The sequence below is a fragment of the Numenius arquata genome, chromosome 3 (genome assembly GCF_964106895.1).
Source record: "Numenius arquata chromosome 3, bNumArq3.hap1.1, whole genome shotgun sequence".
In the NCBI taxonomy this organism is placed as follows: Eukaryota; Metazoa; Chordata; class Aves; order Charadriiformes; family Scolopacidae; genus Numenius; species Numenius arquata.
The window spans coordinates 16964108-17107102 of record NC_133578.1 but is presented as its reverse complement, the minus strand read 5'-3'; the positions used below and the strand labels follow the sequence as shown (position 1 = coordinate 17107102).

General features: G+C 49.2%; 2 protein-coding genes across 2 annotated transcripts; one reads left to right on the top strand and one right to left on the bottom strand.

Moving 5' to 3' along the window:
* Positions 1-45445: 45445 nt before the first annotated feature.
* IGFBP5 (insulin like growth factor binding protein 5) lies at positions 45446-69831 on the top strand. Its single transcript, XM_074145212.1, has 4 exons — positions 45446-45776; positions 64519-64745; positions 64891-65010; positions 65423-69831. Exons 1-4 carry the CDS (start codon positions 45446-45448, stop codon positions 65552-65554), a joined length of 810 nt encoding a protein of 269 aa, XP_074001313.1. The 3' UTR covers positions 65555-69831.
* Positions 69832-73281: 3450 nt separating this feature from the next.
* Positions 73282-135804, bottom strand: IGFBP2 (insulin like growth factor binding protein 2). The gene is made up of 4 exons (XM_074145541.1): positions 135402-135804; positions 77923-78146; positions 76316-76456; positions 73282-73833 (listed from the first exon to the last, which is right to left on the bottom strand). The coding sequence occupies exons 1-4, from the start codon at positions 135802-135804 to the stop codon at positions 73666-73668; spliced, it is 936 nt and encodes a 311-aa protein (XP_074001642.1). The 3' UTR covers positions 73282-73665.
* Between the last annotated feature and the right edge of the window lie 7191 nt (positions 135805-142995).

The following is a 142995-nucleotide window of genomic DNA, read 5'->3' as shown; positions in this document are numbered from 1 at the left end:
CAAAAGCTGAGTCAGGAGCTTGGAAAACCCACAGTACTGCTGGCTCCCAGCTCAGCTTAGACCATACAAGCCCTCTAGGTCAAACCCCTCCTCACTTCCATCAATCTCTCCTATCCCAGAGCAAATGGCTTTCTTCTTGGAAAAGGTAATAACCCTTCCAAGCCCCTAATTGAGCAGGATAGGCACAGCTGCACTGGAACACACCTGTACTTTTTCTAGCCAAGTACCTTGCAAGTGTCTTGAGAGTGGCTGATGTCAGGTAAGTTCAGAAGAAAAAATTATCTTAACCAGCTCATTTGCAAGACACCTAATCCCTAAGGCATAACCCGCTTGATTCCCCTTTCATTCACAGCTCACCCCAGAGCACTGCCCTACCCCAAGCTACAACCAGCCCCCAGAAATTCCTTCTGGCTCTGAATTGCAACTTTTCTCTGATGACAGCGCTGGCAGGCAGAGGCCTGGGTCATATTTGCCTCCTTTTTAGGGCATGCCCCTCTCCTTCCATCCTTTCTGCAGCTCTGCTGTGATTGCAGTGCAGGGCATCCTGCAGCTCCATCGCAGCTCCATCACAGCTCTTGTCTAAGATGCAATCCCAGCTGGTGGTGGGTTGGCACTGACCCACAGCCCAAGGGCTGACAGAATTTGGATGGGACACATCTGACATGGTGCTGAAACCCCCATCTCAATTAATCACATTAAGCGTTCTCTACAACCCATTGGGATGTAATCAGTGGAGTCAATGAAGACTTAGGCATGGATCATCACATCCAAAAGTAACTGTCTACATTCATACAGATTAATTGTGTCTGAAAGTGCCCATTTCTCCTGCCTAAATGTGGCTGGAGAGACTAGTTTGGATGTCAACCTCCACATCACAGCTAAAATAAAGTTGGGTAAGTCCTTTATTGCATCCAACTGAACTTAGGGATGGGCAGAATTTTTCCCCATGCAAAATTCTCTTCTTCCTCCACTTTCTCTGCATTCAATTCTTCATTGAATCAGAGCAGTGAAGACTCTATGATTTTCTCTACCTCATGCTGTCTGGGAGAGCTCAGTCAACACTTACCCATTTCTAACTCGCATCTCACAGCCACTGTTATATTTGTTCACAGAACAACTACCCTTTCACCTTAATTTTTCTTCATTTAGAAGACTGTTATTCCAGAACTTGTGTAAACAATCTCAACTGCAGAGATGGGACCACCCCTCTCAGCAGCAGATTTGCCATTAGATTGGCTTGACCCAGACACAAACCCCTCCTAAGTAACCTAGCATTCACTCACAGGTTCTTTGAAACCCTTGGTAGAAGGAGGAAGAAGAACTTATAGAAGCCCCAGCCAAGCTGAAGGGGTATGTTATGGTGATGATTCAGCAGGAGACACCAGGACATCAGGAGTCCTTGCTCCCAAATAGCTATCACTTGATTTTGAAACAACATTTTGATAGGGAAGCATGACACGAAATAGAGGAAAAAGTAGGGAAAGCAAACAATGCACACCATAAAATTTGTTGGGTCTGTGTTGTGCCCAGCCATTGGAGAAAGACTTGGTTTGGTCTGGGGAGCTTTTGCATTTTTGTACCCATGACTGACTGGTGGCTTTGCAAGGTTTTTGGTATGATCACACCAGAGGGTGGTGCCTCTCAAGCGAAGTATTTCATAAAGGAAGATCTAAACACTAGTTAGCTATTTTAGCATATTCAAAATTACATCTTTCCTGCTTTTACATTTGCTTTCTCTACAGAGCTCTCAGAACATCTGACAAAGTTGATGACGAGCATTACTGTCAGGGGAGAATCTCGGTGGGGAAACTGGGGTACAGACTTACTGGGGTACGCTCTACCCCACAGGCTGGTGTCAGAGCTGGGGAGAGACTCCAGCCCCTCCCACCCTTGTGGGTAGTGGTAGCCAGTATTTCCTCAGTTTCCTCCATGGCATGCCTCCAAATGGAGTCCTCATAGCAAAGCTGGACTCGTATCCCAAAATAAGTGCCGATACCCTCAACGGAGTCTGTAATTGTTCTCTTTGCTGCCTGGCTGCCCTCTCCCCTGCCTTCCCTCCGGGCCTGGACACCTGTGTTGCACCGTGATTGCCTCCTCGTTTATGGCAAACAAGTCTGGATTCTCCCACTGTATACTTTTAAGACATTTTGAAAAAATCTGTTTTCTTTTTTCTCTTTTTGGCGTGTGTTTTTAATTGGATCCACGGCCGCTCTTCCCCTGCTTGCTAATGCTTTTCTTTGGGGAAGTACAAGTTTTTAATAGCCCTGCAAATACTCACTCCTCTTTTCCAAGCCAAGTCCATTTCTTGGGGATAACCTGGCTCTGACCTGCTTGTCAGTTATACGGCAAATGCTCTGCTTTCAGATCAGCCTACTACTGTTCAAATCTGTACTACTCAGCCACCATTTGTACACCTGCAGGAGAGGGGAGGAAAGTCACACTTGGCAGCTGGTCTCTTCAGGAAGGCTAGGTGCTTCCCCTGAGGGAAATTGCCTACCCATCCCAACAGTACCGACATTCAGAGACGCCTCTCCTTGGTGCACGGCTCTCCCTTCTACCCCCCCTGCAATGCCTTTTCTGCAGCCACTCAAGCCTGAAGCCAGGCACTGGTGTCAAGGATTTCATCCTTTTCAGTTTCTTTCTGGTACCGTTTACTTCGAGGAACATTCCTGTGGTTCCTGCCAGGCTCCTTTCCAGGGGAAAAGCTTCAGGTGGCTTCGTTCCCTTTGTCTTTGCCAAACATTTACATTCCTGCTGACGCCGCAGGATAGCAGTGTCACAGGCAGGAGCACTGGCAGGAGAGCCTGGCCTCTGCTCCCTGGCTGTAGTTACATGGCACAGGGCATGGAGCAACTGAGAAAGGACCGATTCGCGTGGCTTCTGCTAGGAGACCCAGCAAACACATTTTATACTGATGACTGCCTGCTAATTAGAAACATTGCCCAGCCCAAAGGTAGGGGATTCTTTGACTGACTAACAATGGTAATAATTAGCTACATTTCCCATCTATCTTCCGGTCAGATCTTTGGGATCTTTCCTTCACTGCAGATAGCACTGAAGACACTCGAGGACAGATTTGGTGGCTCTGTCCATATTACTCCAAGAAAGGGTTGCTGGAGAAGCGCATGCAGCACCTTCTACCTCTCACCCCTCCTCAGGAGAAAGGACAAACATGCTCAGTTCCCTTAGATAACTTAATGTTCTTACCATGGGAACAGACAAGCAAATTTCTGTCCAGATGCCCTAGTACCCAACATGTTTTTGATCTGGGAAGCTGTGATGTCTTTGCATTTTGCAGCTCAGCAACACAGGTCCAAGCTGGACGTTTTTGAAGTTTCAAGAGAAGGTTTGATGGTCTCATCCAGACTTCTGAACTAATCCACTGCCACAAGTAGAGTGATTTAAAGCACAGTAGGGTGGGAGACAGCAAACCAGAAGAAAAAAAATCATAGGTTGTACCTGTGATCAGTAGCCTCAGGAGCCTTCTATCCTTTGCAATCAGATCTGCAAGGAGCACTTCCAGGCCACCATAACCTTGCCTTGCCTCTCAGATCAAGAAAAAGTGGTTGCTATGACACCACAAGCCATATTTCTCAGGCTGAGATGTGCCAGAATTTCAAACAGATGTGGCAGTGCAAACAAGAAGCCCCCTTGGGAGCGTGCCAGGAGGCTCAGACAATGCAACAGCATCCAAACATGGTTAGAAGCCATTCAGAGCCAGCCCAGCAATAACGGCCTGTACATGTACTTTCTGGCCTGCCTTGCAGCCGAGCCCAGAGCAACCAGCAAACAGTGGTACTGGAAAGCTTTGAAAGAAAGTTGCTGAGTCGGGAACTCTGCTGAAATAGCACCTGCCTTTTTTTTTTTTCTAATCTGCCTTCTTTTCTTTAGCTCTCTCTCTTCTTTTTCTTTTTCTTTCTTTTCTTTTTTTTTCTTTTTTTTTTTTTCCTTCTTTTACAGCCACGTTTATAGCTTTTTTGCTGCTTGGAAAAGCTAACCCCAGGCCTGTTTGGCATTTGCTCTTGGCCTGAACCTTCACATGAAGATCCTCTGTAAATAGGTTAATGTTGGGTTCATTTCCACTCTGAAAGCAAGAAGGGATCCTTCTGTTTCACTAATGCTTTCTTCTCTGGCTGTAATGGAGAGGGCTGGAGTGGGGCAGGAGGGGGGTTTTGGCTGGAAACACCACCAGCCAAACTGGAGAGGTTCTGAGGGAACAGGTTGACTTTGTCAAACCGTTTGACTGAAAGTAAGGTTTCTCAGAGAAGTGTGCCAGCTCATCATCTTTCACGTCGAAAGGTCAGAAACCCACTTCCAGTGAACTTGGACATTTTGAGGTTTCACTGAGAGGTGGAATGAATTATTTTTATTAGAAGTGGATTTTTCAAAGGGAGGGAATATCTCTCCTTAGACCGACTAGGAGAGTTAGAAAAACAGATACACTTTCAGGTTTACCAGCCCTTCTTCAGGTTTGAAACTGGAGTGCACCGTTTTCAGCTGCACACAGGTGGGAAACACTTGTTCTTGGTTTAACGTCTCCATGTCAGCTGTTTAGGCAATTTCAGGAAAGACCAGTCAGCCTCTGGGGAATGAGGGAAAGAGATATTAGCAAAAAGAGAGGGGTGAAGGTAATAGTGTGAGACAAAGAGCAGTACAGGTAGGTGAAGCTGTGTGCCCCTGTTGAATCCATACTTTTTACTTCCAGTTTTAGTATCCAATATATTACATTTTTTGCACTTTTTAAATTATTCTTTTGCTCTTATGGCAATTCTGGAATATTCCTGGGTGCAGGAATCCTAGACATTAGCTCCTATCCTACACTGGGATTAAAGAGCAACAAGTTTGCTGCTCTGGGAGAAGGCAGGAAAATGCTGGCATAAGAACAGACAGCACAGAATATTTTTGCTCCCTTCTCTGAAGGGTAGAGAAGCCTGTATGACCCCCACAAGAGATGTTAAAGCAACCAGAGCTACCCTCAGTTTTATTCCAGCTGCATCTTGCTATTGGTCGTTGCGTAAACTGAACTAGCTGATACATGGAAATCTCCTGACCCTGACTATTCTCCATCCCCAGGCCTGTCTTACCCCAGTAGCAGGACAAGAGTGAATTTAGCTCCATCAAAACATCATTTGAACAACTTATGTGACAAAGTGAAAAGCAACTGTTCACTTGGGTGGCTTAGTACTAACTGCTATGGGTGGTGCACAGAGGAAAACGGCATTTGTTTTCGAATAGAGGGAGCTGAATGCCTGGGGAGAACAGGCAAAGAAAGACCCTTTTTGCTGTCATATGTTTAGGTCCCCAGGAACTTCTGGACACTGCATTCCCTCCTCAATTCCCCGAAGCAGATAGGCTAATGCAATCACTAGATCTTTGCTTATTTTATTGGCAGACAATTCATGAGAACAAATCATGGACCTGTTCTCTGCACTTTTTCAGGTGTGTGGGCAGCTGAGGACATGACAAAGGAGGAAGGAATGGTGCATGGTTGTGGGAAACCAGCTCGCAAACAGGAGGGGCAGTCTGGGGAAGGTCAAGGGAGGTGCTTGAAAGCATAGTGGTATTTTTTCACATTATGTGCACTTTCCACAAGAAGTTCCTTTGCCACTGAATGCTGAGGACACCAGAAGCAGGAAAGGGGAGGATTCACTGAGGATGGTGCCTATCAAACACAGCAATCTACTGGGCAGCCTTCTCGGCAAGTTCTTTAAGGAGCTGATTAATAGGAGTCAGGAGATCCCAGCTAGAGAACGGATAGTGCTGCGACTTTCTTTCTTATGCTCTTTCCCCATGCAATTTGCCACTGGCCACGGGTAGAAGAGCCTGCTCAGCTGGGTGGACGTTCAGTCTGACTTTTGCAGAGGACATTTGACAAAATTGTTGGGAACTGGAGTGCCACTGGCACAGACAAACAGGGAAGAAAAATGACTGCCTGTGGTTTTAGCCATTTATCTCCATTAGCCAAGTTTATCTCCATTTAGCCAAGGAGATGATACCTTTCTACAGCAAATCTGAACCCTTTCAGGAACAAATTCATCAAAATGAGAACTAAAACATTGGGGAAACTCAAGCTGGACTCATCCAGTGCTGTCTGACCCTGGTGAGCTCACGCAGCAGAGAGATTTCATCACTACCGAGAACAGGAGACAGTGAGTGACAGGTCTCACAAACAGCAGTCCGAAATTCTCTCCTAGGGAATAAATATCATGTTTACCAGTGCTGTCAGCACCCAATGCCCAGCTCTGAGCACCTGCAGGTGACTTCCTCCTGAATTTGATTCCAGTTCCTCTCTCTTTCTTTAGCTGAGCAAGGTAGGAATGGTGTGATTTTATTTATTTATTTAGTTATCTATTTCTTTGACTTACTGCACGTAAATCAATTCCTCCTTTGCCATCCTGGCAGGGTTTCAGTGAGCGGGAGGATGCGTGGGAGCGGAGGCTCCTGAATGGTTGCACACAACAGCTCCCTGCCTCCTTCCTGGCACGGAAAATCGGTTTCCCAGCACTGGGTTTCCATATTGCTCTGCTGGAAGAAACAGAGCCGGGCATGCTCTCTCTGGGCCTGATCTTATCTAAAAACGCTCCCATCGCTGTATTGCGTAGGTATGGGATGGCTGTGGAGAACCCTATTTTGGCAGTCTTCAGCAAGCTGTATGGGAGCTCTGATTTTCACATACCCTGCAGCACGTTTTGTCTCCTTTACATCTCAACTTTTTTTTCTCCCTTTGATCTAACAGAGACAGAGCTTCCTCCTTTATTCCCTTGTTAGGTTTCAGGCCCTGGAGGATTTATGATCATTGAGTCATCATCATACAGAATCTGATTCAAACTCAGAGAGACCTCTTCTTCTCTCTGCCCTCTCTGAGAAATGAGTTTCAAACCTGAACCTGACCCAGAAGAGAGAGGAAAGTGACATAATCAGTATCTAGACATAATCTGAAATTGGCTAGCAGGTTAAAAAAATTAATTTGTGTGAGAATAACCTGTTGGTATCTAACCCCAACAGGCAATTAGTCATCAGAGACTCACAGTGGACCAGAGCCACAGAGTCCAGACACAGAGCTGGATCAGAACTCGCCTCTCCCTCCACCAAAGTGAAACCACTGATATTTCTAAATCTGGGCTCCCACTGGTAATGGTCCTGAGTCAGTTTTGCAGTAGCATTCAACCTGGGAAACCTTTACCTAAAGTCATATACTTCTTCCTTTGAGATCAAGCAATTAGGACACAACAATTAAAAGGGATTTACCCTGTCTTTTGTCTCCTCATGGCAAGAGGTAGGTGCCAGCAGTGTCACTCAGGAAAGCCAGTGGTCTGGGAGAGACAGAACAGTGGAAACAAGCTGCCTGAGATACACTTCCTTTGCGCGTGTGCTCCTTTTGTCCTTTCCTTCATCCAGACTTCTTTTGTTTCCTTCTGCTGCTGTACGCCTTCCTCACTCTCAGGCTACATCACTGAACTGACCATTGGCTTAGCAGCCCGGAGGCACACATCAGCAGGGTTTTCTCATCAGCTGCAGAAAGTATGGTAAGATTTCCCCAGATCCTTCTATACACTACTTTAGAGCAGCTGAGCAAAGGACCAGAGCTGTTGGCATCCAGCAAAACAGGGCTGGCACAGCCAGGCAATCACTGGTCATTTCTGAATAAGGATCTTGTGGCTTAGCTGAGGCAATGACAGGTTTCAGCCATGATCCTGCCCTTCCTAGCAAACCTACCTTCTGAATAGCAAATTGGCAGACACGCCAGGTTGGCTGGACCCCAGGCCTTCCTGGATCCCTTCCCTGACTTCTCATCATGCGTGTTTTAAATTACTGTTTAAATCAAAGATGTCAGTGATTCAGGCCAAAGGGTTTTGCTGAGAGGTAATCTCATACTTTTTCTCTGGCGTCCTTCCTTGTGCTGATCCCAGCACTGAAGTCTTGGGGATCATGAGGGGGCTGGAGGGACTGCCTTTCCGTGCTGCACAGAGCATGGGCCACTTCTTTGGAGGACCAGAATATTTCATCTAACATTTCCTGCTATAGGAAGGACATGGGACAAAAAATACATGCCAGATCTCTTCTGGTCTTTGACATGTTGCAATTTGTAGCTTTTAGGTTTGTTTGGTTTTTTTGCTGTTTGTTCTTTTGCAAAAGATCATATTTGTTCGACGGGCTTGGGAAGTGTTCAGGGTGAGTGTATGCAATGGTGTGAACGCTGTGTGGACCATTACGAGCGCAAATTTAGTTTTGCAGGGTTTGTCTTCAGTGGCCCAGCTGCTCTAGTGTTCCTCTCCCTGTGTTCAAGGTCACCTCCTGCTGATGTGGGATGCACTCACACCCCCCCAGCGGTCTCAATGTGAGCGGAAGGATACTTTCAGAGTCACTGCAGACTAGAAGGAGTCCGCCCAATTCCTCTGAACTTGGACTATAGGACCTCAAAATGAGGGAGAAAGAATCTAATATCTGCTGCCAAACTCTGCAGGAGAGGGGAAACTGCTCTCTAAGCACAGTGGATATTAACATATACTCCCTCCTCCACGACAGCGTATCCCACTAGGGACACTACTACTTATACCATTGGTGGTATTTGAATGCAGAGGAATAACCTCTCCTGTTATAGTCTCTCCTGTTTTGGAAGGTGTTTCAGTAATTATCCGCAGTACTGAATTCCCTAGGTTAGATAGAAAGGGAAACGCATTTCCTTCCCTGTCACCTTTAATTGCATTGCACCTTCCCCTTGTTTCCCAGCCACAGCAAAGCTAACAAGAGGCCTCTGGTGGGATGGCTGGCACGGTGGATTGGTATTACATCCTGCTCCAGGTACAAGCAGGGGCTAGCTGACTAGGGTCTGGGGGGCGTTAATCAAGCTTTACATTTGCCTTTAATCTGATGGATACATTTTAAGTGTCTAAATCAGATGATACTTGCTTTGACAAGGTTCTGCCTCGTCTTCAGCTTTGCCCAGGAAGTTGTCTTTTGGGGGCTTATTTCTGCTTTACCTTCAGCCTGTCCTTCTGTATTTACTTGTGTCTCTCAAGCTCCTTCTCTTGTCTCTCCTTTCTTGCATGTCTCTCTATCTCGGCCTCTTCTAATAAGCTGAATTTTTGCTAGACTTAAGAGGCCTTCTTATAAAAACCCAATAAAATATGATCATGGCTTTATAAAGTGCACAAACATGAAAAAGGCAAAGCCATAAACACGTCCCCAGCTGAAAAAGCTCAGCACATAGACTAATGCTCTCAGGCACAAGGGAGGCTCCTGGAGTTAGTCTGAGGGGCACAAACTGCTTTTATTTCCACCCCTGCCAAAATCTTCTATCTCAGCGCCTCAGTAGCAAGCTCTGGATCCTTCCCCTAGGGGATATTTCCCCCAGCCCCCAACTTGGCTATAGTGCAGCTCTGTTACTCTCCAGACTTCTATCCTCACCAGTCCCTGACAGGGATTTGTGTCCAGATCAATATTTTCTTGTGGTTTTTTTTTAGTGTCCTAAGGTCTGAACAGCTGCATCTCATTCTAAGGAGTAAAGAAGTCCCCAGTGGGTGGGAAGGATGTCTCCTTATTGTGATCTAACCTACTGTTGTCTTTTGACATCTGATCACTTCTCTTTTGCTTTCTAAAAGCTCAGTCCAAATGGACGTAGCCCTGTACTACCAGTACAGTACTGAACAACTTTTTTGCCTCAGTCTTCACCGGCAAGGGCTCTAACCATGCTGCCCATCACGGAAGGCAAAAACAAGGGCTCTGCGAATGAAGACCTGCCCACAGTAGGAGAAGATCAGGTTCGAGACCTCTTAAGGAACCTGAAGGTGCATAAGTCCATGGTACCTGATGAAATCCACCCACGGGTCCTGAGGGAGCTGGCGGACAAAGTTGCTAAACCGCTTTCCATCATATTTGAGAAATCGTGGCAATCTGGCGAAGTTCCCGCTGACTGGAAAAAGGGGAACATAACCCCAATATTCAAAAAAGGAAAAAAGGAAAACCCAGGGAACTATAGGCCAGTCAGCATCACCTCTGTGCCTGGCAAGATCATGGAGCAGATCCTCCTGGAATCTCTGCTAAGGCACATAGAAAATAAAGAGGTGATTGGAGACAGCCAGCATGGCTTCACCACAGGCAAATTGTGCCTAACAAATTTGGTGGCCTTTTACAATACTGCCACAGGCTTGGTGGACAAGGGCAGAGCAACAGACATCATCTACCTGGACTTATGCAAAGCGTTTGACACTGTCCCGCACGACATCCTGGTCTCAAAATTGGAAAGACATGGATTCAATCCACTCGGTGGATCAGGAACTGGCTGAATGGCTGCACTCAAAGTGTTGTGGTCAATGGTTCAAAGTCCAATTGGCAGCCAGTGACGAGTGGAGTTCCTCAGGGGTCAGTACTGGGACCAGTGCTGTTCAACATCTTTGTCGGAGACATGGACAGTGGGATTGAGTGCACCCTCAGCAAGTTTGCCAACGACACCAAGCTCGGTGGCGTGGTTGACGTGCTGGAGGGAAGGGATGCTATCCAGAGGGACCTAGACAGGCTTGAGAGATGGGCTCATGCAAATCGCATGAAGTTCAACCAGGCCAAGTGCAGGGTCCTGCACCTGGGACGTGGCAATCCCAGGCACAAATACAGGTTGGGTGGAGAATGGCTGGAGAGCAGCCCTGAGGAGAGGGACTTGGGGGTGTTGGTGGATGAGAAGCTCAACATGAGCCGGCAGTGCGCACTGGCAGCTCAAAAAGCCAACTGGATTCTGGGCTGCATCAAGAGAAGTGTGGCCAGCAAGTCGTGGGAGGTGATTCTACCCCTCTACTCTGCACTCGTGAGACCCCACCTGGAATACTGTGTCCAGCTTTGGAGTCCTCGACACAGGAAGGACATGGACCTGCTGGAACGGGTCCAGTGGAGGGCCACGAAGATGATCAGAGGGATGGAGCACCTCTCCTATGAAGACAGGCTGAGAGAGCTGGGGTTGTTCAGCCTGGAGAAGAGAAGGCTCCGGGGAGACCTCATTGCAGCCTTCCAATATCTGAAGGGAGCCTACAGGAGAGCTGGTGAGGGACTCTTTGTCAGGAGATGTAGTGACAGGACAAGGGGTAATGGTTTTAAATTGGAAGAGGGGAGATTTAGATTAGATATTAGGAGGAAATTCTTTACTGTGAGGGTAGTGAAGCACTGGAACAGGTTGCCCAGGGAAGTTGTGGATGCCCCATCCCTGGAAGTGTTTAAGGCCAGGCTGGATGTGGCTTTGAGCAACCTGGTCTAGTGGAGGTGTCCCTGCCCATGGCAGGGGGGTTGGAACTCGATGATCTTTAAGGTCCCTTCCAACTCTAACCATTCTATGATTCTATGATTCTATGATTCTATGATTCTATGTCCTGTTCTTGCACTATGTTACAGACTGGACAACACAGACTTAAAATTTACCATCCAGCTTTAAAAAAAAAAAAAAAAAAAAATTGTTTTAAAAAAAAAGTAAATATAGATATATCAGTATAGTTCTCGGTTGGATCCTGAATAATTTTTCCCTAAAAAAAAAAATTAATAAATGCTGTCATGCACTTGTCTCATATCTCTTTTCTGTGGTCAGCCAATGCTTTCCCTAGCATTCTAGGAACTTTCCTGGAAATATTGCGGTGAACATTAAAATCACTCTGGTTCAATGAGATTTCCGTGGATAGATACTGGCCAAGGTTTCTTGCAAGTCTGATTTTTAATGATGTCTACTCAGACATGTGACTGGGACATCAGCAATATTGAAAAACAATCTAGAGATTCTCTCTTTCAGCTAGAAGTGCAACAGGAGGGGACGTTTACTGGAATATCTGCCAGGATACACTGGATATATACTGGAATATCTGCCAGATACACAGGAATATCTGCCTTTGCTAAATTTCTAAATCAGTTACTGCCTTCAAAAATGAAATTGTAGCCACCCCCACACTCCAACAAAGGCTTAGTAACAAAGCACTACTAGACAGATTTAGTATAATAGGATAAATCCTATTACTAAGGATTTATCTGTGTAACAAAACAGGCATTACCCATCATTCTCTGGAATCTATTAAAATTAAGCATTAGATCCAACTTTACGTAACTTTTGAATATTTCAAATTTGGAGCCAGAGAGCTAAGCAAAACTAGAGCACCAAGCCCAAACATCTCCAGTTTTGAGCGAAGGCTGGAAGGAGAGATGAACCCACAGTCACAGATGGTTGTTAATCAACTTGTCTTAGGTAAGGATACATTGTCTCCTTTGTGAAGTAGTTCTGGGTGGTTTGGGAGGCCAATTCAAGTTTATCCACTATTTTTCTCACTTAGTCTACAATGTTTCTGAGATTAGGCTTTTGGTACTTTCTTCTTTGTAGAGCTAGAGCGTCCATGCAAAGCCCCCCTGGAACTTACATGTAAGAGGGAAGAGCCCGTTTTCAGTTTTATGCTCGGAAAGAAGCCAGAATACCAAACCAATACAAATATGGTGACAAAACATTGCTTTTTAGAACACCTGACACCTGACAGAAGTACACCAAGACAACAGGGAGGTCTTGTTCTTCTCCCATCTACTTTGCCTATCACTGTTTCTCATTTTTCTTGGAAGAGGTAATTCTAATATTAGAGCAAGGTATAGAATCCTCATTTAGTCCTTGTCATCTCTACTGGGCTGTCCAGTTAGTGCTGATGGCCAAAGAGCAACATGCTCCATTTTCTGTTCCCCTGGGGTACCCATTCCATAAGAGAAGAGACATGGCCAAGAGATAAGCACGGGAACACTGTGTAGGCTAGAAGTTTATTTCCAGGGTTCACAGCAATTCAGTCAGCTGCATATGTGATTAACCCCATTGTGATCACTGTCTGGGAGGAGATCTCTGGAGAAACATCTTTGTACATAGAGAGTATCAAGGTCTACAGTTTCTGCCTGACACCCTTTTCCCTGGATGAGTAAGTACCTCTAGTTCCCTGTGCCACCTCTCTTTGGACACGTTTCACATCTCCTTCTCCAATGAAAAAAGTGAACTAATGATATTATAACTGATGAAACTAAAGATGATAACTAATGAAAGAGCAGAAATGAAATTTGTGTGAGGAAGAGATCTTCATGTAATGAAGGTCTATGGGATGATCAGCTCCGCAGTCCAGAGGTGACCTCAAAGCTTCTGCAACAACTTTTTTGGGGAAACAACAGACTTGAAAACTACATTAGCAGGGGTTAGTCCCTATTTTGAGGCCTCTTCTCTCCCTTCAAAAGCATGAACACCCCACACCTCTGTACCTTGATGAGTCGAGTTTGTAGAGGAGAAGCTCAGGTTTCATTTTGTACCATCTCTGTTTGAAGGGTTCAGCCATGGGCTAACCCCCATGCCCTGTAACATTTCAGAGCAATCAGGGAAGGCAGACAGATGGAAACACAGAGAGATGGAGGGAAGCTGATTTATATGCAGCTGAAACACAGCCCTGGGGCTGCTGCCAAGCCATATAGATGTGGTGGCAACACAAACAGAGACACGCAGAACAGCCTGTGCAAATATAAACACTGCCACACGTGATGAGGGTTCACCAAGTTCATGCAAACACCAGGGAAGGAAAAGAAAAAAGAGACTTAACTGGGGAGGCAAGTGTAAAGATTATGTCAGGCACAGGAGCTCTGTTAAAAAAGAAAACAAAAAGAAAGTGCCTCTTCTCTTGTTCTGCAGAAAAGCATGCTTAGATAACAGGAATTTGCAGCAGATTTAAAGGACACAGGCCCATCTTGTGTCATCAGGAGATATTCTTAACACTCCTGTGCATAACAGTGATCAGCTTTCCTCTCCTGTCTAGATCTGGTGGCTGGTAGTTCATTAAATCATGTCTCAGGTCTATCATTATGTTTGTTTCTCTGTCAATTCAGGATTGTTTCCAAATGTAGAAGGCTCCTTACAGAAAGCTGGCCTGGCACTGGGCACTCCAGTGAACTGGCATTTCTTCTCTAGTTTTCCCACGTGAATCTACATGAAGTTCACCAGAGACTAGAAGTCATCATCCTGCTAGAAGGGGCTTGCATGGAACGAATTTGTGGAACTGTGTATAGTCCCTGGAGGTTACGAATTGCAGGGTAGAAACCACTGGAGTAATTATTGCTGACTGTCATCCTAGGACAGAAGGGACATGGAAACTAAACATTCAGCCATAGCTGAGGACATCTCCACCACCACCACGAAGTCCTACTGGCCGCAGATATAATAACAAACCGTTTTCTTGCTTTGGAGTATCATGTTGCAGAGATGCCAGTGCAGCATTTTTTAACAGCACCAAACTGCAGAAAATATTGTATTCCAAACAGTTTGTTTTCCAGGATAGTATGCTTTTCTTTCACAGAAAAAGCAATTACAGCACTTCTTCTGTTGCACGAACCCCCTCATCCCGGTGTCCCTCTAACGTCTGCCTCTTTGCTGCCATCCTTTGGCAGCCTCCAGGTAGAAAAAAGGAAGAGAGTCACTGACTGCCATCTGTGAAACCTTCAAATATCCCCATCAAAAGCTATGCACTCAACAAACAAAGCTGTGGTGTCTTACCAAAGGCCCACAGGGACACCGCAATTTCCTCTGGGCTGAGAGATTAGATGGTTAGAGCACAGGACTGTAAGCCAGAAGGCTCCCATCCAAGCCCAGCCACTGACTCAAAGTCCATAACCACCTACAGGCCTTTGCCAAATACGGCTGTAAGCAGAAAGTTATATCCATGAGACTGATGAGACACAGTGTCCTCTTGTTTATTGCTGTCCTGAGCAGGCCACATTAGTTAGTTGAAATTGGTTAAGATATTCTTGAACAATGTGTCTTGCCATTTCAATACTCTAAGCTATAGAGATGCTCTTGGCTGTTGGCACATGCTCTGTCCACTCACAGAAGTCAACTCCACAGATGCCAAGAATATTCCAGCCTTTTACTGCTCCAGCCTTACCTTTTCCATGGAGTGACTCTCCTCTGCAGAAGAAGGGGGACGAGACTAGGAAGCTGAAGTTCCACCTATTTTGTAACCTATAGTTTCTTGTGTCTGCGGAATCTTTTTATCCATAGAGGATTAGTTGGGTACTTGTCATTTGCATTCTCTATTCCAGATGGATGAGGCTGTGCATTTCTCATGTAGTAACCTCTCACGAGAGAGTACATCTCTCATGTAAAAATCAACCTGTCAGCAACAGTAAATATGTTATTTCAAGGTCTCAGTCTATCATAGTGATTTCCTTCAGACTCCCACTTTCTTGATAATTCTTTCCTTTTTCTTCAGTGTCTTAATCTCTCCAGGTCTTTCCCAACAGCTGTTAGGCACTGTTGTTACCTCATCTGCTAGATGATGGTGCCTTTTGCTCTCCAGACAAGTTGAGAAATGAAAATGAAGTGACTATTGTTTTTTGCATTGCATTTTTGATAAGGAGATGGAGTGAACTCTAAAATATAGCAGCATGAAAGTCATTTGTCTTTTCAGAAATGTTTCAAAATGTCGCCACATCAGTTTACATTCTCCAGTTCTACATCTCATCTTCAAAGGGACTGAGCAACTCTGACTGGTCTTGCATTGAAGTCTGGATATTTGTTCTGACTCCTTGTGAAGGCTGTACAACCCAAAGCACAGTTCTTTTGGATACATCCCCATCCCCATTCCAGCAAGATCACATTTCACTTTTTTCTTTTTTTTTTTCTTTTTTTTTTTTTTGGCATTTATAAAGTGCTCTCTGTAGCGTGAAGAAGGTTCAGTTGACAGCCCTGGAAATGGAGGTAGCCATAGTAGATGCAATATAAGTTTCACCACTCCACCCACTGGCAACAAGACCTCAGCTTGGAACCACAGCAAAAAGAAGAGCAAATAAAGTTCACTTTCCATGACCAAAAGTTAGCTTTTCTGCTGTTGCAATCAATAAAAGTGGCAGTTTTGAAGAACAGGCAGATCTGGGCAAGTCTTACTTACCCTCTTTGGATTAGATACTATCTGTTCTTCCTCTTCCATTAAAAATCCGTTCCAAATATTCACATTTCACCAACTTTCCTTGGTTCTAGCCAGGAACCCTGCTAGCAATGATTCAGACTTGCTCCCAAACCAATCACCAGCATCAACCTCAGTTCAGGAAGTACTTTGAAGATCTGGAAGGCTGATAAGAATCCATATTTCTCTTGGTTACCCTGCACACACCACCCAGCTCTTGCCATTCTCCGGCTCAGCTGGAATGCACTGCTGCTGCTATGATGCATTGGGCACATGGGAGGATCAGCAGTGAGCCCAACAGCAATCATGGCAAAAAAACCAAAACAAAAACCTAATCAAAAAGAACAGTTAAAAAATAAATTATGAAAGAGGATCAAATTCTATATAAAACTTTTTTACCTTTTTAGGTAGCTCCTTTCATAATTTATTCCCATATCATTTAAAGGAGCCTGCTATGAATATCTACCATGTTACAATGTTATCTTCTTTGAAATCCACCTTTATATCTTCCCTTCTTTATAACATGGAAGGCAGTCTTGGCACTTGTTAGATCTCTCATATCCTGAGACACCTACCTGATCATTACGTTTCTTTGTTCTGTATCCCTGTATCCATTTTTCTGTCCCCTCTCTTACAGAAGGCTTTTTGCTTATATATTTTATTGAATAATCTAGTTTTAGCTTATGAATGAACTTCATGAACACCAGTGAGTATAAATAAACCCTATTCATAACATGCATTTTAAATGTGATGCATTTATCCTCTTCCTCACTTTCAAAGACAGAAAATCCATTCTGTGGAAAAGCTGAGGTTGGGAAAATGTTCTTTAAAGAATACGCTGGGGAAGAGCAGGCTGGGAAACAGTTACCAGTGATTCCTTCTTTCCTGGAAATGGCCTTTAAAATACACTAGTGTTGGCACTGGAGCTACAGTTCAATAAAAGGACACTTTTGATTGCCCACGTCACCTCTCTTTTTAGCAGAGCTGTGTCACACAGGTAAAGTGTGAAAGAAAATGAAATTTGAAGGGAGACTCTGAACTGTCTTCCTACTGTATAACTTCAGGCCAGTTCTGTCCAGCTTGTCCAAGCTCTACATATCTCTCTCACCCAGAATCATTGTTTCAGTAATCAGAAAAGAGTGAGGAATGTTGTGTGTTATTTACAGCTGTCAGTGATTTCATGAGCTGTTGTAAACATCTTTGCCACTCGAAGATCATGAAGCGTGTTGAGAATATATTGACCATATACTGCCACAGTCAGTGCCTTTTTAGTAGAAATGAAAAAGTATTTAAGACCCCATGGCTGACTTTGATGTATGGTTTCCATCACAAAAACTGAAATGCTTTAATGAGAACATGCTTTATGAGTCTTGCTGTTAGCCGTGGGGGTGTCATCACACTGTAACCTTCCAGTTCTTTCCCTCTGGGATGAATCAAAGGCGGCTGGACCACTGATTTATTACAAAGAAAGACAGGTGCTGGAGATAGCAGAAAAGAAAGAAAGAAAGAAAGAAGGAAGGAAGCGAGCGAGCAAGCAAGCAAGCAAGCAAGCACGCCACATGTCTGAATGGTTCAGGGTGACAGCATTGCAAAGGGTGGGAAGTTCAGCTCTGCCTAAAGCCAAAAAGTAGACAAATAAAATAAAAATAAAATAAAAATGACTTTGCTGTTCATTTCCTTCATCAGTAAAAATTGGATCCCTCCAGTCACATAGTTGACTGTACCATGCGCTAACACTTTCCCTTGGACTCCTCCTCAGAATTCAGCCAAACCAGCTGAAAAAAAGGATTTTAATGCGGTAGGCTGAGGCAGTCATAAAACACATCTCTCTAATTAGTTTATCAGTTTCAGAGCAAAGGACTTGGGTGAAGAAATGTAATGATGTCTGTTCTGTGATATTTGAACAGGCTTATTTACATTCCTCACCTTTTATCCTTTTGTTTTGCACCCATCTCCCTTTTTTTCACCTTTCCCCCTCTCCCTTGCAATCCTTCTTTCTTTCTTGCTTCTTGCCAAGTCTATCACATACCTGGGGTCAACCAGACAGTTCTGCAGATGGGTTGGTGATACTGCAAAAGTCTCAGCATGAGATGCTTCTGTCTGGTCTACAGATGGGAGACTCATAAACACTTGATACACCCAGTCCCCCATTACTGGTTTAACAGCTTTTCTACTGGAAAGCCAAGAGCTTCCCCAGGCAGTGCAAGGAGTTACCGTATGTTTGGGATACTAGTAGTTCTTCTAAATACTCATGTATTTTCAGGCTAACGGAAGTAGTGAAATTCTTTTCTTCTTGGTATGTTTTTAGTGGTTGAGAAAGGATCCAACTATATGGGCTGTTCTGTGGGTATTGGCAGGTTTTGCCAAATGGATATGTGCGAGTGTGAATGATGCATTTTGTCTTGTCACACAGATTGATTGCATTTAAAATGTTCTGTGTCAGTATCTTCTGTTCCTCATGATACCTCATCACAGCTCCTCAGAGACACCACCACTTAATCTGCCTGAGTCAGAGCACAGTGTTTCTGAGAAAGTTGCATGTAACCCTATAAAAACTAAGTGGGAAAAAGAGGTTGCTCCACACCTCCAGAGCTCTACTCCACCCTGCACAGAGTAATGGACCTCTTTGAAGCCAGACTGTCCCGGAGCAGGAGATAATTAGGAGTATCTTTTTCCCAGTGAGATCCCAGGTGTGAGCTTAGGACATGCACATCTGCTGGAAGAGAAAGTCCCAGGAGATTCTTCCATGTGTGAGGCCTAGAAGTGTTCAGGTATCTTACTTGAAGAATGAGTCTTCTTGAATTTCTTTGGCTAACCTGAAATGGAGATGGTCAAACTACTATCAGGTGCTAGGAGGAGCAGTGAACATGATAAAATACTCCTTTATCTTCTCTATTTTTTTCATTAAGTGCTAGGAATTGTCTGTCTGATGGCACACCAAGGACAGAGGACTTAAACAAAAACCACATCAGTCTGCAATAGTGGAGGATTCCAGCCTGAATTTTGTAGGAAAAAGCTCATTAGCCTTGGTTTTCTGGCTGAGTTACTTCAGAGAAATTACATTCTTCTTCCTGAATCCCTTTTGTGGTTTGAGATTGACAGAGCATCCTTCTTTCCACAGCAAAAATACTTGAGTGGTGTTGTTCTGTGCCACCTTCTGTCCCAGCTATAATATTTTTTGTATATTATATATGTAAATCCCTAAGGAAGCTGTAAAAAGTTCTGCAGACCTCGGTGAAAGCAAACTGGCTTCTCAGTGAGACAGAAATGAGGTGTGCTGAGAAAAGAACACCTCTAAAGGGAAATTCGGAGAGTTGTTCCCTGAGTCTTGTGCCAAATTCCTTTGTAGCCTCAAGGTCTTGGTGGCCAACAGAGACTACATCACTCTTAGGAAGAGGCTAGCAAACATGACTGAAAGTGCTAAAATGCCATTGTGTACACAGCGTCACTCCCTGACCTCAAGCATAGTTTGAATCACTAGCCCTCAGAAAATGTGTAACATAAACAAAAAAGATCTAGAGCAGAAATGTGGAAAAACTTCCACACAGAAAAGGTTTAGAAAGGAGCCCGCTGATATAGATTGTTACCAAACAAAATACAGGAGAGGAATATAAAACTATGACTGAAACATGGCAGTCCCTAATGCCCTCATCATACTCCCAGAATGAGGGACTTTCACTTCTTTCTGAAGCACATACCTAGTTTGATATAGGTGAGCTCTTCTTGTAACACTTTCATGGGAACACCTTGGATTACTCAAAAGGTTTGAATTTTGGCACCTGTGTCAGGACATTGCTGAGTCAATGCCCTAGTCTGAAGAACAGCCAGTGGACAGGTCTGCCCCCTTCACCACAGTGTGAATCCATAGACAGTGAAGCAGCTGTTGTGATTTTTAGTCTCAAACCAGCAACTGACTCATCCTACCTTCATTCTTGGAGCCTTAGTATCTTCATACCAGAGACTATTCTTCCTTCAGATTAATTCAGTCTCTCTGACACTGGCTCCAGCCCATGTACCTTGGGGGTGACTCTCTCCGCCCTTCCCTGAAGAGCATTTTAGACCAATGAGTAAAGTTCTAGATGTGCTACATTAAGAAAACTAATAGCCCTCAGTTCTCCATACCCTACAGTGATCCCCATCACTGTGGAACATTTCCACAGAGAAAATGGGGTTTTGTATTCAGAAAAGCCTGATACATGAGGTAGAAGTTATACAAAAGTCATTTGTGTGAGATCTTTGTATATGCAAGCTGCCTTTAAAATCTCAGTTTCATAAAATGCTCTGTCATCTCCTAAAAAAAAATACCAACACATGTACATTAAAACCAGAATTCTTGGAAATCTGTTTCTTCTTCTGTTAGTTGCAAAGGAAAGCAGAAAATAATCCACATTGGTAATTCTTTTGTCTACAATACAGCAAAAACGCCTTGGGTCTTCTGCAGTCTGTCAAGTACTTCTTATTGTTACTCACATGGTGAAAACAAATTTTGTATCCTCTTAAATGTGGTGCAGGAGAATGTTTATGTAATGAATCAGATGAAGAAGACTGGACAGACTCATTCTTATCTACAGTAATGTTCATCCCCCCAAGTTCAGCCATTTTTAAATTAGGTATCTAGATTAAGTAGCTGTCTAGATTATTCAGTTAATGAAAAAAAGTAGGTATTTCCAACCAGGAATACCCTCCACCTCTGGGATAGTCTGGGATAAGTATTCTTTAGAGATACACATCTTTCTCCATTGCATAAACTGGGATTTATACAGCTGGCTGTGGCAAATACCTAAATACTAGACAGCTTAAAATTAGATGAGTTTGACCCCATCTTAAGAATGGCCTCCTATGTAACATTAATCATATCACACATTGGATTAATTCCTTCATTTTATCCTGTTTCTCTAACCTGCTGGGTCATTCTCTCTCTGGTAAAGCTGTGTCAGAATCCTATGGGACAGCAGAGTGATTTTGTTGCTCCCTGATATGATATTTTTGCCCTCACAGCCTATCACTGGGTTGGTAGGTCTTCTTGTTTCATGCCACTACAACAACAGTCTTCTCTCTTTTCTACATCTGTCCCTTTTGCTCTTGGTGCGAGTTCTAGGGACTTTCCCACACTATGTCACTTCATCTGGTCACAAAGCCACAATCCCAGCACAGCCTCCTTTGCCAACTGTGTTGCGTAAGGTTCAGCCTTGTGGGTTTCCTCCGGAGCAAGAAGACAACAAAGATCCTCTGTGGGAGCAGAAACACCAGCCTGCTCTCTCAGGGTGCACTAGAAGGGGACTTTGGCCTCTTCATTTCCAAATGAGTACAGATTTTAACCTTAACTGGGATTACAGAACAGGAGGAAGATGGTCCAAAATGTCTGAAAGTACTGGAAGTACTAAAAGGAGATAATTTTTGTACTAACTCCCCAGCTAACAGCCAGGGTATGCCTGGGGGCACTGCCAACAGTGTCTTCTAGCTGCCACTCCAATAACATCACAGATGAGTGCCTGACCCTTGCTTGGGGCAGGGTCATGCTTCTCGCCATCTAACACCTAAACCCCTCCTGTGTCCCCTGGCTATTCTCCCTATACCTCTGACAGTCCCTCCAGTGCCTCTGCATGGCAGTGCCAGGTCCAGTAAATGAGCCAGCATAAGCTTATTAATTTGTGTCTTACTCTGCATCTACCATGGAGCAGGAGGCTTTGGAGTAGATGCAGGTGGCTGGACACTGAACACATCTAGTCTGGTGGGAGTAAAAAGCCAAGACGGTAGTTAGGCTGTATGGTCACCCGGCGCCATACAGCCTATAGCATGAAATCAGGCTTTACTGCACACACTTCGCACATGAGGAACCAAGGGAGAGCATTTAGCTCTCATGGTTAGTGTGGAAACTTCCCCCAGGGTGTTTAAGGAATATTGTTTTGTGGATCAGCAGCTGTGTGTAAACACCTTGGCTTATCATTTCTCCCCTCATTCTGTTAATGATGACCAAGAGGAAAGTATTTGGTATTCTCTATGAACTCTCATGGCAGTTCCAGGAAGGGCATACTTTGCCTATCCCAGGCAATGTTCAGCTTAAGGCAGCTGCCAGGGAGATAGAAGATTGTACAAGGACATAAGGGCAGCTGAGTTGGGTCTGACCACAGGTACACCTAGTCCTGTAGCCTGGGAAAGGCTAGAGCAAGACAAGTTCATATGCTGTTTCCCCCAAATCTATCTAAGCATGTTTAGCCTCTGCAGATTTATTAATCCCCAGTGAATTTCTTCTTCATGAACTCATCCAGTCTTCCCTGGAAGATTTTCTCCGTCCGTGACATCCTCTGGCCATGCGTCCATCAGATCAATTACACGCCGCAGGAGGAACTGCCTCCTTTGCCTGGTTCTGACCCAGCTTCCCCAGCTCCATTTGGTGCCTGCCCAATGGGTGCCCTCCTTGGACCCCATGCATCCTCATGGGCGGTCCTGCATCCCCCTGCACCAGTACCACTATCATTTGGTGGCTGTGGCCAGTGAGCATGGACCTTTGTGGTGAAAGAGTTAAAGCTCAGCTCCTCAGCCGTGCTGCTCCAGTGCTCCAGCCCCTCTTTTGCAGAGTTAATGCTTCACACATGGTCTGTACTAGACAGGTATGCCAGACGAGATAGCAATCAGCTGACGCATTTCGGAGTTACAAACAGGCTGGGAGTGCTGTTCTCCGAATCCTCCTCACGTGCACCAGGAGAAAAGCTGCTGAGCACGAAGGAAAGAGACGGCTCAGCATGTCAGAGCACGACGCCTGGTCCTGCTTCTGCTTGGCACAAGTAAGGAGGAAGCAAGAAAGCTTTCTTCAAGCTTTCCTAAATCAAAGTGTGTGAATAGCTGAGGTTGGGGAAGAAGTTGCCCCCTGCCAACACACACACGCACGCACACAATCGTTTCTTCCATCCATATCTCCTCAGGCAACTGAGTTTCTGGTTAAGGCCAGTGCTGAGTCACTGAGGTATAAATTCAACCAATATAAAAATCTTCCTCCTTGACAGCAATCCAAAAAGAAGCACAAATGAGCAGAAGAGATGGAATAAAAAAAAAAAATCTAGGAATGTATCAGGGCTGACAGCCCAGGAGAAGGTCCTACAGGAGGCATCCCAGAACCTTCTCTCTGCAACAGCCTGCCCTGACAAAATCAGAGCCATCCCTTTCCTGACACCCCACAACAACAAACACAAAAGGATTAATGCTTGTTTCTGAGAGATGCCAAGCATCCCTCCACCGCTACTTAAATCAGGAGATTGCAGAGAGCTTTGCACCTGGCAGGATGAGGTCTTCTGGGTCTTGGAGGGAAGATCTTGCTTTATGGCTGGAGATGAATGACAACCATCTGAGCCCTTGTCCCATGCTGTGATGGGTGGCAGGGCTGCTGTCTGAGCTGCTCTGGCCAATTTTTACAATGGTGCCATTATCCATCAGCCATCTGTCAGGCGTAGCCTCTATTTTTTCTGCGGCCAGCCCTGTGTTGGCAGATGTTAGGTGGAAAGGGAGGTTGGCAGGAGGAGACTGTAGATTTGACATCTCATCCCTTCTCTCCTTTGCTAACATTCCTTTGGCTTACAAGTCTGACAAACCATCAATGGAAGAAGATTGTTATCAGATAAGTTCTTTGCAAGGACATGGGGTCATGTGGTTTTCATCCATTTCTTTTAAGACTTCAATGGCAAGCACATTTCCCAGGAGCCAGCCTGTTTGGTAAAGCAACCAGGGGAAACTCTAGGTTTAGTGTTCTTGTTTGTAAGAAGGTACGAATGACTCATCCTCCAAAATATCCTTGAGGGTCACTGATATTCTTGGTTATTAAAAAACCTCTCATGAGTGCCACAGGCGATGCAGCAGGTATAGTGCAGAGGGAAGGCAGAAGGGGGATGAAGGTCTTCAGCATATTATTGTCACACAGGTTTCACATTCAGCCTGACGATGGGGGCTGAGCTGCTCCAAAGGCTCGTTTCCTGAAAGGAAAGAGCGCATAGTCCCCAAATATGGCCTGATTGCCTCAGCTGATGATGCTGTTACTCATTATTTTAAGACCCAAAGCAGGGATTGAGGTCCCATTGTTCTCGGCACTGTATTAGCAGAATAAGGACAACACAAGCTCTGGTAACCAAACCCAGCAGGAGAGGGGTTCCCTCGCACCCAGCCCCTCTGCTGGGTGGTCTCAGCAGAGCTTGCGCTCTTCTGGGGAGACTGGGCTTGAGCAGCCAGCATTTCTGCGAGCGGCTGAGTACTAAAAGCGAAGGCAAAAGGAAAAGCAAGCAGGCAGAGGAACTGCCCAAGGCGCTCACCCACACCACGGAGCGGTGCTCCTCTCCAAATGGGCTCAGTGGCTTCTGCCAAGGGCAGACTCATCGAGAAGCTTGTCCAAAGACAGCGTGTCTCACTCTCTGAGTTTAACGTGACGCCTTTTGGTCTCTGCAATTCCCCCAGCACCTCTCAAAGGCGCATGGATTTGATTTTGGCAGCTGTTCAGTGGGCCACATGTTCGGCTGATCTGGATGATGTGATTGTTTTTGGGAGGACTTTCCAGGAACATTAAAATTGCCTGGAGGATGCATGTAGCTGGCTGGAGCAGGCTGGTCTGAAAGCAGAAACCCATCCAACTGTGACTAGTTATGGTCCCAGGTGCAGCCTGTTGGTCGTATCGTGTCTTCAGCAGGGTGTGCCTCCACCTCCAGCCAGGACAGACACACCGAATACAAACCCACCCCGGGAATGGCAGCTGAAAGGAGACTCTACAGCCCTTCATGAGGTGTGTGAGTCCTGATTTTGCTCTATATTATCTGGCAAAAGAGAAAGATGGGGAGGGAGACCTGAAAGAGCAGCCTGGATCTGAATTCCCAGCCTGAGGGTAGGCCTGTAGCTGCTTTTTTCGGCTCACCTGCAGTACTTGTGAGGACAGCAGTGCTGAGATGCTGGTCTTGTTATCCATCCACGTTACTTTCCTCCTCCAGCAGGGCTTGACTTCTGGGCCTAGGAAACGAAGGTGTGCTGTGTCCCTGCTGCAGCTGTTTCGGACAGGCGGCACAGAGCTGCACGCCCCAGCGCTCCCAACAGCCCAGAGGGAGGAAATATGAGGAATTTTTTGAGTTAGCTGGTGGCAAGGAAAATCACTGTTTGGAGTGAGGTGGAGGGCTCTTTTCCAGCAGAAAGACCTTGAGCCTGAACCTCAGCCCAAGGAGCTGTCATGAGTAGTGGGGGGGTGTCACACTGGCTACCAGTGGCCAGACGCACTAAGCCCCCTGGTCTGGCAATAGCACACTCGGATCACAGACTGCTCCTTGGAGGGGGCGAGTAAGGTAGATAACAAAACATAGGGATTTCCATTGTCATGCTTGGCTGACAACATTCCAGAAAGAGGTCTCTGTGTTAGGATAGTTTTGCTGTCCTCAGAAAAAAAAAAAGCAGTACTATGCCAGCTTCTCTAGATATTATGGAAAGACAAATTTGAAAACCCTTACTTTTGACTACCAAGATTTAAAATGACCAGAAAGTGGAGGATTTCTAAGTGGGGACACCAGAGTAAAAATAACACAGATCTTGTCCCGATTGCCTGATCCTTCATCCCAGAGTCATTCCCTTCTTCAGGAGTCATCTCAACCAGCTCCCTCCTGTCCGTCTCCCAGTATCCACTATGGACCTGTTCAACTGCCCACCTCCCATGAGGAACACAGACAAACCTTTCGGTGGAGAAATACTGAGCTCACATGGGGATACCTTTCACAGGATTCTTCTGTAATACAAACCTTCTCACACAAACACTCAAAACTTCCTGGATCCTCATCACATTTCTTCCTTATTTGCAATGGGCTTCAGCAAAACTCGTTGTCCATCAAATCCATGTGTCCAAGATCATGTAGTAGGAATCCTGGAGCATGTGTGAAAGCTATTGCATTTTGCTGTTGGATGTCTTAGCTAAAATGCAAATTAGCTGTCACTCTTCGGTAAATTATGTGGTACTAAGCTTTACTATGCTTCCTTCTTTTCCCTTGTGTTACAAATAAACATGGGGGAAGGATGGCCTCTCCTACACATCTAGAGATGCTGATAGCTCAGTCAGGCAGCAAGATTTGGCTGGGCCTCTCTGTTTATAATAGCTTACAAATCTTGCAATTTAAAAACTACAAACCACATGCACATGCTGCTAAATCACTCAGCTCCGCATGCTTGGGGAAACACACCAATCCTAAGTACAGCACAGAAACCCAACAGAAAAATGGACATCAGATGGGGTATGAAAAGAGGACTGACAGTCTAGGGGGAGTTGGCCCCTGTACACATAGAAATCTGATTGAAATTGCCCCAGGTAGGAGCCGTGGCCCATTTCATTACAAGTCTTTGCTGGAGAGATGTCACCTCCCATCTTTCTATGTTATCATGTGCTGGTTTTGGCACCACCAAAATCCAGGTGCACTTCAAGTGTCAAGCGCTAGGTCCTCCTCCAATGGGCTGCCACAATTGCACCCAAGAGCACCTGCCTCTTGCACTGAGACCTTCTGATGGGTGGATATATTATTTTATTAGTAGCAATTACAGCAAGAGAAAAGTAATTGCTTGTCACAACTTTGGGTTACAATAAAGCAGCTGATGCCGGGTCTCTCGAGACAATTAATACAGCTCAGCTTGGAGAACAACATGACTGTGAGAGCTAACAGCCAGCTGGAAGACTGCAAACAGCCTAGTAAAATGGCAAACTCGGCAGTTACTACCTTTTCCTGGCTGGTTGTGTATCTCATTCTAAAGAGAAGTGACAACCTTTGGTCATTTATGGGCTTTAATCGCAAACGGTGCTCTCAGCAAGGGAACCCAACCTCCCACAGCTTTGCGTACTCTGCTGTATGTAGTCCCATATGTAATCCCATGAAGCACTCCCTTGCACCGCAGGCAACTAAACACGAGCTGCCTGGCAGTACCTGGGCTGCACAGAGTGGGTTTATCAAAAATCAGCACAACTGTGTTTCTGTGCATAACAGGACATTCGTTCCCATGTTTAGCCACCTCTACAGTTGGATCCAGACCTCGAAAAACATGAGTATGGTACTATCACTCAGGCCTGAGCATGACCTCAGGCAGGAGGAGATCCGATTGCTGGAAGGAAGACTTGGGAGCCAACATCAAAATCAGAGTGCAGATGGCTGCAACAGGGCAAAACTCCAGGCACTACTGGAAACAAAAAGTATCAAAATTTGGGGTTGTCTCATGCAATTGCCCAGCACTTGATATAGGAAAGCATCATTTTCCAAGGCTGCTGCTCTCTAAGTATGCTCTTTGCTAAGGAGCTCTGGCTTGCACCATTGGGGTCAAAACCTGAGACATAATGCAAGACAGAAACATAATACAGTGTACAACTGTCTAAGCACATCTGGATGCAGTGTAAACCTCACCTCTTCGTCAATATAATAGTATGCATTTATTTCTCCCTCTGGGAAAAGCAAAAACAGTTCAGATCTGTGCAACAACAACAAAAACCAAAACAAAACTGTGATCAGTGATGTGGAAATGCTGCTACAGGAGGAGACCCTGCAAAATGTGCACTGGTTTAGATAAAGCAGGTGAAATATCCAACTCTGTCCAAAACAGAAGCCAAAGCCCCTATTCAACCAGGTTTTCCTCTCCCCAGGGAAAGGAAAAGAGAAGCACTGAACTGCAGGACTGCTCATGATGGAGATTAGAGATTACCCCCACCTGCTCCCTCCTGGACACAGCCCTGAGACTTACTGTCTTCTAGAGTTTCAATGGACTTCCCATTCCCTGCTCTCCCATCCTAGTCACCTGTGATGTAACAAATGTGACAGCTTCTCCAGTTCTCAGCTGTGCAAATATCCTTGCCACAATCATGAACACACCAATACATCTCCTAAATTTCCCCACCACCTCCTTCCCCACCACCCTTCCTGCTTTGGCTGACATGATGTTGCCCACGTGGGACTGGCCACCCTCATCCTGTCATAAGCATTCCAAAAGGTTTTCCTGCTGTCCTGCCATGGCAGTAGGTTTCACAAGAAGCTGACACCAGGCTCTCCTCTCCCCACATGGTCCACATCCAGCGGATTATGTATAAGGACAGATGGCTCTGCACCGTCTGCTAATTGGGAATTGTTCTTTTTTATCTAGTCACTGGGGCTTGTCCTGGGCAGGGGCTGCCTGATTTCTTTCTCTTTGATTTCAGAGGGTTTTGTAAGAAGTTACCAGGCAGAACTGAAGGGCTGGTGGACGAGGCTTTCATGAATGCCTTGATTTGCGTGGCCTGCCAGGCGGTCTGTAGCCATACAGTCAAACACACTGGTGGCCTTTCAAGGAACTTAGCCTATTTGCACCAGGCAGCAGGGTTATGCAGGATTTACAGAAATATGACCCAACAAGCCTCAAATCCCCAAGAAAAGGATGAAAGTGGATTTAGAGCAGGGATGGCTGTGTTTCTCTTACCAGCTCATTCCCTTTGTCAAGTCCCCGAGTAGCAGGGGTGAATAAGCTCAGCATGTGCCACAGGCTAGTGCATAATGAGCCCTTTTTATCACCCACTTCTCAGAGCTACATAACATCCATGCACCGTTCTTCCCTGCTCTGCTGGAGGTGATGCATGGGAAAGCTTCAGCTCAGAGCAGCTTATGCCTCCCTGTATGCACTTCTCCATTACCGCCCGCCCGTGGCTGTAAAGCATGGGCCAGGATGGTGCACGCAGAGAAATTACTCCTTCTAGGTGCCTTGGAGTGGCTTTTTTTCCCTGCCTCCCTGCTTTGCTTCCTTCCCGCCCTAACCCACTTTAGCCTCTCTGGTTGAGGCAGCCTAGAACACAGTGTCAGGGCGAACAGTAGGCAGAAGGAAAAGCAACAGCACATCACCCAGATGGAGAGAAAGACAAGTGTGGACACTGGAGATGGTGCAGAAGAAAAGCTTGCTTGGATGTGTGGGGAGAGCAAAGAAAGTGCCCCAAAAGTCACCAATGTCACAGTGATGGAGCAGGGTCTCTCACAGCAAGGGGGCAGGGGGGAGGAGGAGGATTTCGAAGCAACAGTGAGCTCCAGCTCCACAGGAGGATCAGCTACAGCAGTCCCCTCACATTTGTCAAACCTGTAGCAAGGAACAGGCTTCACTAACTCCTCAGCACATCTGGCCACACTCCGTAATCTACCATGGCTCATCCCATCGCCTCCCTTCCCCTTGTGGACACAGTCTGCCGGCGTTTCATGGGAGGGCTGAGCTGATGGTGTGATTCTTTCCTACATTAGCCTTTAAGAGGGAAAATAACCCTCAACTAGGACATCCAACACCTAATAAAAATTGCCTTAAAGAGACTTCTGACAATATTCCCTAGACCTCACATTTCAGTTACATGTAGGCACAAAACCTTCTGGTGGCAGGGCCAATTCTTATGCAGGTGAGGCTATTGGTGAGCATTTCCCAATGTGGGAACATCTTTGGCAGAGGAATGAACCATCTGGTTGCAGAATATTGTGCAGGTATTCCTTAGATGGCCATGACCAAACTCCCACCAACTTGGAACGAGTGAGACAAGGAAATAGACCTTTGACTCTGCTGTCGAGTAGCGTCTCAGCAGGGGAACACTCCTTTGCCCTTCCTGCGAGCATCCAGGCATCATTAGCATCCCTAGCGTGCGGAAATCCTCATCAAGGACATGACCTCATTGTTTCAGCGGCTGCACAAATGCAGCCTAAAAGATGGAGTCTGCCCCCAAAGAGCCCATAATCATGTGTAAAATGCTGGATGGGGAACATAGTTTGATTGAAAGAGAGTGTAAAGGAATAATAAGATAATACTGTAATATGTCCTTGGCCTGGCTCCCTTCCCTCAGTGTGTTACTCTCTCAAGCCTGATGATGTGATGTCTCATTTACAGTTCTGGAAATGGAGGCCATATATATCCTTGTAACTAAGAGATTAGGGACTGTACTCTGGAGTCTGCCTGGCACAAGTCAGCCCATCTTGGCTCATATCTAAATTCCCTTTCTTTCCCGCCTCCATGCTGTGGTAGCCACCTCCACAATCCTTACTGGGAATAGCCCTGGGACATGCTATTCCCCAGGCCAAGCCTAGGAAACACAGGTATGAGCTGGCCAACTAAAAGGAAATACTTATTATGCACAGTTTATAAGGCTAAGAAGTTGAGGCTAAGACTTGCCTACAGCCATGGGGAAAGTCAGTATCAGTGACCAGGCTTTCCTTTCCAAGGGTCAGACCAGGAAACAGGGAAGCATTTTTTTCAGGTTAGGATTAGCCCTTATTGCATATCTGTTGCTTTTTTTAACACAACATTCAGAACTAGTTTTCACCTAAAGCTCAACTTCATCAGAGTGCGTAGGCACATAAATCCTAGCGTCTTGTGCTGCCTGCACTTGTGGATGTTGCCAAGGTGTGAGGCGTATTGGCTGCACATGCAAACAACCACTGACACGCACAGTGAGATCTTTTCAGCAAACATAAATGCTCTTTCTCAACCAGTACATGGTTGGTGCTGTGTATAGTGGCCTGGCAAAAACGGCCTGCAGTGTTCAGCAGAGGGATTTTGGCACAGGGTGCTTCAGGAGGATCAAGTTAGCTCCAGCTGACCCCCAGATGTTCAGCCACAGCTTCTGATCCTGGACTCACTACCGAACTGGAGAGCAGTTGTTATCAAATCTTCACCAGTGGTGTCTTTGGCCACTTTTGAGTTATAGCTTGAAACTAATCCACTAGAGGTGTTTATCTCCAGTGCCATGGCTTGTAGTACAAGGAACTTGGATCTGAGACTCCTGAATAACTCAGGGTTACTGTGAACCACTACTCGTTTGAATTAGGAGGTAGCATTTGTCACACCTCCATTAAGCAATTATAATTAGCAACTTTAAGCTACAAGATCATATTGCCTAGATGTGAGGCTTTACTGTGCACGGCTGCAATGGCAGAAATGTCACGCTGTCTGCTTGTGCTTCTGTCATTCCTCTCTGCTGCTGTGGAGTATCTGCAGTGAGAGAGCGGGGAAGGGATTTATTTTTTTGGGTGATACAAAGTGAGTGGGGAACAGTGAGAAGAGAACTGCTGATTTGACCTTGAGTGCTGGGAGAAAGCATAACACACAGTCTGTATAAAGTTTCCTCTTGAAGAAAAATAATAATAATAATAAAAAATCTTTTTGTTCCTCTACCAGAGAAGACTATAAAAATCTGCTCCTGCAAAGCTGAAGTGGATTTCACAGCCAAAGCGAGGTCACTCAGAAACTGTTGCCAGGTCAAGTTTTCACTTTGAACATTTTCACAGTTAGAGGAGGATCCAGAACATGTAAGAAAACACAGCCCCAGACTTTCCACTTTAAACTGCTTCTTAGTTGAACTATAAGGTGCAAAGAAGAGAGGAGGATTGGGGGGGCTGGAGTGGCAGGACTTGGGTGATTTGTTTATCTAGAAAATCTTTGCATCTGCTCTTTTGAGTGAAGTTCCCATTGCTTTTTTTTCTTTCTTTTTTTTTTTTTTTTTTAAACTCCATTTTCCAGCTGTGTAGCACAAAGCACAGGCAGGTCAACAGCCTTGCCGAAGATCACAGAGTGAGTCAGTGGCTCTGGAGAGATCAGAGCCAGGACCCCACTGTGTGCCAGCTCTTTGTGCTTCCCTCTGGTTTTAAAATTCATTTCAACCCCAAGTGCTAAAACAAGGTGAAACAGGACAAATTCCAGACTGTGACTTTGACAGAGGCTTACAAAGGACACAGTGAAAATGCCACCACAATGTTGTGACACCAGACACCGTGGACTGAACGGTGCTCAGTCATATTTACGCTTAGGTGTATGGGCATTTCTGTGTCCCCATGACTTTGTAATAGCTTTTCAACCCACTGGTCCATTTCAACCCAACCTGACAGCGCTGCGGGGTCCTCTGAGATGTAACATTTCTCCTGTTTTCATGAAAACTGGCAACAAGATAAAGGAGAGAGCTGGAAATTAAGTACCTGCTATAGGAAAAAAGCCCAGGAGTTCTGGCTGCACTTGAACAAGAGAACAGGGACTCAAGCACCAGCATGTCACTCTCTGCACTGTGTGACTGCTACCACACTCCTCATCACAGCTGTCATAGCATCTTCTAAGCATTGGGATGAGTATCACACAGGCAAGAGACACAAGAGACATGTCCAGGCATAAGATAGGTGACATCTTCCTCTTTGGGTGGAGGGGGAGCAGAATGAAGTTCCATAGATGTGATCTGTGCCATTCCACAGGACTGCTGCAAATCCTCCAGATTGATATTGGGTGTTCCTTCTTTTTCCCGATTGGACAATTACCCTATTACAAGTGATCTCTGCCTTTTCCTCCAAATTACTATTTTTTTGTGCTCATGTTAATCAAAGTTCTGGCAATAAGTTTTAATTTCTGAAATGGCTAAAAAAAAATTATTATTTAGAGAGCTTTTTGAGGTATTTGCAAAAAAAAAAAAAAAAAAAAAAAAATCTGACTATTTTGCCAGCAGTGGATCTCGATTTGTTATTGTAGGGTCACTCGAAAGTAATGGCTGGCAAGGGTGAAAGTAATTTGCAAGCCCTGAGCTACATTGATTAATTGTGTCCAAGTTGCGCAGCGATAGTGGGGTCTTTTATTGGAAGGTCACCGAAGGGTACAGGGCTGAACAGAACAGATCATTACTGGAGGGCTGCTGGTTAAAAGAAACTATAGAGCTGTTTATGAACAGGGGGCTCGGCTGGTCTGAACAGGATATTCATGAAGACTGGGCTACAGAATGGTTCGTTGTTGTGGTCATGCGCTCTGGGCTGCTAATATTCGTGGGTGCACTTGTGTGGGCATGTTCAGTTTATTTAGAAAATAAGGGCATTGAAGCACTTGTTTTCTGAGGGAGGAAAAAAAAAAAAAAAAGCACAGAGTGAGAATTACTCCAACTGTGCAAATATTGAAGAGAAAGAAAGGAGAATGTCTCATTCTCCTTTTTACAAGTTTTTAAATGACAAAGCAAAAGACGTGAAATGCTGGGCAGAGCTGTGCTTGCCATCGCCTGGGGTCCCCAGCGCAGCAGAAGGCTGCTAAACCAATAATCTTGCTTTCCTGACCTTGCAGCCTCCTAACAAATCCTTTCTACTTTAGCAGGATTTGTTTCAGAGAACTAGGCTGTGTAATCTGGTACTCCAGTAATGTCCTCATTTAACAGATTCAAGGCCAAATCCTGCTCATACCTCCACTGGCGTGGTCCCATCACTTTTGGTGCGGCTGCTCTGGCTGAGAGCAGACCGTGAGGTTTTTCCCATTAATCTCATTCCCCCTTCCTATTGTGTTTCATTTTATGGTGCCCTGGAAACTGGGAAACCTGTATGTCTTCAGCCATTTGATGTACAGGAAATGTAGTTGCTTAACTAACCTTTTCCCTCAACAGAGTGGGAGTTTTTTTGGTTTGAGTTTTGTTGGGTTTTTTTTCAGAGCTGGCCTCAAAATGCTTATGGAAACTGGTTATGGTAGAGTGGAAAAAGATTAGAGTTGGTAACTCAGCAGCCACATACATCATGCTCGATTAAAACTGTGGCCAGGCAGCTCCAGGAACAGAAGTCCCAAGTCCAAACTTTGTCTAAGGCCACTCTCCAGCTACCCTTTGAGCTAAAAGAGCAGCCTTTCTGGCTCGTCCACCAGCTGGAACGGATGCAGGCATGACTGAGCCTAAGACATCCCGTGCAGGCTGCAGCTGTACCAGGCTGACTGCAGCCATCCGCCCCTGCCTGGTCCTGGAAGCTGAGCGGCCGTCAGCCAAGGGCTCCCGCGCCTGCTGGAAAAGCATTGGAGTCCAAGGCATGAAAGCCAGGCTGTTTTGGAGGAAGGAGTGAAGGCATTAGCCCTGCGAGCACTGGAGCAGTCACTGCTCAGTCAAGTGACCCTGGAAAGGACAGGATTTCTCAACATCCACCAAAATTCTCAGGTCTGGGGACTTCTCAGATCCCCCGCACCTGTCTTTAACCATGAAAGAGCTCAACAACTGACTTCAACCAGACAACCAACTTTTAGATGTGTAAAGAAAGGTAGGATGGAGTCTGCAGGCACAGCTAGTTAGGGTGTACAGACTACTATATTGATTTGGAAGAGTGTGAGTCAAGTTGAGGATGACATGGTGGAAGGGTGGAAATGAAGGTCTTACAGGACTCTCACTGTGGCCTCTCCAACATCTTGCACCACTGAACTTGAAATATGTTCAGATTATAGAATGGTTTCAGTGGACAGTGAGACATAAAGTACAAGATCTGAAAACTCTGCCCACTCTTTGAAAAGACGAGATTTTAAGAGGCAGACAAGAGCGTCTTCAAGGAAGAGATGGGAAATCAGGCAACGTGCTATTCACAGACTTGGAGACCTCAGAAAACCATCAAGGATCTGGCAACAAGTAGTGGCTTCAGGCAGAGCTAGAACAGAGAGAATAGCTACAGGAGCCAGTCACCTGGGAAAGCTGCTACAGTAAAGTTTATATTGGATCAGGCTGTCCTGAGGGATTTCTGCAGGAAGATTGAAGAGGCTGCTGAAAACTCCGGAAAAAGAGTGCAAATGGTCCATAAAAATGAAGGCAAGTGAGAGGCATGATTTTTTTCCTCTGGCCTAAATTTGTGCACAGGCTTTTGTTCACAGACAAAGTTCTTGTCCTGAGGAAGAATCCATCACTTTGGTATATGAATGTCAGCAGAGTTGGCATCATTACCAGGATGCTTGTTTACTGTGCTGCTTCCTAATGTGACATTTCAGCACCAAGAAAGGGTACTCCAGCTTTCTTATGCTGCAGGAGAGGGAGATCTCTGCTCCTCTGTGTTGTAATTGACTGCTCTTCATGGCGCTATGTCCTCTAAGTCTACCCTGTCAAGTTGGTCCACATTTCTCTTGAGCCCTTAACCCTCTGTTGCCCATTTTGCACACACTGGCTCAATCCCAGGCTCCCATCTGAAATGTAAAAATTAACTGCCCTAGAGGAAGCTCAATGTTTTAAGGCATCGTTTACACTAGACTTGCTCCAGACAGAGGGATGGTGACCAAAGGTCCATGGATCCCAGTGGAATGCAAGACCCGCAGCTATGGAGAAGCTCTCCTGGAAGTTCCTTTCATAGGAGGGCTCAGCTTCCTTGCCGTGTTCCCTTTACCCTCCTCTTGCCAAGCAGCACACAGTTGGCTGGCATTTTCCCGAGACCGTCGCAAGAAGTGCCTTCAAAGACGCGACGTCACATGTGCCGGAGCATGCCTCCAGTCTGAGTGAGTTCCTGCCAGCCTGACGTGCGGGGGGAATACTGAATTAATTCCTGATGCCATTTATGCATCACAACACAAAGATGTCACCCACTGGCATGACTGTGTTGAGTCACTACAATTCCCCAGGCTGCAAAAGCACAGGAATCATAACCATTTCCCAGCACAGACCCATGAAAGTGCTGGCTCCTGCCGAGAGACTTGTGTGCTCCGCTCGACTTCCCAATGGCTTTTCCAAGGAGTTAGCACCAATGCAAGGCAGGCGCAGGTCTGCCTTTCTCTCTCAGCCTACCATGGCACGGATGGCATGGCTGTGAAAAGAAAATACGAAATGTCCCGACAAAGCTACGTGACAGCCCCAGGTTGTAAAAAACTTGGTTCATGTGAGGCTGTGGAGATTCTCCCCTCCAAAAAAAAGGTGGGGGGGAGGAAGGAAGGAAGAAAAAAAGAAATTATGGTTTGGACCAAGTTCAGGCCTTTGATGTGTGCTTCGAGTCTGGGAGCCCAAGAGACAGTTCTACGTTTAGTGCCCCACTATTTCTGTAATGGGCACAGACTTCGTTTTCCCTCACCACCTCCTGGAGTGCATCTGATCTTATTTCATCTACCTTTTCTATGCATACACTTTAATACCACATTTTTACTATTTCTTTTAATATTGAGTGAAACAATGATAGGTTTTATGGACCAGTCTCAACCCTATGGACCAGTGCTCTTCATCAGAGAGAGGCAAGGACTCTTGCTGGGTCATCTGTGAGTGATGCTCTGCTCTGCTGGGAGGGCCAGCAGGGCAGTAATGGGAGTCAGAATGCTTCCTAGGGAAATCAAAGTGGAACAGAAAGGATATCTTGTTCACAAGGTGAAAATTCACCCCCTTACCAATGAGGGGAGGGAGTTAGGGTAGCAGACTGGTAGCTGGCCCCTACAGCTCTTGCTCTATGCACTTTTGCTACTGCTGCACAAGCGGGACAACAAGGGGGACCACAGCTGCCAGCCGTTTGTCAACAGTGCCAGGGAGATCTGTCCCTGGCTTGCAAACACCACCCATGGCTCTCTGCTGTGATGCCTGCGTATGTTAGGGAAGCTAGCAACTGGAGAGCAGAGGAGGATGACGGAAAAGGGGAGGCGGGAAGGCTGTTGGTCCTGGATGAACAGACAGACAGATAATTATTGCCTTTAGGATCCTAGGGGACAGGTAAATTGTAAGGGATGCTGTAATATGCCATAAAACAAATATCTCTTCTTGAGGTTGTGATTTGTCACAGCCAGGAGAGTTATGAATTTTAGTTCAAGAGTCGGTGTTATTTTAGCTTACCCTTGAGGATCAGGATTCACAGGCTGGAGATGAAGTGGATGTTGTATAAAAATGTTTCCCCGCTGGTAAGTGGGTGTTTCTGTTCTTCACAGAGTGATCTGCGTGATATGCTGTTTTAGGGAGAGCATTTGGTATAAGGCACAAAATATATCACATTACAGGTGAGAATACGTGGGATCCAAAGCTTTTGATGGATCTGAAGTAAGACAGCTCTGAAAATGCAGATAACCAGGTCAATGACAAAATGTGTTATTTCAAAGCCTCTAAGGTTTTGCATCTGATGAGTATTTGGGTCCCCACACCTTTGCTTAGGATAGGAGAGGGGGTTTCAAGCGGAAAATGTCAAGCACAGGCAATGAGAGGAGATAATAACTTGGGCTGTGGTGCAAGGGAGAGACTTGTCAGGGACCTCAGCACTGCAGGAGACTGGGGAGGACGGTGGCCTCAGAAAGAGGCACCAGAAGAAGGGGCTGGTTGGAGGAGAGCCAAGCGCCTTTTGACATCTCTGCTCTCTTTCCTAATTGCTACATCCCTCTGGATAAATCAGGAACAGTGTGACTTGCAGGGGCTGCTCTGAATCGCTGTTTATCCATTAGACCCATCCACACAAGGCCATGTTCCTGTGAGACCTGAATGAGGCACAGCTCCACCCGTAGCCAGGAGAAAGTTTCCCTCAATTCTTCTTTACCTTGAGTAACAGCTTTAGACAGTCACCCCCAGTCCAGCATCCCGCCTCTGCTGTGCTCCTTGACTTGCAGGGGATTGGGTTAACGAAACATAGCACTGAAATTTGGCCGCAGAGGAGGCGGCAAATTGGCAAGCCAAGCTAGGACCCATTCATGGGGGTGAAGCCATCCGGTCTCCCCGCACATGCACATTGTCCTCTCCACCCCACTGGGGACGGAGGCGTCACAGCAGGAGCTGCAAGTCACAACAGGCTTGTTCTAGAGGAAAAGCAAAGGCCAAAATGCGCACACAGGTTCCCCTGCAAGAGCCAATCCTCCTGCTTGTCAGCAGTGTAACCATCCGGAACAGTGTAATTATTGTAAATGTAATTAATAGTGATCTGGGAAGATTATAACTTTCTCTCTCTCTTCTTCTTCCCACCTCTCCTCCAAACTTTCTGGTTGTGCTTTTTTTGGCAACCCCAAAATAGTAATTTGATGCAAACTCTGGCCACAAATCCAATGGAGCTTGATGGCCTTTAAACGAGGGGAGGAGGGATAGGCAGGGGCGATTGCCTCCATAACTGTTCTTGGAGAAAGGCCATTGATCTGTTTTCATTACTCGGAAGAAGAAGAAAGCCAGAAAGAAAACAAGTGGCAGGACAGCCATTAGAAAATAACTATGAATAATTACAGAGTGGGGGTAAGGGGAAGTCCAGGGAATTACTTCAGGGATATAATCATGAGCCCACATCCAGGCCAGTTACTGGCGGCTAAGGAGGATGTATCCAAGCACTGTTTGAGGGCCCCTCTGGTTTGGGTCCGTCCCCATCCAGTCTTCCATGAGCCTGCATCCCCATCACAGAAGCAGTTGTCCCCTATGTCTCAGCAGGACCCCAAAACACTACACGCTTCCTGACCTTATAGTGCTCTGCAGACCTTCAGGGATGAGGCTCCATGCATGTGTCTGGGATGGGATGGAGACAGGATATTTTCCTTTCACAATGGGGAAGCTGAGGCTCTAAGCTTCAGCCTGGATTAGATTGGTGAGGATTTTAATTGTCCTTTGAATGACACGACTGCTCTACTCATTGTGGGTATTTAATAAAGGAGGCTGTACACAGGCATCCCACCAGCAGAAAACTGCAAGAAGTCAAGGTGTGATAGTCAAAGGGAGGAGAAAGGAGAGTTTTCCCTAGTCAAAAGGTCTATAAATGGGAACAGCCAGTTCTTCCCATCTCCACATCCCAGAACAGTTTGGATGTCCCTGGAAACTTCTGTGGCACCTCAGCAGAAGAGACAGCCTGGTTTCTGAGCACTGTTCAGAGTCAGTCTGTAGAGTTCACATCTCCTCATCTCTAGAAAGCCTCCAAACCATCCATACTCACTCCTGTCAACAGTGCAGCCAGACACCCACCCATCAGGCTCTCCATGAAAATTACACCTCCCTGCCCTCTGGAGAGGGTTTTGGTGTGCTCCTGGTGGTGATATCGCTTCAGACAAGAACATTTCCAGACAAGTGGCAGTGTAAAAGGAAATTAAAATCTCAAATCCACCTTGGCTCGTGCACAGAGCAGGAGGGAATCCAGAGTGGTTGAAAGATGAAAAAAAGAGAAAAAAAAAAAGATCATCAGGTCCCAAGAGGTTATTTTCATGCCAAGTCCTCAGGCACTATGCAAAGGTTCAGGAATGAACGTGCACAGTGGCTTGGAGGGAGCTGACGGTCACAGTCAGTAGTCATCTCTTCCAGGTAAAGCACTGCTTACTGCCAGTTCATGGGGCCAGGCAGCAGATACGGGATCACAGAGGCAAAGAACATCCCACATCACACCCAGCACAGCCTGTAAGGGGCCTCTGGATTCTCGGTCAACTCTAAGCATATTTTCTACACTAAATCATCATCCTAATGCTCATGACAGAACCTGCAAAACCTTACAGGGCAGAGAGAAACGTCCTTCTCAGTACAACTGCTTCTTCCAGGAGATGCCCCTCTCCCACCACAGCAACAATCTATTGTATTTCTGGGTCACCCATCACCATGGCATCCATCTGCACAGCAAGGTTTCTAAAGCTCTTTAGTCTATGCCAGAGAGACACAGCAACCCCCTGTATTTTATTGCATTACAAGGTAAATAATTAGACAATACCTCCAGAAGACAGCAAGCTGGGGCATCTGTTCAAATTTCCCAGAGACCATCTGAATTTATACTCTTCCTTTTATTTATACCATTTTTTCTTCTGGTTATTGATGATGTTTCTCATTTGTTTTTATTAGATGCAGGTGTTTTCTGCACTTCAGCTGGGAGCACTTTCCCTTTTCAGCCAATTCCAGATCTACTTTGTGTCTCGGTCACCTTTTGACTGTGATACTGGAGAGGCAGAGAAAGAGAGAGAAAAAAAAGAGAGAGATACTGGGTTTTGCTGCCTCAGCAGATGTGTGTTAAAGTGTTTTAGTGATTCAGCCAGTGCGTCTGCCTGAGGCCAAAGGAGAGGCATTGTCTGAATCTAAAACAATTAATAACAAAAAAAGAACGTGGGCAGCACGGAGCGGAGGAAGGTGGAGGTGGAAAGCGAGCGAATCACAGGGATATTTCCAGCCTGCAGAGCACCTCGACAAGATCTCCAACCGCTTTCAAAGACAGCCCTTTAAACCCACCCAGTCCCCTTCAAGATACAGAAGCCTCATCAGCCTCGTTGTGCAGATAGGGGGAAACTGAAGCTGCTTTTGCAACTCATTCTGGTCATCCAGAGTCTCTGGAAGAGGGCCAGCCTCCTCCCTACAGCCAGACTGCACATTCCCCATGCCCCAGGGAAGCATGACCCCGTAGCAGGCCCATACCCATGGCACATGTGGCCAGGAGGGTGGGAGAGTCACAGCACCCGCTCGTTGCTGGGCCTCCTACGTGTGCTGGGAGGGACACCGAGCTACTCACTCCACACTTGGAGATCACTCTCGGGTCCTTCGAGAGCCACCAGCAATGCAATGACCTCTGCTCTCTGCTCTGTCCGGGAAGGTGCAAAGGGGAACCTCTGTTGTCCGCTCATGATGAAACATCTGTCTTTTTCCCTTTAGCAGAAGACACTAAATTCATCTGTGCTCAGGCAAGAGGAATTTGTCCCCTGAGCAATTTCTGCCTCTATCATTTAAACATCCAGTACAGCCTTTATGCTTCGTTCCTTATGAAAGAGGCCGAGGACCTCCTGATCCTCAGGATCTGATGTCCCTCACTTACTGAATCCCCTCACCTTGCAAGCTGACTCGGGTGGGCCACAGGGAGATGGAGGCACCCCAGTCACCAGTCACCGCTGGAAATCTTGGCAGCCAAGCCTTGATAATGTGAAACAGAGCCAACACAGCCCCGCAGAACACCCAGGCGCTGATCTGGTGAGGGGAGACTCCATTTCTACATGCGGTTTAAAATTGATACCCCCATGAGGCATGTTAGAAAGCAAAACATTGATGCTGTCTTCACTGGAAGCATCGGTTGCTTTGTTTTTTTAATGACACAGAAAGCTGCTTGCAAAGAGATAATTTCATTCAGCCTAGCCCTTGCTGGATGTGGAAGGAAGAAGTCCTTGGAGGTGACTCTCCAACGTATCCAGTATGCCACCTAGCCCTCGCTAGCTCTACTACACCCACCAAAGCAGGATGGGCTGCTCCCGCCTGCTGGAAAGGGGTTCCCAGCATGAAGCTGTGAACACTTGTTGGGGTTATCATGGCAAGTAAGAAGGCACTGTCCAAGGGAGGACAAGTATCTTGGGAGGAAATCACATTTTACCTCTGAAACTCAACCCTCTCTCCATGCAAAGTGAGATATCTTGTTGATATCTACACCGCCTGCTGTTGTCCATCTTCCCTTTCTGCACTGCTGCCTCAAACTTGCCCCATCAGTTCCACTTTTGTCACTTGTCATTTTTCCCTTTAAGGATGAAATATTGGCTCTTTTTTTTCGTAACGATGCTTCAGGCACCTGATTTCACAACTTGTTGGTGTTTTTAGTACTTGCTCATGAAAAAAAAAATTACACATTCTCCTGTATAAGCATGATTTTGCTAATGAGTTTCAGATCTACACAAGCTGGACAGTGGTTTTGGAGGGAGAAGAAAAAAAATCTCACTCCAGTATCTGTGATTCAGCTCTTAATCTTTCTAGATTGCCTGAACTTGTTTGATGTTCTAAGTGCCTCCAAAACACACAGATTAGCCCAAACTGATTAAAGCGTATGTTCCATCCTCTTTATCATACCCAGGAAAGTCAGTGCTTTTGCACATTACAGAGAGTATCGTAATGAAGTGTGACGTATCTGAGATGTAAAGAATGGTAACTTCTTTCCAAATAATTATTTCCTTTTTTTTTTTTTTTGCAACAGAGCCATATGTAACACATGGAGCTTATAGCAATATAAGAAGAAGTATATTAGAAGACGCTAATAGAAACCTTGGTTTCCTCTGAACGCTCTCTATTCACTCCCCCAAAATAAGAAAGCATGTCTTATAAACATAAAACATGATTGTGATCTGCCTTGGAAGAGCACAAGCCAGGAGAAATGTGATCTTTGTTAGCTGGAGGCTCTCCTACAGCTCACGGCCAGCCGTATGCTGCACACTGCGCTGTTGCTTTCCCAGGGTAGTGGGGGTTTTTTGGAATGTCAGCAAAAGATACCAAAAAGATAGCCCTTGTGAGGAGCCTGGACCAGGCATTCATCTGCAACGCCATCCTGACTGCTGGGCTCAGTGGCTCAAAGCAGGTGGTAGCCCCAAGATCCCCATGGCTGAAGCTACTTTCATAATGGGGGAGAAAACCCACCATCAGGGTACATCCCATGGCTAAAACCTTGTCGTCTTCTGGTTGAGGATATGACTCAGTTTCCAGGGGTGCTTTCATGATGAAGATCCTCACAGCACAGCATAGGAGTGCAATGAGCGTGGCCGCTGGACAACTTCACACCACCTGGATTTTGGCCTCCTCAGAAAGCCCAGGAGAAAGTTTCCGGGCAGACCCAAATTACACCAGCTTCCCCAGGGATCCCTCGCAGGATCTCTGCCCCATGGCGATCCAGCCGTGCCCAAGCCTCCTATGCCAGAGCTTGCAGCTGGGCTTGATGGAGGCAGTTCTCTACACGCCTCACCATTTTTGTGTCTCGCAGGTTGGAGTGGGAGTGAAACCTCCCCTCCACCCCTCTAGATGCTCTTGCTGTCTTCATACCAGGTATTAACATATGGGGCACAGTGTTTCTTTAGGGGTGGAAGAGAGAATGAGGAAAGCAAATTCTCTCCTGCTCTAAACCCTCTCAAAAAGTGCTTCCAGATCTCCAGGTGAACAGTGCTCGCTCTCTGCCCAGCGCTATTTTCTGCAAAGCACCCATTCAGGCTGGTGGCAGATTCTCATAAAAATGAGCGGCAGGATGCAATTAATATGTTGTAGAAGTCATAAGTGTCAACTGGAGAAACCATTTAGAAACACTTCTAGATAAAATCCTAGGGGGTGGCTTTTCTTACCTTAAGGGTGCCTATTTTTTGGCAGTTAACTGTGATCTAAGCAGAGATTCAGGTAGTATTAAATACATCTTCTGGAAAACCTCTTGGTAGAAAGGGAAAAAAAAAAGCTTAGAAATGTGGATTTCTTGTTTGAAAAGGGGTGGAGGATGGGAGGGAGTTGATCTTTACTACAGAATCCACATGGGGCAGGAAGGCAGTAAAACAAGAAACACCTGAGAGGTGCAAAAAAAAAGCCTTAAGCTTGGAAATTTTGGAGAAGAAGGAGTTAATGCTTTTAAGCAACCATCCGTCCTCTTACCATAGATAAGGGTGCATTCTAGTGGCAAAATCCATGCAATGCAGCTGCATAGATGACTGATCTAAAGAGAAACCTGGGGAATATGAGGCTTTGGAGGAGTGTGTGCATATGTGGAAAGGGGGGCTTGACTTGAATCGTATGTAAACCTCACCCAGAATTGGCTGATCCCTTTTAAGTTCCCACTCCCCGGGTAGATAAACCCTGTACTTGGGAGCGAACTCCCACCCCTTGGCTCAGCCGTTCCTCCCGGCTGGGTTCAGTTCGTCCTCCTGCTCCAGGTGTAACATCCCTGTGCACAGCTGCTTGGGCGGGCCATAGGGCTGCACGCCGCAATTTCGGAGATTCCCTTCGCCATGCTTCCCAGCTTCCCGGCTCCTAGCAATGAATGAGCACTGAGGGAGGCAAGTGCGAAGGACCAGGGGCCTGGAGAGCTGTAACCCTTAGGAATGCAGCGGTGCAACAAAAGACAACAAACCCCAAGCTGTCCAGGACAGAGGATGAGCATTGCAAAGCACTTTTTTTTTTTTTCCTTTCTTTCCTTTTCCCTCCCCACTTTGTGCAGGGCAAGAGGCAGAAGAAGAATGAGCTAAAACGTGCAAATTGGACTTCACATGGCAAAATTCCCCTTGTTTTCTGGCATGCCCTAAGCAACAGCGAACTTTTCCAAAGAAGAATCTAACACAGTTCTTACAAGCAGCCCAGCCCTCCCTCCTGCTCACTGTCCGGCTACGTTAACCCTTGCTGTTTGGGGGTCCCAGGGGCACACCCTGGCACTGGGCAAAGCCTCACTGCTTTTTTACTCCCCGCCCAGGGGCAGAGGAGCAGGAGAGAAGAGCTGGGCATCCTGCAAGCACAAAGGTTCCTTCCTGGACCAGGGCGGGCGAGAGTGGCTCCCTGGCACATATCCAGCCATCTCCCCTCTGCACTTCCCTTTGGAGATGATGGGAAGGTGTATGCACCGCCCCCCCTGTCCCTGAGGGTCCCCAGCCCCCTCAGCTAACCAGGCAGCTGATGGGGGTCCCTGCCCCACCAGCACAGAGGTACAGCATGCAGGATCAGGCCCTGCTCACTCAAACTGCCCCCTTCCTCCCCAAACTCAGAGCCCTGACCTCTTCCTCCCAGACTCCCTGCAGCCCAGGCTGCCGTGCAACCCAATTGCAATCACTTCTTTCTTTCTTTTTTTTTTTTTTCTTAAACCGTGAAGATCTGAACTCCCCCCCCCCCCCCCCCCCCCCCCATCCTCGGCTTCCCCTTCCCCCTCCTCCTCCCCTTGTCTCTCCTCATAATATTATCCTTGATCACTGCCCGGGGTTTGAAGCCCAGAAGTCAGAAGCTGTGCATCCCCACCCCCACCAGCTCCAGTGTGCACTGATAGGGCCCTCGCTGCTGGCACCTAGTCAAGCTGAGGTGTCATTGGGATCTCAAATTGCAGCTAGGGGCTGGCAGGCAGCCAGAGGCAGTCTATTTAAAAGACAGCCTGTTCTGCAGTATTCAGTCTCTTTAGAAACTTCTCCAGGGGAAAAGTGTTGGGAGATCTACAAAGTGGATTTTTTTTTTCTCTCTTTTTTTTTTTTTTCCCCCCTTCCCCTTGTTTTTTACCGCTCCTCTGCAGACTTTGCAACAAAACACTCCAACTTTGCAGAAAACTTTTCTTTTTTCTTTTTGCCTTTTTTTGGCTTTTTTTCCCTGCCTTTTTTTTTTTTTTTTTTTCCCTTTACAAATCTTGGAAGAGGAAAGCGGGAGGGTTGAACAGAGCCGATCGAAACACAACTTTGCTTCATACCAAGCTTCCCAGCAGCTCGCTGCGTCGGGAGAGACTTTTTCTCCTCCTGTAGAAGAAGAGAGAGGGAAGGGGAGCTTTGCATCCCCTCTTCCTTCTCCTGCGGTTTTTTCCCCCTCCCTCTTGACTGCTTTGATGCGTTAATAGCAGGACACTGGTTTTCAAGGAACTTTGCTCCCTTCCCAACCTGCCTCCTCCCAGAGTGTGTGTGAGTGCGCGTGTGTGTGTGTGAAATCGCCGTCCCACCTCCCCATACCCCCCTGCTCCCCCACGCCTCCCCCTGCAACCTGTAGGCTGTGCAACCCCTGCAGGCTTTTCTCCCTTCTCCCCCTCCTTCCCTTCCCCTCTCTTTTTGCGCTCCCGCGGATCGCAGTTCCCCTTTTCGACGCGAGAAAAAAGCTGAAAGAAGGAGGAAAAAGGAAGGGGGAGAAAAAAAAAGGAAAAAAAAAAGACAAAAAGCAAACCTTGACGCCCCCCCCTCTTCCAACGCCAAAAAGAAAAGCAGGAGGGTCTCGCACCCCGAAAATAAACCCCAGCGTGGGGCGCCTGCAAGAGGGGCTGCGCTTTCCGACCCGTTTCCTTTTTGAAATTTTTTAATTTTCAATTTTTTTTTTATTTTCTTTTTTTTTTTGCCCCCGAAGGGGCAAGCGGAAAGCAAGCGCCGCCCGCCCCCTCCCACCACCACCACCACCACCACCAGCCCCCCCCCCGCCCCGCGCCCCGTCCCGCAGCATCCCCGCCGCGATGCTGCTGCGGCTCCTGGTGCTGCTGGGCGCCTGCCCGGGGCTGTCGCGCTGCCTGGGCTCCTTCGTGCAGTGCGAGCCCTGCGACGGCAAAGCTCTGTCGCTCTGCCCGCCGCCGCCGCTGGGCTGCGAGCTGGTGAAGGAGCCCGGCTGCGGCTGCTGCCTCACCTGCGCCCTGCCCGCCGGCCAGCCCTGCGGCGTCTACACCGAGCGCTGCGCCCGCGGGCTCCGCTGCCTGCCCCGGCAGGGCGAGGAGAAGCCGCTGCACGCCCTGCTCCACGGCACCGCCGTCTGCCTCAGCGAGAAGAGCTACCGCGAGCAAGCCAAGGCCGGTGAGTGACACCCCCCCCCCCTCCCGCCCCGCGTCCCCCTGTCCTCATCCTTCCCGCGGAGTGGCAACCCCCTCCCCCGGTTTCCCCCGGCTCCCCCCATCCTCATCTTTCCCGCGGAGTTATTTCCCCCCTCCCAACCCCTCAACCCCGCTTTCCCCTCCTCATCTTTCCCGCAGAGTGACACACACCCCCACTGCTTCCCCCGTCCCTCATCTTTTCCCCCATCCTCAGCTTTTCCGCCTTGCCGGCTCCTCTTCCGTCTTTCCCCCTGCTTTTTTCCACCCCACCACCATCTCCCCGGCTGCTTTTTCCCCCTCTTTCCGGGTGCTCTTCCATCCCCCTCTGCTTGCTTTTTCCGCCTTTCCGGCTACCTTTCCATCTTTCCGCTTGCCTTTCTACTCCCTCCCACTGGCTGCTCTTCCCTGTCCCCCCCCCGGCTGTCTTCCCACCCTTCCGGCTGCTTTTCCATCTTCCCAGGTGCTCTTCCATGCCCCCGCTCGCTTTTCCGCCTTCCCGGCTACTTTTCCATCTTTCCACCCGCTTTTCCATCCCCACCCTCCCCAGCTGCTCTTCCATCCCCCCTCCCCCGCCGTGTGCTTTTCTGCCTTTCCGGCTGCTCTTCCATTTCCCTCCACCACCACCAGCTGCTTTTCCATCTTTCTGGCTACTTTTCCATGTTTCTGCCTGATTTTTCTCTCACACACGCATATATACACACCCTGGCTGCTTTTCCATCTTTCCAGCTATTTCCCCATTCCATCCTTTCCCCACCCCCTCCACCAGATGCTTTTCCAAGCCACCGTTTGCTTTCCCACTGATTCTCCACTGCCACCACTTCCCTTGGCTGCTCTGCCAACCCCCTATTAGGTTTCCACCTTTCCAGCTACTTTTCCATCTTTCCGGCTGCTCTTCCATCCCCCCCAAGCTGCTTTTCTGTCTTTGCGGGTGCTCAAACATCCCCCTAGCTGTTCTTCCATGTCCCCTGCCACTTTTCCCATCCTCCTTTCCATCCTTGCCCTAGTCGAACCTCCTGTTGCATCACCTTAGAGCCTTCCCCACCCCCCATTTCCATCATCACCTCTGGGTTGTCCCATGCCCGATGGACAGAAAGCCTTTCTTCCCCCACCTCCCAGATGCACCCACTTAGTCACAGCTGCATCCCAGTCCTTCCCCAGTTGCATCCTTTACATCTTTCCTGTATCCCTGTCTTCACCCTCTCCCTGACCCCTTTCTCTCGCCGTATCCTCCACCTTGCTCTGGGGCCCGAGCCGCCCTCTGCAGCTTGAGATACAGGGGAGGGCAGGGCACCTCCTTGCAACCCCTCTGCCCCGTCCCCAAAGTCCCCACTAACCTCCCCCCCCCGCCCAGGTTTGTTGCTCAGCCTCTGGCTTTCTCCTTGCAATCATTGCAGCCGGCTCTTCCTGGCCGCCTGCTGCTGGGCGCCTTTGTTGGGCAATGGGGTTTAGCCCAGGGAGGTGCAGGTGCATTAGGGACAGGGAATCTGTGAAGGAAAAAAAAAAAAAAAAAAAAACAAAACAAAAACGATGGTGTTGCTAATAACCAGAAAGAACAGGTTAAAAGCAAGCACGAAGGCTGGCATGGTAGCAGTGGTGCAAAGCCAAGCTTCTGAAATGCTTGCACCTTGCACGTGACAAAAGCACGAAAGAAAGCGCTCCTTCACTTTGGCACGCGTTAAAACTCCCATTTCTGGATCCCACAGCCTGTGCACGGACACTTTCCCTATTTTCTTCCAAATACATCTGTATATCTGCCACAGCATGAAGGGGAGGCAGGGAGGATGTCTGCATGTCCAGGGGACCAGGGAACCACTTGGCAAAAAAACCCTCAGAAACCAGCCCCCCGACTTTTTTTGGTCCATGAAAAAGTCATTTTTGCTTGTTAGCAAGCTTCTGCTTATACCCGCGCAACGGGAATCCGTTTCTCCTTTCTAGCACCTAATAAATCTTCATGCTTTTATTATTTTTCCTCTTTGCTGCTTGCAAGCAGTGCTTGTGTTGCTACACTCCATCCTTCAGAGCAAAACCAAATTCTGTGTGTATAACTGCCCCCTCACCTCCAAATGACAACAAATGTCCAAACTCCCTTAAAACCGGCCAGAAAGAGCAAAGCTGAGCTTGCTTTTCTGGAGGGGAGCTGGAAGGGGCAAGGGCTGGAAGGGGACCTGTGCAGAGAGTGGAGGGTGAAGCCAGGACCTGCATTCCTGCCGTGGAGCCCAGGAAGCCAGGCAATAACCCGCCGGCAGCGGAGCTATGTGAAGTATCCCGGAGCGCGTCATTCCCGGTGTTTATTTACTCTGTGCGTGTGTGTGCCCGGCTGGGGGCAGGCGGTGTGGTGGGGAAGGCAAAGCTCTGCGGCCAAAAGGCAGTGGTGGCCAGCAGAGTGGGGCCGAGGGTGCCCCATATAGACTGAAGGCACCCGAAAAAATCTTCGGCGCTTGGCTCCCGGCGTGAGCCTACTTTCATTCCACCTGCCTCGCTTTTCCCAAGGAAACTGGTCCTTTGGCAGGTGCTTCACATGAAAACATTGGTGGGTCCCCTCATCATACTGTTGCTTTTGGTTTTCCTTGGGATGGGGAGCACCCGTTGAATGAACCAGGAGAGGGATAGGAAAGAGGTTGCTGGTTGGTTGCAAAACCATCCCCCCGGCACCACCTGCACTTCCAGTTTGGACTCCCCAAGTGCCGCAGGGGGCTCTTTTTGATGGGTTTTGTTTGCAGCTGGGAGATGAGCCCGTATCGGAAAGGCTGCTGCAGGAAGCCGCAGGAGACCAGCAGGCTCCTCTTGAGATTTGTGCAATTGCAAAAAAGAAATAAAAAATAAATTAGGAATTCCTGAGGACGGGAGAGGGGAAAAACTCTCTTGGCATTCGACTGGTAGCGTGTGAGAACAAAGTATATTTTCATAGGCGTGTTTCTAAGCAACGGGGCAAGGAAAGAAATGAAGTTTGACTTGAACTTGCTGGCCTCTGCCAGTTTGGCCAGCAGTGCAGGGACCGTGCGCTGGGGAAGCTGGCCTGGCCTTCCCATCTATCAATGACCAAAATTGGCCCTGAGCTGCGAACCGCTGAGAAAGAATCAGCACTCTGCAAAATAAACTATGTGACAGCAGTGAGGACTAGATCAAACTGCATTTCTATCTATTTCTGCTCTTGTGCTGGCTGAGTTGAAAATCACAGATGCTTTCCTCCTTATAGTCGAGGTGGAGACGCAACAAGCCGTATTGCAAAAGCCCAAGCCTGGGAGGTTGGGCTTGGATCTCCTCTAGACCAGATGTCTCGCCTGGGGATAAGATGCTCCCGGGTACCATGCCTCAGTTTCCTCACCTCTAAGCTGGGCATGGTGTTGCTGAGAAACACTGGAGCTACTGGACACAATATGCTTTTGGTTTGCTGAGAGGTCAGAAATGAAAACAAGTGTGCAACTAAAGGGCTTTGGTAAGGCTCAGTTTAAGCAGACAGATGTGTAGGTACTGATGGGACAGTCCCTGCAGTCCTTCCTGGCACAACAGTCAGACACTGTCCTTTACCAAAAGCCAAACATCATGCCTGTAATTGACTGTTCCTGGTAAAAAACCATGAATGAGCTTCATTTACAGCACAGGCTGCAGAATTCTCTGTTTTGGTTAGGTTTCCTTTGAAATACACCAAGTCTTTCCATTTTTCTCCCCCGTGCTCCAGCCAGACTTCCTCCTGCTGAGCCAGCAAGGTCAGGCCGAGCGCCGGGGAGCGGAGGGCACAGATTGGAGCCTGCTGCCCTAAAAAGGCTCATGGAAAAACAAAGGTTGTCGAATATTTCCTTCTCCTCTCTCATTCCTGCTGTCTTTCTAGAAAGCGAGCAAGACTTGGCAAGTTTCCTCATGAAACCATGAGCCAACGATAACCAGGAGGGGAAAGGGGGGAGTTGCAGAATTAGCCCTAAGAAAATCATCTTTGCTGCGTCAGCTGGAAGTAGGCGGAGGAGGAGTGCTGCCGAGCCCAAGTTTCCTGCGGCTCTTCTTTGGTGCAGTCCTTTATCCCTCCCCAGCATATTCCCCCCAGCTCCTTCCACTTCTCCTTCCCGTGCTCTTCTGCTCCCCGTCTGGGGATGCGGGGCTTCAGGGGTGAGTGATGGGGCGGGTGGGCAGCCCCATGCTGAGGTCCGGGGTGAGGGTAAGGGTTAGGGCAGGGGTCGTGAGAGCAGGACACTTGGGACACACCGCCTTGTGAACACGTGTGGCTCCAGGAGGGACCCGGCTGGTGCGAGCGGCACGTCCTTTGTGCCAAGCAGCTCCCGAGCTGTCAAGGGGAAAGCTAGTAGCAACAGGCCTGCAAAGCCTCGGATCTGAAACAGGAAAATCTCCGTTTTTCTTTTGATCTGAAGTTTCAACAACAATAACAATATATTACCAAAAAAAAAAAAGAAAAAAAAAAAAGCGGGTGAAATCCATCAGGTGCCAGCAAGAGAGAGCCGGGTCTCTGCGGTGTGTGTGTACGGGGGAGGGAGGGATGGGGTGGTTCAAACAGGAAAGGAGGGGCCTTGGCTGGAAAGGTTTTTCGGCAGCCTGGTTTCTAAGGAAGGAGGGAGAATATTAAGTAGTTGATCCAAATGAAATTCCTGCCGGGTGCCAGCAGAGTTCACCAGAGAAAAGACGTGGCTCTGTGCGTGCGTGCGTGCGTGCATGAGTGATAGAGCTGGTCCCGAGCCCCGGCACAGTGCTGGACCCGCTCCAGGTGGACGAAGGCAGCCCCTCCAGGGCCTGCGCCGAGGCAGTGGAGAACAGGGGCCGGCTTTAAAGCCTCTGCAAACCTGAGGGATGCTGGAGGAAGGCTGTGTGCCTCCTCCTCCTCCTTGCGATATTTAAGCACCAGCATCCTGTGCCCAGATGACCGTCGTGGCCTTGGCACGTCGGTGTCTTGAGCACAGCCGTGTGCTCCTGGAAGCGTCTGCATGACTGCGGGGTGAGGTGTCCCGTCAGGGTCAGAAGAGAGGGGTATGAGAGCTCGGGTACATTTTGTGCCAGCTTCGGGACAGCCCCTGGTTTCTTTTGGTCACATAGTTTGGCACACGTGGGTCAGGGCAAGCCGGGGAGGAAGGAGAGGAGAAGTAGCAGCGAGCGGGCGCTGCCTCGCACGGAGCGCGGTGCTCTGCTTCCTCCTAACGTCCGCGGGAAGTTTTGCCCAGGCTGGATCGAAAGGCGCCACAGATGTAGGAGCAGCTGCAGGAGCTGTGATAGCGGTGGCGGTTCCCAGCGCTCTTCACCCAAACTGGAAAGCCTGGAAGCAGCCTGGGAAGGGGGGCAGGAACCTCAGCCCCTCCGGGGCTAGTCCTCAGCGGGGTGAGCCACTAAGAACAGTTGCAGCTCGTTTCACCTGTGCTAAGTCACAGGGGAGATAAAAGGGCCCGTGGCACAGCAAATCCTGCCTGCTTTTTTACCAAGCACTTAGTAGTGCAAATTCAAGGTGGGACATAAATAAAAGCAGAATTTGGCTGGAGCACACCTGCTCCTCGCTGTGGGCTGCAGAGCAGCAGGATGAACATGCCCAAGGAAGATATGCATGTGAGCGTATGCACACATGTACCCGTGTTCACATGCCCACGCACGCCTGCACAAACATTTAATGTGTGCGAACGCACACACGGAGCATTTTTGTCTCTGGGGGCAGAACGGTTTCCAGGCAGCACACACAAAACTCTATTAGGTGCTTATGGCTGGCACATCGGTATTTTGCCGTCCAGATCAGATATTGGTGTACAGACCGGCTTACTCTCGCCTCCCACTGAGGGCTGAGGAATGAGGTGCAGCAGGTGAGCATATCAAACAAGGGGAGGCAAGGGAAGGAGATAGAGGCAAGATATTCCTCCCAGCCAGCTGTGTGGATCTGAACTCACCCCCCATGCTTGGAGGTGGGTTGTATTTTCTGGATGGACTAAGTCTATGTTAGTTAAATACCCCGAGACAAATTTCGGTGAAGGTGCAGATAGGCTGTGGCTTGCAGAGGGCAGCTGATGCTCCTGCTGCATGGCAGGGACGGGTAGTGCTCTGGGGGGCATATGGGGGGCAGTGGTGCCTGGTGGCACCAGTAGAGGAGACAGCACTGAGTGCGCTGGGACCCCGCAAACTTCTCTTTGCCCAGGCAGCAACAACTGGCCATTGGGAAAGTGGAAAAGAAAAACTGAATCAGGAAAAGATGGCAAATTTGCTGAAATGTGGCAAGCTGAGGGCAGGAGAAACAACCTCCAGCGCTGAGGAGGAGGAAGCAGCAGGACTTGAAGACATGGTGCATGCTGAGGTCAGAGGCGATCCAAAGAGTTTGGCCTGGGTGAACTCACTGGCAGCCAGCATAATAACTGCCTAGTCATTTGTAAGGAGGATTCTTACAGGTAAAAAGACAGGTATTATCTGTTTATCCTCAGGACAGGTGTAGCCAAAAGCACGAGGAGGCTCTGCTGGTGAGGATGAGATGGAACGCTGGCCCATGTGCTGCGATCCTTTAAGACCCGGAGGCCCCAGGCCCATTTAGCAAGACCCCCCCCCATGCTGAGTCTCCCCAGGGCGACAGGCAGGGTTGCCTTAGGGTCACAGACCCCTTAGCGTTTATGTCAATTCACTGCTCACGGTTAATCCCAGTGGAAGCCAGTGTAATGCGTTTGCAGAAATTCGGAACTCTCGGTGGTTTGCTGTGGGCAAATTTGCTCTCAAGGAAGCCATTTCTCAGTATATTTTGGTGGATCTTCTGTCTGTGATGTTTCTGGGACTAGTGCACTAACTGCCCATCAGTCCATGTCTTTTAACCATCAGCTTCTGGCTGGGAGACCACAACTGCCTTAAACTATGCCTGGAGGAAGGTCCAAGCCTTCTTGGCTGTGGGGAGACGAGTCAACAGGCTGAACCTTGAGGGGGCATCTTAAATTTATGCCTGTGGAGTCAGTGGGCACTTCTTGTGTGTGTTTGCATAAAGCCTTACTCTCACTATTACCCTCATTCTCCAGACCTCTCTGATAGTCCCATAATTTTACCCTGTGCCGCCACCCTTTTGGTACTGCCTCTTTCACACAGAATGTGGAAACGGGGTGTTAACATTCGCCCCCCTCCAGCAAACTGGCACATTGTTCCCTGTTAGCCTGGCAGGGCTTGATCCTGCAAGATGCTGAGCACCTTTTCACCAGGCCCAGAGCACTACAGGCTTTCAGGCACCTAATCCCCTTCGTGGGAGCCAGTTACTTCAGTCCTCGAAGGACTGTGAGGCCAGAGCCGAAGACGCTGTTGGCTTCAGTAGGATTGGAAAGCTCTTAGCAGCTGCCTGCCTTGAGGGCTGTTATTGCAGTTCGGTTTGTTTGCTTGTTGGATGGACACAGCTGGCTCACTGATGGGGATAATTGTTATGTTGATGGAGATAACTGGTCTGGTTGCTATTTAAGGGCAAGAAGGTAATCCTGACAGATACTTAAGGAAATGATCCCCTAGCTAAACAAGAGAGGGAATGTATCTTAAAGGTAACTTTTCGGGCAAAGTTGGCCAATAGTCACAATTCTTTTTGTAGAAAACCAGTAGAAATATTTTCTTTTTCCAAATTCAGATGGGATTCATCCTCGGAAGACAATTAAATCCACAGACCCATTTATTATTCATGCTTAAGAAATCAGATGTTATGCATTGGACTAATGATGAAAATCTGGTAATTAAATAAGCCAGTGAACAACTATGGAACCTGGCTTTCACTTTTTAATTTAAAGGAGATGCTGGAAAAGAAAAAAAGTTTTATTAGGGAGGGACTGCATGTCTTACACCTGTCCAGCAGTCAATTATGGTGCTGCCACACCCACATGTATGTCTTAATACATCTTAATAATGTCTAAAGACAAAGAGGCACACAGTCACTTTGCTTTAATTTGTAACTCCTGCTTTCCTGAAGAAATAGCAGAAATGGGAGACAGTTACCGCATCATTTCATAACCAGTTCAGTGTTCAGTTATTTGGTTTTGTAATAGCAGAGGTGGCTTGAGGTTGCAGGAAGAACAACGAAGTGCAACAAGGATTTTATCATTCCAGACAGGCTCTAGGCCTGTGCCAAAGGGTGATCAGTTGTCTTGTCTTGGAGTTTCAGACCCCAAAATGGAGGTCTGCACTCTTGGCTCCATCAAGGGACCCATGATACTTTTTAACATTGCAAAGCATCTTTGCATCATGTTGGACCGAAGGGAATTGGTTAGTGTATGCAATGGTACAGTGCAGGGAGGGAAATGGCTAGGAGAGGCAAGAATCATCCATTAGGATCAAGCTTGGGCAAGTTTTCTGCTTATCAATATTGTCAGAGTATGAACATCAAACTTCTGGTACTTTTTTGTGGTACTGCTTAGGTGGATTGAGAGATTAAGTAATGGCCAGGCCTACTCCAGGCGAAGGCTTTCTGAGAGAAGGATCCATTAAGAAAGTAGAAAGGAGTCCTGAGGGCAGAGGTGGAAATCTCATCACTTGGAGCTTGTAAAAGTCAGGTCGGACGGTACATGTGATGATGTGTCGTCTGGTGCTGACACAGAGATGAGCAATGGATGAACTCACAGATCTTTTCCATCTGGTTTAAGGCAGAGCTGTGAAAGTCAGGCTGAAGGCCTAGAAATTAATCCAGGCTCGGCTGGAGGTTGCAATCACAGCTGCACGCTTGAAATACTTGTGGTGTTGGACCAGTTCTCATCCGGCACCTGACACATCCGTCTGCATCTCCAGACTGCACCTGATGTGCCTTCACCTCTCTCTGGGGTGGGCAAAGGGCTTGGCTTTCTTGGCTCTTCCAGTTCCTGGCTGCTTTTGAGGCTGAGAGAGACCTTTAATAACATTAAGTGAGGATGGATCTTGTGATGGAGACCACCAGCCTGCAGTGGCAGCAGCCTCTCCTGGATTCAGTTCCAGTAGGCCAGTTGTTAAAAGCTTCTGCTTGGTATGAAGTTAAATCAGATTTAAACCCCTGACTAAAAGGCAAAAGTCACCTTCATCCATAAGCAGCCCAGAGAGCTTAGCATAAACTGTAGTGGCTACATTTCTGGTAGGATGTCCTCTCCTTGGGATCATCTTCTTTAATATAAAGGTTTCCTCTTAATTGCACATTGTTCTCAGGGTAAAATACTACAATATCCACAGTGATATCCCAGCTTTTGATGGCCGCCAGCAACAGTCTTCCTGGTTATGGTTCTCTTTCTAAGGCCTTCTTAGAACCTGGCTTTACTATGATTTATCATGTTTGGGTTTCAGTGATCAAAATAGTATCAGCATCCTGGCAGCATCTTGCTTTTGAGTACAGGTTTCTCGACATCTTGTGTATATTGACACCTGCCTTCAGCTGAGTTTTGGAGACAGGCCCCACAGGCCAGGGGGGTTACTTTCTCTTCCTCCCTAGTGATCTTTCCTCCACCACCGCTGTTGAGCTGCCTCCATCCGAAAAAGTCCTCCTTGTCTCCTTCCTTCTCATACAATAGTGAGAGTTGATGGATGCCACTAGGCTTCTCTCCTAACCCATCACACCTCGTTCATTCCTAAAGACATAGCAAGATTTTTTTCAGATGATCCCACCTGGTGGCCAGATGAGTAGTTCACACCCTTTTGTTTTCATTCAGAAGACCTGAAAATATGTTTGGTTTCTAGGAAGGGTTTTCCTGTCTTTTTGCCACAGATAAACCCCATGGAGAAACTGCTGGTAAACAATTACATTATGATTGTCAGGAGTTACTTTATATTTTCCTCACCTTTACTGTCAGTTAGGCAGAGACTGTCATGCAGTTTTCTTCCCTGAGTTTTTCTTCTTTGCTCTTCTCTGCTCTTAGTTTCTTGCAGCCTGGTGGGGTTTTTGCCACCTTTATTGGAACCAATGGAATTTGCTGCTAGGGTGGCTTTGTTGGAAAAGATGCAAGACTAAGAAAGACTGAATGATTTCATCCTTTCCAGGAAGGAAAAATATGTCTCAGTCACTATGATATTGAAAGACAATTTATTTAGATTTCTCCGGGTCATTCTTCAATTCAGCTCTCAGCTTCTTCTGCAGTTTCAGCATGTGGAATGGGGAACATCTGTAGTCTCCAGATGATGTGAAGGAAATATGTTTTATCTTCCTATCGTCAGTGAATCAGCAACAGGAGCTTCTTGATGTAAATCTAACCCTGAAATACTTCCTTCCCCTCCACTTGCCAGTTCAGTTCCCTGGAAGATAACTTTGTTCAGGAAATGTCAGGCTGATACAAGCAGCTATCTAGAAACAGCGTGCCTGCAATTTTGCAAGATGGCGCACGTCGGCATCATTTAATTGTAATGGATGGATGTTTGTTCATCCTCTTACCGGAGGGAGAAACTCTGGAAAGCTTCCCAACTCTTTTACTGGTTAGACATTTTGAGTTTCCTCTTGCACCAAAATAGTTGTTGCTAAGATCCCTGAGTCCCTGGCCACACTGTCTGTCCACCACAAGCCCAGGCCTTCACCTGAACTTGCTGTGTCCTGTACATGAATTGCTAGCTCCCAAGCCTCTGTTGGGAACTGATTGTAACCAGATTTAGGAGCTCTTTGGAGAGAAAGAGACAGGTCAAAGACAGCAGTGAGGCCCAGTCCTTGCTTGTGTGTCCCAGGTCAGAACCAGCGCAGCCCTCCAGCTAATGCCCAAGCTTGGCTCTTCCAGCACAGTGTAGATGCTTGGAGCCCACTGGACTAACAGCTAGCAATGTGTAGGGAAGGAACTTACACCATGGAGCTCCCCATCTCTAAACCTGCTTTTCTCCTTGCTCTAGAGAGTTGCTTCTAGGGAGTTTTATTTTGTGGCTGCAGCAAAGAAGGGCAGGTCAGGAAAGTATCATTTGGCACACAGCAACGCAGATCCTTCCCTACGGTTCAAGTTCCCATAGCTGTACCTCTCCCACCTCCGCAGCACTTGCTGGCACTGTGGAGAAGTGGTGCTGACCTAGAGATCCATTCCTACAGATAGGCCCTGTGCTTCCAGAGCAGACCAAAACACGAGCTAGTTCCCTTGAGAGTTCCTTTCCCACATGCTTGAGCTGCATTTCTCCCCCATCCAGCTCTGTATGAGGACACTGAGGTCATCAGGATGATGATCTCCCTTTCCCATGAATCCTATGTGAACCTGGGGGCAGCCCAAGCACCTGATATTCACGCTCTGCAGGTGAGCCCTGGCTGATCCAGCAGAATCTGCATCCGCAGGTTTCTGCTGAGGAGACAAAAATCTCCTGAGAAAGAGCTGGTCTTCCAGGCTAGTTCAGCAAACCCCAAACAATAACTTACAAAAAAAAAAAAAGGCGGCCACAGTATAGCACATCCCTCAGTCATCCATCCCCACTCTCCAAGGCTCTTCAGGTATTCCTGAGCTGTTCCCAAGCATCCTACTGGACCTTGGCTTAATAAAATGGAGATAAGTCTTAACCTAGGTTTGAGTTCTTCCAGCCCTCTGGCTCTTCTCTGAGTTTGTTCCCACTGATCCATATCCTTCTCTTTAAAGGTGTCTCTTTGGACAAGAAAGTGAGGTCCCAGCAACTTTCACCATGGTCTCACAGGGATTTAAGATACTGGGATACCCCAGAGCTCTCTTCCAAAAGCTTGTGTGGCTTCTGGGCCATGGACTATTTGGAGTCTGATCATAGGGATTGGTAGGGAACTAGGCTTGGTGGGGCAGAGTGGGTGTTTTTGTGGGTGCTCCATGATGCTTTGACTGCTAAAGACTTCCTTCTACACTCTGCAAATCACAAAAGGGATTTGCTGCCTTCAGCAGCCGTTGAGCTATCTAATTCCCAGTGAAGGAAATAGGGTCTGGGTTTTCTTGCCACTGCTCCTGTGCTTATAAAACAGTTTGGCACTGCTACCCATGAGAGCTGCACCACAGGCTGCAAGGGAACCAGACCTGAAGAGGTAGTGGGATTTCTCTCTCTTAACTTCAGAAGTTTTAGAAGCCTAAGTGAGACCATTGGAGTCACAGCAGGAGAGACTGGAGCCTCCAGAGATACGTCATTCCACCCTAAAATCGGCATCCAAGCCAAGTGATGGGGCTGGTCACAATTTGGAGGGTGCAGCATCTCTGCAATGACTTAGACGTGAAGTTGAGCCATCCAGCAAAGCCCCAACACCTCTGTGCTAGTGGACAGGCGTTATCTGACACATCTGTTGTAAATGCCTGTTGCGCATTGCTGGGACTTGGGGGAGGTGGGGTGGCAGTCCAAGCAGGGCTGCTGTTTTCTGTCCATCTCGGTGTGTGGTTGGTGTCTCCTCCCAGTCTCTCATCGCCTGCGAGCACCACCAGCGTGCTCCCTCGCCAGTCCCCACCAGACCGGCCGTGCCGGACTGCTGTCGAGTCCCCACCAAAGCACAAAAGTTCGTCGAAAGTCCAAGGCACATTGCAGCTGGCTCTCTGGCAGCCAACGCCCTGGGCTAGCAAAGGGACCGGCCAGAGCCTGCATCCCTAGCCCTGGCTGCTTCTCCTCCCATGGGTGCCAGACGGCCTCGGGCTGGGCGGCCGCCTGAGATCACCGCCTGACTTCACTGGGGCGGTGGTCCGGAGCAGTGACCCCGGCCCTGGGCATCACGCCTGAGCCGGCTCCGCTGCCCACCCCTGTGGGGCTGTGATGAGGGGCTGGGGGCTGGGCGTCGTTCACTGCCATGCTGGGGGGTTGTGCCTGCGACAGGAAGATAAATGAGCTGTCCTTCGTTAGGGCGGTGAGAGCTCCCTTCAGTCTGGGCTGATCCCGGAGGCCTCCAGGGAGCTCAGAAATGCTTTTGCTCAGTTGTGCTTTCCAGCTGCCAAAGGGCGCGAGATGAGATGACCTTCCTTACTCTGCAGCCCTTCCCTGCCTGCATTTTCCCTTTCCTGCTTGCATTTTCCCTTTCCTGCCTGCATTTTCCCTTCCCTGCCTGCGTTATCTCTTCCCTGCCTGCGTTATCCCTTCCCTGACTGCATTTTCCCTTCCCTGACTGCATTTTGGAGATGCAAATGCAGCGGCTGTCCCTGTGTGCTGACCAGGAGGGAGGGATTTTTATTTTCCCATCATGGTCACAGGTTGAAGTCCAGGTCAGGGTGGAACTTGCCTGCCCATCCCAGGAGGTCTCAGCATAGGTCAGGCACATCCCCTCCTCTGGAATGGGAACAAGTGGGGAGGGCAGCTGGGGGCAGCGCAAGATGGGGGTTTTTACCAGCCAGGGACCTGAGCACAGACTTCCCATAGAAGATCCGGTCTGAAGAAAAGTAGATACATCTCTAACATCATTTGCAAGTGCAAAAGCTGTTTTCGGGAACAGCACCGACATTCCTCCTCTCCCAGCCACAGGCAGCCCAGGGAAGATGGTTTGCGTTGCCCAGCAAGAACCAGTACCATAAAGGATGGGGGAGGAAGGATTAATGGGAGGATCCCATCCTGACAGCAGGTACAGGGAAGAAGACAAGCACTGATTTCAGCAACCATTGCCTCTGCCTGCATGTGCATGTAAAGTCCAGCAGGAAGATGTAAGAAGCCGGCGTGGGGCTGGGCAGATAATGGAGCCGCCATAGATAGGAGTCTGCAGCTGTTTGTGCCAGGGAGTTGTTGTTGTGGGTGAAGCTTGGAGGGAGTGTCTGGATCTGGCTCTGATTAGCATTTCGGGGTCCTGACTGATGGGAAATGCAGAAATCCCTCTCCCCCCCAGCCTCTCCTGTAATTTTTTCCCTTCTCTGTCGCCAGTGTCAGCTGCCTAGGTGTCTTATCCCAAAATGTTGTCCCTCTCCCCAGAAAGAAAGCCACAGTTGTCAGAGATCATCCAACCAGGTTTGGAAAACACCACATTTTAAGCAGTGATGGGACAAAAACTGGAGTCCTCCAAAAGCAGCTGCCGCCTGCGCCTGAAATCACAAGGAGCCCATTGGAAAAGCAGGGTGGAGGAGGTCACTTGTGATGTCCTGCAGCTGAGGATATTCCCTTCGTGGGCATACTGGGAGGTGGCACTTCATCCTGGGGATAAATCCTCCTCCAGTGGAGAGCAGAGACATGGTGCAGTGTTCCACTCTGCTGTTCAGTGAGAGACACTTGCTGCTCTGTAACCAGTGATGTTTCAGCCCTGGGTAATGTAACCCTTAATTTCCATCTTGCACTGAGCACCTCTGAACAGAGGTGGGCCACGTTGGGGGTAGAGGAAGGACTAGGCAACTTCTCAAGGTCTCCACCAGTGACATTTGCTGTCGTTCCTATGCTAGAAGTTTAACTGAGATGCCCGTTAAGTCTTTCTTCAGTATCTTCCTGCTTAAGTGGTGTATTATGTTGCGCTCATGCTGTAAATAATAATAATCATGATAATAATCAAGAGGGCTGTTTAGCAAGGCTGTGCTGTGGTTAGGTTTGTCCTTCTTAGGTGCATGTGGCTTTTTTGGGGGATTTTGAACAGGACAGCGAGTCCTCTAGCAGTGGGCTGTGGATGTAACAAGCACAGATCATTAGCAGCAGCCGTCAATAGATACTTTCCCTGCCTTCCTGCCAGAAACCGATGAAAACGTGTTACGAAAATTCAAGCCTCCTAGCAATTTGGAAAAAGCTTGCTGCTCTGCTCCGTCAGGTCAGCAGGCAGGGAGGTGGTGTTCCCACACGCTCTGCACCCACATGTGAACACACCCCCACCCCGTGGGGACCTCACACGTGTCCAAAGCGTCTGGAGCAGAGAAGCACCCAGGCTGGGTTTTGGCCCAGGTGCAGGAAGGTGCACGGGCTGCTCTGGGCGATGTCTGTCAAGGACAGGAGCAATTGGCAGCTTCCCAGAAACTGTGCCTGGTGTTTTGCTATTCCATGTCCCTTTTGTAGGGGCAGGGTGAAAGGGTTGGAAATCGCTCGTGCTGTGGAGCTCCCTGTGGCCAGTCTGGAGCCTGGAGAAAGCACTAAGCCCTTAGCCCTGGGACAGAGGACAGTCCATGTTCCTCTACAGGTATTTTCTGCTTCCCGGGGCTCATGGGAGCCTGCATCACTTAGGAGATCGACAGCACAGCCCTTCAGGGCTGACCTGCGTCAGGAGCGTCTTCAGATGCTTGCCACTCTTTCTCTGGGTTCTCCATGGGCACTGTGGCACCAGGACGAAGCCACGGGGTGGCTCTGAGTTGCGTTCAGTCTCCTGCCCTGGCTGTAAAGTCAACATCCCCTTGAGGTGGCTACAGCCCAGGCTAGCCAGGCATCCTCAGCTTAGCAGGCAATGTCATTCTTCTGTGTGGCCAGTGACCCCGGGAGCTCTGCTGAAAGGTCGCCTGCTCTTGAAGAGTGGGGAGAAGGGATGGAGATGTGAGAGCCACCCAGCTCCTGCTTCCCACTGTCCCCCGGCTGGGGACACGGTGAGTGGGGTATTCCTGCCTATGCCTTGTGCCCATAGCTGAAACTCAGAGATGCTGCACGCTCTGCCTCTGCAAACAGCCGCCAGCCTGAAACCCAATCGCCAGGTTGGCAAGGAGGATGGGAGTAGGCGGGAAGGGACTGCACAGCAGGCCAGATCCTGACAGTGAGGGAGGAGGAACTCCAGCCTCCTTCCTGAGTCTCAGACAGGCACAATTAGGGCTCATTCGGGGAAATTGGGCGTTGCTCCTGACGGCGTCTCCTCCGGAGCAGACACAGAGTGGTGCCAATGCTGCCTGCCATGAGCCAGCCCGGGGTGGCAGGTGGAGGTTAACGAACAAGCTGGTGGGTGAGGATGGACAGGCGGGTGCAGGGTCTCTGGAGATGCTGAGGTGGGTGTCTGGTCCCAGCTGCAGCGGGCGGCTGCAGGATGATGTGGATGAGCCCTCCAGGAGGCGAAGGGGGGGTGGGGGGGCATGTGGGTGCCGCCTGCCCTGGCTCTGCCTTTCCCTCTCGTGTTGGCACCAGCAAGGTCCCTCACCAGCTGCCCAGAGCTCATCAGGAGTTTATGTGTCAGAGAATGCTGCCCTTCAGTTTGTCAAAATTGGCTTGTTAGTATCAAATTAGGGAACAGATAGTCAGGTGCAGGAGCAGGGACTGCTTCAGCCCGTGTTGCTGGAGGAAATTAGGCTAAAAGGCATCAGAGGGTGGCGGAAAGGGATCCCTCCAAGGCATCCACGGGGCTCTCACTGGGAAATGAAGACCCAAACTAGACACCGCTGCTGAGCAGCAGACAGAGGAGCCTCACCACAGCCTTCCCTTGTCATATTGCTACTTGAGCAGGGACCCATGTGTGCTGGGGAGGGTGAAGGGGGTCAGTTCCAGGAGCTTTTTCAGCCCTGCAAGAAGAGCTGTGCTTGGGCTGGGAGCTGGGCAGCTTTCCATGCACACCAGCCCTCAGCTCCCTCCGTAGGTCACTGAGCTCCTGTGGCTCCCATCTCCCCTTGTCAAAAGGGTTCCACATTAGTCCTCAGCTCCCAGCCCGCTGCCAGCTTGCAGGAAGCAGAGAAATAAGGTGTTTGCAGAGGCTGAAGCTGCTGGCGATAGAAGCAGGCTGAGGTGCTGCAAACACCCATTGCACCATGAGTCCAGGGGACTGGACAGCCCGTGCTGTTCTTCTGACTGAATCCTCACTGCCTTGTCCTGTTTGTTTGTTATTTTAGGTTTGCCCAGGTAGCTGTGCCTCTTGTATTTGTTATTGCAGAGGTAATGAGCTGTGCCCCTCTTATGTTATTGTAGGGTTGCCTGCACCAGTGTGAATCCTCCCCTCTCCTTAATTACTGTAGAGCAGCCCAGGGAGATGCCCTGGCTTTGCAGTGTCCAGCCCTGGCAGCCAGTGCCAGAGGGGATTTCTGGGACAGATCACAGTGTGTTTCATTGCTGTGGAAGGGCTTAGTCACTGCGGATGTCTCCGGTCTCCTTTCGGACCTCAGATTGCCACAATGTCTTTGTGGCGAAGGATGCTCTTCTGCTGCACCTTGTACAGTGTCATTTCCTGGGGGACAAGATCATTCCCAATTTAAGCAATTTCTTCCCTATCCCTTGTTTGTTGTCCCCTTATAACAGAGGAGCCCCAACCTGTTGGGGGCCTTTGAGTCCTGCAGCAAGAAAAAAAACCCAAACATAAGAACATCATGGGGGAAAATGTCAAGAGGATCCCACCTTGGGGATACATGCGAGGCCTGGGGTGGCACGTGGGGTCATTTACATCACTGTGGGTAGTTAGGATGGTGCTGGGTCTGAGATGCTGACCCAGCTCTGTTCGCATGGAAAGAGGAAAAAAAAGGGGCTGCTCTAATAAATAAGCGGCCATAGAAGAGTTTCCAGTTTTGCTGGGAGACGGTAGGTCCGCCTTGGCAAGAAGGGAGAGGAGACTGGCAGCTGTGGCAGGCTTGGGGGTCCAGCGACCAGCCTGTCCCCTTGGTCATCTCCAAGGCCACCCCGCTGGGTGTGGGTGTGACAGGCTGGTGCTGCCATCTGCTGCTGAGCAGCGCATCTGGGCACAGTGTGCCCAGCATCCCCCCGGGCACCCCTGGGCAGTCTGGTGGGGCAGAGCCATCCTCCTCCTCCCTGGGGTGCCTCTGGGCTCCGCAGAGCTGCCAATCTGCAAGAAAACTCCTGTTTGCCTTGTTGGGGAGAGGCTTATCCACTTTCATTTTCATCCTGAGCCTTTTTCTTCCATCCCAACAGTGATGTTGCAAGGAGGGGCAAAATTGGGTGTCCTGCTGTCTTCACCGTAGGGTTGCACAGGGGATGAGCCGGGTTCCCTGGCATTCAAGTCACAGGAGTCACTGTGCAGGGAGGGATTCCAGCTGCTCTGATGCTTTTCCTCCTACCGTGGTGGGTTTCCTTGTGCCTGACCACCGGCCCCAGCACAAACCTGGCATCAGTGTAGGGCTGCTGGGAACCTGGGACTGGGAGACCAGGAGCCTTAAGAGCTTTAAACTCTGTTCAAATTTAGTCCAGAAATAACCCTTTTTCACTTCTGTGGCCATACTAAATGTCACAAGTCATCTAAGTTTAGACTGTCACCAGCTCACTCCTATATATAACCGTTCCTGGCTGCATCCTGCTGGCACGGGTCACACTGGGGCAATCCGGGGATCTATAGGATGGTGACGGCCGTGGACAGAGCCTAAACACGCTCCTCCCTTGCTGGCGGTGCTACCAGTGGCCGCTGTGGTCAGGCAGCACCACTCAGCAGCGTTACCCAGGGCTTTGCTGGCTGCTCGGTGTGTGCCAGCAGACGGGGGCTGGTTCGGTCCTGTGAGCATGGGGGGCTGCAGGCTGAGGACCCTTGAGATCCCTGGACTTGTGAGCCACGCCTTTGGCATTGCTGCCCAAGTGTCTGCCCACTCACGTGGTGGCTTTGGTGTGGGATTGACCTTGACTTTGGAGTTGACTCATCTTCAAGCACCCTTGGCTTTTGCTTTTGCATCTGCATGGCAGGGTGGGGTGTGAATTTGTCACTTAATGGCTAAACAGGGGCTTCTCTGCCACATTTTGTGTGTCAACTGCTTCTTCCTGGGTGTGGGGTAACCCTCCCACCAGCCCTTTTCCACTGGCACACCACAAACGATGATAGCATTTTATGTAAGAGCCTGTCCTGACCGCCAACTCCTCCATGCCCTCAGACACCTTCCTGTCCTGAGCTCGAGGGTCACACAAAAGCCATGCCAAACCCCACACAGTGGGATAAAGCCAGGACTGTAGGCAGCATCTGGGAAAGGGATTTCTTTGGTCATTTGTTTCTGTCCTGCCTGGTGCAAAGATGTCCTCTGGGGTCAGGCAGGAGGTTCTCCATGCAAAAGCAAGCCCCAGTCAGCTCACGGAGACCTGATGGTTTGGTACCCATTCCCTTCCAGAACGGGAGTCCCGAGAGCATGAGGAGCCAACCACGTCGGAGATGACAGAGGAGACCTACCCCCCCAAGGCCTACCGGCCCAAGCATGGCCGCCTCTCCGATATGAAGGCTGAGGCCCTGAAGAAGGATCGCCGGAAGAAGCTGACCCTGGCCAAGTTCGTGGGCATGGCCGAGAACACGGCACACCCCCGTGTTGTCATCCCCGAGCTCCGGCAAGAGTTTGAGCTGGTGAGTGTCTTCACCTGCCCTCCACAAGGCTCCCCTGGGGAGCAAGTGCCGGTGGGAGGGGACAGGGGACCTGGGGGCATTTGCAGCTGGAGGCTTGCTGAGTGGTGCTCCCCTCCTCATGGCTCCATCTTTTCCCCACTTGCAGGGTCCCTGCCGCAGGCATATGGAGGCATCCCTGCAGGAGCTCAAGAGCAGCCAGCGGATGGTCCCCCGTGCTGTCCATCTCCCCAACTGTGACCGAAAGGGCTTCTACAAGAGGAAGCAGGTAAGAAACAGCCCTATGGAGGGACGTTTCTCACACAGGGAAGGTCTGCTGCCCTGAATGGAAAGGCTGGAGGTTTTTCCTCTGCTGGGCTGGTGGGAAAGTTTCTGTGAGCATCTTCAGGCATGTTTGGTGGTAGGTGGCCTTGCTGATGGCCCTGAGTGCTATCTGGCCTGAGGAGAGCATCCTGAAGGAGCTGGTGTGGGAGGAGGGAAAATCGGAGCGCCCTGGGTGGGGGTAGAAGCAGGTATGGAGATGTACTGAAAGCAGAGAGCAGGAACTAGGTCCTACCCAGGGGGTTGCATTGCTGGGATCAAAGGGGCAAAGTGCAGGGCTGATCCTGATCCCCAGCATGAGGGAGGCACACAGCAGCTGGTGGCCATCTCCTGATCTTTGCCTTTGGGTGTCTCCCCAGTGCAAGCCCTCCCGAGGCCGGAAGCGTGGGTTGTGTTGGTGCGTGGACAAATACGGCATGAAGCTGCCAGGGACTGACTACCTGAGCGGAGACCTGCAGTGCCACGCGTTCGACAGCAGCAACGTGGAGTGAAGTCGCATCCCCTCCCTCCGCCCCATCACTACCTACCCAGGATCCCTTCCACCCTCCCCTCTGCACCTCCCCGCGCCCCGGGACTCCGATTCCTTTCATCTCATGTACGAAGAAAAAAAGAAAGGAAAAGAAAAAAGAGAAAGGAAGGAAAAAAAAAAGAGAAAGGAAGGAAAAGGGAAAAAAGAGAAAGAGAAAGAGAAAGAAAGAAAAGAAGTAAAGAAAGGAAAAGCAAAAAGAAAGGAAAAGCGAAAAGCAAAGCGAAAAGCAAAGAAATAAGAAAAGAAATAAGAAAAGAAATAAGAAAAGAAAGGAGAAAAACAAATCCTGAAGAAACTGAGGACTCGGAATCTACAGCAGCCTCTTGACAACAAGGACTCAGCAAGGAAAGGACAGAGCCAGAGACAAACCAGCCGTGGCCGCTCTGCCATCCCGCGCCTCTCCCCAACGCCACCCGTGCCCCCCTGCCGTGAGCAGAGGCCACCCCAATGTAGGAAGCTCTCCGAGTTGGTGATTTTCCAGTACGGGTTTTGGGCGGGTTAATTTTTTTTTTTTTTTTTTCGGGTTAGCCAGTCTTTCTCTAAAGGGTCTCGAGAGAAAACCTTGCAGCCTTGCATTCCCCCTCCTCGCTGCGGTCCTCCAGAGTCTCCTGCCCACATCACTGGGACCCACTCGAGTCAACTTGATTTGACTTCAGTCTCAAACGACCGCCCCGGATCCAGGCAGATTTCGACACGTCAGGAGGAGGAGTGGGACTGCTGGCTTCGTGTCTGGAGATGAGCCGGGGAGGGAAACACAGCCCCTGCAACGGCACGAATACCCCCGCAAAAATATTCGTGGACTTCAAAAAGAAATCATCCGAAAAGGAAAGACAACCTTCTCCGGCCGGTTCCTCTCGAACGGGAGGTCAGAAATCTTTTTCGACAAGCGGAACTCTGACCGTTGTCCATCCAGGTGTGGAAGCGTTTGTGCATGTGCGTGTGTGTGAGCGTGTGTGTCCACGGACGTGGCTTTTCCTCCTTGGAGAACTTCACCTTGAAACTTGCAATCTGGAGGGCAAGATTCTGTAAGAAGGGGGAGAGATGCTTCTCCCTCCCAAAACAAGAATAATAACCTGCGGGACTAAGCACGGGAGCAGAGTTACGGAGGAGCATCGGTGCCTGCGGGATCAGGGCCCCGCCGACGCCGAGGGCTGCATCCGAGCCGACACCGCAGATATTCCATCGCTGTCCAGACTGAAGCATCCCTATGTGGGGACAGGGCGATCGGGGCCAAAACTCTTCACCACCCTTTGCCGCCACGAGGAAGACCAACTATGGAGATTTTTATTTTATTTTATTTTATTTTTTCACAGCCAAAAAAGTGGTTTGCTCCAGGGGAAAAAAAAAAAAAAAACCAAACCTACACTTTGTTTTGTCTTGGATTTTTGTTAAGGCTGGTTGATAGCCTTTCCCGTGGGTAGGAAGACACCGGTCTCCACCTTTTCCCATTGAGGATACCGCTCAGTTTGCCACGGCTGGTTCCTGCCACCCTGCAGTACAACCCTGCGACAGGCCCTTATGTTTAACCCAGGATCCAGCTCCTTGTTGAGTGACAGCAGCCACCACGCTGCGGAGACCCACTGCCTCGGGCGTGCTGGGACAGCCCTCTGCTGCCTTCCTGACTTTTTTGTTGTTTTTATTTTTTATGTTCGATTTTGGGACTGCTGCCTCTCGTTTCCCCATGACAAGGGTCTCCAGGGTGTTGGTGCTGGGAGGAGATCCTGCAGCAAAGGGAAGGAAGGAAAGGAAAGCGAGCCGTGGGGTCTGGGCGCTGCGATCCCAGTGAGCCAAACACGCACCCACTGGGGACCACATCCCACTGCCGCAGCTGGAGCTGGCAGCCAGCACTGCCCAAAGGACACGGCCGATCTCAGGGGGAAGGTTTCTGCACCCCTGAAGCCCTTTTGAGCATGCCAGAGCTGGTCAGGGAGGAAAGGGGGTCTGCAGCACCACCGGGTGCCCACCAGTGGAATGGGACAAGGGGGATTTGGCACCAAGGGGCTCCAGCAGAGGCTCCTCTCTGTCATGGATTTGGCACGCTTGTAGCCTCTCACAGCACAGCATTGCTCCCCTGAGCACTCCGCAGGCCCCCACCACAAGGACACTTGCCCCATTCAAGGGCAGGACTGGATGCCCAATGGTTATTTCCCCCAGAGTTATGGTGGGGACGAGTTTCACTGATGGACTTCTACAGAGACCTGGTGGGGCATGTTTGGAGCTTTGGGTGAGGTGTCTTCCCTTGCAAAAAAGGGGATGCCACCAGAAGCAGATCTATCTATCCCCCCATAAAGCTCACAGGAGCAAGATGACCCCTGTGATGCTGGAGGGGAGCATGGCTGGTGCTGGGGCCGAGGGAGTGACCCCTCTGGGCTCCACAGGGCTGATGGAGCAGGGTTGGTTTGACCACGGTGGGGGGACTAGCGGTGCAGTGAAGGTGGGGTGAAGAAGGCAGGTGGAGGAGGTGCCTGTGCCAACCCCAAGGGCTACGGGTCGCCGTTGTCACCGCTTTCTACCATCTCCTCCACTCGCCGATCCCCGTGCAAAACCTCCTGACTGTAATAGGCCAGTACCACCTTCCCCAGGACCCTTCCTTCCTTCTCTCTCCCTCTTTCTTGCTTTTTTTGTTCATTCATTTGTTTGTTTTGTTGTTTGATTTCCCAAAACTTGAAAGCCTTTGGCTGCAGAGAAAGGAGACGTGCTGCTGGGGCGGGATGGGAGCGGGCAGAGGGACAGCAGCTCCCCCCAGACCTTGTCTTTTAGAGCTGATGCTTTTGCAGACTGAGGGTCAGCTCACAGGGCCTGGTGGTGGTCTCATGACCTCCCAGGTCACAGTGACACTGGGAGGGGAACACAGGGTGCCTCCCTGACCTCCCCCTACAAAGGGAGTCTCAGCCATGGCCCTGGGAGACCAGAGCTCCAAAATCCATCCTGCGCAGCCTCCCTTCCCCCTGCACGTCCTGCGCTGGGATGGCACTGCTTGTGCTGTCCCCACCAACTTGGGGGAAGGAAGAGGAGGCAAGGAGTGGGTGCGGTGCCTTCGCCCCCCCAACCCAAACCACCTCGGCTCCTGGGACAGGGCACCGAGCGACCCCCCCCAGGCCACCCGCTCCCTCGAGGATCCCCGGCAGGACGAGGCTGTTTGCAGGCTGCACTAATATTTAGGACCGGGGTTGGGGTGGGGGCGAGGGCGGCTTCGGGAGGGGTTGGCCACCCCCCAGGTGACAATGACGAGGTGTTCCCAGTCTCAGCACCCAGCAGCACTCTTTTGCATCTGAGGTGAGAAAACCAAAAGGTGAGCAGCAGGAGGGGGTTGAGGCACATGGGGAAGTGCTGGCAGTTTGTGCATCGGGGGAGGCATGAGGCTCCAGGGGTCTCCGGCTCAGTACCCAGGATGCGAGCTGGGAAGGAGAGGACAAGGATGGCACAGGGGTCAGGACACCACATGTCCCAGGGGAGCGGTGCTTGGCGGCTGGGCTACCCCTTGTCTGTACTGCAGTGGACCTCGAAAACCACTAGTACAAGAGCATTTTGCACTATTTCTCTGCTCTCTCCCCCCACCCCTTCTCTATTTTCTCCCCCTTCCCCATGAAAACTTTTTTTTGTTGTTGTTGGAGGTTGGTATTTTTGTTGTTGTTGTTGTTGATTTTTTTTTTCCCGAACGGAGCATTGTATATTTAACGACTGACAGTTCACCTCGCTTCCAGACCGCTGTCCTGGCGCTGGCTAGGAGCCCTGCCTACTGTGCCCCCCTCCCCAGCCCTGCCAGCCCCCCCCGCCACTGCCACCGGGACAGACGTCACCGCGCACGTTACCCACCGTTGTAACACAGTTGTTTAAACACACCAGATTCCGAGTTTCCTGCCTGGTTTTTTTATCTTTAAGCAATACTCACTACACATTTTACGGTAGCTTTTTATAGCTTTACATACATACGGTAGCTCTGTTGTTTCATTTTGTTTTGTTTTTGTTGTTGTTGTTTTTTTTTTTTTTTTTCCAGTAAACAAGAAATACTCATAATCTTACTGGTGGGAAAAAAAAAAAAAAGCAGTTTGTGAAAAACTGACAATGGAAGAAGAGCTTAATGCTCTGTTTAGCATTTTGTACTTAAAAAAAAAAAAATCTCACATTTTATTAAAAAGTGAAGATTGCTGTATACTATTTATTCAACTTATAATTTATGTTACTCTTTGATCTTTGTCTTTTCTCATGACAAAGCATTTATTTAATAAAGTTATGCATTCAGTTAGCTTGTGCCTGACCCTTGTGGACTGCGTGCCGGGGCCCACCAGCGAGCTGCTGTGGCCCCGAGCATCCCCTGGCCAGCCACGCTGTGCCCCTGGGAGGGCTCAGCCAGCTCCATAGGGATGCTGGGGGAGGACCAGGGTGTGGGGTAATGTGGTGGCAATGGTTTAGAAGAGCTTTTGACACCGGAGCAACCCACCAAGGCGGTGGTAAAATTGCAAGCTGGAGTTTAAACCCTCATTAAAGTAGAGCTGCCCTGTATTTTTTAGCAATTTCTTCGCGTGGATGAGGCAGTGGGGCACGGCAGCTGCGTTCAGCCGGGTTATGGGGGGAGAGGGCCTCGCTGCTGGTGATGCTGAGCCCCCAGCTGCTATCCCAAACTGAGCCCTACAGTTTGGGATTGGACATCATGATGTTTGAGCATCCAACCTCTCTGGGCAGCAGGGAGAGTTGTGCTGGTGTGCAGGAGCATCCCTGTGCCATCTCTGGGCAGCCCAGCCAGACTGGTCCTCAGACACCTCACGGTAGCCCTCGGGGCCCTTCCCACTGCCCCATGTCCTCCCCAATGCTGGATCCGGCCTCCCCCTCCACCCACACAGCCATCACCCTTCATCTTCCCTTACACCCCCTCATCTCCTGCCTCCTGTGCCCCCCATCCCCTCCACCCCCCGGCTGCCAGCATCACCCTTTGTGCCCAGAGCAGAGTGGGATGCAATACCGGCTTTTTTAGCCCCCACTGGGGACCGTGGGTTGCCAGGGGTGTGCTAAAACATATCCCCCCTCCTGTTTGCACCACTCGGGGGCTGGCACAGCCCCCTGCTCCCCGATGGCTTTCTCACCCCACAGCACGGATGCGGCCAAACCCACCACCCCGTGGGAGCGAGGTGGGAGGGGTCTGCACTCCGCTGCTCCCCTCCGCCCCCCCATGTCACCCCGCAAATCTGGGTCCGCTCCCCCGAAGGCACCCCACGGTGCAGGAGCCGCAGCCGGCAGCAGGCGGCGCGCCGAGCCTGCCTGCGCTGCCTGCGCTCCCTGCGCTGCCTGCGCAGCTGGGCAGGGAGGCGTTGCTGCTGCTTTCGGCCGCACAGGCACTGAAAATGGGCTTTCCACCCAAAAAGTTAGTGCTCTTTTTTTTTTTTTTTTTTTTAAACCCCAGCTAGCGGGCTAGTAGGTCATACTCCTACCCACAAGCTATAGCTATATGCATGTATGTATATATAGCTATATATATGCATAGCTATAGCCATACAGTCTTATACTAACTATATTATTTATATTAAATATTGTGCAGCCTCTCAGCAGCTCAGGGAGCTTCAAGAACATCATGGCGGGCAGGGAATATACACTGCCATCCTCTCTGCCCAGCAAAGGAGGACACAACCACCCTTTTCCACCAAATCTAGCTGCTGTTAGGCAGGGAGATGGTCTCTACAAACGTGCTGGCCAGATGCTAACTTGAGGGCACAGTTGCATTTTGCAGACTCACAAGGTACCATGTATGGAGCAGGAACATAGCAGGCCTGCTGATGACTGACACCAGTTCCTCCCTGCTCACAGAACTGGGACCAGTAATGACGAAAGGCCCACCTGCCATTGCTGCTCGTCGAGCTCGGTATTTAGAACACCCCCAGGACAAAAGCTAAACAGTCCCGAATTTGCGTGTGATGCATCAGGAAATGTGTCCTATGAACAGAAGGGAGTGGGGAGGGGGAAGATGACAGTTTTCTGGCATCCCATTTAATTTATTCCAACTTTATGCAGCTCAGCTTTTCCAAGAGAAAAAGAAAAACACAAAAGAAAACTTCCTGATTCCTAAACAAACCAAAAAGTACAAACTGCAGATGAGAGCCAGCATGTGCAAGGTTTACATGAAAAAGCAGAACACCCTCAGATGTTAACAGAAAACAGGTAGCATCATTTGTACAGTTACTTGGCTTTGCATGCAGGTGTGTTTTCTTTCTCTCTCGCTCGCTCTCGCTCCCTCTCATACGCATCCACGTGCACACACCCCACTCCTGACTTTCCAAAGGGGGTCCTTTCCCCATCTCCTCCACTGCCACATCCAAACCCTTGCAAAGTCATGAAGGGTTTAATTTGCAGGGACCACCTGTGCCCATCATACTTGTGATCTGAAATGTGGGGCAAAGGGGGGGAAAGCAACAAAGCCCAGTGCTCCCCATCCTCCAGAGCCCGTTGGGCTTTTTGTTTTTCCTTCTCCAAATCAATGTCCCCAGATGAGGGGGTATCAGCAGTGGGGACCCCAATGTGGTGTTTCTCCAGCACTGTTCAGTGTTTCTGGAGTGTGCTGGCAGTCACCAGTGGCTAACCCCGCAGAGGACCTGGGATCTGGAGGGATCTTGGAGTTGCTTTTTTCCCCCACTCCTGCTTGATTTCATTTAAGGAAAGCCCAAGAGTGCAAGGAGAGGATTTTTGCAATCGCTCTGCAAATGGTATCCACATTAAAAAGGACAGGGGGAAAAACGAAGGGAAGAAAACAATAAAATCTCCTTGCTTAGGCAACGGGGAAGTTATTTATTCTCAGTGTTGGTGTGTTCTGTACAGAAAGAAATCAACAGGTGAAATACCAGCAGAGACACGTATCTCCTCAGAGTGGCATGTCCAGCACAAAATCTCTCGGAGCGCCTGGAATCGCTTGGATTTAATCTACACAAATGTGTGTGTGGGCAGAGGGGTGCATGTGTGTCAGGGCCTTTACAAAGCAAGATATATACTGCAATTTACTTACAAAAAAAAGAAAAAGTGTGTGCTGAATATAGCAGATGCTTACTCCAGTCCCAAGCGAAAATGGAGGGACAAAGGCAGCTGCTTGGGAGTGCAGGTTTTAGATGGGTTTTTTCCTATCTAGAAACAAAGAAAGAATGAATGAGAGAGAGGAAGAGAGAGAGAGAGAGAGAGAAAGACACTCCCTGGCTTGTTATCCTAAATCTACACAGGCATCCTTCCACCCAGCCCCAGCACGTTCACTTTAGCTCCCTCAGCATAAGCTGATCCTAAGAAATACTGGGCAATAGCCCTTCAAATCCCCTGGAAAACCAAGTGTTTAGTTTTGCCGTCACCCAAAGGCCCTGTCTACTGGAGCAGCAGCTGGAGCCAGGTCCCTGTGGGGCTGGCTGTCCCCCAGCACCAGAAAGGGAAGCATCCAAGGGTGCTTTTTGCAGGGGGGCTGTCTCATCCTCAGCCCTTTCCCTCACGGATGTCTCCTTGGGGGATGATCCAGCATGTTCCAGCCGGGAAACCAGGGGCTTTCCTCCTTCCCTCCCTCCCACACCACATCCCATGCCAGGACCGATGGCTGGGCTGGGGCGCAGGGGACCGGCAGGACGCAAGAGGCAGGCGACACAGTATTTACAGTCTTTGGTCTCGGGGAAGGGAGGGAAAGAGGGGGAAAGGGTGGGGTGGTTTGTTTTTTTTTTTCCTTTGTTTTTTGTCCCAGTCCCACCCACAGCAAGGGGTTTTGTCCCCTGGGATGTGTTGGGAGCACACGGCGCTCTGTGCTGGAGGGTGCGGGAAGATGCCACAAAGCAGCAGGGAGAGCAGGGCTGCGGAGCGAGGAGCAAAAAAGACTGGTTCTCTGGTTTACGTTGGGTGAAAGACTATAGGAAAGCAGTCCCTTCTCCTTGCAACCCCCCCACCGCCCTTCTCTTCCCGTTATCCCTCCCCTCCCCAGGAGCCAGGCAGCAGGGGAAGGAGGGCAGCACGCAGGACCCAACCCCAGTCTCTTCCAGAGCCTAAAGAGACACGCTGAAACCCATGTAAAATCCAGCACTGGGGCCACGGTGAGCCACCTCCAGGAAGCAGGATCACGTCCGTCTACTGGCTCCGCAGGGCATGTGCTCCCCGGTCCTCCTGCTCGTGGGCTGTGTAGAAGAGGTGGCACTCGGGGTCCCCGCGGATGGTGGGCGCACCCTGGATCACCTTCCCGTGGATGGGATCCACGCACCAGCACTCGCCACGCTGCCCATTCACTGACATCTTGCACTGCACAGAGAGGGACAGGGCAGTCATCAGTGGAGGAAACAAGAGGGACAAAAACCCCTTCCCAGCCCCACCAGCCCAAAGCCAGCACACAGGCAGAGCTGGGGTTTCTCCAGCAATTTGGCACTAATTTGGATTTAGGTAAGACTCAGGGGTGCTGCACTCAGACACCACAGGGTCTGCGCTGCACCAGCATCACTGCTCCAGTGGTCCAGGCTGAGGGCTGGACCTCTTCCCCCAGGGGCTGTGCCAGGAACCAAAAAGCTGATTTTAATGAACCACAAAGACAACTGTGCCTGAGATGCATCACCCTCTATCAGCACCCACAGAATCAAAAATCCTTGGGAGAAGAGAGGTGAAACAGACTGTCAGAGGGGCTGCATGAGCTTCATCTCGCTTGCAAACTAGGCTAAAGAAAGTTTAGATTGAATATTAGGAAAAATTCCTACACCTGAAGGGTTATCAAGCACTGGAACAGGCTGCCCAAGGAAGTGGTGGAATCGTCGTCCCTGAAGGTATTTAAAAGATGGGTAGACGTGGAGCTTAGCAACATGGTTTTTGTCAGTGCTAGGTTGATGGTTGGACTCCATAATCTGAAAGGTCCCTTCCAACCTAGGCAATTCTATGCTTCTAAATGTGAGAGCAAGGCCTCCATAGCCAGACCCAAATGTTTCCAAACAGGGTCTCATTCTATCCCAGCACAGAGGTAGGGACCATGGTGCATCTGGGCCTGGACTCTGCCCCGCTGCGTTAGAGACAAGTTTCTTGCCCTAATGGTTATCATCCACCTCTTGCCCTGGCAGGGCTGCAGGCACTTCAAACCTGATGCTCATCCCTCCAGCCCCACCAGATACATCTCTGAATAGGGTGTAGTGCGAGACACAGAGGTGACTCCAGCAGGCTGGGCTCTGCATGCACTCTGTAAAGCTGAATTCAAGCCTTTTTTTTGCATCTGGACTGAGGTCAAAATGCAGCCTTGTTCAGGGGAATAAAAAGCATGAAAAGAGAGGGGAAAAAATAGTCTCCTCAGAAGGAGAGCGCCTGGATGCACCCTCCACCCAAGTGCTGGCCCACGGGAGGTGGGAGAAACTAGGAATGCTTTTATTGGCATCCCATTTCCAGAAAATGAAAAGGAGCTGATGCTCAGCTCTGGAAACCCAGAAGGAAGGAAATGGGTGTCATTTCACATTTGCCTCGTTTGCCTTTAGCCAGTGCAGGGCAGGGCTGGGCAGGGGGGAGAAGAGAAAGCAATTTTTGTCGCCTCTCTATTTTCTGCAGCAGTGACCAGGGTGTAACCTTCTGCACCCTTCTGCAGGCTGACTTTTTTCCCAGGCACAAGGAGCAGCAGAGACTGCCTTGGTTTTTGCAGCACACGACGCATCGCCGCATTGCCCGGGCTCAGTCCCCAGACACAGCTCATCTCCTTATGGGAGATTTACCAGTTCTGTTCCATGCACCCCTTCTACACGTGCCCCTGCTGGAGGATGCAGACAGGCCCTGGGGCTCTTCATGGGGAGGCGGAGGGTGAGGGTCCAGTCAGGACAGGGAGGAGAGAAGGGACAGATGGAAATTATCTCAGAGCATCCTACTTTTTTTTAATGCTTTTTTGTTTTTTTAATGCTCCAGGTAAAGGGGTAGAAGTAGGCCTGAGAAAAAGGCTTAGCCACGAAAACAGCAGGTTTTCTGGGGTCCCCTCCAAGGGCTTAGTTACACATAGCTGTAAGGGGGGGCTCATATCCTGGTACTATTCACACACGGTTGCCAGCAACCCTTGGATAAGCTGGTGGTTTGCTGCCCAAGAGGTTTTTCCTGGCATTTTTTTCTCCATGCCTCAGCTGCTGACACCTGCTGGTTTTGCATAAATGAAGCCAAGGAGTCAAAATTCAGACACACATTAAGTCATTTGAATCCTTTTGGGTCCCATAAATACTTTCAGAAGCATGCTGCACCCCAGCCCCAACCTCGCCTGGAAGGAATCTCTCCTGGAGCTGTGGGACCAGCCTCAATTTGTGGAGGAAAACCAGTAAAGTGCACCTTCCTGGCCCCAGGAGAAGTGCTTTCTGCTTTGTCTGCAGGACTGGCCAGCATTCAGCCCCGCTTTGCTTTTCCCCTGAAGTGGGGCCCAGCCAGGACAAGACTTGGCTCAAAGCACATGAAAATAGACCTGGAGAGATAAGCAGCTCTCGCGGGGAAGAAGGGGCTCTGAACTAAACAGATTCTCCATGCCTGGGCTGCCTGTAGCCACGTGTGGATGTGGGTCTCACATCTCCACTTGCTAGCCCGCAGCTGCAAATGCACCTGGGTGTTACTAAACCTGTCCACACCCTGTGTGATATTTGCCGTTTACCCCACACCTCACACCGCGTGTGTGACATCAGCCCAGCCCTGAGCTGCTGCGTGTCCCCCTTGGCTGCACATGGGGGGATGTGTGTTAAGCCAAGGGCCACTGCTGGGAGCGCAGCCAGCCCTGGGGCTCCCCACTTGCCTGTTTGAGATTGTACAAGCCATGCTTGTCACAGTTGGGGATGTGGAGGGAGTAGAGGTGCTCCAGGGGACCTCGCTCATCCGGCAGCCGCATAGTGGAGATGCGTTCCAGGACCTGATCCAGCTCCTGCTGACAAGGGGTCTGGAAAGAGCCAAGAAAGCAGAAAACAAACAAAACCATCAGGGCAATGTGGGACGATTCATAGTATCAACACTTTGGACAAGAGAAACACCAGTAAGGATGAACACCTGTGCGCACCTCCTCAGGACACAGGTTTGCCACTGGGGCCTGCTGGTGACTGCACCTGCAGGCACCCAAAGGCACGTCTGCACATGCTGAGGTGGGGAGACATGCACATCTCTCCCATGTGCCTCATGTGGCAAAAAGCCAACGCGACACCAGGCCCTGGAAGCACAGAGGAAGAGGAGACGCCTCAGAGATGCTCCCATGGGTCCCACTGGTGGTGACAAGTGATGTGAAGCAGGACTAATCCAGACAGACCAGGAGGGTTTCCACAAGCATAGCCCAGATCCCACACCCGTGATGCAGTTTTGGCCTAGAAGTGCAACTCAAAGCATGTGAGACCCCATGGGAGTGGAGGGGAAGCCCCGGGAACAAGAGCACCCAGTGAAGCCAGCCTCTGGAAGCATCCCTCTTGCTCCACAGCAGCCCCAAGTCAGGGCTCCCGGCCAAGGCAGCCTGGTTGAATTACACCTGATGTGAGCCAGAGTGACTCCACACCTCTCTGCTTTTATAATTGCAGATTTGTTTGGGGTTTTTTTGTTTTTTTTTCCCCAAAGGAGCAGCAGCAGTGTGGGAGCTCTCTAAGTTAATGGTCCCTGCACATTATTTTGAACCTCTGCTTTGCCTGTTCTTTGGGGGGGTGAGGGCTCTTTTAAAGCCCCTTTCTGTCCCTGCACTCCCCAGATATAATGCCCTATCGGTTTATAGGGAGATGTATTATGGACTTCTTGGGGTGGTTCTCCATCCCCATCCCATCTAGTTGCCTTGACCAAGCTGCCCACTAGAGGGAAACCACGGCCAAGGACTGGAGGGTAGAGAGTGACAGGGAAGGAGGGGACAGGGAAGATTCCGGGCACTCTCCCTGCTATGTGACAGCCCCACAGCCCATCGTCAGAGGCTCTAGGCCCCCTTTCAACCTGGACTGGGGCTGCCCTGCAGCAGGCAGACACCCTACGACCTCCCAAATTCCCTTGGGCCATCCCTGGCACTTACTTAGGGAAAAGGGGTGTGAGAAAGCTGGTCCATGGGCAAAGGGCACACTCGGACCCCTGTGGAGGTAGGTGTTGAGCCAGCAAGACCCCCCTTCTCCAGCTCTGCTGTCAGGAGGTGAAGCTGCAACAAAAATAACACCTCCTCGCCAGCACATCAAAGTTCATCAGAGATGGTGTGTTCAGCCTCAACTTCAGGCCAAAATAAACGTTTGCTTTTCCTTTTTATTCTCTCCCCCCTTTTTTCTTTCTTTTCTTTTTTTTTTCTTTTTAAGACCGTTTGTTACAAATGATACTAAGGCTTTTGCATTCAGCATTTCCCCAGCAAGCCCATAGCTGCCTCCACTAGCTCCCCACAAACCCCTGCCCTCTCACCCTGCCTGTCGACAGCCGTGACTTCTTCGAGTCCTCGTGGTTGTGATGGGCCTTGCCGACTTTGCCCATCTGCCGCTGCTGCTCGTTCACCTTCTCCATCATAACCGCCAGCTCCTTCATGCCTGTCTTCACAGGCTTCCTCCCACCTGCTCCGCTCAGGATCCCCGTGGTGCCATCCACATGGTTCTCAGCAAGGATGCTCTCAGACCGATCATCGCCATTATCTGCAGGACAGGGCAGACAAGGAAAGGGTCAAGCTCAGCCAGGCACTCCCTCACATGTTCATCCCATCCTGGATCGCTTTCAAGCATGGCCGGTTACCAAGCCATAAAAATCTTTGCATGCAAAAATTTTAAATTGCATTAGCCCTTTCATCTGGAAGGTGAGAATAGATCCTTTCATTCTGGAGTTATTACCACACTAAAAGACAGTTTAGAGAGCAGGGGAAATCACTGCTGGAGAAGTTCTTTCTGGTTTTTCTTTGACCTTCTAAATTACTTCCCAAAGAATGTAATTTTCCCATCAGAAGTCCAGTTGGGTTAAGGATGCCAAGTGTACTTCAGCTCCAAAACTTAAAACCACAGTGACTAGTAACAATACCTTGAGTCCATCTATCATCCCCCAGAGTATCTCCAGGAATACTTACTCAATATTAACGTGCTAAAATAAATTCTCAGGTCTGCTTTCAAAAATGCCTTGCCTCTGTTTTATGGCCACCCTAATTTCCCTCAGAGATCCTGCCATTCCAGTGATCGTCCTTCCTGTATCGTCTTTCACATCATTTGTCATACAGTGAATTACTCATTTATCTTCTACCTACTTCTGCATTTGGCCACTTCTGCTGACCGTGGAAGAGCCCCACATGTCCTGGGCCCAACTCTGCCACTGCTGCAAGCCGCAAGACCCCCAGCTACTTCAGCTGTTTCAAAATGAGTTAGCAGAAATCTGGGGATAAATACTGGACTTTTTCCACCTCCTCCACTCTCTGCTTTGTGCATTTTCCTAGTTCACTAGGTGCCGTTTCTGAGAGCAACCCTTGCCAAAGTAGGACACGATGGTTGCAATGCTGCAGACTCCAGTCCCTTTGGACTTCACGGTGGCAATAAGGACAGATCTCAATTCCTCCTGCTTGCTCCACAAGCCCAGAAGTTGACAGCTGACCCCTCCTCGGTGCCTGGTCTGATCTGGCTGAGCAAGCATGCCTAACTGTAGCTGGATCTAACATTGAAGCTGGCCCTGCTTTAAGCAGGGGCTTGGACCAAGACCTCCAGAGGTTCTTTCCAGTCTACATTATGATTCAACCCATGCAACACACATCACCTCTCACCACAATAGCCCAGGCTACATACATCTCTGTATATAGGAGCTCCTCAGCACCTCCACAGGCCCCACACCAGTAACAGACCAGGCCATTCTGGTCCTGTCACAGTGGTGAGAAACATGAAACGTCTTTTAGCACATGCCAAGGAGCAACTGTAGCACCCAGACTCCCAACATCAGCATTCTCTTCAGCACCTCCAATTTCACCTTTCCAGCACTCCAGAACTCAGGCACTTATATAGAAGTAAAGAAATCACATCAAACTGTGCACAACAGAGGGCAAGCGATGCTTTAGTTCATGTAACAATGCTTAATTTATGTATATCTCCTGTTTCTTGGAAGACCAAACACACAGAGCATTTACAGATTTTAACATTTTCGTCTTTTCAGAAGATGCATCGTGATGTTTTGTCAAAGCATAGCTCTACTGTCATGACAGAGATTGAAAAATCATAATAGCAAGTGTTTTATTTCTGCCACAGCTTTCCAAGCTCTTTTCAGGAGTGACAGCCCCAGGCTCAACAGGGGAAACTGCAAGAAGAGTTTTGTCTGAACTTACTCAGCAAATGTCTGCAGACTGATGGCAAGAGAACAGCCCGAGTGAGCAGGATCAAAGAACCACCCCAGCCCAGCACACCATCCACAAGAGACCATCAGCAGCTGCTTGGGGACACACCTCAGAAGGAGCATTCCCAATTTGTACTGCAGACAAGCAGTAAAAGCACTGTCATGGCTGGAGACTGCATCTGACCCAGAGGATTTAAAAGCCACTGACAGGCCCATCCCTCGATGGATTTGTCCAATATACTTTTGAACTTCCTCACCATTTTGGCCTCAGATCTCCCAATACCGGGATCATCCCACTTCCCAGAAATACTAAATGCATTTGGTCTGCAGGTTTTTAGCTGCTTAGGTAGCAACTGAAAAGAAAACACGGGGCAAAACCAATCTGGCAAAGTCCATGACTTTCCTCAATACTGGTTCCAGATGAGAACTGGGACCAGGTTTGATAGCCAGATGGGCGAGCTCAAAGTCTGGGCTGCTGCCTGGCGATTGCTGTCTGGCTGTCATCCTAGGAGCCGGACAAGGAATATTTTGAGCAGGAATCTTCTGTTTATACACCAGTCTCCCCGTTAATTAGAAACACATAGTGAGAAGAGAGAAGGCCATGAGGCCGCCCTTCAGACAGGATCAAATGAAAAAGCACCGTGCAAGAGACGGGCAAGGCTGGCCAGGCTCTGATCCTCAATGAGCTGCTTAGGAGGGTTTTAGCCTTTCGACAGTCTTTTGTGCTCCTCTCCTTGGTGTCCCACCAAGCTGTCAACAGCAGAAGAACAAGCGCAGAAGCAGGGTAGCATCTCAGACACTTTGCAGTCCCCTGCTTCATTCAGAAAACCACTGGTACAAACTGACAGAAAAGCAGCAAACTGGAAGCAGTGCCTTCCCCCATCGATTCTCACTCCCTCCTGCCTCCAACTAAAATATATAGACATCTGCCCAAATAAGCACTGTGCTAGTAAATGAAGGCGAGCTGGTAAGCCTCTTGTCGGCTGATTCATTCACAAAACCTGCTTCTGATAATATTTTTGCTCATTTTTCTCACTTTCCAATGCTAACAAATGTCAGCCCAAAGAAAACCACCGATGGGAGCAGAGTGTACAAGCACATGTGCATGAACACACCCAGGGGCAGGAGAGATTGGTCTTGGCTCGCCAGGTACCATCACAGGAGCAAGGCTGGAGCAGAGGCCAGGAAGGTCTAGCTGCTATCAATGGCGAGCTCTCGTTTACAAGGCCGAGCCGGCTACAGCAAGCCATACCCTCACCCTGCTGCTGAGCTGGATTCATCCACATGGGGCTGACGCCAGAGCCCCATCACAGCTTTTTCTCTCCCAAACCCGGTGCTGCTCTTAGGATGAGCTCTCCTGACGGGGGCTTACAGGGATGGCTCAATCCCTGGGGAAGGGAGACAGGACAGAATAAGTTGGGCCCAGGTGCAAAGTACCAGCATTTCCTTCACAGATGAGCTGCATGAGCAGGAGGGGGCTGAGCATTAGGTGCGATGGACCACATTTCAAAGAGCAAATGGGCCAGGTAGCAATGACAAGATTGGAGGCACCAAGCCTCAAGGCTGGGAGAACACAGAGCATGCCATGAGCCAAACAACGCCTTTTACAGCCAGATAATGCTTTTTAACACTGCCCAAAAGAATTAAATTGTGCGTGCTTGCTTATGACTATCCATGAATCAATGAAGCCACCCATCAACTCTACCAGCATGGGATGGGCAGGTATGCAATTGCCTCAGATATACAACCCTAATCCGTTTGTCATCCTGGCAAACGCCCTTTTGCTGACCAACTTCAATTCATGCTAAATATATCTGTGAACAGAGTGGTGCCAAACTCCAAAACAATTAAGTTTTATAGTTCTTCCATTTTCCTATGGCATGTGGAAAACATCTCCTGTGTTATTTTGGATCAAAAGGTAGAGCACTTTGTGCAGGGTGGGACAAGTGTGGCAGGAATCAAAGCAGATAGCTGAAGCTCTCCTGAACACTGATGTGGAGCCCATGAAACACCTCTCTCCATGCCAAGAAAATGATTTCTTTATGGCCTTTTTCAAGGAAAAATCCCATTGGCTTCAATGGGGCGAGGACTTGGCAGAGATGAAAGCGTGTTCAAATGGCCATCAGCTAACATCTGTAGGGAGCTGCACAGCCTCGCCAACAGTTTCAAAAGCGGCTACCAATTTCCAGCGCTGAAATTTTTGGGAACCTGGTTTGATACCTCTAGGCACCTCTGCCGAGACAGCTGAGAAACAGAGGGGCTTGAAAACAACCTGCCACTTCCAGAGCTACAAGAAGAAAAAAGCACCGCACAAAAAAGGGCAGCTGCCTGAAGTTAAAAATACATCTTTATCCCTTTGAAGAGCCCCAAAGCGTATCTGGGCTGCGGGACAGGATCGAGCCAGTAGCACTCACTTAGCACGAGAGGGCCAGCCTGTATCACGGGGAACACACACCATGCCAAGGACCACAGCTGCCCTCTCCAGCGCTGCTCTCTCTCTGCACTCATTTTCCTTCGACGACAGCTTGCCCACAGGGTTTCACATGTGTGTGCTTATCTGTTCCAGGGTGTTTGCATATCGTTTAAGTGCTGATTAAGGTCCCAGACCCACAGAAAGTTTCACCCAAGTGGCATTCAACAACCTGCCTGGAGCCCTGTTAGACTCAGGTCCCGGCTGTGTCCCAGGCTGGACGGGGCTTACATCTTCCTCCTGCAGCAACCACAGCCTCAATTGGCCAGCATTTTCCTTCTGAAGACATCAAAGTGTTTTGCAGTTCATTAATTACCCTGGAGAGAGAGGTCTTCATCCTGGGTTGCACATGGTAAAAAACAAAGGCATGGAAAATATTGAGAGTGTTGTCCAAAGGGCAGGGAATCGATGAGCAAACCCACGAGCCTGCGCTCCTGCTCTGGCACCGCACCGTGCACAGGAGCGAGAGCACTTGGGGCTGCGGGAATGCAGCATCCAGAGAGTGATTTTTTCACCCTGAGCAGTGTTGTGTGTCTATCTAGCTTTTTTTCTTTTTCTCCAGCGCTTATAACCTCTTGTGGCCATAAGTCCTACTATCGCAGGACAATTTAAATGCCTGTTCTGGGTTTTGCTTGCCACTTTTTATTTTAAGGAGCAGGGCTGCCTGCCCCAGGCTGCCAGGAGCCCAGCACTTGTCCTTCACAGCCTGAGACCTGACAGGGCCTTTAAACCTGACCTTTAACATGCACAACAGCCATGGCCGGGGAGTTACTCGCAGGAAGGTGGGGAAGGAGCAGACAAGCCCCGACCACAGCCCCGGTGACCTCTGCCTCATCAGTCTGCAAAGTATTTCTAGGAGAGCCCTGGGCAAAGGTTCCTGTGCAATAGCTCTGGTGTGGGTGTTGTTGACCTGGAGCTCGGATACCTCAGAATACATTTGCCAGCAGGGATTATACCGGCGTTGCAATTTCCTTGCAGCAGGAGCTGCCAAGAACAAAGTCCCCCCCAGGCCCTCTGGCCCATCCTACCCCAAAAAGGACCCAGAATTTGCTGGTTACCGCTGCCAAACTGCAAAGCACTGAGCCACGGCACAGCATCCCTCTCAGCTGGCGGCGGAGAGGAAACGCGGGGGCACCGGTACGTGGTCTGGCCCCCGGCACAATCAAGCCGGGCTACATGCAGCTCTCCAGAGGCAGGCGAAACCAAAGCAGCTGCTCAAGTTTCACTCCGCACAAACGCACAAAAAAAATCATATCTGGGAAATGCCACAGAGAGAGCACAAGCAATGGACCATGTAGGAGAGGTGGCGATGGGAGGAGAAGAGATGTAGAGGAGAGAAGCCCCCCTGCCCCAGGATAACATCTCTCACAGAGGCCAACTGTGGATGCTCAGGGGAGGAGCAGAAGAAAGGACACAATTACAGAGCAATCTCTCCCCAGCTCTCCTGGCAATCAGCAGTTCAGGAGCCAAAGGCTGCATCTAGACTGGGTTTAATAGCCATTGACAGGCCTAGCTGGGGAGGAATCATGTGTGATCCCTTTCTGGATTCAACTACAGGGATCCCCCCATACCTCTCCTGGTCTTCTCTCCCCAGCCAGCAGCCTGTTCTGCTTAGCCTCATCTGGTTCCACACAGGTGACACGTGGATGTTTAAGCACTTCATTTGGTTGCAGAGGACACACAGCCAGCATTCCCGGGCAGCCCAGGGGTGTCCACACCACCCAGCTTTTGGGAGGGCTGGCAGGAAGGCTGGTCTCCTAAACCTTTCAGAACCGTGGGCTCCCATGACATGCAGCTGGAGATCAGCACAGAGCACCTCTCCATCTGCCAAGGAGTTCCTCAGGGCAGGTTCCCGGGATCCTCTGCCTGTCTGCACTCCCCAGGGTTATTTCATCACACCAGCTTCATCAGTGAGGCAGCTGTACACCACAGCCAGAAAACTCCTGCATTGGTCTCCAAGAACTTGTTTTACCTCTGTGATAAGCTGTCCACAAAGCATTCAGATCCCCTGGGGCCAAGAGCCCTGAGGCTCTGCAAACACCCTTCATTTTTGCTGTGAGATCTTTTCAGCCCATCTCTACTAGCAGGGAGGGCAGGACTGGGGAGGGAACAGCATGTTCTGGCCAGGGGTTGCTTAGCAAGCTCCTCTCCCTGCCCTGAGTGGCTGGCACTGAGGGGTGATCCAAGGGGCACCCAGTGCCTTCCTTTGGCTGGGGCATCCCGCAGGAAATGCTTTATGCTCCTCCAAAGTGCCGGGGACATGACTTGGGGCAGCGCAGCCTTCAGCAGCATGCCGCGCTCTCTTTTCTCTGCCTATTCCTGGTGGCTGTAGAGAGCAGCTTTCCTTCCTCCATCCACCTATGTCCAGAGCCAGAGAAAAACCTCTTACCCACCGCACAGTGCCCTGTAGTGGTGCCTGTGCCCTTTGCACACAAACTCCTCTGGCACCCTGGAGCAAGCACAGAAGTGATACTGAAGCAGAGCTGGTATCAGGTGAGGGAAGAAGAGGGACTGAGATGTCCCTTCCCCTGGGCTTTACTTCAAATAGTCTCTTTTCTTTTTTAAAAAAAAAAAAAAAAATCATGTTTGTAGACTGGTTTCCCAAGGATACAGGACTTGTGCAATAACACAGCCTGCCTCTATGTGTTTCTGCATGTGCATGTGTTTGCATGACTGCCTGTCTCCCTATTAGTCCTCCTCCCCCTCCACCTCCCAATATATCTACAAACACGTCAGCAAATGCCAACTACATCTCAAACAGGAACAGAATTCTCAAAAATAGTAAGTTTCCACCATTTCATGGAAACGTGCAGCCAGGCTGAAGAGAGATAAAATAGCAGGGTTTGTTTTGTTAGCTTTCTTTCCAAACGATTCGACTGATTGGCCGTGTAGCACATCACCAGCCCACTCTGTGTGGGCCCAGCAGAGGACAAACCACCTCTGGGGAAGGTCTGCTCCAGCTCTTCTCCTGCCAACAGCAAGCCTGCAAGTGTTGTTTGCAACATCCTGCTCCCTCCCGCACCAGCCGTTTGCTGCATGTCAAGAACGATAAGGGAAAACGCTGTTCAGGTCCCTCAAAAATGCAGGGGGACCCAACTTCCACTTGCAATCCTGCTTTTCTTTCACTCATTTCTTCCCCCGAGCGTGGGGCTGCTGAGCATCCCGAGGTGCACCTATTGCAGAGACTCTCTGGACCTACCTAGAAGCTGAGGAGCCACAGGGTCTCATCTTGTGGCTGGATGACACTTGTTTTGAGCAGGTGCTCGACATGTGCAAAGGCAGCTTGCTCAGGGAAAAGACCTTAACATGTTTGGAAGGTTTTGCCGAGCAAGGCTCTCTGAGCTCCCCACCACCACAACAGCATTCCCCCTTGTTAGTGAACTGTATCTCAGCCCTTTCAACACACTTCTCCCATTAGTCCTCCACAAAGCTGCAACCTTCCCAGCAGAACCAAATGAATTAACTTGAAAACACATCCAAGCTTAAATTAATTGCAGTGCAGCTTCCTGATTTGACCTTGACCCCATCTGTAAAATCCCCAGAGTAGTTGCCACTTAGTCATTAGGGGCTTCTGCCTGGATGAAACAAGCCATTAACCTTACCAGGCCAAGTCTCTGCTCTCCTTCCCCAGTCACTCACATGCATCCGTACGGTCTTCTGTACTCCAGCCACCCCAAAAAGCCTGCATTGACTTCCAGTATAAGCTCAGCTCCTAAATCCTCAATTCCTATCAATTTCCAGAGTGAAACCAGACCACAAAACCACCTCCTTCATTTCCTACAGATTTTACTTCTGTGTTTGAATTACTTTTATTTCCCCAGTTTGTTTTAGGAAACACAGGCTCATATCTGAACCCGAGTCCAAGCCCACTGGGGTTTTTGCATCCCACAGTCCAGACTATGCAAGCTTTCCTTACTTGCAGCCTCCATGAGGGTGCCTACAGGTTAATTATTATCTAGATGATCTCTGTTTGGCATTGGGATGCTGCACCTCTCTTTCCTGCAGGAGAGCCAGAGGCTGGCAGAGTTACAGGAGCTGTGAATCTTAACAAGGCTGATTTCCAGATATGACACCCTGCAGCCCACCAGAAAGGGCTGATGAAGGACTGATGAGCTGATGGACACACAATCACAAACAAGAAACTCTTCTCCAAATTCACACTGAACATTTCTGCCTCCCTCACACATTTTTGGAAAAAGTATAATACACAGAACCTGTTCAGACTCTTACTCCTATTTTAAGATGATTACCTTTCGAGGTGCAGACAGTTACAAACAAACACCAAGTTACCTGGAGACAGACTGTCAAAAATCCATTTGAACCTGCACCAAGGAAAGATGTGCTACTGAAGGAAGCCCATTAGGGTTTTCAAACCCACGTAATGTGTCTCTTGGGTAGGGTGCTTTAGCTATGTACAAGACATCTTGCTCCAAGGAGAGGTGGCTGAGGGAAACTTTGTGGTCTTTATCATATGAGAAGCTAGGGGAGATAGTCTAGGGGTTGTTTCTGGCAATGCCCTCTGCCTGTTCTGGCTCCTCAGGGATGGCTTAGCTCACCAGGAAGACGTCCTCTGGCTCTGGCAGCCCGACTGTGTCCTTTGGTGCCTGTTCACAACCCCCACCAAGATCAGTGGCTGGTAGGGAAGCGACTCTGGACAAGGCATGACCAGAAGAGTCTATCACAGAGTATTTCTGCATGCCTTCTGGGAAGGCTGTGTGCAGAGTGGCCAAAAGTCCGACCTTCCACCCAGCAGAAAGGTGGAAAAGCTTCAAAATCAGGAGGAAAAAATACTACAAGAAAAGCAAAAAATACTTAAAACCTCCAAAAGGTCAGAGCAGTGCCCCACCCTGCCTGCGAGAGCCGTCGCTCGCCTATCTCCAGTATTGCTCCATTCCCTTCTCAGCCACATTGGCTTCTCCAGTTATTATGACTATTGCATGCAAATGGAATGAACTTCAGCCATTTGTATTACTAGTTTTTAAATAGCATCTCACTTTTCCACAGTCAATTTTCCAGACGGTGGCTCAGTCCAGGGCTCCCCTCACTACCCACCCAAATCTCATTGCGCATTTCCTCAAGGTCTGCCTTTTTGAAAACAGACTATTATTACGGTAATTCCTTCCTACCTTCTCCTCAGAAACCCTGCCAGAGCCCAACAGCAATTACCACCAGTGTCCTCTCAAGGTCTGCTGGACCTACTGTCCCCATGCAGCCCCCTCACTAAGCACCAGCCTCAAATCCAACCCTGTGACTGCATTTTCCCCAGGAACCTGCATTCCCGAGGGACAAAGCACAAGTGCCTCCAAATAAAACCAGAGCACTGCATTGTAGGTGGAAAGAGGCCATATCTGCTCTAATTTAGTTGTGAGTCTCCTCTGCCCACCAGCATCTCCCAGCTGCCTCCAGCACTCATAGATATTATCATTCCCTCCTCCTTTGGGCTATTACCGAGTTGCCATATCCCACATTTAAGCCTCAAGTTGAGCTGTTCACAGATTGTGTTTTTTTTCTCATTTGATGTTCAAGCTAAACAACATTGCAATTGTTTCAGGTTATGTCAAAATACTTTGTTCATCTGTTCTTGGGGCAATATTTCACTCAGTTTTGCAGTCACGGTGCTGGATTGCTTTAATCCTTGTTTTATGCCTCCTCCAGGTAGCGGCAGAGCTGAATTTGAACCCTCATGTTAGAGTACAGAATGAGGTGGGACTGAACCTGGTCTTGCATGTGTACTTATTATGCACATTTACTATTTAACTTACTATGTGCACTTACTGAAATAAGGCAACTGCCTCTCTCTAGGCATGAATTCTTCATTGATATAACACTGCTATTGAAATAAACAGGAGTTTTGCCAAAATTAAGACTTGCGGATTTGTCCCACTGCTGAATGACACACACACACACATGCAGTAATGCCATGAAGGGCTCAGACTCCTGGACAGGCTACCAGAAGCCAGAAATTTACTGCAGATTGGTTGATCTGTAATAATTGTTTATGGCATACAACAGCCGTGCACATGCAAGTAATGCAAGTCACCTTTATGGTCCTTCAGTGACTTCCAACCTCCAGAGCCTACAGCATGGCCAGACTAATGTCACTTGGCCTTTGGAAGGGGAAGTTTCCTCCTACACAGGTGGGAGGGAAGCAGTGCAAGGCAGCCTGCTGCTTCGCCCTGCTGTGTCGTTGCTTTGGTCTCTTGCCTTTATAGAGAAAGGGGCTGGATCTCACTTTGTTTCCAAACGACTCCGTATTTTGGGCCACCCATGAAGTTGCCCAAGCTCCAACCTCGGGAGTATGCAGACTGCCGCTGAGCAAAAGGCAGGAAGAGAGAGTCATAAAACTGTGGTAGAGGAAGGAAGAAAAGAAAGGGGAACATCAGTCGGCCGCATTCCCAAGGAGGAGGGAGGCATTACAAAGCTTAAAAAACAGACCACCACAAAACACAGAGTGATGGAGACAGATGTGATAAGCCAGCTGAACCACTGGAAGGGAAGCTGAGATATGCAACCATCAGCTTTCTGCTCAAATGGCTCCAGAAAGCATTTCACATACATCCAGCCAGCGTGCTCAGCAACAGTGCCCCGGTGTATTTGCTGTGCACCTGATCTACACAGTACCCCTTTCCTGGTGGGAGATCTGGCTACCACCTCAAGGCCTGGAAGATACCCAGGCTTGTGGCAAAGAGCCCTTTAAAGGATGAGCTGCTGGTATGTGGTGGTGGGGTGGTCCCCAAGTTACAGCAAACCACCCATGCCTGTGTTAACAAGCCAAATAGTTAAAACACTGAGCTTCTGGCAAGAAAATGCTGGGGAATCCCCTGGCTTCAAGAAGGATGGGTGTTCGCATGGAGTTCACCCCAAGACGCTGGACAGCTTCAGCTGGTTTGTGGCATACTGATGTTTAAGTCCCTCTCCAAACAAACCCTGCACATGGTCAAAGCATGGCCCAGGTGAGCCTCCACCGCCAAAACCCAGCCAGCTGCTCCCCAGCAGGTATCACTCACCCTGTACATTGCAGGTGCTGTACAGCATGTGAATAACAGGTTTTACCCAGCCTTTATCCATCTTCTTACAGCCAAAAGCATCTCACAGCTCTCTGCTGCATTTTTGAACCCCCAGATTTGCAAAACAAAATGTGGCAGTCATTTAACAGCATGTAACTCCCCAGGCATAGGGTCTGGGGAAAGGAGCACATCAAGGGGGCCACCACAACCTCCAGGGAGCACTAAGATGGGAGGCTGTCATTAGATAAATGGCCCTGGAGTGCTATCATTAAGCCACCCTCGCTGCTCTCAGAGGGACCACCACAACTGAAAAGCACCGTAACTGCAGCCATTCCGACGGCAAGGGGGCAGGAGCTGAGAGGACAGTGGGAAACATCAGTCGTGAGCACCCACATACCCTCCAAGGGCTTTCATCAGCCCCCAGAACAAAAGCACTGCTGCACCATTCCCCGTCGGGAAGCACAGGCACACACGCACCCGCCTCCATCTCACTCGGTCCATAAAACTTCACCTCATTAGAGCCACTGTTGCCACATCTGTTAGTGCTTTAAAGCACGTACATCTGGCTTAATTGAGCACTTGACATTATTGCTGCTTTATCTCCATTTGCTGAACTGGCCTTGGGGAGAGGGTTTTGTGCATTTTGGGTTTGGTTTTTTTTCCTTCTTCCTTTTCAAAAATTTTTCCACTGAAATCCCACCTGAAGCAGGAACGAAAGCCCCTGTGACAGTTGCTCACGTGCTGGGTGCTGCTTTTAGGAAAGTCTCCCCTCTAGACAATGAACCCCATCCTAAATATTCTGGTTTATGTGCTCCAAAACTACAGAGCCTCAACACACCAATCCCCCCCCCCCCCCCCCGCTCTGTCCCCACTGGAAAAAAAAAAATAAAATAAAAAAATCAGAGTTACTGGCAGAAGGTGTCACAGTACATGCCAGGGAGAAAAGAAAGAAAAGAAAAAGGATCTTGCTGCCCCTGCAGTCTCTGAAACTTTGCCTCTGCCAAGTTACAACAAACAGGAAAAGCAGAATCAAAACACAGCCCCCACGTCCCCCTCCATCCACCCAGCGCAGGCTGCGCTAGTGCCAGCTACCGTTCACAAACAATCACGCTGCGAGCCTCCTCTGGCACATCCTTCCAGGTGGCCTGAAGAACAGAAAAGCCCTGCTCAGGAAGCCTGCATCCGATGCATGGGGTGCTTGAAATCCCTTCCAGGAAGCGCAAAGGTCCTTCGTGCCCCCAGACAGAGGAAAGGTTACCCGCAAACCCCTTTGCCAGCTCCTACGCTGGAAGATGCTTGTGTTTCCCTGTGAAAAGGAGAAGCCAGGCACGCAGTAGCTGGGAACAGAGAGGAGTACTGGCTGCAAAGTTGGCTAATTTCCCACTAAGCCACCCCAAGTGCTTCCCAGCCACTGGGAGAACAACAGGACTGGTCCCTCCTGCAGGAAGGAGTCGGGGCACCAGTGCTGGGCTGCAGCATCCTCCCAGGGACCCGTGCCTAGCGTCTTTCCTGAGCTTTCAGGCCATGTTCTGGCACAGGCAGGGACCAGCAGTGTCTCCAAAGCCCGGCTTTAAAACACTGCCCCAGACAGTATTTGTCTCACTGCAGACTGAGGCTGGGACTGCTCAGTGGGCAGCCCGGCTGCTACCGAGCACCAAATGCACAAATGAACGCTAGTTGCTGCTGTCACAGGACACAACCCACGCATACAGCCCAGGGGCTTTATACCTGCTAAAAGCAGGACGACCTGCTGAAACCAGGACTACTGCAGCTTCTGGCTAAGTGGCTCGATGAAAAGTGATGCAGCAATTCCCACAATCTGTTTCAGACACTCAGAAGCAAGCTCCTCAGTGACACCGCTTGATTTTCATGCCCGTCAGGCCCGTTCCTCACTCCCACCAGTCATCTCCCCAGGTGTGCTTCCCTGATTGTCACCTACTTGTTCTCCTCCCCCCTACCCACAAGGGGGTCCTGTTCAGCCAGCATCACACCTTGTAAACTCTGGCTTTCAACTCTTCCCATGGAAGCAGGCGTCAATGTCCTGCCTGTCCTCCTTCCTACAAGAGTAAGATATTCAAAGCACTGTCAGCTTTCCCAATGCCGTGTTCCAGTTTGATTTCATGCTGCAGTGCTGAGTCCAACCATCTTTTCTCCCTGCTGCCTGGTATCTTTTCTCAGATGTCTAAACACAAAAGCCACCCCTGAAGCGAGCAAAAAGCAAGGCGTACTAGCAGCAGCCGAATGAGCTCCCCTGGTCCTTCCTGCCCCAGTCCAACAAGACTTCAAGCCCAGAAGAAGAAACATCTGAATAGTGAAGTGAAAGACGGCCAAAATGTAATTAAGCTCTGCACTTCCTATCACAAACTGTTAGTGGGTGCTGATGTGGGTTTGAGAGTTACTCAGGCACTTGTTTCACTGGAGAGGAAGGCAATCCTGTCTTTAAAAAGACAAGCTCTTTGGGATTCCTTGGGAGTAAGGCAGTAAGCAAATTACAATTTCTAAAATTCTCCCTGTCTTCTTCCCTTCCTCCAACAAGGCTCATATGCACAAAGCAGAAACATCTTTCCTATCAAAAAAAAATCTCTTTAGGCTTTCCACCTGAACCCAACTGGACTTTACCCATAAGCAGACCAACCCAAGTCATCCTCACAAGGACACCCCATCTTCCAAAGCAGAGAATTTAGATACTGCAGTACATAAAAACCAAAACCTGCAACCAGAGCCTGTGTGTCCTCTGCTCAGGGTCAATGCGTCCCATAAGCCAAGTTTGGCTTATGTGCAACCTGTGTTAACCCCCCTTCAACTGAGAGGCATGGAGAGGGGACTGCAGAGGACACCTGCAGCAATGCTCACCAGTAAGAGAGGGAGCAGGCTGTGGCAGTGCCCTGTGCGGAGACCAAACCAGTCACGAGTCCAAAATATAAGCTGACCATGACGCAGAGGCTCATCCACGCAGAGGCTGAGGGAGGAGCAGAGCAGACCTGTCCAGCTGCACACAGCTTGCTGGAGGCCCCAGCACATGACTCTTCTTCATGTCTCCCTGCCAAGGCACCAGTGTGCTCTTCCAGCATTGGGCTACGATCTCCATGATCCACCAGCAGCTACAGCTGTGGTCAGCAGCAGATGTTGGAGGAGCGTAAGGACTGATCTTTTCCTCTGCTTCTGGAAACCAATGGCATAGGGACTTTCCGAGCCAGAGGCTGCACATGGATCTTCATATTTTATAGCCAGCCATCCCTCTATGAATTTATTTCTATACTTCCTTTTATAGGCCATTTATATCAAGGACACTTCTAACTTCCTACAGCAATGACTTTCATGGTTTAATTCTGTGCCCAGCTCCCAGAGATGTGCTGCTTCATCTTCTCGTGGGATGACCAATGAAACTGACAAATAGTGATCTTCTCATTTCTCCCCCTGTTCACAATTTCACAGGTCTCCGTCTCAGCCCACAGAAACAAGTCAGCAGAAAGACCCAAACACCAAAGTGCAGGTCTTCATACTCTGTTGAGACAGGTTTTGAAGACCCTTTAATCAAGGGGTGACCTTCAGAAAGCAAAGTCCACCTGCTGTGTGCCACGCACACCTCCATCACGCCTCCAAAATCAACCACAGACCTCGCGAGGGGCTGGGAGCCAGGACACCTCTTCTTTAAAGAGAAAGAAAAATGCCCGGCCTTTTCACAAATACAGAAGGCCTTGGCATAAGCCGAGGGCACAGGAACAAAGCCAAAGCACATGGAAAACAGCAGCAGCAGCAGTTCTTACTGCTGCCTGTCTAATTGGAGAGCTGGGACGCCACCCCAGAGCGAGGGATTCATTGCAAGCTCCTGACAAGCTGCGTGGGGTGCCCCAACATAGGGAGAGACACCCCCCCAGTGCCATCCCCAACACTGCCCCGGCGGCCCCAGCCCATCGGCACTCTCTCTCGTCATGGGCTGCTCTTTCTCAAAAGCCTGCAAAGCATGTTGGCTGGGCCCCAATCAAAGCACCTTCTAATAGGATTTCTCAGGATTCAAGGATATCAGTGTCTGGCACAGGTTGAAGTAATTAAGAGGACGTCCAACAGACGATCTGGCATTGATTAACTGGCTATTTACCACTGAACATTACGAGTCCCGCTCTAAAACTCTGCACCAAAACACTTGCCTTTTCCTAACTGTTTTCTCCCTTGCCGCATCCCTGCCTTTCACAAAGCCCAGCCCTGGCCCCTCTCACATTGCTCCCTCTGCCTTTATTTAGCTTTGCCTTTGCTAAATAAACCGTGATGTGTCAGCCAGGCTAAAGCGGGAAGGCTTGCTGAGGGTTAAAGGGAAAAAAGCATGTTGCTCTTGGCAAACAGATAAACCCAGTTCGCGCTGAACAGGCCTCAAGATGGACAGCCATATGCGCTTGCCATCATCATGTTTGCATTTGACCCTTCCTATTGAATACCAGGATAAGAAAATCCTTGGGCTGATCTCGTTTCTGCCGGCTTCACTGTGTTGGTCCCTACACAGCCACAGATCTGTTCATTATCAAGTTCTTCCAGACCAGTGACATCCCTAAAGCTGCAATAGCTGAGTTATAGACTCATTTCACTACATGTCCCTCCTACATCACTTAGAAAGTGTGCCTGCAGGAGCAGCAAACAGGTAGACCTGGAGGGAAGGGTTTGTAGTCAGCAGCAAAGAGTTATTGGTGGCATTTAACACCTCACAGGAGCAGTAATGCAAATTCTGCAGGGAGGGAGCATTCAAAGACAGGATTTGTTACAGCAGTTGAGAAAACAGAGTTGGCAGCTCCAGTTTTACTGGAATCAGGCTGAGTCCTCTGCCCCAGCAGAGGAGGACCCCGTGCAGCAGGCTGAGCAAGCCCTGCAAAGTTTGCCAGTGGGTCTCATCATGCAGCAGCCCAACATGCAGAGAACAAAAGATTAGTGGGTTTTTAATGGCAATTGCCATTTCCATACACAGACCAGACTGAATAACACGCCACATAGGCCATCTCTTCTAGACACACCAAGCAAATTATCAGAGTACTTCACTCTCTCTGCATGAAATATCACCAGTGGTTATGTCCTCCCCTCTCTTTGAAGGAGAAGCAGGAAAGTCGTCCACTCACAGGGAGCTCCAAAGGAGTAAAATGCACTCAGCACCTCCAGTATTTGGGTCCTCCCCAGGAAAGCCATATCATCTCTGCTCCCAGTGGCCCCTCAGCAGCACAGCAGACGCATGGAAAGACCAGTGATTGGTGGGGCAGGACTCTGCCTCTTTTGATGTCCACAGAATACTATGTAAATTGGTCGGGCAGCATAAATATTTACTATTAGGGAGTGTAAGAGAAGAGGAGAATGGAAACTGTTAATCAATAATGAAAAGTAAAACTGAATAAAACCTGTAGAGAAAATTCCCTGCAAGCTTCTTTCTTATTCATTCCTAAAATACAGCTGTAATAGAGCACCACAGAAGAAGGCAGGATAAATTGGTCAGATAAACTGTTAAAAAGGAACAAGAGAAACCAGGGAAAATTTTATTTCACCTATAGTTAAGTATATGAAGACCAGAAAGGAATTAATGACACTTGCAAATAGCCAACTGTTACTGAGATGACTTTACTGGACGAGATGGACATGGACAATCCAACTAATTAGCCACTGACACAGTTTACAAAAGGTTTGTGATAGCATCACCTGTTGTGACTGATTTTAAAGCCAAAATCGAATGTCTTTTGTAATGCTCTAGTCAAAACAGCAGCTCATACAGCAAAAATCTGTGGTGTGAACCAGACCAACAGTCAGGCTTAAGGATGGGAAACCCTCCTTCTGGCCTTAAAGCTGTAAAAAATGAACCCAAAAAGTACCGAAGATGGATGCACCGAGGAGAAGACCTGACATCACATGGGCTGACCCCTAAACCGAGTATCTCTGTCAAAGAAAAGGGCAATGGTCATATCAGACCTGCTGCTGTGGAGCTGTTAAGCATGGGATGGAGGTCTCCAGATGACGATTCCTTACAAAAGTGGCCTCGATCAGCTGCCACGACTGACGAGGTTAGCATGAATCCTTAAATCAGACAGGAAAAGAGGCAGCATTGATACCACGAAACAGCCCTGGAGACAGACAAAGGAACAACCTCTTAATAAATCATCAGGTGGTGGAAAATGTGATAAGTCATCAGAGGAGTCATCCAGACAAATTAACTGGAAAATGGCAGAAGGCTGATGAATGTTTGGCACTGAAACAGCCATCAGCCTCCCTGGGATGTTCCCAGAATGAAATTGTAGAATGAGCCATAAATAGTCTGAAGTGCATCTTGCTCTTTTGCCCCAAAGGCAGCATGGCTGCACAGGGGGAACTTGGAGGTGGGGAGAAGCAAATGCCTAAAATCCAACCCTCAGTGAGTCACGGGAATAAATCACTCTGCAGCAATCTACAAAGGACCACTGTAAACTGGGGAAGAGCCTTCTGGAGACCTTAAAGGCATGTGACACTTCTCAATTTCTTGCCTGCCAGCTTTTGTTTCATTTGCAATTAAAGTATCAGAGATGCCAGCTATCCTTTTGCCTCTTTCTGTCGGGGGCTGTTGGCCTCAGACGATGTACCTGATACCTCCACTTTAGCTACCGATTCCCTGTCAAGGGCTTCCTATCTTTACCACGTTATCTAATTAATGGCATTGTACAAGGGCTTTGTTTTAAAATTTTCCCCCATTTCCTCATTGCAAAAATTAATTTACTGAGCACTTGCCATTCCTCCATTCCCCAAATCCCCTTTCATTGAAAGTTTAAGGTCACAAAGTACAGATTTCCTCACTTCAATTTCCCCCAAAGCTGGAGTAATTTGGCTTGGCCGCAGGGCAAACTCTAGAGCCTACAGAAAACAAACACATAGGACGCTTCTGTTACCCTGAAATGCTGAGCAATAAAATCTCAGTAAATAAATAAATACATGGAAACTCGCTTTAGGTCAAAGTATGTCATCCTGCTTGGTTTGCTACAATTAAAAATGAAATCTATTTTAAAAAAGAAAACATACAGACTGGGGTCCCGCACCTAGAAAACAGTATTAACAAAGACAGCAAAAAATCCTCTACATCTCCATTTCCTTTGAAAATTCAGTACACTGACTTATTGTTAAAGAGGAGCAGTACTTTAGCCTAGATCCAAGCACACTTTGAACCAGACCCCAAATTCTGAGAGCACAATTTTACTTTGAATTTGGTGGATAAATATTGATCTTTAACAACCACTCTCCCGTGACAAAATTTACCCCTTGCCAAGCCGAAGGAACATTAGCATGGCAAGGTCAGCCCTGCATTTCCCTGTGCACTGACAAAACCTGCTGGGCCCACAAATAAAACTAAACAAAAAATTAAAAAAAAAAATAATCTTGTTTAAGGGAAAACCAAAATCCTTCCTGGGATTAGCACTAGGGCCTCCTGAGCCACTGGATGCGGGACTTGCCATCAGCCACATCGTGACACCCTCCTTGGGAACAGAAAAGCATCCGCCCTGCCCTCGAGGTTTCACCTGGAGATGTCCTAGAAGGACAGTGCTCCAGCCAGCAGAAGATGCCGTTTTCTAGACGGGATATTATTAGATCCAAGTTATGGTATGCTGTCTGCATGCCAGCAGTCTTCTCTAGCTCACAGCACTCTTTCCCCTCCCTCCCTTTGTTTCCCTCCTGTACCTCGAGGGAGCAGCCAAGTCCTCCCCTGCCAAGCGCTCCCCGTGGCACATGCTCCAGCTCCCCTGGAGCTCATCCCTGCACCTGCCCACAACCATTTTTTTAAGCTCATGACTGCAGCCAAGGGCTTGACAGCTGCTTTCAGAGGGGTTAACGCTTCCCTCCCCCTGTGGGATGCTGTGGTTTTTGCAAAGCAGAACTCGAGTGCCAGTCCACCCTCGCCCTGGGATTGATTAAGATGTACAGGTCTTAACTTGTCCACTGAGGGATCCTGCTAGCAAGCATCCCAATCATCAAAAAAAGTCTCCAGTCTGGTCTTTTACTGCCCATCCCAGCACTCTGCACTATTCCGTTTTATCCTGTTTCTGACCCTGTCATCCCTCCACATCACTTATCCTAAAGGGTTTTCCTGAGCTTTCTCTCTCATTGGCAATGACACAAACCCACTGCAATCACAAACATTCAACACCTTCACACCTACGGTTTCCACCAGGGCCATCGTTGCAAACCCACACCCAGGTACACTTCACATCCTGTCCCTGGGCTCCTCTGCAGCCAAACCCCACCATCCCCACACAAGACACTGTCGTTCCCTCACCTACCACTTCTCAAACTGAAGTTGTAGTGGACCCTTGTCCACATTTTAAGGAATATTTTCTCATGTGCATTTGTAGGTACTGCTCCATGAGAGATCACACAGACCAGATAACTGATTTTTCAGAAAAGAAGGGTAGTATAGTCAGGCACAAGTATCAGCTCAGCCTGGCATAACCCACCTTTGCTTCATCTGTTTGGCATTTACTTTCAAGTCCTTTATTACTCTGTCTTCCAGATCTGCTACAGTGTCAGTTAGATTAATGGGTCTGTATGTGTTTGAATCACACCCCCACCACTGGCAATCTTAAAAACTGGGTCCCTGTCCCCTATTTACCGCCATGACCTAAAAATTTTTTATTAATGACAATGACTTCTTTTTTTTTGTCCTGGTCCCTTCAGAAAGCGTGGTCGGTGTTCCCGGCCTCTGCTCTCCAACTGATTTCCATCACTTTAGTCCTTTAACTTTCGCTTTTCTCCTCAGTTTTTAAGGCTTCCATGTCCTCATCCCCTCTAACTGTACTGAACGCTGAAGTGAAGTTTGGTTAATATTGGAGCCATACCTAAATCCTCTTTAATCTCCAGTTGGTCCTCACTGCACAGCGGCTTCAAGTCTCTTTTTATTTATATAGCTGAGAAACCTGTTGCTATTTGTTTTACTTTCCTTTGCCAGGCCTAACGCAGCTTGACTTTTGGCAATTCTCATTTTATCCCTACCCCTCCTGACCTCCAAGACACTGCTTTTTTGCCGATTAGTCTTTTTTTCCATTCCTTACAGATGCTCTGTTTAATCCCAACTATCCTTTTTAAGGTGGCTATTCACCAGCTTCAGCCTGAAGCCCTTTCCTGCCGTGTTTTCCTCCTTTGCTTGGGATCCCTGGTCCAGATAGTTTCTGCACCTCTGAATTAGAGAGAGGCTCTGCATCCTCTGCGTTCAAGTTCTCATGCTTCTCTGCCCAGATGACTTCACCCACCAGGTTTTTTCATTTTTCAAAGTTTGCCCTTTCAAAGACAAGTATCCTAGTTCCAGACCTACTTTTGTTTAGGCTTCCATTTAATTTAAAAGGAATCCATTTTATGAGCACTAAGCCCAAGATTCCTCTGTGCAACAAGGCCCTCCTGTAACATCAACATTAGTTACCAAAACAAAACCTAAAATAGCACCTCCATTTGCTGGTGCTGTTACTATTTAATGAAAAAATCTGGGCTGTCACATCCAGGAATATCTATGTTTTACCTTATTAATACAATGTGTTTGCCAATGTGTATTCCTAGATATTAAGGTACATTCCTAAGTTCCCACAGCAATATTATTTTGGTAACATTTATCTTTCTAATAACATTGCAGAGAGATCTATCCACACAACCCCTGCCACCCCTCATTTCAGAGTCAGCAGCTCTATCTATCTATCCTCCCATGGCTATTTCCCAAAGTACTTAAGTCTCCTAAGGTATTTCGTGAATACCTGCAAGTGGTCCTGTCACCAGGATGTCTCCCCAAAACAACCAGCCCATCACAGGAACAACTTACCAGCTCAGACCACAGGTCCACATAGCCTTATTTCCTGCAGTAGACAAAAGTGGGTAGAGATGGAAGACTAAGGGCATTTTGGCCCCCATTAACTTTCCCAGCCTCCCCTTGAGCACTCAGAAAATCTGAGTTTTCACAGCATCCTCTGGAAGCAGCCCCACAACTCAACTACTGATGCTATGAAAAGGCACATCCCTTTATTTGGGCAGCCTCTGACCTCTCGGCCATGGTCCTCAAGCGAGACCCATAAAATACCTTCAAAAGGCGAGCTTGGAAACAAGCATTTATAAGTCTACTAGAAATCCTGGTTTCAACAGAGAGATTGGCTTTATTGCATGCAGTAGCTCTGTCCTGCCTCTTCCCAGCTAATCCTATGTTCAATGGATGCTAACTTCTCTCTCTCTTCCCCATACAAGGTAATTTTCTTAATTTCACGTTTTTTGCTAACACCCCTTTCATATGTAGGTATGAATTACCTTTCTCTCCAACAATCTACCTGATCAACCTACCTCATTAAGCTCAGTGTATTTGCTCTCAAACTGAATGTAGCTTTGAAGATTGCTGTCTTTGTTCCAGACCAACTTGTGTACCTGAAAGCTTGGCCACCAGCCTAATAAGAGAGGTTACCCTTCCCCACAAAGCTTGCCTTCCCTTTGTCTTTAGCCTACTGTAGCTAGGACAACACCACTGCCAGTCTACATGCTAGTGCTCGTGGTGTCACCAACTCTGGGGCCCTTGACTTCTGATCACAACCACCCAGACCCTTCTCCTTTCTGAGGATACTATCAAAGAAAACAAAACACACCACCACACAAAGACACCACCACAAAAAAACCCTTCACTGAAGATCATTTAAGGCTTTGCTACTTGTGTCCTTATCTTTGGTCTGTTTGAGATGGAGTCAGGAGTGTTGCCTCAATCGAAGGGACTATGAATGGACTTGTCGTGGAAGTCACAGGCTCTGGCATGTTTCTTCATCAAAACCAATGTCATCTAAATAAAAGGGGAAATGCAAATGAACGAGGATGAATTAGACTAAGATAAAAACGGATTCCGGTAGACTAAGAAAGTCCCAGTGCCCGCCCTGTTACTGACCATGAGGCCAAAGAGTTTTGCCTTCAGTACTGTCTTTGTTCCTTTCCCCACTCCAATTTTTGTTCACTGTGAAATACAGTAAAGTCCTTGAAAGCAGCTAACGTGGCCCTGGCCATAATCTGCTTAAGGCAGTTTACGCTGGTGCAATATAGTTGAGTTCAGGGAAGTCAATCCTGACACCAGGAAGGTCCCATAAACAGTCTCAGGGCCAAGTTCATGAATTTGGATTCAAGAGAACTGGATTCAAGCCCTCCTACCCTGCTTCCGCCTCCTTAAGAGACCTTGAAGAAGTAATTTTATCACTCTATCCAGTAGTGCACATCTATAAAAAAGGGATCATAAAAATCCCATCCTTGACAGAATGACTATTAGCATCAAGCCAGCAGATAGAAGGAAGTCCTTGTAACTATGGCAAGGACAGCCATCTAGCCACTCTGAAAAGATATTTAGGTGCAAGACCCTTGATCTGACACTGACTGTGCTTTTAGTGCCACATAAATAACTCCACTTTATTTTGGCACGCTATTATCTCTGCACATACAGGTTAAAGCAAAAGGGGGAGGGGGGTGGTGCGGAGAGAAAAAGTCAGGTTTTTTTCTCTCTTCAGCCCTGCAAAGACTGGAACTGTTCAGTGAAATTTGAGAAGAAAAGGATTGTGGTAATTACCTCACCTGCCTCACTCCAAAGATTGGCTCCTCACACAAAAACCTCATGCGCTGCAGCTGCCCAAATTAAGACAACCCCAGGCATTAACCCTGAGCTGTGCATCTGACTTGCTTTTTATCTCAGACTATGCAGATTAAGCAAAGATGACCCCATCCAGAAACCCAGGAGAGACAGCTGCCTCTGGATGCTTACCCTGACATGGCTCCCACCTCAAACCACCCAGCAGGGTGGGGGCAACGCAGCTGTTTCCCCACAGCACCACAGACAATCCACCGAACCATACCACCTTGTTACCTGCTGAAAAACTCCCTATTTCTTGCTTGGCACCAGGCACTGCCATTACTGAGTGTGGCAGAGGTCAGACACTCCTCAAACTCGGGACTTTCAGGAAAGATTTGGGTTCGTCTTTTTTTCCTCCCATAAAAAAAGAATCAGCAATTTTGCAAAAGTGATTTGCATTTTCTCAACCCAGTCATTTTTCATATCAGAGGTGTACGTGCCAAAACATAAGTGAGCCTAGGCACGTAGCAGGCAACATTAGTCTCCAGCTTGCCTTTGAGAAAAGTCAGGCAGTAGTGAGCTATTTACTCATGGGGAGAAAGTTGCTCACAGTCAGTGAACAGCTTCAGAGAGACCAAGGTTTGGTCCTGAAAGAACCGTAAGACCCCAGGAGCTAAGGTCAGACTCTGCTTCCTAGAAGTGATAAATCTAATTCTACACCTGAGCCACTTTGTCAAATGCTGTTATTATCACTTAAGATGAACACGTTGACCTGAGGTCCCTTCGGGACAACAGAGTCTCAGCATACAATTTGCTGAACAAATCCATTTAGAGATAATCTTGTCTCTTAAAGACTTCTTCATCAAAGCAAAACAGTCAGGCTTTAAGGGAAGAGCTGAGCACCCCTAATCATATTGCTTCATGACTGGATTAGCTAATATGGATCTTTAGGTTCAGGTCCTGAAGATGAGCTCCCTTGAATCCACCTCCTGGGGCCTGGCTGACTCAAAGGCTGCAGTAAGCAGCCACATTACAGAGAAGTCCTCCAGCCTAGAGCCTTCACTGTCCTTGAATGCATCAAGGTTTCAAAGTTCTCCGAAATCAACACTGCACCATCGCAATGCTTACATACAGCAAACAGGCAAACTGAAGCAACTCAGGGTCATCTGCTCAAGATCATGCAGGCATCAGTGGCAGAGCCGGGAATAGAGTCCCAGGCTCCAGACTTGTTTTTTTCCACAATGGATAGTGTAACTCCATGGTTAGGCAACTTGATTTGCACAAGTTGGAACTGGCTGCTTCTCTCACCATAAAGAATGCTCTTGCCGGCTCTCTATTGTATGGTCTCGATGGCTATGGGTTTGGAAGGAGGACAAGGCAAAGACAAAGGAACAATACAGCAGTATATGATGCAGCCTGGTCTCTCATGTTGCCCTATCTCTTCAGCTGGTTATAATCTCTTACACAAAATGAAATAACAAGAGGATGACTAATGACTGGAAGATCAGAGCGCCTTGCTGAAGCAACACAGCAGGGCAAAGGACTCTTGCCCAGGGCCGTGGAGAATCTTATTTCATTGCTTCCCTGAATACAAGAGCCATACACCTATCTCACCAGATCCATCATGCCTTCCTAGGCTGCAATGAAAAGAAAAAAAACCCAACCCTTATCTTCCACTGAAGGCACTGATTAAGGCCCCCAAATCCCCTTAGTTGCTACAAACCCATTTTCCCTTAATGAGCTAGGCCAGCTCTGTGCTCTTCCACCACAGCTGTTCACAAGCACCTATTAGAAATATCTCAAGCACCGAGGGAAAGCAGCATGAACAGGATCAGCCAGGAAATCCCCAGATGGCCTACAGGGAGGGAAAAAAGGCTGCATGATGCAACCTTTTGCTGAAGTAAATCTGCCCTAACCAGTTCCCATCCACAGTAATTTCTATCCAGGACAGATGAATTTCTTCCTGAGACAGCTTTTTGTTCACGTACAGATGTCCAGAGGCGGGTACCTCCATGTTTCTGTTGCCTTGTCTCCACCACTTATGCCACAACGTCAATTATATCTAATGTTATGTCACTTCCTGCTTTGAGCAACAACAGCTCTTTTCAGGGAAGAACACTCTTCCCTCGTTTCTTTGTTCCCCCTTCACGTTTCCGCATCTTGGACCAAGCCTTTGCTATCTCTTTTCTGAGAGCAATGTTAGTTTGTGACCCTATCTCCCTTCTGCTCTGATGCCAAATAAGCACCAGTCCAAACCCATTCCATAATGAAGATTCCCACCTGGATGAACCTCTGGGGACTACAGCAGTTTCTGTAGCAGCTTACACTGAACTTGAAGGTTGCGCTTTTCTGCCTGATCAAGAAGCACTTGGAGAAAGGAAATTGGGCCCAGGGAGCTGAGGAAGGAACCAGGAAGCTCTGACAGATGTCAACCTGCCATCAGCAGGGGCAGAAGCAGCAGCAGAAACTCTCAGGGAGAATGCAGAGAATAGGAAAGAAAAGGTTTGGCAAGGCAGAAAGGAACAATTGTCTTAAAATGGCCAGAGTAGTACCAGAATACTCTTGGGTGGGGGGAGGCTGAGGCCAGTTTCAGCATCTTTTCTGCCCAAAATGACAATGAACTGGTGGGTCCTCCAGGGAGCAGAACCAAGGAGGCTGGCTGTCCAGGGGACCAGCATGGATGAATGCTTCCCACACAGTTCTCTGACGTCAAATTCAAATTATTAAAAGGATCTCATCTCTGCCAGTTTTCACAAAATGAGTAACAAATAGTTTAAATGGCTTCAAAGATTATTACACTGGGCATGCAATGGAACAACTGAAACATGGGGAATGTCACCACTTACGTTTGTTTAAAAACAGGTGGAGAAGTCACCCATAGGGCCTGACTCCCGTAGTCAGTCTAGAAAGACTGACAAGAGACTACAACTGGAGGTGATTCTCCCCCTCTACTCTGCTCTCTTGAGACCCCACCTGGAGTACTGTATCCAGCCCCCAATATAAGGACATGGACCTGTTGGAGAGGATCCAGAGGAGGCCCATGAAGATGATCAGAGGGCTGGAACACCTATCCTATGAAGACAGGCTGTTCAGCCTGGAGAAGAGAAGTAACTTCTTTACTGTGAGGGTGGTGAGGCACTGGAACAGGTTGCCCAGGGAAGTTATGGACGCCTCAGTCCCTGGAGGTGTTCAAGGCCAGGTTGGATGGCACTTTGAGCAATCTGGTCTGGTGGGAGGTGCCCCTGCCCATGGCAGGGGGGAGGGAACTAGATGATCTTTAAGGTCCCTTCCAACACAAACCATTCTATGATCCTGTGAAATCTTTCCTTCCTGAGCGTTCCCCATTCCCAAAGTCCAACCTAGCATGGAAGCACCCAGAGTCAAGGTGGAGCTAGAAAAACTTCTGGTGCCAGACAGTAGTTGTATGCCACTGCATCTGGAAAAGGCAGAGAAAGGAAAAGGACTTGGCACATCCAACTGATGGTGCAAGACAAGCCAATGAGTCTCCAATTAACATCTCCCCTCTAAGAGACCTAACACCCACAGGAAATGTGATAACAAAAGGTGATCCTCTGCTTTAGCCCCTCACGCTCACCACAGAGCATGTGACCTTCATGAGGGGAGCAGAGACAACGTTCACCCCAGGATAAGCTCCAGAGAGGCCCAGAAGACAGACATCGCTACAACAGGAGTCTCAGCAGGTCATCTCCTGTAGCCAGAAACACTAATTAGAAACATCTTTAAATCCCCAACTGGGGAGGTGTCTGAAAAAAGCCAAAACACAATAATGATGATGATGATGATATTTGTAACTGCTGTTACTTGTTATCTTCTCAAAATGTTGACAGCAGCTCTTAGCAGGCACACACCAGTGAATAGCTTATATACACTAATTCTCTCTTAAAAAGCACGTTTAACCCTCATCAGAGAGAGAGCACTTCTCCATTCCACATGCGACCTTAGGGATTGCCAAAATGATTTAAAACCCTGAGAAACAAGAGCTTTTGGAGGTGATAATCAACCCCCTCTTGCCCACACGTGACTCTCAAGGTCTGTTTCTCATGCTCTACCGTTTCCAGCTGGGACCCATCAGCAAGCTATCAATCGCCCCTTACATACAGATGAACAGGTAATTAGTAAAATGACCTAATTAATATTAATACACTGGAGTGATAGAACTAACAAAGCTTGATTTTTAAGGTTGGTTTTGTTGGGGTTTTTTTATGTAGCTCTTTCCTGAGACTGTGCTCAAGAGCTGATTGTTGGTTCTCTGATGTCTAACACTGGCTGAGTTTCTTCTATAACCCATCAGGAGACATGAACAAGGTACAGTCCCACCACCTATCAACTATTTTCATAAAAGCTGTAGGAAACCAGTATCTTAGAGCTCTATTCCTCCAGTGAATTTTCTGGTTCAAAAGTTTTCAGGGTAGCCATAGAGACAGAGATAATCCACACGTGCCCACACACAAGGCTCGTTTGGAAGAAAGCCAGGCTCAAAATGGGACAGTCAGTACAGTGCTTTGAAACAAGAAAGAGAAGTCTTTACTGAGTGCAAGAGCTAAACAAGGACCATGTTTGCAATTTATCGCCCAGATGCCCCCCTGACAGAGTTAATATGGCATGGCACACCGCAGAGAGATTAAGGGGGAAGGGTCTGCACTTGGGAGTGTAATGAGATGCTTCGAGCACTCGGGATACACAAAGCATGCGTGCACATGATGGGGATCAAAAACGTTAAGATTTGGGAATTTTAAGCAGTGAGGGAGAGGCAAAGAATGGGCACAGCAAACCCAGCCTCACAAAACACATGCACACACACGCCTGCGCTCAGGGAAGATGCCGAGAGCTTCGGCGTCAGGCCCTGGAGCAGTGCAGGGGATCCCGCCCGCCCTCCCCATCCCTGGGGCTCAGGCGGCGGCAGGAACAAGCGGGGACAGACGTGTTACTGAGCAGCCCGTGGGCAAGCAGAAAGCCAGTTGCTCACCTCACAAAGGCTGCGGCAAGGAGACGTGGTCCCTGCCTGCATGATGCTGGTGCGGCAGCACCCCAGGAAAGGTGGCAGTCCCACATGGAGAAATGGGACGTTTTACCCCAAATACCATCCAGGCCTGGAGGTATTCCCACGTCTCTGTGACTCCAGGCACATCCCATGTGGAGGAAAGCCAGGGACAGGGCTGGATCAAGCAGGAAGAATTAAGTTTGACTCCACTCAAGGCAACTTTAGGACCCAAACAAAGTACAGGAGGTCGGGCGGACCCTGACAGCTGGCTGGGCTGGCCATGCTGAAACTGAGGAATTCAGGGGCACCTTCTGCAGGTGAGAGACCTCCCAACTCCAACATCCGCAAGGGGCAGTATTTGCCCCTGTGCCGCATCACCCAAGAGGCCATCGAACTAGTCAGCAATTCAAATATTCTCACAAGTTTTCTGCTCTCCTCAGGTTGGGACAGTTCTCAGGGAGCATTGTCAAGGCTGACATACCCCTAAAAAACCCCACCACCCACCACATCTCCCCAGCCGGAACCCTTCAAAAACAAGAGAGACAAGAAAAAGGGAAAAGCTGCGTCAGGATGGAGGACACAGCACAAAGGATGCAGGCACAGGCACGTCGACAGCCCCTGGGAAAGGGGAGAGCGGGGGGGTTGAAACACAGCCCAGGCCTGCTGCTTAGCAGCTGGGATTTTAACACTTGTTGCAGCAGGAGAAATTAGTAACAGAAATCGGCACCGGGAAAGATGGGGGTGTCAGGTTCAAGGCCTGTGCTGCAGCAAGGGAGAGCAGCAAAAGTCATCTTTAGGGAAGGGTTGATTGGCATTGTTTTATTTTTTTTTAAACAGTTCTTCAGAATCCTGACCACAGCCCCAGGAGATGTACAACCTCCTTTAGATCTACCTATTCCACCATCTTTGCATCTCCGAGGAACGAACACACTTGGAAACGAGAACAGCAAGTGAATTTTTATTATTTTCTCTGCTGGAGCTTTTAGGGAGTCGAAAGAAAATGCTTTTGTGAATGGCAACAGCTAGCTTTGTTATCTGTAGTATCTTCCACTGATCCTTGCAAAGTACTGAATGGAAGGAGTAAAATGAAAAAAGTAATCCACGTTACCCCATCTCACAGCAATTCAGCTCCAGCTGACATCCCACAGACATTTGCATCACCACTGCGAATCAGAGCCAACATGTGTGTCAGTGCTGCCCGGGCATCACCCACTGCATGGCTCTTTCAGCGCCAGGCCACCCCACAGCTCAGACCCCCTCTCCTCCAGTGGGAGAAACACACGGGAGTGAAGGGGAGCAGGAGCCACACACACCATTTTCTCAGAAAACCCCATCCCCGTATTCCTGTTGCAGACACTCAGCCACTGTTGGGCCCTGCGGCAAGAGCAAGGGTGCAGGAGGAGCCTTCCCCACCATCCCACCAGGGTAACACATGCACAGGACCCCCTGCCCAGAGAGCAGCCCAGGGCACTCATACCCAGCTCAGAGGAGCCTCCTGGGCCACCAGCTGAGCCACGGCACACATAGTGCTCCCAGCAGTCTCAACACATCCAGCCCCTCACTTCCACTTTAGTCGGTTCGTAAGAAACTCAAGCACCTGGGGTGATTTAGGCTAAGCCATTTTGTTTCACAACTGGAGTGGAGGAAGAGCAGGGTCGTGCTCAATGGCCCTGCTTCTGCCAATAGGAGAGACCTCTGCCCTGCAAGATGCTGATGCCTACACAGGCTCAAACTCCATTTTCACATAGAACTAATGAAGCAATAATCTGTGCCAAACTGTGATTTTAAACTGATGGTAGCACAGGGAGGCTCCAATTTGAGATTTAACAGGTGGCAGCAGCAGCTCAGGTTCCTATTGCAAATGGCAGAGCTCTCCTACATCAGGATAAGCAGTGAACACCTCCATCCCACAGCTGAAATTGTTTGAGCAAAATAAAACAGAGCTCAGCCACCACCTATCTGAGCCAGTATTACTGAAGCGAAGGCTTCTGAGCCTTTCCCAATACCTTTGTGCTGGGACCATGTTCAGGTTATGGCTGGAGAGAATCACAGTCCTCTGCTTCTGAGATTCCTTCCTGCAAGGAATGTGAACCGCTTGGAAACACTAGCGGCTTTCCCACACGGATGCAGGGAGAGAAGCCGAGACACCAGGCAACCGCAGCCTCTCAGAAAAGAATTCGTGATGAAAAATGATGGCTTTCCCTCCCGGATGGGGTAACCTTAGACTGGGAGAGACTTTAGACCCACATTCTGCACTGCAGCCACTTGCTCCAAGCCAAGATCTCAGAGCACGGAGCGTTACCGGATCAGGACTGCACCTACACATTAAGACTCTTTCTAAAGCATGTCAGTCATTGAAGTGACTCAGCAGGAGCCTCACTGGGCTGGTGGACAAAAGGGAGGGGGCAGAGGAAAACTGTGACAAATTGAAAATTCAACATGGATTGCATAACTGCATGAATAATTCCTTTCAAGCCAAAAGGGATTCCTGCAAAAGAGGTAGTTTGCTGCAGTCCCTCAGCTCCACTTAATGAAAGAACTCCCAGACAGTTGGGTGGGTTCTGTTCCATTCCCCCAGGAAAAAAAAAAAAAAAAAAGCTTATAACCCTGTTGCAAGCTGTAAGATGCAACTGATCTTCCATCAGCAGAGAAGAGCTGGAGGAACCAACCAGGCAACACTGGAAACAAATTTCCCCACCCTGGCTGGAGGAGAAATTGGCTTGAAATGGCAAAGATGGTCACTCCCTTTTGCTAGAGACAATTTTTCATTAATGAAATCAATGTAAGAGATATTGGGGGGGAAGGGAGGAAAACTGCTGACAAATATTTTCTCTAAAATGCTGAGATTTATTACAGCATGGTATCACCTCTCAGCAGGAAAGAGGAATTGCAAAAATGAAGAAGGGAAGGCTGAAAAAGCAGGAGGGGAAGGGGACACACCCACCCCCCATCCTTCCCCGCCCAAAAAAAAAGAAGCAGTAAGATCTACTCAAGTTATTGAGTGGCATGCCAGAAGCGGGCAAGCCCTATCTCTCAAGCTATAGGATGCAAACCTGGAATGACCCAGCATGAGGAAGGGCCCCCTCCTCTGCATTTCCTGGCTGCCATGGCAGGGTAAGTTAGGCTTTTTCACATGCAAAATCTAACCCTGCAAGAATCTCTTTAGGCCACATCGCTCCCAAGAGATACTGGTCTCACTCTATTCCCATACAACCTTAAAAGCAGCCAAACTGACCCAGACCAAAGGCCCATTTTTGCCCTGCATCCTGTCTCCTACCGGGGCCAACTGAGATGTGCAGGTGGGTGTCCATACCCTGCAGGACCAACAGCCTCCCCACACCCCTGGGGCTGACAGTATCCTCTCAATAGCCAAATATGCAATGGCTAGCAATAGCCAAAATGACCCTTCCTCAAAGGCAGCAGTCCCCAAGAGGGGAGAAGGTGTGCGTCCAAAGCATTTCACCTCATGAGAATAGGAAATTGAGACTGGGAGGTAGAAGAAGGGGGTAGAGGCCACCTGTGAACTGAGGGGAGACCTTACCACTCTCTACAACTGCCTGAAAGGAGGTTGTAGTGAGGAGGTGCTGGTCTCTTAAGTGATAGGACAAGAAGAAATGGCCTCAAGGGGAGGTTTAGATTGGATACTAGAAAAAATTTCTTCACCAAAAGGGTTATCAAGCACTGGAACAGGCTGCCCAGGGAAGTGGTTGAGTCACCATCCCTGGAGGTATTTAAGAGACATGTAAATGTGGCACTTAAGGATATGGTTTAGTGGTAGACTTGGCAGTGTTAAGGTTATGGTCGAATTCAGTGATCTTAAGGGCCTTTTCCAACCTAAATGACTCTATGATTTTGGTGCACAAAGTGCATTGTTTCCCAAAGGGAGAGCCAGCCATCTCAGGAGCAGTGCTACCCATTGAGGGAATCTTGGGCACCAGCACCGATGTAAATGCCCTGATGTTCAATATGGTAGCTGAACCCACACTACAGCCTTTCTCTCCAAGCAGGCACTACCAGAGCCTTTATTCCTCTACCTGGACAGTGATTTTCACCAAACTTTCAGGAAGGAAATAATTGGTCAATGGATCAAAAAACTAGTGGGAAAGTGAAAACCTTTATAGCAATCAGGCTAACATGCATTCCCTCCATTGGGATCTCCAGGAGCCAAGCCCTCTGGCTTTGGAGCTCCCTCCTCGAATTCCACATTATATTTCACACTGTTTGCCTAACACCAGATCCCCAACTCCCTGCCAAATCTTCCTAACCCACTGGCTTTGAGGTCAGACTGCAGCCCACTCCACAAGTTCCTCCTCCCCTCTCCTGGGCAGCCTCAGTTTCTCCTCCTCTTCCCTGAACACCAGCCCCACAACTGCTTATTCACCATTTTCCACCTCCACTCCAGTTCCTCTTCCTCCCTCTTGTTGCATCCCACGTGAACACCATGAGCCCTAACTCCCTTCCCAGCCAAACCCAGGTCCCATTTTGTTCAAGAGAGCCTGTGTGTCTATGATGAGCTCCAGGGCCAGGCATGAAGACCAGAGAAAGGGACAGGATGGCAGGTTGGGTGATTTGAAGGCTGCTGCTCATTGGGAGGGTGGGAGAGCATTGATCCCTTTTTCCCTGCTTGTGCCCCTATTTGGGGGTAGAGATGCATGAAAGAGGTTCAGGACCATCTCCTTCTCTAGCCCTTTGGTTGGCAGAAGCAGTGTTGCAGCTCAGTGCTCCAGATCTTCTGCTCAGGATGGCTCTGAGCTACCCCAAAGGTACATTACTACCATGAGATGCCACTCCACGTCTTGCCAAACCACCCCTTTCAAGACAGCGCTCACATGGCAGAGCCGAGCCTTTCCATGCTCCCGTCCGGCTCGGCCGGGACATGAGCAGCGAAACCCACAGCCCGATCCTCAGCTCAGGAGCAGCCGTGCCGCACAAGTGCTGACTCAGGCGTGAGCAACACCAGCACGAGGGCATCGTCTGCCCGTGGCATCCGGGGCCCAGACAGCCCACAGCTTCAGCCCAGAACACGCTCTGCCCCAGTGAATCACCCACCAACCCCGGCAAGTCCTTTCAAGACCCATCAGTCACCAAAGTGGGAGGAAAAAAAAATATAAAATTACATGCACACAAAGTAATTAGAGGTGTAACCCTCTCCCCTCCCTCTGTGCAGGCTTAATGCTCCCTTTGTCTGGGCATGTTTGCCTCGCTAAGTCGTGCCTCGGGACAGCTTTCTTGACAAAAAACAAAGGTTAATTAATAAAAAACAAAAAAACACAAAGAGAAACCCCTCATTAAAGTGGCCACCTTCTCGGCACGGCTCTCTACCCAGACTGGTCCTTCCTGGAAACAGAGCACTGACCCACGGCGGCCCTGACCCCTGCAAAAAAGCCAAATTACACACAACCAACTCAGGGCTGTTGCCAGCGATGGAGGGGTGGGAAACCAGCCAGGGGAGCAGACCCGAGACACAGCAAGGTGCAAACCTGATAGCGGTGATCCACCCCACCCACTGAAATCCCAGCCTCGCTGACCGTTTGTCTCCAGTTAAATTAAAACCTTCCCCTGGCAGCTTGGTGGCACACGTCCTGTGACCTGCTGTAGCTCTGCTACCTCCCTGCACCAGCGGCTCTTGGGAGTACATTACGGAGGATGGGACATCAACTATCAAAGGCACTCTGCTCCCATCCCTCCTCACCTAAGCAGCTGAAACCACAGCAAAACTCACTTCCAATTTGCCACCTGCATTATCAAGTGCTTCACCTCCGCAGTGGAAGTCTCTCATCACAGCACAGACACGAGACAAGCAGGTAAAAGTCTGCTTCAAACCTGCACTCTGCAAGTGCAAAAACATCTCTCCCACGTACTCATCCAATTTCCCTTGGACACACATGAGCACTTCTGATCCTGTTAGCCAGCGAGAGGTGGTGAAAGCACACACGCACATGCATGCGCACCAGCCAGCTCATTAAATCTAATTAGACAATCTTCCACGGGGAATTTTGAAATGCATATCCAGCAATTGCTGTGCACTGCTCTTTCCTCAACCCTCTGGATGTGTGAGCATGATTACTCACCACATGAAAAATAAAACTAATATGAAATTTAAGGGAACTGCCATACTTGCACATTAACAGAAGCGCACTGTAATTTAATCGGAGTCTTCCCGCTTAGAGATAAATATGGTGACAACAATACAGGGAAAGAAGAACACACAAGGCTCAAATTTGGATCCAACCTCTCCAAGAAACCAACAAACCAGAAAACCAGAAGTTCTGCCCAGTAACTTTATGAAAAATTTACCCAGTTGACATTCTGGTCTGTAAGGTGTGGAGCCAACACGTGTTCACAACACCATGAGCACCATGAAGACAACGAAGCAAAAGTACAACGGACTGAATCCTGAGGGACTCAAGGCAAAAGAAAAAACCCTCTTCATGATCTTACAGTATAGAAAAATTAAGGCTTCAGACCTGATATATGATGTATAGGATACATCAGAGCTAAGCACTGAAGCAGAGGGTCTAATGCATTCCCCAAAGTGCTCTCCATCCCCCTCTCTGCCAATGTTGCCAGCCAGGGGCAGTTAATGCTGAGCTCCAGGGACATTCCCTGTGCTCAGAACAAATGTCCTTTACAACTGCCACTTCATTGCATCAATTCATCACACAACAAAATCCCTCAACTGGCTTGTTTACACAGGGGAAACTTAATCTGAATTCACTTTCACAGCAGAGTAGCTAAACTACGTTAAACATGCCAACTCAATACAGAGCAACCCTCCTTTGAGTTTGCCTTCTTATTTGCAGGGATAGTTCTGCTGACTTTGAATAACGAGCATTTCAGTTCTCAGTGACTGCATGGCATTAAACCTTCTGTAGATAAAGCTAATCCAAACTATATACACATCATGAATTTCTGAAAGTCCCTGGGCATCCAGGCTCAGCAGCCTCCCATCGTGCCTAATCCAGCAGATCCCAGATGGGTTTTGGAAACTCCTGGTTTCTTTACTCATGTGAAAGCACCCCAGCAGGTTTGACCAGAAGGTGCCAACAGCATTGCTCATCTGCACCAGCCTATGGAGAATACTCAGGGGTCAAAATAAGCATCTCTTCTGAAGTCTATCATTTCTTTACGACATGTTCTTTGTTAGGGTGATTGGTCATCTAGAACTGCTCTACTGAAAGCAAAGAAATGTTATCCATGGAATGTAAATATTAAAATAAAATAAATATTTTGCATTGCAGAAGTCTCCATGGCCAAGTCTGAACAACCAAACCCAAGCAACACACCACTCAGACACAGAGCTGCTCTGATCCCAGCAGCAGTAGGAACTAGTTTCACCTTCAGACTTAGCTCCTTTCAGAGGAGCTTTACAAATGCTTTTCACACACAGGGGTCACAAAACTTTAAACAGACATGAACCACTTGAAAGTTGAAGAACATGTGGCATTTCAAACCCCAGCATACAGCATGGAGGCCTTCAGTTGGCCATGCCATATTCCACTCCTGCCAAGGACAATGCTGAGCTTCCCAGGAGTTTTACATCAGTAGAAGGTCCTGGATTGGAGGCTAGAGACCTCAACTGCTGTTCCTCTCTGAAAGAAGCTGAAAAACTCTCCCTTGCTGAATCATGAGCGCTCCAGCTCTCTGCTCCGTGGTGACTTTGTATGAAGACCACCCATGGACTCAGCACCCCCAGACTGCATCACAGCATCTGGCTGCCCAGTGATCAACTTTACAAGAGCACGTAGGACCAAGATGGGCTCCAGTCCTCCGTTCCAAAGCCTTGCACAGGACCATCTCCCTGAACAGAGGACAGTTGCACCCCAGTCATGCTCAGGGAGCTGCTATGTTTGATGCCAACCACCAAGCCATCAGCCTTAGGAGCCCATGGGGCCAGTGCTCTCTAAGGCACCAGCCAGCACAGTCCTTCTACCACAGTGCAATGGGATTGTCCCAAATCCAGCCACATCGATGCAGAGAGACATCTCAGTGCACATGTGGGTATTGGTGGCTGTGTGTCTGTCTGCGTACGTGACACTGGTAATTTCATGTCAGACACTCTGAAAACAGGAACGCAAGTGACAGACACAAAAGCCGTGTACCAAAACTGTAACAAAGAAACTTCCCTAATCCTTCTCAGATGTACTTTGGATCAAATCCAACCGCAGGCAAGGATGGCAGAAAGGCTCCCACCAACCTTTTGGGAGATGGATATGATTTTCATGTAGATGCACTCATGTAGGACACAGCTAGCCAAGTGTAAGGAGATGGTACATTCAGTGAATTTGCAAGCTTGGCTAGTGAAGCCAAAGGGCTTGCAATTTCCATAAAACAAGCCACTCCCAGTTTTTTTCAGCCTTGCTCTTTCAGGTCTCAAAGACAAAAAAAAAAAACCCAAAAAGAAAAGAAAACAGATACACACAAAAAGCTCCTACATTAAAGTAGGCAAAATCATAGAATACAATGGACTAAAACAAGCGTCACTCATTCATATGGATGCCATACCTGCAGCATTTGTCTTTGTTTTTCTTGCTGGTTAAGTGTCTAGTTTACATTCCTACTGTTCACAGTAATAAATGCAAGTCCTAAAATATGCAGGATAACAAGTATCCAGTGAGGGTCAATGCACACGGCTGCCCTGGCTGAGCTGTTCAGATTTCATGATTATTCCAAAGATACAATTTTGTCATAGACACTACAGTTTCAGTTTAAAAAAACATCAGAAATTAACTATGAACTGCAGCACATACAGCTAGAGAACAGCTAGCTGTCAAAACAAGACACACACACACAAAAAAAAAAAAAACCAAACATTTTCACCAGTAAGACCTTTCAAAAAAAGATTAAAATTTCAGTGAAGTGATACACAGTCAGTAAGTGATAGAAGGAAATTATACTTAAAAAAGCCTCAGTTTTCCATAGTTTTTGTGACACTACATTAGATGACTTTTCATTATGGCTCATGATCAGAGACAGCAGTTACATATTTTCAACTTTTTTCCTTTTTTTTTTTTTTTTCTTAAAGCTTTTAGATGTAGAAAAGACTTTAAATAAAAAGAGAACCTGTAAAAATTGAGACACAAGGCAACCAAAGGCGTAGCTGTATTACAGAGCTGGCTTTCTTTGTGGAAGTGTTGTTTCAGCAAGAAAACTAAAAGAAAAGATAGTAAGACATTTATTCTGGCTACTGGAAAATGCAGATGTTAGTCCTAGATTATATCCTGTTAAAAACAAAAGCTAAGGGAGGGGAAAAACTTTTTTAAAGTATTGGAGTCACAACAGCTTTTTCACAGAGACAGAGAGAAGCAACTTGAATATAAATAAGTGTCCAAAATAGGTCAGCACTCTTTCCTTGGCCACTGAAGTTTGATACTTCTCACTGGAGGTTAGCCTGGGCGGTGGTGGCACACACACTGCAGGGACACAGGCTGAGCCCATGGGCAGGTCCTGGCTTCGGGGGAGCCCCAGTGGCCCAGGCAAAGCCCCGTGGCGATGGGTCGGGGCTCACACACTGAGCATCACCAGACACGCTCGAGGCAACAGCCGCACACTTCGCAGCCGTACCTGCATTTTCCTGCATTGTACAGGTTTCTGATACAACCTCACTCATGTCCCAGGAGGGTTTTGAAATGCTGTGTGTCCACAGCCAGTTTTGAGCTTATCAAGCAAGAAGCATGATAAGAAACACCAGCGTTTCCACAGCCTTCAGCAAAACCCACCAGCTCCATGCATTTAGCCCTGAGCGTCCCATAGCTTTGCAGGGAGCAGCTCTTTGTGCCTGGGCAGGACGGGCTTTGTGCAATCCAGCTACGGTGGGCAAAGTCATTACCTCCCTGACAGAGGTTACAGACCCTTAATCTGAAACAGAGAACAGTTTTAGACTCAAAAGTCAGGCCACGACGTGCAGAGCATGCACTTCAGTTGCTCTGCCACTGCTTCCGTGGGGGGAGGCTGGTGGGAGCAGTAACATCAGGCTGCAGGTTTTATCGCTTTTATTTTTTTTTTAAAGGCAAAAAGCGAACAAGTTATTTCTACAGCGATGAGAGACAAGTCTCCTGGTTCAGCCTCGGCAGCATTCCTGCCTAGCTCGGCTTGTTTACCACCAATAAAAAGCCCATTAGTTGCACAATGCGCCTGTTAAAAATAACTCAAAAAAATCATCACTGGCAAATTAGTAAGACATCAGGACGCGCAGACACCTCAGCATGGCATTATGGAAACCACAGAGGAGTCAGACTTCCCTCAGGAGCTTTTCCCAAGGAAGACAAGCCTGGAGATTTCTCTCCCTTTGAGTGGACCCAGCTAATTTGAAGGGCTCGGGACCAAAATGCATCAGTCATCCCACCAACCAGTCCAGGGCTTCCGATCAAGTGACTTCCAGAGAAAGTAAACTCACTGGGCTCAAATGCCACCAGTTTGTGCCAGTGCCAATGAGGGCACAAGGTCCTCCTCGCACAGGGGTGGCCAGAGGAGGAGGCTGCGACAGTATAGAGCTTCCCCAAAACTTCACATCCCTGCCCAGGCTCTGATACATGGCAGCAATGAGCACTGACTCAACACATTCCCCTTCCCCCCCCAGCCACCCAAGGATCCTGCTTCAAAAGCATCACTAGTATAAATCCAAAAGGAAGTATGGGTGAAACCATAAGCTGCCCTCCTTTAAGGACCTCACCGCACTGCTTGGCACAAGGAGAAAGCCCTACATTTTACCCATACATCTTAACAACTGCTGTAAAGAAATACCCAGCTCCCAGCCCAGTCCCTGACCAAATGAAACACAAAACTTAGCCTTGCCACCCACCACACACACCACTACCCTCCAGCTAAGGAGCCCATAGCCCAGACCTTGCAGGCAGGGCTTAGAGTGCCTTTTCTGATCACTGCCCCCAAATTTGTGCAATTCAGGGGTCACCCCAAAGCTGACCCAGGGGTTCACACAGGCAGTGGAAGGTACTGCCTGGCTTGCCACAACCCTCCTTGAGCACACACAGCAGAGGACACAAGGGGAGAGGCAAACTTCAGCAAGGTGCTACCTTGTGGGCTGTGAGTAGAAGAACTGAGGGTTTTTTACAGTACTGTACCTCTTAGCGCACCACCTCCAGAGACTGAGCAACCCTGAGAGCTGCTCTAAACTCAAGAGCAACGTTGCTTTTCCTCCTGAGCCCAGCTGAACAGCACAAACTCCCAGCATCACCTCCAACCCCACCATTAACTAGTTAGGGAAAATCTGAAGATACCACTTTACAAAGATGCAACATAATTTTATTCACGGTCTATCCCCACACCAGCAGGGTGTCTGCAACTCCTCTGCAATTAGGGTGTTTCTGCCTTTCCTCTCTGTGAGCACTCCCAACCCCTTCCACGAGCCCAGCCATCCCTCTCCTCAGCCCCTGGAGAGGAAGCTCCTTCGGGAACATACCAAGCAGAGCTGCACGTTGAGGACACTGCATTTGTGAAATAGGATGAGGATCCCTTCTGCTCACAAAATGTTAAGAGGGGATTTCAAAAGCAGCTGCAAATATCCAAGGCAGCAATTTAGACTGACCTTTTCACAAGAGGAAACTTTCTCTCCCTGTACCCACACAGGACAGCAAATGTATTTTTCAGACATGCACCATATCCTCTAGGTTTCCAAGAGCGAAAGTGAGGTCACACAAGCAGGTAAGCAAGCGTTGTGTTAAATCCTGGCTGAAAATATAATCTCTAGATACAAGAAATAAAAAGCACCCATTGGCACAGAGGATCCACAGTATCTGCATTACTGCTGTTACTAACAATTCTCCTACAGAGCCCTGAATACTGAAAATCCCCAAGCAGGACCCAAAGGCCACGTCAGGGACGCTCATCATCCTCATATCAAAGGACGACAGTTTATAAAACACATTTAACGTGCTTACATACAGAGGAAGAAAAACTCCCCTCAGCCTGGTAAGGAAAAACCCTGCCTAACATTTAAATTCAGGTGGGAGCTGATGGAGACAACAGAGGGATAAGAGCAACAACCAAATCAGTGGCTGGTGTTTGGGCCAGGATGATGAGGATGCTTATCAGCTGCTTCAACCATGATCATCTCCAGCTGGAAATGGGTGGGAGCCGCCCCCTTCACAGGGTCTCTATTTCTGAAACCAGCATTATGGTTTTAAAGTCATGCTCAGGAATGTCCGTGACATTCAGTTACACTGAGGAAGAGTTTGGCCTGTTAATGTCCCTACCAGATATGTTTTTTAACCCATAGCGAAGGAGCTTCTTCAGACTGAGCCACCAAACTGCAGTTGTGCTTCGAATGCCTCAGGGATGGAGGTGGACGTGGCTACGTCAGAACAAGCCACAGCAGAGCTTTGCTGGACATCTCTCTGCATGGAGACCTCATCGGCCGTGGCTCATGCCAAAGTGTCATCACCTCCAGCCCCACCAGAGTTATGTATTCCCACATCATTTTAACTAAATAGCTTATGTCAGGGTTACTCCAGATGCTAACTCTGTCCTGAGGGTGTTTAAAATCAGACCCAAACCACGATGCCCAGTGACCTGCTCTGCACTCCTCCCTGCTGCATCTAATGCGTCCAAAACAATTCCGGGGCAGAGGACAGAAGGGGTGATTCCGCTCCAGCAGATTTCATGCCGGATGGAGTATGGCATCGGATGCGCTGCTGAAACGCGAGGCCGGCAAGGTACCGTCCGCCCCGCCGCTGCGAGGCAGGGAGCCAGCACCAACACCCCACCGCCTGCTCCAGCTGGTTCCACAGCAACACAGCCCTGTCCTCGGGCCGGATGTGGACCGCAGCCCGCCAGCCCAGCCGGACACGCACATCTCCGGTGCCGACAGCCAGGGAAACCCAGGTTCGGTTTGCCCTCGTTAAGCCATTTTTGGGTACGGGGCCCTTCCAGCCGGCACAGGGGAGGTGGAGGTGCAAGCCCCGGGAGTTTTCAATAAAGGAGATCTGTGTGGCTGGCGAGTGCGAGGTCTCCTGGGAACGGCCCTTTTACTGGGCTCCAGATGCTGTGGAGTGATTGCTTATATGAAGGCGGGGGAGGCCTCTTTACTGTTTCTCATTTCCTCCTTTTTTGCCTCCCCCCCCCTCCTGATTTCCTGGTTTTGTTCAGAAGCACAAGAGAGTCATTCATCATTTTTCTTCCAGCACAAGGAGCGCTCTCACCTCCCCCTCACCCCTAAATCCCTCCCCACCAGAAAAGGGCACGCGTTCCCCAGCCAAAAAGGCTCGCAGCGGGGAAGGCAAAGCTCCCCGGCTCCCGCGAACAGCTCCGGCACAAAGGGCCACATTCTCAGCTGGGTTCAGTGGGTGCCAGCCCCCAAAGGGTGAAGGCCAAAACTCAGCGACAGCAGAAACGCCAAGTCAGAAAACGCATATCAGCGGCGGAGGAAAGCAATTTGCACCGGTTTGAATTACGGGCAATGCAAAGCAGAGAGGAATTTGCATGCTGAGGAGACAGACAGCGCCTCAGGTAACCGGAAAAAAAGAGCTAAGAGATGAAGGTCCCCTTCCTCCTCAGCCCACATGCCCCGATGGTCACTCGAGCCACTGAAACCTGGGAAAACTTTCCTTGCGGAGTTGCGTGTCCCCCCCCCTTGCTAGAAACTGGGTGGGCATCAGTCCAAGTGCAGTCCAGGCACTGGATTTGCATTGCTCTACGTGACAGCAAGCCACCAGCCCCAGCTTTGGGATGGGCTTCCAGGAAAGCCCCGTTTGGTTTGCAGGATGGGGGAAAAAGGGTGGTTACATATGCAGGCATTTAACCCATTCGGAGGGTCAACGACACCCCCAGGAAAAACTCATTGTAGCACTTTGTTCCAGTACCTCCAATGGCCACTTGGGTTCACAGTCACACAGTGCTCTCCGTAACTTTTTGATGGCCTTCTCCTTGCCCCATCTTGGAAGGACAGAGTCAGGGCTAAGACATCTCAGTACAGCTGTAACAGAGAAGAGAAGCTCTCTCCAAGTGCCCTTGAGAAAGACAGCAAGTAGGAAAACTCCGAAGTAGTTAAAATTTGTGCACGTGTTTTTATAAAGCAACTGTGCATTTGTGTGAAAACCAAGACTGCAAACACCTGGGAAAAAAGGAAACAAAACTGAACATTTAGAAAATGTTCCAGGTTTTGGTTTTGTTTGGGTTTAATCACAGCAATAACAGCAACGAAGTCAAAAAGGTCTGCTTATGGTCAAATCCAAGGCTTCCTTCTGGTGCTTTTAGAAGGAAAAGAGATAGAAGACTGTGGTCAGTACTGGGGCCGGTAGGGTGGAGGGGAGCCTGTGTACCAGCAGCTCCACCAAGGAGGTACATTTATGGCACAATTTCAGCAAGAACTGGAAGAGCAATGAGAACACAAGCCACCAAGAGCCTGGCCATTTGGGACTAAACTCTTCCACACCCACTGAGCCAGATTTCCTGGAGGATCACCAAGCCAAGCAGGATTGCTGCACTCCTCTAGTCTCTCCCTCAAACACCACTAGCTGCTTAGGCGAACTGAAATATCATCATTTGGAAAGACCCAGGTATTACGGTGTGGGAGCCCAGATAGCCTCTGTTCCCGTCTCTGGCAAAGGAAGAGTCTGGGGCCACTTTTCACACATCCTGGGTCACTGGGTAAATTGGCAGCATGCTCTTCAGGGCCACTTTTGAGAGTCTGGCTGTTCACTCCCTTTGCTTTCTTTCACATGCTCAAATGAGAAACTTCTTTTGCTGCTGGTCTCCCTCAACATCTTTGCAAGCTTGTTTTGAGGTTATTTTATGCTCCCACGAAGAAACGGCAATATTTAAAAATTACCTGAATAAAGCCTTAGATTTTACTGTTTTTTCTTTTCTTTTTTTTTTTAATGGTTTGGCAGCCAAACCAAAACGATCAGCCCCAAGCAGGAACCAACATGTGGACTCCATCATACTCCAAACCCAGAGTGTGTCACCTCCACAACTCCCAGACATGCTCACGGAGAGCTCAGTGCCTGACCCTCCCACCCCAGCAGGATAGCCCCTGACGGCTCCTCTCTTTGGAGAAATAGCAGGTTTCAGCAGGTCTTCACCAAGCCAGACAGGTCAAAATGAGCCTGCTAGCACCCTGCTGAAAATATGCAAAGTAAACCTGAGAGCCGGCATGGGAAGAGAAGGTGAGGCTGGCAGAAATGCAGCAAGAGAAAACAAGAGGAAGAAGGGGAGCACAGCACTTTACAGCAGGGAAAAAAATAAACCTGCTGATCAAAAAAACAGCAATGTGAAAAATGTACAGGGCTCTAGGAAAAAAAAAAAACAACAAAAAACACAGCAACAAAGGAAGAAGGCAAGAGGGGCTGGGATGAACACCCTGGCCTGAATGCATGGGGTCAGCATGGGAATGATGGTGCGTATTTTCTTCTCGACACCAAGGAGATCCCAGAGGGCCCCCAAAAGCCTTTTGCAAATCAGGATCAAGCTCTTGACTTCGCCTGGGTGCAACTGCTGGATCATTCTTTACCAACTGGGCTGGCATCACACAAAAGTCCAGGCTTCTGCTATTGAAAAGAATATTAAAAGAAAATCCCCAAAATCCCAGGGGATTTTGCATTGGAGCCTTTTCAGTGTTTTCCTCACCCTGGCATCTTCAAACTAGGTGACATGTGGCACCATCATGGTTTCTGTTGTATTCATCACAGGAGCAACTAGCAGGCTGTTCAGTCTAAGAAACTTGCTCTCCTGAGATACAATCCCATCACTGGGTCTTCCAAACGAAGTATCCCCAAGAACAACACACCCAGCAGTACCTGCTGCCTCAGCTTCCTTGACTTCCAGATGGGGCTTTCACAGTGCAGCAGAGGCCAAATGCAGGTGCCCATGGTCAGTTTGTGCCTAGGGGCAGCAGAACCACAGTCGGGGAGGGATTTGATTAATTACATGAATAACAAACAGCCGGACCCCACACAGCTCAGACAGCAGGACAGGGGATGCGGGAGGGAAACAAGTGGCTCAAAACCCAGACGAGCTCCCAAATGAGGCCCCTCTTACCCTATTCCAGCTACGGACCTGCATCTTGGCCTCCACAAGGGCCAGGAAAAGTCCTGCACATTTTCTTTAGAAAGGCATACAACAGTGAAAAGCCCCCAGTAGGAGAGTTTTCCTTTCAGCCTGACCTGGACCGTCCTGTGTATCCGCCACGAGGGCACGGACACCGGGAGCCAGCTCGCCTGCTCAGGGAGGAGAAAAGGGAAGTTAATTTTCACAGCCAAAAGAAAATAGGGAGTTCTTTTCAGATGGCAGGAATATAACTGTGACATTTAGTCGCTTGCTATTTCTGCTTCCTGGGTGCGTCTCTCCACAGGAAAGCCCCCGGACAGAAGTCTCTCCGGGCAGCAATGCAACATGTGTTTGCCCAAACTTTGGTGTCTAAACCCGCTCCGAGGTCCCCGCGCTGGCTCCTTGGGGAGCCCGCTCTGTGCCTTGGCTGCCTTAGAGCAGATGCATGTGTCTAGCTGGAAAAAGGGCAAACCTGCAGCTCTGGCCTGAGGCCACTCAGCGTCTGACTCACCAGCTGAAAACAGCAAAGTCCCTCGACGTGCAAGCCAGGACACGATGGCAGCACTGCACGGCCCAAGGCCGGGTTCAGAGCAGAGGGGAACCAACGGCACGTCTCCAGCTCTGAAACGCAGCCGTTCACCACCGTCACGGTGGGGAAATTGCATTTGCTCCACGTTGAGCCGCGATGGGGAGTCACCCTACCTCACGGCATTGCTCCTGCAATGAAGTGAGCAACCCCAGAACTCCCCAGCTCCATCATGGGGACAGTACCTGATCCGCCACATCCCAGTCCCTGCCAGGCTGTGGCTACGTGCCCTCCAGGCACCGTGCGTGCTTCCACGGTTGGACAGAGAAGAGAGTGACCTGTCTCGGGCTTACTCCAGTGCAGGGCAGGCTGCACACCTTGCACAGGAAGCCCCAGGTACAGGCACCAGGCAGTCAGCTCAGCTCAGGTCACGCTGCCAGCACCACTCAGCCCGTGATTTTAGGGATTTCCAGAGCACAGCCCAGGCCACCGGCTGCTCACAGAGGTACCTTCTCCGTTGTGGTACCTCACTAATTGCAGTCTTTCACTGCAGATGCTTTCTTGCATTCACAGCTCGCTCTTCGACAGAATTTTGGGAACTTCCCCCATTAAAAATTTTCGCAAATCTGGTGGGAGTCCACTGCTTCAAGAGAAGAGCTGCAAAAGCTTACTGCCGGCTCTGCAGAGCTTCTCAGGATGTAATTTATATGGCAGTGGGCAGCCCACGGTGGGTTGTAAACACTCCCACAGGAGCAGTCACACACTCAACACTGAGCTTGATGTTAGTCCTGAGCATGGGTAATGATGACAGGAGGCAAGCAAGATACATAATTTAACTGCCAAAAATGCAGCTTCATCACAGGATGCCACAGAGGGGAAATGCATTCAGTTGACTATCCCTGAATAGGCAGGGAAAATAAAAGAGAAGAATTGGAAAAAAAAAAAAAACAACAACCCAAACACAGACTCAGTTAAATATTTATAGAGGCCACTGCATTTCAATCGCAAACAGTTTTTTAGGTCAGCTGGGACATTTCAGCTCTGCTAGGGCAGATCAGTTCCATGGGACAGGACACTGCCGACAACCACAACTCGGAGGCTGAACCCTCCTAGCACGTAACTCAGGGAATAAACAGACCTGGGCAGGGTTGTGCTTCCACTCGGCACAGCCCAAGTGATGGGACCTCCCTTCTCACCATGGCTGTTGTTCCTGGATGCACAAGGCAGCAGGAGACCTGACAGGAACAGGTCTGTACAGCAATACAGCAAACTGTATTTGTAAGAGCAATCCCAAATTGGTCTTGTATGTATGTGGAGTTCTTCCTATCCTGAAGCCTCAAGGCACTGCAGTGATGTATACAGACAAGGGTTTTCTTGCCTCCCCCAGCACTTGAATCCCCACTGCTAGAAGTCAGGAGGGCAGCTCACAAAACAAAGACGGTACCTCTGTAAGCAGCTGGCAGATCAGGCTGTGCTTTGGAAATCCCTGAAATCACAGGCAGCATGATGGGTTTCCATAGCACTGTTCCCACCTCACAAGGCTCACTCCAGACTCTTTCCATAAACTCCCAATTTGTGCACCACTGGCTACCACCTGCGGCAGCATTATGGGCTTGATGGACCTTTGGCCAGGTTGGCCTGCTGCTCAGTCATATCTGCACCGCCCAAGCGCTTTCAGCATGGTCTGAATTTGCAAAGGTCGGTTTCAGCACGTGCAGGACCAGCCAAATGGCCAGGGGTTAAGGTAACAAATCCTTGAAACCAGCCTGATAAAAAGAATAAACAGAAAAATGGAGGAAAGCAATGACTGAAATCAATAACAAACATTACTAGAAAGACAGAAGCTTTCCAACTGTCTGAGATTAGAAGAATGTATGTCTGCGTTACCATTTTTTTACTGTTTTTTACCAGGCACAGTTTGTTAATGCTGAAAATTTTGCATTTCGGCCCTTTGTCAGCTCAGCTGGCCTGAGTCCCTGTAGGATGAGGGTCGCAGTTCCCGAGAGGGCTGAGCACCAACCAAACCACGCTTTGTGCCGTGGGACCCGCAGGAACTTTACCACCTCCCTGGTCAGTTTTGCCGTGTTGAACTCACTTCATCCAAAACAAGGGCGGGGGGAAAAAAGCAAACAAGTAAAGCCCTGGTTCACAAAGGTGGGGTCGAGCAGAAAGGAGGGGCTAGACTCAAAAGGAGAGCCCCCTGTCCAAACACAAGTATCTGAAGCAATATTCGTAAAGCAAACACAGGAACGACCGGGAAGCAGCGTGCATTTTGCACACCTGCTCCTTACCAGCAGACAAATCTCAAAACAACATCAGCACTTCTAAAAAGGGATTAAAATAAAAGCACACTGAGTCCATGGACAACCTTTGTTTAAAAGCCACGTAAGCGGCAATGAGTTTCTACAGGCCAACTCCCTACAAACGTAAGCAAGGGAAAGTTATCAGCTCTGGGCTCCCAAAATATTTACTTAACTGTCCTGGTTTGACATCAATCTAACATTATTCTGAGTAATCTCAAACAGACCTTTCCAAAGTTCCATGCTGTCATTTTTATGGCATACTCTTGACCAAAACTCAAATGCAGAGCGCCCTTTCCCAAGGGTATTTCCAAGCACTTTACTACCATAGAAGCAAACACTGTCCTTGCAAGGTAGGAACAGCACTACGGAAACCCACCCTACAGGGAGAGGAGGCTGAAGGTGTGCAGCCTCCCCTGTGCAACATCCAAGGGTCAGATCTGCATCAAACTGAAACTGTGGGAGTAATTAAGACACCTAGATGAATGGCTTAAGCTGAGCAGTGGCCAAGAAGCTGACAGAAGACACCCTCATGGAGAAGGCTGGGGTGTTTTAGTGGCTGTAATTGATCTCAAACTTGGGTTTAGATCTCATCTGGCCAAAAGCCACAGCTTGGGAAGCACGTCTGGTGGAGGATGTCGGTACGCTCTGCGTGTTTCCTCACAAAGGCTTGGGATACCAGTTCTTATTTTTAGTACTATTTTCATTTCTTCGTGTAATGAGTTCAGTGTTTCAGGCAGCCCTGGAGGAGCAGGAAGGACATGTCCCGTAATAAAACTAATTAATTCATGTGGAATTTCTAGCCATTATTGTGAAAGTGGCCAAATTCCTCACTCCTGAAAAGCTGCCAGAATGGCCATTAATCTGGCTGTGGTCACAAGCAGGATTCCTGTGGCCTCCTGCAACACCCGACCAGCCCCTGGGACAGGGACTGCAGAAACCAAAGTGGATATTGTTATTTCCTCACACCAACTCCCACAGCCCAAGTTTTACTAAACAAGACAGTTGCCTCAGAGGGCTCCATGCCAAATTCCTCCCAGTGCCCCCAGAACAAGCATGCCCCAGTCATGTGCACAGAGGTCTGGCCCTCCAGCATCAGCCCAAATCAGGCATTTCAGCATTATTCCAAGCTCTGCAGACCAACTGTTTTCACCTGCCCAGCCTTGGTGATGCTCTCAGTGACAGATGACCTGAATTTGTCCGAATTTGTCCTGGAGATGTCAGAAGTTGTATTGCCACCACCCAGCTGGGTGTGCTAGGAAGCTGAGCTTTTTGGGTCCCATCTGCAAGCAGTGGGAAGCTGGGCTCCTCCACAGAGAAATTCCAGGCAAGAATGTCATCAACTGAAATCCCTCAATAATGCACAAGAATTAATGGAATCTGTCTCTCTGCCTGTGAGCTGGGGGTGACAGGGTCTGTGGGGCCTGGCAGGAAAAAAAAGCATGGAATAAACTTATTTTAGTCACTAAAATCAACAACAACAAAATTACTCAGAATACCCGCAGGGAGCCGACCTATTGTGTAAGAAGGCACCATTTTGCCATAGTCTCATTTTTCTCCTCCAATTCTGGACTGCTCTTTAAATTCAGTGATGGGTTAGAAGGTTACCTGCAAAATAGTACTTCTAGTGCTGTTCCACCATCCAGTCCCAGGAATGGCCTTATTTCGTGAACACCAGTAGAAATCCAGACCTTCTGCCCCTGATGTCCTGTGTAATGAACCATCTGTAACAACCTGGATTTCTAACAGTCGAAACAAAATCCTCCCAAAATACACCTCTGCACAAGCCATGGAGGCAGCACTGTTCACCATGGCCAAAGGGAAAGGTCCCCTACCATGACCACCCATTGCTTTAGGCCTCCTCATCCCAGTTTCCATCATGGCAGATAGTTTACCTGTCTATTCACACCACAGTCAGATCAAGATGGTGCGGCAGGGATTTTCCTGCGGTTACATCAATCTGGTGCATATGATGTTCAGAAGAATGGAAAGTGCCCTCTACACATCAGGGATCATATCAAACCCATGGCCCTTGTTTAGTAGTGGGTACTATGCTAGAAAAAGAATGTCTGTTGGAGCCCAGTAGTGCAGATAGGGAGAAGGTTCCACTACACAAACATTGTCCTTGACCAGTTGGACTCAGAGCTTGGGATGGAGCCTGGAGCAGTTCTTCCAACCTTCAGAAAGCAGTGGTAAGACTCATTATAGCATTATCACTCGGCATTTTCCTTGAGCTGGTTCAGCTGCAAACCTAGAAGAGCAAACCAGCTCCAGTGTAGAGGGTGGATTACATCACCCCAGACAAGTGTCCCCAAGAAGCAAAACAATTCACTAGTGTAACTGGAATTTGTCTTTAGCAAAGGCACTGCAGGTTGAGCAAGGAGGACCAGGAAGAACAGAAAACAGCCATGGAAAGCCCTGGGGTTGCTGGGTTAGCCTCACTGCAAACAGAAACACCATGGTGGCCAATCACCCCGACCCTACAATCTCCACACCGAACTCTCACGGTGGCCAGGACCTAGAGGACACAAACCAGGCACCTTGGGGGGTCCTCAATCAAGGCACCGCAGATTATCCACAGCCTCAGTAGCTCCAGATCCCTGCCGGGGCTACGGGGCAGAGCCCCAGCACCAGCTCTGGGCTCCAGTGGTGTGGGAGGCTGAAGCCCCAACGCCGGCCACCCCCTCCCGCTCTTCCTCCTCATGCCACATCTCTTTGCTAAACCTGAGTTCCTCTCCCCATTTCTACTTGCTTTTGAAGTGCCAGATGAAACAGCACCAGATGGAGGCAAGCCACTCGCCCGCTGAAAGCAACGGGAGACGAGCGTTTCCACATGGGCTGCGTGGGAGGGCTGCCATCGCGCCCGTCGCAAAACCTGACTCTCCCCCAGCTCAGCTCGCAGCCCAATGGCACGCCAAGTGCCACAGACAAAACCTCCTGGATTCAAACAGAAAATGACCCCCGTGCAACTTTCCAGGTGCAAAAAAAAAAGGTCAGATTCTGGCCAGTTTCACTGTTTCTGTTCTTCTGCCTTCACTGGGGCTGCTCAGGATCTGTCCTGCTCCCCTCGAGAGCAAAAGTCGGGACTTCTAAAATATAGGGCACTCCCTACCCTACAGGGAACAGGCCACACCAGGGACACACACACCTGATCTTTGGCAGTACCAAAAATGCCTTGGAGGACACCCAAAAGCACAAAAACATCTTCAACACCTCACTGCACCCATCAGTCCCCCCAGACTGAACAGCAAGCACCCCTAGGACATGGACATTAAGTGCCTACCCTTTCCTAGTTTTAAAACAGCAAGAGGAAAACGTGGGAAGGTTATCACATAACCTCCTCACCTAGCCAAGAGAAGTCCATTACCATGGATTGGATCTTCTACAACCAGCCAGAAGAGCTGAGAACAGACTGCCCTGGCTGAAGTCTGAAAAGCAAGATCTTACAGGGAAATCTTGCTGTGGACTCAAGCAGAAATACTGGCCAAGGCTTCATGAATTTTCCTGACATTATAGGACTACAGGACTCTCCCACAGACAATGCTATGCAAGTGACTCCAACAGCATGTCATCGTTGTACGTATCCTGCATCACCTGGCTACAAGGACAAGCTGAAAGGAGGCACAAAAACTCCTCTCTGATCTCACCTCCAGTCAGTAAGGTGTTGGAGACAATATTAATTTCAAGGGCAGAGCAGTAGAAACCCCCTCAACCCACCTGAGCTGTTTTATCTGCAGTAAATTGTAAAGAAAAGCCGGGATTTCAACACGGTCCAATTCCCACCAGCGCTTTGTGTCACTCTCAATTACAGTCCAGAATGAAATACCAAGAAATCGTTTCTCGCGGCCGGCAGAATTAATGGGATCTTTGACTACAGAGAGCACCAGGCAGTGAACTTGTTCCCTTACCAGCCAAGAGGCACAGTGCAGCTTTCTTCAGAATAAAAGCTGCAATGTCAAAGGATAGTTTAAGGCTTATAAAAGTAACCTGATGTTTCCCAGTATTCCAGTCCATAAGAAAGGCACGTGATTACTGACCCCGTCCTTTCTAAAACAATTTATTTCTACTATAAGCTTATGCAGCAAGAGACTTTATCTTCCCACTGGTATTTCGCTAAATTACATGTGAGGCAAAACACGGAGCAGAAGACAATCAATAATGCAGTTAAAACAAGCTGTCAAATGCTGGGCTGCAGCAAAGCTCTGATAACTGTGCACTAACCCCTTTCTCTTAAGCCTTTGCCCAGAATAACCATCACATCACGTTCGCTTGTAATTATATGTCAACTTGCACGTTTAATGAGGTCACACTTGGCCAGTTCGTGAATGAGAAACACCTCCTAGCTTGCTGGCAGTGACTGCTGAAGGTGGGCAAGGACATTTCAGTCAGAGATTTGATCTGCTGAAGGTAGTTTGTCTTTTTGAAAATAATAGTAAGACTGAATCTGCAAGCTGCTTAGCTGGCAGAAAACTCATCCTTCCAGAAAAGTGAAGATTTGGTTGTGTTAACTCCCCATCATGGTTTACCTAAGACCCAGACAAGGACCAAGACCCATATGATGGACCATGAGGATGTGCACAAGGACAGGGAGGGAATAGGGCACGACTGCCACAAGATCAGCTCAGTAGGGATGAAAGGCAGCCAAGAACAAGCTGCTCAGCCTCCCTCCTCTAATAGAAATGCTTTAAAAGCATCTTTACATTTTACCTTGGCCTTCGTCTTACTCTGTCTGCCTAAAGCAAAAGGCCTTCCCTGAAGGAATCACAGCCCCAGCAGGGAAGGCAGCTGCGACCATGCTCAGAAAGCTGGAATCCAAGCAGAAAACACAAAAGATCCACCAAGGAAATTGTTGTTCCTCCCAGGTCCCTACTGCTGAACATGTGACGAGATAAAACAGGTACAGGAGTATTGCTGGCCACTGGGATGAAACCCTGTCTTCACAAATCGAGTCATCTTTGTGGGTAACAGCAACAGCCACTCATCGGGCAGATAAATTAGCCCCAGCTAATATTACAGCCAGGTCTAGTATGAAGCCATACACAAACACACCTCTCGCATTCCAGTTTTCACTGTTTTGCCTCCTGAATTGTTTATCTCGGCTCAATTCCTGGATGTGGATAAAACAAACGACATGGACTTTCTCACAGACGGGGCTTCTTGCTGTTCCCTTGACAAATACCATGCTCAGCGAGTATGAGCCTGAAACCCAGAGGGAAGGAAACAACTGCAAAGGGCAAGAAGGAAACAGATCATTTGCCAAGGGACAGCATGAAAACACATTTCTCCTTTGGGCCAGAGCCTTGAAATCTTCCCAGGCTTCCCCCTCCCTCCAAAGCATCATTTTCACACCACCATCACCCTCCTAGAGCAAACTCAAGTGGGACTGGGGAAGAGGGTAGCAATATCTTCAAGAAGCTGCTCCACAAGGTGTTATGTATTGTCTTAATACTTAAAGATGACAGCCAGCCCAGGGCCTGACCAGGTTAGCTCTTGACCAGACACAGCTGCCAGAAAGGAGCTTGGAGACCTGGTCCACCTACTGGCAAAGCCCCAGAGGCAGTGAGAAGAGATGAGCTGTGTTGGGTTTTTTTTTTTTTCATTCACATATCACCCTTAGAGCTGTTAGTAATTGCATTTCACGTTTAATAATTTCTTCCATGGCAAGGAGCTCTGCAGACATTCAGTTTAGCCTGGGCAGAGCTGCTGAAGTGGCTGTGGACATATTAACACGCTCCTGTGGATTTGGTTCTTGTGGTTGGCTTCTCTGGTGTCTAGTAATGTCCAAACTTGCATAAGCCAGGCTGAACGCCTGGTTGCAGCACTCATAACTAATCTCCCTCTTGCTCACGTGCTTCTGCCTCAAGAGGCATCTAACATGGGACAAGGGGGACACTCATAGCCTGGCTCTCCTCTACCCCTCACCCCCTTTTTAGCAACAGAGTGCCTTCAGGACCTCCACTGCTGTGCTAGATCTGGCCAACTTGACTGACGGGGTCAGAAGTTGTGGGGGCGGAAGGACAGATACACACATGCACATGCGTATTGTGATGGACGCTTCATTTCCTTATAAAAGCAGGAGAAAAGCAGAGGTCTTCCTGGCAATTCAGTGGATGTGAAAAATGCACTCATAGCATTACTGGCATGGTTTTCAAGTTGCTGTTAAAATTCCACTTACATTATGCTACCTCCAACCTCAGAGTCTTCTGTGTTTTGGAGCAATACATTAAACTGTCTTTTAGCAGCTGCCTGCCAAGGGGAAATGGAGGTTTTGACATTTGACCCATAAGGAAGGATGTGTGGCATTTGGGGCTACCCAAATAAGGATTTTAGTTGGATTCTAAAACGAGCTGTGCTGTTAACAGTTAACTATTTTGATGCTGGTTTTATATCATGGGAGTTCAAAGCGGAATCCCTGGCCAGGTGAATGAGGCAACCCCAGCCCTGCAAGTTCGAGTTTGCCTGGGGCTGCATTCTTTGCACAGCTCTCTTTCCATTTGGAAAGGTTACTTTGCACTGGCATGGACTAAAAAAACCCTCATTTGTTTTAATAAAGAAGTGAGATTCCAAAGCAGGACTCAATAGCCAGCAGTGGGTTCTGAGGCAGATCCCACTGAATTAGTACAAATATCCCAACAACATAATAAAACAATACTATAAACCCAGCTGAATTGCACTGGCAAAGGGGAAAAAATTCCCTTAACTGGTCAGCTTTGAACAGTGGCTCAAGAGCCCTTTTTTCAGAGTGGAAAAAGTTTTATTCCTAGGACCTTGTCTCCATGAGGAGAAAACAGATGTTCTTCGGCTATTCTCATAACTCAGGCAAGACAATTTAGGACACTTGCTGACATCATTAAGATCTGCCCTGATCCATCTCCTAGCACAAGTTCCCACCTTGGAGCAGCACTGGCACCCTGCTGCACCTTGAGCCAGTGATCTGACAGAAAATCATTGAATTGTTTCCTGGGGCTGGCTTTCTGCAGGATTAGCTCCTGAACCAGCCTCCTCTGATACAAGGTGAGACCTAAACCCAGCAGAAGGAAGAGAGAGGGACATTGCAGCTGAGAGCTGGACAAGACCACACAAGCCCCTGATTCCAGTTCATGATGGCCAAAGCAGAAGGCAGCATCCCTACCCTCCAGCTGAGACTGGAAAGGTTGAGAGACCTCAATGCTACCTGAAATGCCTCTCAAAGCACATTGTGTCTCTGGGACCCATTTGGTCCTGGACCGCCCTAGACCTGCTTGGAGAGAAGATGGCTATAGAGGACTGTGACTGGGGCACGATCTGCCGGGACACAGACTGCTAACACAACGTACAGCCAGTCCCCTGCACTCACTCCGCTCCCTGTGTCCTGGCAGATTTCAGGCACATCGTTTAGTCCATCTGCAAAACAACATGCCGATCTCGCTGAGGTGCTGAAAGAATAAACACACTCAAGACTGGCATGAGCCCTCCGCGAGCTCCACGCGCACAACAACAACCCTCTGTCCCCAGTTCAGGCGGTTCCAGTCAGCAAAGTTTGTTACACGGTGACCTGAAATAAACTGTAAAACAGTGTGGTCCGGTGGCATCGAAACTATTTCAGAGGCGCAGATCCCTGGAGATGCTGAGCCTCTGTCTCACTCCTACCATCGGTGGGAGTTCACGCACTCGCCTCCCTGGGGGTAGATGGGGGGGTAGAAGTTCTCAGCCTGATTTCCACAGACTGCTGCTATTTTGTTCCAACATTCCCAACATCTTCAAAATACCCAAAGCCTCTTGTGCAATGAGCAACATCCTCTGCTTCCTAGCTACATGGTGGTTTATGTTACTTTCCGCCTACAACCATTTCAGGATTGGCTTTGCAGACCTAAGTGGAAGACTAAACAATGCTGGAGCCACAGCAGGAGAATTTGCAGAGTTTTATTCCTTGTTTCATTTGGGCAATCGTTCTGCCTCTCATCAGGGACAAAAAAACTTGCCAACCTCTTAATTTAGGAATAGCACGAGCTCTGCATTCCAGCCCTGAATCAGCCAAAGGAGTCTTTTCAAGCTGGAAAGGGGAAAAAGGGCAAATACCTTTAAGCACATTTAAAAAAAAAAAAAAAAGCCTCAACACCTGCCTTTTGCAGGCAAAAACCTGCTCTCGGGGCACTCTTGAAACTAGCTTGACATCAGCATTTGAAAGGGAATTCCACTCCCCGCTCTTCGGGTGCCAGACTGCTTTCCCTGTCACTGCTTTAAACGAAAAGCACACTCTCCCTCGTATACATTTTTGGTACGTGTTTTGCAGCCACACTGCAGGGGGAAGCGATGATGTGAGTCTGAACAGAAGAGCATCAAGTGAAGCTGGCAGATTTGGGTCCTCGTTTTGTTGTGGGTTTGGGTTTTTTGCTTTTTTTTTTTCTAATAGCTACAACAACCTGTTAAAAGTTTTGTAATCTGAAGAGAGCAAACCCTTTTCTGGGTGTCCAAGCTCCTCTGCCAAGACATGCTCGACTGTGAATATTCCAACTGCATGTTTCACATCACGCTGGTTAAGGATGTGCCAGTATTTTTATTATTCACCCCCTATGGACATTACAGAGTACCACATACATTAAAGTGTTCTTAAACTGTGTTATTTATGTGTGTGTGTACTATACACAGAAATAGTCAAATAAATCACATCCATTCTAAAGGAACAAGAATAATAAAATCAATCAAAATACCCAGTGAAGTAACATAAAAATTCTGAAATAAAGTCCATAAAAAAAAAACCCAAACCAAAAAGCAGCATTAACTCAGAAAATTACCTCTCAACCTATCACTGCAATGCTTTCTTCCTCCCTCCATTTCTTGTAAAAGCATAAACCTGGAAGTCAGCCCTAGATTCTTTAAATCTCAATGCCCTTGGTTTCTTCTGGAGAGTGTAAAATTCACTCCCTTGATACTCATATTCTGTAGTCAAGCAAGATTTCACATCAATGTGTTCTCCAGACTCCCACTCTCTACAGCCCTTTGCAGCTGGGCAAAGGAGGGGGGACAAGAAAGGGGACAGGAGTGGGACCAGAGCAGTCACAGCCTGGGTGCACGGAAGCAGCAGCCTGCAAAAGTTTTCTCTGCTGCTGTTTTTTCTTCACCCCCCCTCTCTCTATCTCTCCCCCTTCAAGTGGAGCAGCGTGCACAGGTCCCCGGCTGTGCTCCCATCCTTCGAGGAGCGAAGCCGAGAGGTATAGCCCAGGTCAGGGTGCTTTTTAATAAAGCCTCAACAAGAGGGAAGGGAGGGAATTCAAAGTCGTGCTGCTGAACTAGTTATGCAAACAGGGTCAGAGCCCTGGTCTTAGCAGGGGAGCAAAACCAGCAAGGAGGTAGAAGTCAAGGAGGGGTGATTTCAAAGGAGGAAGTGCTGGTTTCTACTCTCAGGCCCGATTCGGCAATTTTCAACATCCCACAGAGAGGGAAATAGCTTGCATCTGATCGCAAGGGAGAGGAGGCGTTAATAAAACCAAGCTCTGCTGTATCGGCATCCCCAGGAGTGCTCCCTCCCACAGCAATCGCAGCAACAGGTCAAGAGGTTGTCCCAGTCCTCAGGGCTGCGCCCTCGGGGGATGCTCCTCTTCCCCCTGACACCCAGTGCCTGGACGAGGGGGACCAGAGAGAGCCAAGATCCCCACAGCAGTGGCTACCCCAGCTCCAAGGTGGGCTCTGCTGCGACGGTGGCCGTAGGGAACGCAGTCTGCACACAACAGGGCCGCTACAGTCCCCCGTCCACCCTCTTCCCACCAGGCAGCATAGGGTCCTCCCACACCAGCTCTCCTCGTATCTTTGGGGTATCCGTCACCCTCCAGGGTGCTTTTACTCCCCCATCAAACCCAAATCTGTACTTCTACCTCCCTCTGCTCCCCAAAGGACTCCGCCTCAGCTGCATCTCCCCAAACTTCACCCATGGGTTTTCTTCTCTGGAAGACACCAACCTCCATCCTGCCCGCCGGGGCAGTCCCCACATTCACCCCCTCATTACACCCTGACACTGGGGTTCTTGCTCTGTACTAAGGAAACCTTGCTCTCTAACCCCCGGGGTGGCTGCACCCCTACATACCCCTTTTTTCCCACACCTCCAGGGATGCACTCACTCTCCTTCCCTGCCTCCAGTGCCCCTCTCATTCCTGCTTGTTTTGTCCCTGCCTGAACTGACTCCCTCCTCTCCCGCAGGGATCCCTCTTCCCTGCCCTCCCGAGTGGTCCCTCTGCCCCGGCAGCATCCCCTCTAGGCCACCCCCCTTAGGATCCCTTTGTCCCGTGGACGAGCCGCTGCCCCATAGTTATCCCCAAGCCCCTCCGGTGCGCTGTACCCCACGCCCGGTGCACAGGGCAAAATGTACGCTCTCCAGTGCTCGGTCCCCGGTGCGCAGGGCACAACGTATGGTCCCCAGGGCTCGGTCGTCGGTGCGCAGGGCACAGTGCACGGTCCCCAGCGGTCGGTCGCCGGTGCCCAGGACACAATGCACGGTCCTCAGTGCTCGGTTCCCGGTGCACAGGGGACAGCGCACGGTCCCCGGTGGGCAGGGCACAATGCACGGTCCTCAGTGCTCGCCGCCCGGTACCTCATGCCCGGTGCACGGTCCCCGGTGCTCGCCGCCCGGTAGCCAGGGCACGGTGCCCCGTCCCCAGCACCGGGTCGCCGGCGCCCGGTCCCGTTGCGCGGCGCCCGGCGCCTTGCACGCCGCGCTGGGTGCGCGGTTCCCCGCGGTGGCCGGTGCCGGGCGCTGCTCACCTGCGGGACGCTCGGCGCTGGCGCCGTACTCGGCCGTGTCGCGGCGGCGGGCGCAGGTGCCCTGTCCCTGCACCAGGGCTTGGAGGGGCAGCTCGGCGCCGGGGTCGGGGTAGCAGCGCAAGCCGGCGGCGCAGCGCGGGGTGTAGACGCCGCACGCCTCGGCCTCCAGGCGGGCGCACACCGGGCAGCAGCCGCAGCCCGGCTCCCGCACCAGCTCCGGGCAGGGCGGGCGGGCGGCCGGGGGGCAGGCGGCCAGGCGCTCCGCCGTGCAGGGCGGGCAGCGGAACAGCACCTCGGGCAGCGCCGGCCCCGCCAGCGCCAGCGCCGCCGCCGCCGCCGCCACCAGCAGCCGCGGCCAGGCGGCCCGCGCCGCGCCGCCGCGACCGACCCCGCCGAGCGCCATGGCGGGACTGACGGGGCGGCGGGGCCGGCAGGTGGACACGCCGCTCGGCCCCCCCCGCCCCGGGCGGCGCGGCGCGGAGGGGAGAGGAGAGGAGAGGAGCGGCGCGGAGAGGCGCGGAGAAGGAGCGGAGAAGGAGCGGAGCGGGGCCGGGCGCGCCGCGGCGCCGCCGGGTCCTAGAGCCGCCCCCGCGCCCGCCCCCCACCCACCTTCCCCCTGCGGGGTTCGGGGCTGCCCCAAAGGGGAGAGGGGGTCAGCCCCAGAGGGGGGCGGGGCGGCCCCAGAAGAGGTTGGTGATGCCCCAAAGGGAAACGGAGCGTCTGACCGACACGGGGAGAGGGATCGTGGCAATGGGGGGCAGGGTCTGCGCCACCGGGGATGGGGGTCTGACCCACCGGGGATGGGGGTCTGGCTCACAAGGAGGTCTGGGGATGTCCCGCTGGGTAGAGCGGCGCCAAACGCGGAGGGAATCGGGACCTGCCCCCCGGAGACACCAAGTACAGGGAGGGATGAAGATCCTAGCCCACATGAGGGTTGGGGTCCTGCCCCACAGGGAGAGCCAGTGCTGGGGGAAAACTGGGTAATCTCCACAGTGAGGGCCAAGAAGGGGCTGGGGGGCAGGCAGGGGTTGCCCCGCTGCCCCAGAGGTTCCAGGCCAGGCATCAGCAGCCACATTTCAGGCCAGGTCCCACCATGGGGATGGGGGGGCAAAACCTGAGTTCAGGGACAGTTACATCATCCAGTCCCTCCACCAAACACTGGGCCTGGGAGCCACCCTGCCTCCTTGGGGACAGGACCACGAGGTCAGATGAGCCCTCTTGGAGAACATGGTGATCCATGCCCATAGGGCTGCCTCCATCTCCAGCCTGGCTCCCCAGAGGGGAGCATTTACACCCCCACATCAAAGCTGCCCACACGGGGCTCAGTCCTGCGGCACCGCCCTGCGGGGGTGCCCAAAAGCCGGGGTACAACCCAGGGGGCAGAGGCAGAGCTCTCCAGGCTTTGGGGTTTTGATGTGAAACCCCCATTTCAAACCCCATCACACTCCGTTCCCTACTGCCCAGCTGTCCCAGGCTACCCAGAGGATATGAAGTGTCGGGGATATTACATAGAGGTGGCTGGGGTTTTTTATTAGTAAAATATAATAACAACAAATCCAAGGGAATGCAAGTGAGCTAATGAAGCTGGAAAACTTTGCTAATATCATTGTGGTGTTATGTGGTTAAAGCCAGGCACTGAGGCAGCCGGAGTTCCCTCAGCTGCAGGACCGTCAGCTTTGAGGCGCTTAAAGTTAACATTTGCTGCTGCAGTTTTTTGTTGTGTTGCTTTTTGGGTTTTTGAAATTAAGAAAAATGCAAAATGCTGCTGTTGATGACTCGCGCGGCACAACTTTCGGCACGGGATTACTCACGGCCCTGGAGTTACACAACAACATGTTTGTTTGTGGGATCAACAAGCGCAGGGTGGGACGACGGTCTGCGGCATTCAGCGCGCTCCCTGAAATCCCTGCGATACATATCCTGGGACCAAGCACGTGGTCCCATCCCAGCTCTTGGGTCTTCCCAAGCAATAACTCTGGTTTTACAAGAGTTTAATGAAACACGGTCTCTTTCTCTGGCTGCCCGTCACGCTGCAGATACCTCGCGGTAGAAGAGCTGCCCATTTGCTTTACTTTATGAAACATACCATTGCTTGTTTGCACCTCGCTCAGGCTGGGTGGTGATTTTTAACCATTCCCGTTTCACTTCTGGAGGAATCCAGTTAGTTTTGGGGTCCCTGTGGCAGCGGTACTCATTGCCGCTTGCAGCACTCATTGCTCTGAGTGTAGGGAACTCCGAAACTCCAAGCCGGCGAAAACGTTCCCCTGAAATTAGAAGCAAATAACAGAGATATTTTTATTCCTCTTCACATTACAAAATCATCTTTTGCATTACAGAACCCGAATTTTAGCCTGACTCAAAGAAATCTCTTCAAGAAGACAAAAAAAATTGAAATATATATATAAAGAAGCCCAGCACAGACTTTGCATTCGTTACTCCCACAAATCGCAAAGTGGGAAAATGGGATGCACAGCCCTGCACACAGACAGCCCCTCAAAATCCTCCCTTTAAAACAGATTTGCCAGCAGATGTTCAATAGAAAACGGAGCGAATTATTTTCACCGCACTCTCACGACTTCTCAGGGATGGGGGGAAGGAGGCTCTCGGTACCTTTTTTATGATCTGCCATTGACTTCACTAATGACTCACATTTGGTTCCAATGAGATATTTTCATATGACTAATGAATCTATATTTGGAGGCGTAAGAGGGTTTGGCTAATTATCTGTTGCAGTCAGTTAAATATTCCAAGTATTCAAAGTAGGTTCTCTTCCAGTGGCAAATGTTATGCCCCCGTGGTCTGTCTTCTGGTGCTTTAAAAGCAGCCCAGCACTTTGACTCGTACCAAGCTGACATCTGGGTTTCTGCGTGTGTAAGCACGAGAGATAGCCTGAACTTAATTATACAGTGAACCAATCCTGCATTTTTCAGGTGGCCAATAGGTCATTCCCCAAGGGACGATTTAAACCCGATTTTTCAACACGCACTTGATGCTTGCAGCGGCCCATTTTGCTGGGGGGCATTTACTGGGGTGCCATTAATAACTCCTGGCAGGGGCAAATTCCTTATGAGCACCGTTGTGTAGGCTGCTTGTGCACAAATCACTTTTCTGCAGGGAGGGCTCGAAATCTGGTGAGAGAAGGGAAGGGAGAGGGGAAGGGGAGGGAAGGGGCTCTGTCGGCTCAGCTGCCTGAATTGCAGGAGGACATTAAACATAATGATCCTGGAGGGAAAGAAACCGTATGCAGCTCAGATGTGGGAACGAGCCAGGATTTCCTGTTCATATGCCTCTTTAGTAGGTGCTCAGGCTGTTCTCCTCCTTTTATCGCCGTCATTTTCTTTGTCCACCACCGAAGCAATAACGCCGGTGCAGATATAATGGGTCAGATGTTCCCCCTGCCCCGGCTGCCGCAGCCCTCGGCCAGGAGACCCCTCTGTGCTGCTCTCCAACTCCAGCAGAACAATAAAGAAGATTTTACAGCTGTTGTGGGGATGGGGGGGAGGCGGGGAGGCAGAGGGAAAACAGCTTGAGTGCCCATGGCCAGCTATAATTTCTCCAGTGGGTCTTTGCTGACAGTTTTAGGATTAACAAGTGAGCTCTGTTCCCAGGCATTTACCCCTCTGGATAAGCTGGCCTGTTTGTTCTCAAGGGTTTATTTTACCCTACAAAATATGGCATTGCCAAACAGATGTAGGCTTGTTCCTAGAAAGGCGAGTTATAGCTGAAGCTGCATCTCACAGAGGCTTTAGCCCTTGGAATTGTTTGGAAATGCTACAGTATTCCTCCGAACCTTTTCAGGGCAGTTTTTTCCCACAGACGTGCTGGTCGATTCTTTTATGGCTCTGTCCTTTGTCAAGGATGAATTAGGAAAAATAAACTCGCAAACAAAAAGTGGAGGCCCAGCACAGAGATCCTCTTGCTCCCAATGATTAAGAAGTATTTTACAGCTGTGGGTGAGGGGGGAAGAAAACAATGCGTCCTCCTGCATTTTTCTTTCCTTCATTTTTAGCTCAGTGGGTGCTGGGGAAGGGAGAGAAAGGGGGGCAGAGAAAAGAAGAATAAAACAGTCGTCTTATTTCTAAAGGCCTCCTTTTCAAGAGGCTGACACAGAGTGCTTTACGGCAAGTGCTGCAGAAAGCCTCCCATGTCCCAGCGCTGGCAGGGTGAGGTGATGAGGAAGGGGAAGGCTGCAAGGAGGAAGCCTGCGAGGATAAGCACTGGCCCTGATGTGAGTATTCCATGGCCAGCATCTCGCTCTCTCCCTGGAGTCACGAGTAAAGGTTTGCTGAGGGGGCTGGGACCTGGAGATTGCCACCGACTCACAGCAAAGTGCATCAGGGCAGAACAGCAAGGGGTCTACCTTCCCTCCCCTCCATCCTCATCCCTCCCTGGGCAGGGGGACATGCCCAAGGTCGGGGTGAATTGGTAGTGGCGGCAGAAGGAGGTCTGCCTCGATTCCTGTCCTCTGCAGGGAGGGCTCCACCTCCACCTCAAAAGGAACAAAATAGCCTTAAAATTCAATTGTGGAGATGCCGAGTCCCTCCATGAGACATGTGTGCATTTGTGGTCTTAGGTGATGCCCTACCCTTGCCAGGCAGCATGATTTTCCCCTCTGCAGCACATCAAGCACCAAGCATGTTGCCAGAGCTTTGGGGGTTGGATTCCCCCCCCCGCCTTGCACACTCTTGGAGGGAAATCCCACCTCATCCACAAACCCAGCTCCCCTTCCCTATGCTGACATTTGGGAAATGGTTCCCTGTCCTTACATGCTCCCTAGGACCGTAGGTCCCCAACACTCCAGCCCCACACCGACTCACCCCCCGGCCACAAGAGAAGGGAGGATGAAACTTAACCTGCCTCTAAACACCCCAATTCGGCAGCTTCGCCCACCGAATTGTGGCGGTGGTGAGCTGAGCAGGGCACTGCGGGGAGGAGGGAGGCACTGCAAGACCCATTTGAGCCAGCCTACCCCCAGTGCTAGTTGCTCCCCAAGGTGATCACGTTGGAAATGCCAAGCTTTCAAGGAAATAAAAGAATGGCTCAGAAATAAGCTGTTTTTTTCTGTTGACACTACACCAGCATCACCTCTTCTTCCTCCTCAGGGTTAGGTGCCCAGAGGTTTGCTGCAAGCCTTACCTGGTGCTGCCAGGGTATGCTGGAGGGAGCAGTTTCAGGTGGTGGGAGACCAAATTTTGCCCACCATTGGGCTCAGTCAGCAGAACAGGTTGAATGTTGGAGCAGGAATGCTGCACATTTCTCTGTGGGTCACGCTCAGAGGTAGGTCTGAACCTACCCAGCCCCCCTCCATCATCAAATTGCTTTCCCCAGGTGCATGAGCCCAGTCAGAGTTCAGATGTCAGAAGAAGGGTCAATTATAGGCCACTTTCTTTACATTTACCCTATCTGAGATGTTTTTAGAGCAGCCCTAAATGCATTATCTATGAGGCCGATCCAGTAATTACAGCTGCTTTGGAGTGGTCCAGGCTAGTTTGTTTAGGTTTCTCCATCACTGATTAGAGATTAGCAGAGCTAAAACCACCCATTAGCTGGAAGGCACGAAGTAGTGGTGGTTTTCTGGCTCAGGGGCCAGGTGCTTCGTGCTTGTCCATCTCCCAGGCACCACCATGCTTTGGTGAGGGTGCAGGGGAGGGAAGCAAGGTGCCACAACTGTGTCAGGTCTGCAGTTGCCATACATAACAGAGGCTTGTAGATGCCATAAATAGCAGAGGCTTGTGGATTTGGACACCCTGCTAGCTAAACTTCTCACTTGTCCCTAATCATCCCTCAAAGATGCCTTCCTTAGTCTCAGGTGTACAAAGCAATTTGAAACCAAGCAGCTGACCAGGAGGAGGTGATGCAAAAAGGGTTAAATATTGACCTAGGCTGGTGAGGTACAGTGACTTGGATTATAGGGGTGATAAAACAAGAGCAGAGAGGATTAGTGTGGAGATTGCCCTTGACTTCAGCAGGTGCCAGGGTTAATTGCTGTTGGAAGAGGACCAGGTGAGGATGAAGAAGGTCTAGCTGAGGGAGGGCAATGAAGAGCCTTTAACTTGGTCCCAGATAGCAGTGCATCTTTGAGGAGAAATTCCTACTCTAAACAAATCTCTGTTTGAAGTGGGCCCTGGGCAGCTAAAGGACCTGGTACTGCCCACAGCTTCTGTATTACAGATTCCCAGTTCCAGTCCTCAGGAAACCAGCAGAAGGTGACCTCTTTCCAAAGACCCAAAAACTTCAGCACCTTTTCAGACATGACCAAATCCCAGCCCTAGCATATAGCGAATGGGGGTTAATGCTCTCTGGGTTTGGTGGCTAACAAGCCCTAGCTTATTACCTGTGGACCTGCTCCTCTGGCCTCAGAAACCTTCTGTCTCCAGGCCATTCAGCCCTGATTTCCCTTCAGTGGTAGGAGTGCTCCCACAAACTCACATGCCTGGGTGTAAGAGCCACCACGTTGCTTACACCTACCTTCTGATGTGCTCCTTGGTTTCCATGGGGATTTAGATCCCCAGATAAAAGTTAGATTAAAAATTCCTTTGTTTCAGCAAGTCCAGGTGCTGGAGGGTCTGACTCCTTGGTGAGGGCTGGAACAGCCTCCCAGCCCCCTGTGTCACACAGTGGGATTAGGAAATAGGCAGGATCCCCCTGACAAATATGAGAACCCAAAGATCCCTTTGACATTTACATTGACAGGCTTTCCCTTGGTGTCTGGTACCCCTTGAGCAGGGCAGCAGGATGAAAGCATTTCAAAGCACACGTAGATGCTTAAGAATTTTATTAGCGGCATCAGCCAACATTTCCACTTGCTTTGTATTTGCTGTTGGAAAAGTAATAACAGCTTTGGAGAACCTACTCAGGAGAGAAAACAGCTCTTTCCTAGGCACCATGCTGGGATACTGCTTTGAGTAACAACATTGCATGCAGGAATGGAGTGGAAAGGGGCTGCAACCCCTGGAGGAGCAGGGATTGCTTACACGAGCCCACAGAAAGTGCTTGGATGGAACAGGATGAAGGAAAGGAAAGTGTGGTGCGACTACATATCAAGAAAAGACTCCAGCTGCTGCTCTCTAGCTGCCTGTGTCAAAGCCTCCTCAGGGAAGTAACTTTATTCGTCTCATGGGACAAATAAAATAAGTACTGGAAAAAATACAGGGAACAGTCTTTGTGTTGGCTGGGGACAAGACAGATCATTCAGATCTTAGCCCAGAGAACAGAGTTCTTCTAGGGCAAGAGAAGTATTTGAAGGTGCACTGATATTTATCTCTAACGTAAAGGAAACCCCAGGCCCCTGCAATTTCCTGGCTGTTGAGGAACAGGAGCTACTTCAGGAATATGAAGCACACAGGGTTGTGCTGCCTTTGACCCCCTACCAGCTCCTAAAACATGGATTTCCCCAGCCCCATTTCCGCTGTCCTGCATTTGCACCTCTCTTGGGTCTGACTCATTTCTGGAGATGTGGCTGATGCAGATAAAGCCAAGAACTGAGGCGACAGAGCATCTTGCAGAAACAGGTCCTCACCCCACAGCTCCCTTGCCTCAGACAAGCTCTGTCCCACCTCTCTCCCTGCTCATTGCTAAAGGCAGAGACCCCCCT

Coding starts and splice junctions, on each gene's coding strand:
- IGFBP5 (XM_074145212.1), top strand. CDS start 45,446: ATGCTGCTGCGGCTCCTGGTGCTGCTGGGCGCCTGCCCGGGGCTGTCG. Junction 64,746..64,890: donor TCCGGCAAGAGTTTGAGCTG/GTGAGTGTCTTC, acceptor CCCCACTTGCAG/GGTCCCTGCCGCAGGCATAT. Junction 65,011..65,422: donor GCTTCTACAAGAGGAAGCAG/GTAAGAAACAGC, acceptor GTGTCTCCCCAG/TGCAAGCCCTCCCGAGGCCG.
- IGFBP2 (XM_074145541.1), bottom strand. CDS start 135,804: ATGGCGCTCGGCGGGGTCGGTCGCGGCGGCGCGGCGCGGGCCGCCTGG. Junction 76,457..77,922: donor CACGGCTGTCGACAGGCAGG/GTGAGAGGGCAG, acceptor GGCTCTTTCCAG/ACCCCTTGTCAGCAGGAGCT. Junction 73,834..76,315: donor GCTTGTACAATCTCAAACAG/GCAAGTGGGGAG, acceptor CTCTCTGTGCAG/TGCAAGATGTCAGTGAATGG.